The sequence below is a fragment of the Thalassophryne amazonica genome, chromosome 9 (assembly GCF_902500255.1).
Source record: "Thalassophryne amazonica chromosome 9, fThaAma1.1, whole genome shotgun sequence".
NCBI lineage: Eukaryota > Metazoa > Chordata > Actinopteri > Batrachoidiformes > Batrachoididae > Thalassophryne > Thalassophryne amazonica.
Genome location: NC_047111.1, coordinates 1,234,121 through 1,371,480, shown reverse-complemented (window position 1 = coordinate 1,371,480; position 137,360 = coordinate 1,234,121). Strand labels below are relative to the sequence as shown.

Here is a 137,360-nt window from a genome sequence, read left to right as displayed (position 1 = left end):
AAGAAAAGAAATATACTTGAGACATAAGTACAGGAAATGACTGTCCAAAATCTGGGTGCATGACTTGTTGGATAACCAAACCAGGCCTGATAGTGGAGCAAAAAAACTGCATGCAGAACAGGTTATTCAGAAAACAAGAAAGAAGATCATCATAAGAGAATAATACAAAAAGAGCACTAACTGTTTCGGTGACTGTCAACACCAAGGAAGTCTTCAAGGATGCAGCAGAAAGGTGGGCATGAAAAATGATTTTGAAGCAGTGGGTGTTGTAGCAGGGAATCCCGGTGGACGTAAGCTTCAGCGTTGCTGTGGGCATGGAAGAAGAATCCGGTGGGCTCGAGTTTCACACTGAGAGCATAAGCAGGTGTTGTGGGTGTGGCTTGAGGCAAGAGCTTCCAGGAGGCTGAGAAGGAAGTTCTGATGACATCATTGCCATTGCTGACCCTCAGCGGAGCACGCTCAGCTGGGAACTTTAACCGCCGGGGCAGGAGCGATGGGCTGCTCGTCATCATGGTGCCCACTGAAGCTTTGGTCAGTGGGACTGAAGAGGGCAGAACAGCTTGTATGAGTGGCGTTAGCGTTGCTGCTAATGCTTCTGGTGCTGTAGCTGAATCAATGAGCTTGTGCGCTGCGATTTGCGGCAGCGACCTGGAACTTCCTGATGACTTGACAGCCGGAGTGGGAACTGGAAGCAGAGCTGATGGTTCTGGAGAACTTTTCACCGAAACGAGTTCAGGCAGTGGTGGCGCTACAGGCTTAAGGGAAGCAGAGCTTATCGGAGCTGGCTGTTGCAGCTGAAGTTACTGCCACTCGCATGGAGCAGGGCTCGGAGGAGGGAGAGGTGACACCGACCTCGGCGTGTAAATTGGCTGAAGAGATGGTCCGCTTGTCCGAGGCTGCCCTGCCGGTTCTCGTATGGTGGAGCGCCATGGTGTCGGAACTGGTGGAGACGATGAGACTGGAGATGATGATGGAGTCGTCTGAGAGACCGGCGGGTGAAAATAAGGTAAAAAAGTCAAAAACAGGCAGAGTTCAGGGCTACGGTGAGGCGGAGGATTGGAGTACACAAGAAAGGTCAAAAATACTAGAGCACAAACTGGACCAAGACGAGAGGCGAGAAAGTGATCAAGTCAACAATCGGGCAGTGAGCTGTGGAACTGTGAGGGTTTTAATAGGAGCAGACTAATCAGGGTGATGTGGAGCAGGTGTGTGGAAGGAGGTGTGGTTTAGTGAACAAAGAAGAGGGAAGAAAGGCAAGAAAGTGCAGGAGGGCAAAACAAAGCAAGATAAGTAGGTGACAGAAAAACTAACTCAATAACGTGACGTGTTCTAGACAAACAATAATGCGTGAGCGAAACCAAAAGGGGCAGAACTAAGAAATATGGTGACAAGTCTAAAGAAAGAAAAAACAAGGAACTTTAAATAAAACCAAACTGGGATGAAACAGATACTGGCTGAGACAAGAGAATACAATAACTGACAAAGGCAAAATGACTATGGATTAAACTGCAAATAACCAAAACCCGGATAATACAGAATAATGCAATAAATAAAACAAGATAACTAATGAACAGAAAATGCCATGAATAACAAATGGAACACAATCTGATGAGCAACACCAAAGTTAAAAAATAATAACATGTGACTAAGCATATACAATAAATGTGATAACCTCATGATAAAAAATGAAAACACAAACTGGCAGGACAAAACTAGAATGGAACTGAATCATGACAAAGAAATACACATGACAAAGAGACCAAGTGACAAAGCAAAATGGAACACAGAATAAATACATGATGAAATAATCCACTAATAAAACAAAGTAGGAGCTGAAGGGGAGGAAAAGAAAGAAGGAATCAAAGCCTTGAACAGGGCCAAACCATGACACTGGCACCTTATTTACCCATAATGTTGGGATTATTCCCCAAAAAGAAAGCTCGTACAAGGTGAGGATATATCCCCAGATTAAAATGAAGCAATTTCCCCAGAAATAGGATGATATTTGGAAAAGCTATTGAGGAAAAACATGACATTTGGGCGTCTGGCACCTTATTTAACCCTGATGTTGGGATTTTTTCCCCAAAAAGAAAGGTTGTGATAGATGGGCACACAGCTGTAGATAAAATAAACCTATTTGCCTTATCTTTGGATGAAAATTGTAAAAGCTGTTGAGAAGTAACTGAAAAAGTTAGGCACTGGCTGCATATTTGCCCATGATTCTAGAAATCTTCCAAATAATAAAGGTTCTGAAAGGTGGCCACTTTGAAATAAAGTTGAGGTTCTATGATGTAAACTGTAAAGCATATTTAAAAAAGAAAAGCTTCAGCCCAGGTTACATATTTGCCCATGTCAGGATTTTTACCCAAAAATAAAGGTCATGGACAAATCTGATAATAAGCTTGGCCCATCAAACATAGTATATAACTGAGAGAGAGAGGAAAGAGGAAAGAGAGATTTGCACTTCCCAGCCACCGTACCAGTGGCTTCCAGTATATTGTTTTGTTGCTTTGAGCGACTGATGCAAATGGAAAAGCGCTATATAAATGCAGTCCATTTACCATTTGTTGTGACGCTCTTCCAAGCTTTACACGGTTGTATACATCTCTTTTATTTCTGTTTAGCACTCTTCTGTTTAAGTGTATCTACTCTGAATCTTATTTAACTGTAGTCCTGTTGTGAATCGCTAACAGTGACCATTCGCTAGCTAGGTCGACTCCCCCCTCCGTTGCTTTTATAGGTGTTTTTTAGCCTGTTTAATACTTCTGTTAGTTTTTCAGTGTAACTGCTGTGAATTTTAGGTCATTATTTTACTCCTGTGTAAATCTCAGGAGTGGCTAGCATTTTTGCTCGCGTTAGCATTTCTTTAATACTTCTGTTAGTTGTTTAGTGTAACTGTTGTGAATTTTAGCTTAGTACTTTACTCTTGTGTTAATCTTAGGAGTGGTTTACTAGTAGGGTTTACTGTTTACTGTTCTGACAAGTCTAATACTTCTGCTACTTTTTCAGTGTAACTGCTGTGAATTTTAACTCATTTATTAACTCCTGTGTCAGTCTTAGGAGTTGTTAGCTTATTCATTATTGGTTAGCTTGTGCTTGGTTGGCAGTACGCTTGAATTTTCTGGTGCACAAAGTACACTACTTTACACCCTCCTTAAATCCTGCATGATGTTGGAAGATAGGGTGGCTCTTTTAGAGAGCCGTGTCCGTAAGTTAGAACAGCTTCTTAGCTCAGTGGAGTTAGTTGTTACGGGCACTCCAGATAATGTTAGTGTTGGGCCGGCTAGCAACCCCATCGGCATAAGCCAAGAAACGCTGGCTGTGTTGGGCTGGCTAGCAACCCCATCGGCATAAGCCAAGAAACGCTGGCTGCGGAGGATGGCTTTCCGCCTGTGGCTAGGCGGAGGGAGCCCCGTAGGGCTTGGTGCCGGTTGTGGTGCCCCGATCACACTCACCACTGCGAACTGTGAATCGGTTCTTCCCCTTGGATTTGCCTGATATGAATTCTCTGAGCCCACGAGTGACTTCCACTCCTGTCTCCAGGCTGAAACACCGGACTTTAGTGATAGGGGATTCTATCACCCGCAAAGTCAGGTCACAGATGGCGGTTGATGTTAAATGTATTCCTGGGGACAGAGCTCCCTACACTGCATCCCATCTTAGGGTGCTGATGCTACAGAAGGGAAGACAGGAACATAGAGGAAAGGACGAACATGACATGAGTCACAGTCACATAGTTATTCACGTCAGCACCAATGATGTCAAGGATGAAGCATTCAGAGGTCACAAAAATGGACATAGAGAAGACTTGTGACCTTGCCAGAAAGATGTGTCAGCATCGATTAATAGTCTCTGGTCCCCTCCCTTTCCATGTAATGATGAGGCGTTTAGCAGGCTGACATCGTTAAATAGGTGGCTGGCGCAATTTTGTAGACAACAAGGCTTAGCTTTATTGATAACTGGCCTTCATTCTGGGGCCACCGTGGCTTGCTGATGCCAGACGGCCTCCACCCTACTGGGGAAGGCGCTGCCATCTTGTCTGTGAACATAGATAGAGCCCAACAGGGAGGGTAACAATAGGAATTTACAGCAGGACATGGAGCAGGTGAATAGAGACCCTGCAAGGCTTATGACAAATGTGGGTAGGCGTGGGTGATTTGGCCTAAAAATTTAGACAAAGATAATTCAAAACAAGTTTTGCTTTTATTTGATCAAAAACTTAACAAAAGTAACCCAGACTTAACAGTGGGGTAAAAAAAAAAAGTATTTAGTCAGTTCCTGATTGTGCAAGTTCTCCTACTTAGAAAGATGAAAGAGGTCTTTAATTTCATCATTGGTACACGTCAACTGTGAGAGACAAAATGAGAAAAAAAAATCCAGGAAATCACATTGTTGGATTTTTTTAAAGAATTTAGTTGTAAATTATGGTGGAAAATAAGTATTTGGTCACCCACAAACAAGCAAGATTTCTGGCTCTCAGAGACCTGTAACTTCTTCTTTAAGAAGCTCTTCTGTCCTCCACCTGTTACCTGTATTAATGGCATCTGTTGGAACTCATCTGTATTAAAGACACCTGTCCACCGCCTCAAACAGTCAGACTCCAAACTCAACCATGGCCAAGACCAAAGAGCTGTTGAAGGACACCAGGAAGAAAATTTTAGATGTGCACCAAGCTGGGAAGAGTGAATCTACAATAGTCAAGCAGGTTGGTGTGAATAAATCAACTGTAGGAGCAACTGTAAGAAAATGGAAGACATACAAGACCATTGATAATGTCCCTCGATCTGGGGCTCCACGCAAGATGTCATCCCATGGGGTCAAAATGATCATGAGAACGGTGAACAAAAATCCCAGAACTACATGGAGGGACCTGATGAATGACCTGCAGAGAGCTGGGACCAAAGTAATAAAGGCTACATGCTATGCAGAGAGGGACTCAAATCCTGCAGTGCCAGGTGTGTCCCCCTGCTTAAGCCAGTACATGTCCAGGCCCGTCTGAAGTTTGCCAGAGAGCATATGGACTGGGAGAAGAGGACTGGGAGAATATCATGTGGTCAGATGAAACCAAAACAGAACTTTTTGGTAAAAACTCAACATGTTTGGAGGAAGAAGAATGCTGAGTTGCTTTCCAAGAACACCATATCTACTGTGAGGCATGGGGGTGGAAACATCATGATTTGGGGCAGTTTTTCTGCAAAGGGGACAGGACAACTGATCTGTGTTAAGGGAAGAATGAACTGGGCCACGTATCATGAGATTTTAAGCCAAAACCTCCTTCCTTCAGTGAGAGCATTGAAGATGTAACATGGCTGGGTCTTCCAGCATGACAATGATCCCAAACACACCGCTCGGACAACAAAGCAGTGGCTCCATAAAAAGCATTTCAAGGTCCTGGAGTGGCCTCGCCAGTCTCCAGACCTCAACCCAATAGAAAAATTGTTGAGGGAGTTGAAAGTCCATGTTGCCCAGCGACAGCCCCAAAACTTCACTGCTCTAGAGGAGATCTGCATGGAGGAATGGGCCAAAATACCAGCTACAGTGTGTGCAAACCTGGTGAAGATTTACAGGAAATGTTTGACCTCTGTCATTGCCAACAAAGATTATGTTACAAAGTATTGAGTTCAACTTTTGTTATTGACCAAATACTTGTTTTCCACCATAACTTACAAATAAATTCATAAAAAAAATCCTACAATATGATTTCCTGGATTTCTTTTTTTCCTCATTTTGTCTCTCATAGTTGAAGTGTACCTATGATGAAAATTACAGACCTCTCTCATCTTTCTAAGTAGGAGAACTTGCACAATCAGGAACTGACTAAATACTTTTTTACCCCACTGTACCTCCTGGAATTGAATCTCCAACTGTTCTTTTGTTTTAAAAAATACATTTGGGTAAATGATCCCACCAGAGTAAGCTGCTTTTTAGCAGGAGTTTGCGCTCTTGTTCCCCTCGTAAAGTGTGGCATTTCTCCCATGCAGCTGGATGCCTCTGTTTTAGATGCTGGAATAAGTTGTGTGGCTGCATTTTGTTGCAATGGGCTTTAGAAAAACTTTGCAGCATGCAGTCACTTGTTCCACGTCTGTCACAGCAATCCCAAACCACTGACAGAACTCGCTCTCCATTAGCGGTTAGCCATGTTGTTGTGTGAAAGAAACGGGACGGGGAGGGGGGAAGCTGTGGAAGGTCCTGGGGACAAAAAGGTGCGCTGTAGCAAGAGGAGAAAAAACTCAATTTTTTTATTTTTTAAAATCGTCCAAAACAAAACACTCGAATTAATCAATAAAAATAATATATCGCCCAGGCCTAAATGTGGGTGTGGAATCCATTAGCTTAGCAGGGAAATTAATGCAGAAAATCCACTATGGTGATAGGGCAGTTTATCTGCCAGGGAGGGAAATTCAAGTTGAGACTGTGGCCTGCTTCCATAGACATGTCCATAAAAATCATAGAGGGATATGCTTTGCAAACTTAATACCCATTATTACATTGGATGATGTTGGTAAATGGGCAGCATTTATATAGCACTTTTCCATCTGCATCAAACGCTCAAAGCGCGCCACAAATAATGCCTCACATTCACTCCAAAATGAAAATTGCTAAGGTGATACCATTGTTTAAATCTTGTGATAAACACGTTTTTTCAAATTATAGGCCAATCTCTTTGTTACCACAGTTGTCTAAAATTCTGGAAAAAATATTTGTAAAGAGGTTGAATGATTTTATAGAAAAACATCATATACTTAACGAACAGCAGTATGGTTTCAGAAAAAAATCGAACAACTTCTTTGGCTTTAATAGACATTGTGGAACAAGTTACAAATGCAAATAGAGAAGAAGCAATACACTGTTGGGTTTTTTTTTTATTTACAGAAAGCATTTGATACTATTGATCATACCATATTATTAGAAAAATTACAGATGTATGGTATTAGAGGACTGGCCTTTAACTAGATAGCTAGTTATTTACGTAATAGATATCAGTGTGTTCACCTTGGTGGGATAAAATCTGAATTTTTGAGGATTACATGTGGAGTGCCCCAGGGGTCAGTTCTCGGGCCATTATTGTTTTTGCTGTATATTAATGATATAGGTTTGTTTTCTAAGTCTTTGAGTTGTATTTTGTTTGCTGATGATACAACTGTGATTGGTAGTGGAGACAGTTTGAGACAGCTCTTGGGCTTGGTGGAGAGGAACTGCAAAAATTTAAATACTGGTTTGACTCTAATGAATTATCACTTCATTTCGGTAAAACTAAGTGCATTATATTTGGAAATAAGCCCAGAAATTTAAGTAGTTAATTATTGTTGAATGGCATTGAAATTGAAATTGTATTTCTTGGAGTTTTTGTTGATGACAAGCTTAGTTGTAAAAATATAAAACATATTGAGTTCAAAATATCAAAAGTTATTATCTTGTACAAAGTACAATACTTTCTCCCCCAACATCTGTTGGTTTCATTGTATCACATTACTTGTCCCTTATATGACTTACTGCATTGAAGTTTGGGGAAATATCAAAAGTTATCTTGTACAAAGTACAATATTTTCTCCCCGAACATCTGTTGGTTTCATTGTATCACTCATTAATTGTCCCTTATATGACTTACTGCATTGAAGTTTGGGGAAATACATATAAAACAAATACTAATCCAATATTTCTGTTACCAAAAAAAGCTATAAGAGTGATAAGTAAAAAACCATATCATGAACCAACAAATTCACTGTTTGTTCGTCTTCAGTTTTTGAAATTTTATAACTTGGTTGATTATTTTATAATACAGATAATCTATAAAGATAAAAATGGACTCTTGCCTCAACATGTCCAGGAGCTGTTTAAAATGAGAGAGTCCAGTTATAATTTGCGTAGAACTTTGGTGTTCGAAATACTGCTAAAAGTCATTGCGTTTCGGTAAAGGGTGTTGGAGTGTGGAATGATTGTTTAGATTGTATTAAAGTATCTAGTACATTGGCTTGTTTTAAAACACTGTATAAAAATAATATATTAACTTGTTATAGTTTGCATAATTAAGTAAATTGCCTGTGTGGCTATTTTTTTGTTTGTTTGTCTGTTGTATTACTTTGTTTCACTGCGTTACATTGCTGACTGGTATTTGTTTTTCGTGTTTATTCTTTGTTTGTACACAGAACCTGATGTACGTGGTGGGCGTTTAGAAGCTTTTGCTTCTGCCCACACCCTTTCAGCCGCACTACATTGGTAAATTGTTTGAGTTTTGTTCTATATGTTTCTAAATGAGAGATTTTGTTTGTGCGTGCTGAATAAACCATTCATTAATTCATTTTTCAGACTGGGATTTGAACCGAGGATCTTCTGGTCTCAAACCCAGTGCCTTAACCACTAGACTATCACCTCCCCTGGATGATGTTGAAATTGAGGATGGCCCAGTGGTTGTGTTACCGACCCCTACAGGTCACCAAAGAAAGATTGTCAAACTAGGGTAAAAAGGACAGGCAGAGATGTGGTTCCAAATACAATAATTCACAGCTTTATTTCCAAATATTTAAAATTAACAGATTGTTTGTGGTTAAAAATAATTAACAAATAATCACAAAAAAAACTGAGGGATTAGTCAACAGCGAGGGCTTCCCGGTGAAAAGGAGACACCAGCAGTGATGGTCCCTAAAGAAAAAGATAAACACCCCAGTCACACATGACACACACACCACACTCACACTGTGAAGGTCCAATCCTGCAGGGCGGGTGAAACACAACACACCAAAATAGAGGGATCCAGCACCCTGGGCCTCCTACACCACAACTGTTGCCCAGCAACTGAAAAACAAATAATAAAAAGAATCAAGACAATCCCTCAAATGAAACATAATTCACACAAAAAATAAATAAATAAATAAATAAAATAAAATTTACCACAAACACCTAGGCTAAAAAAAACATATAAGCCAAATAAAAAAAAAAAACACAAACACAAAACAGTTAAAAGTAGAAAAAAATAAAACTAATAAACAAATTCTGGCCCTAACACCCACACGGGCTACTGCACCAGAAGACTTGGATGTATTAAGGGTGTCTAAGTTAGCCACCAGAAGGTATGCTAACGTTAGCACGGTCAGATGCAGTACTAAACACGCTGAAGCCAAATAAGGCAAAGCAGCAGCGGTCCTATGCAGCCGATCCAGAGCTGCTGTCCACCCCAGGAATCAGTAAGAGAGCTACTTGGTCACAGGGAGGGATGGAGGAGCGCCACAGCTGATGATGCCACCGTAACAACCTGCGGATTACGTTTCCCCACGACGTGATAGTACAGATTTCCCGTATGCTGAATTGCAGAAAGAGAGACATGTCGCCAGGTAGCGCAAGGAAGGAGGCTGGCAGCTTGCTGCACGATGGCATGCTGCACCGGGAGTGAAGCAAACAACCAGGTGGCAGAAGTGGAGCGGCTAAGGGTGCCTGCTCAATGCCGTACAGAGCCAGGAGGGAGCCAGCCACTAAGGCACTACTCTTTTAAAGTGCGCCCCTAGCGAGGATTGGGTGAACCAAATGACTATCAGGGGAGACAAGGAGAACACTCCTCCTGCTACATTCGTTCCAGCAATATCAATTTTGATTTCGTGTCTGCTACCTACAACTCACGTGGAATGTCTCAAACCTAAACCTACTTCTAGCTATCTTATACGAGGTCTGTTAGAAAAGTATCGGACCTTTTTATTTTTTGCAAAAACCTGATGGATTTGAATCACGTGTGCTTGCATGAGTCAACCTTGAATCTTCATGGTTGACTTTTCAGTCGTGTGACTATCGGAGAAATTGTGGAAGAGGTGGGCATGTCACAGCATGTCCTGTGAGACTTCAACACGAAGGCGCTTTTGTTCCACCATAAGCAGCAGCATGAATTTCACAGCCACTCTTTTTATGACCAAATCTGTCACAGTGGAAGGTGCCGAAAAAGTGCTGATGTCCACCTCTTCCGCAATTTCTCGGATAGTCACACGACGGTCCCGCATCACCACAGTGTTCACTTTGGAAATGATCTGGTCATTTCAGCATGTTGATGGCCGCCCGGAGCGTGGCTCGCTCTCCACCGTTGTGCGGACGTCTTTAAACCGGTTGTATCGCTCCTTAATCTGTGTGATACCCATAGGATCGTCACCGAAAGCTGTCTGAATCATCAGAATGGTTTCCACCTGGCTGTCGCCCAGTTTCTGGCAAAATTTGATGCGGTGCTGCTCCAGTCGTTCCGTCTTTTTCCTTGGAATGAAAATCTGCCGAGCGCACGACACACACCTCACACAAGGGCTGCTTACCAGAAAATGATGCAATCGACAGCCATGAAAAAGTTCACACATGCGCATGAAGGTTCAAGGTTGGCTCATGCAAACACACATGATTCAAATCCATCAGGTTTTTGAAAAAAATAAAAAGGTACGATACTTTTCTAACAGACCTTGTATATGCTACTCTGGAACCACCCCTAAACCCAAACAGTCCAGCTGTCAACCCCACTGAGGTCCTTAATCTGGGTCTCATTAACATAAGATCAGTATCCTCAAATTCATTGTTGATTAATGATCTAATTATTGATCATCACTTAGATATGATTGGGTTATGTGAAACCTGGCTTAAGCCTACAGCTGTTCTCCCCTTAAATGAGGCCTGCCCACCAGTATATACATTTAGTCACGTCCCTCATGATGCGAAGCAAGGCGGGGGTGTTGCTCTTATTTAAAAATGTAGGCTTAATTTATTAGCTGTTGGAGGTCACAAATATAACTCATTTGAGCATCTGATTCTCCGCTCTGTGTTGTGTGTGGGCCGCCAGAAGAGGAGGTACTGCTGGCCCACCACCAGTGGGCGCCCTGCCTGAAGTGCGGGCTTCAGGCACGAGAGGGCGCTGCCGCCATGGACACAGCCTGGGGTGACAGCTGTCACTCATTACCTCTTGACAGCTGTCACCCATCTACTCAACGTCCTCTCACTCCATAAAGACCAGACGTCATCTCCACCTCGTTGCCGAGATATCATACTTCATTGGAGGTAATATCCTCAGCCTTTGTGGTAATATTGAAAATCTGTTTATTGTGAGTGTTTGCAGGAGTACCTGTCCTTTTGTGGACGCTGTGCAATACTGCACTCTTTTTCCTCTGAGGACGCGCTGCAAGTATTGAGTGAGAGGTGGAGGTGGCATTCCCACCGCTGTTGTTACTGGGTGTACACACACCCACACTTAACTGTCTTTGTTCTTCGCCAGCAGTACCAGATCCGACAGTCGGGGACGGTGATCACCTGGGAATTCGGGACTTGGCGGCTCCAGTATTCACCAGGTTCTGTGGCTGCGGAAATCGTGTGGTTCCGGCTCTTCTCAGGACAGACGTCTTCTATCCTCGAGCCTGCCCACACGTCACCTTTGTGATTGGACTGTAATTATATTCTGAGATTGTCTGTATGTTCGTTGTGCACATTTCACAACATTAAATTGTTACCTTTTTGGCTCATCTATTGGTCGTTCATTTGCGCCCCCTGTTGTGGGTCCGTGTCACTACACTTTCACAACACTCTGCTCAGGATATTACGCTTTGCCATGGTCAGAAGAATAAAAATCAGCCGTATTACTTTGTCACTGTATATAGGCCTCCTGGCCTATATTCTGAATTCTTAAGCCTGGTTCACACGGCAAGATAATTAGACCGATATTGGATCCGATCTTCCCCTTCCGACAATCTTAAGGATGCCCCAACAATCGTGATGATGCTAAAGATAATCTTATCAAATATTCCTCCCGTGTGTGGTGTGTTAAGAGCGCTCTGATCTGCTGGAAGGATGTCAGGGGTGCTCCGATCGCAAATCGGGGATATTCAACATGCTGCATTGTCTTGGCCCAATATGGCAGTGTGTGTTGTGTCCCCCAAACACAAACGAGCACACAGCCTGCTGAATGTGATGTGCAGCCAATCAGAAAGTGAGGTGATGGATGCGCGGAGCAAAATCTAAAATCAAAACAGCTGTTATGGCTTACCAGAAGTCCGGTTATTGCGCTGTCTCCACTCCTTTAAAGAACTCCTTTCCTTTCTCTTTTTGTATTGTTTTATCCTCTGTTGTACATAGTCCGGAAAGTATCTCCATTTGTTTACTATAATGTCACGTTTAATTTTGAGAGATTTTGCGAAATTTCCTGTCTGAGCTGGAAGGGTTCATGTGTAAAATCTGTTCATTTGTGCTGTTGTCCTTATTGTGTGTCTGAACACCACACACTGTACTACCAAACCTGTTAGATCTATGATTTATCTCCACGTGTGGGGTCTCTCAGGTTTTGGAAACCTGCAGACAATTTTAATATCCTGCCGTATGAACCAGGCATTAGATGAATTTGGTGCGTTCATCTCTAACTTGTCAACTAGTGCAGATAACATTCTGATCATTGGTGACTTTAACGTTCATATAAATAAGCCTTCTGATCCCCTCTGCAAATCATTTATGGAAATTGTGGATGCATTAGGATGTCGGCAATGCATTCAGGACTCGACGCACATTAGTGGAGATACCCTGGATTTAGTTCTCGCAAGTGGTATTGCTGTCACGAATATTGACGTCATGCCTCTTACATTAGTGGTCTCTGATCACTCACTTATTAAGTTTACAGTTTCACTGCTGTGTTTTGTGGAACAACAACCTTATTTATCACTACGGCAATGCATCAACTCCTCAACCATGACTGAACTCGAAGCTAGACTGCCTGATGTCTTAGCTTCACATTTGGCAAATACCCAATCAGTAGACAGTCTTGCGGACAGTTTAAACTCAGTACTCAAAACTACACATGATTTTGCCACCAGTGTTAAAACCGCGCCCCCCAAAACACAGTCACCTTGGTTCAATGATTACCTGTGTGACCTCAAGCATAAGGCTAGAGGTCTCAAAATTAGAAGTATTCCACCTTGCATGGCATGATGCTATCTTAGACTGTAAGCATGCACTACTGGCTACAAAGTGGACCTATTACTCTGATTTGATAAACAAAAACAAGCATAACTCAAAGTTCTTGTTCAACATGGTGGCAACACTTATTCATGGACATTCACCTGTACTTCACTCTCCTTTTACAGCACAAGATTTCCTGGATTACTTTGAGAAGAAAATAGAAGACATTAGGTTAAACATATCCCAGCATGCCTTAACCCAGCCACTACACCATACTATTGAGGTGGGCGCCATTACTGAGCTATTACCTAGATTTACAGAATTTGATAGTATCTCATTAGGCATGCTGACGAAACTTGTAACGTCAACAAAAAGCACAACCTGTTTATTTGATGCTATACCAACGAAACTGTTTAAGGACCTGTGGCTGGAAATTATTAATCTTTCTTTAACTTCTGGATCTGTTCCTAAATGTTTCAAATCTGCAGTGATTAAACCATTACTTAAGAAACCTAATCTTGACCCTAGTGTATTGAAAAACGGCCGATATCAAATCTATCATTTTGCTCTAAAATTCTGGAAAAAATGGTTTCATTGCAGCTCGTGGACTATCTTACTGAGAATAATCTTTTTGAGCCACTGCAGTCTGCTTTTAGAAAATATCATTCCACAGAGACGACTCTCACTAAAGTGGTGAAGGATCTTCTGCTTACAATGGATTCAGACACCACTATGGTTCTGTTGCTGTAGATCTCAGTGCTGAATTTGATACCGTGGATCATCATATTCTACTTGATAGGCTGGAAAATCCTTTTGGGATTACTGGGAGTGCCCTTGCATGGTTGATGTCATACTTGACCAATCGTTCTCACTGTGTTTTGTACAGTAACACTACCTCTGACCTTAGTGACATGAAATTTGGGGTTCCACAAGGGTCCCTCTTAGGCCCCTTGCTTTTCTCCCTTTTTATAGCACCCCTTGGGCACATATTGCAGCATTTTGGGATTACCTTTCACTGTTATGCTGATGATACTCAGTTATCAGGGGTCGAAATTCTAAGAAGTTGACAGTGTTGGTTCTACTGGATCTGAGCGCAGCTTTTGATACAGTGGACCACACTGTCCTTTTAGCTTGTTTAAAGAACATCGGCCTCTCTGGTGCTGTCTACAAACGGTTTACTTCGTATCTTAACAGGACTTTTATGGTATGTCTCGATACCTGCTCTTCTCAGGTTCATGAAGTCACATGTGGTGTGCCCCACGGTTCGATTTTGGGACCAGTCCTTTTTAACATGTATATGCTCCCGCTTGGTTGTGTCATCGGGAGACATGGAGTTAGCTTTCACAGCTACGCAGATGATACACAGCTGTACATCTCTGTGTCTCCTGATGACACAAGACCAGTGGACACACTTTTTAACTGCATCTCAGATATCGAATCCTGGATGGCCGAAAACTTTCTCCAGCTAAACCAGGACAAAACTGAAGTTTTAGTTATTGGTCCTGAGGCCCAGAGAAAGAAACTTTAACCAAAACTTCAATTTATTTTAATTCATCTCCACAAGTGAGAAACTTGGGCGTACTTTTAGACTCTGAGCTGACTTTTATTCCACACATTAAACATATCACTAAGCTAGGTTTTTACCATCTTAAGAACATTGCCAGAGTCCGCCCCATTCTCTCTCGAGCCAACACGGAGACGCTGATACATGCTTTTGTCACTACAACCCCTGGCAAAATTATGGAATCACCGGCCTCGGAGGATGTTCATTCAGTTGTTTAATTTTGTAGAATAAAAGCAGATCACAGACATGACACAAAACTAAAGTCATTTCAAATGGCAACTTTCTGGCTTTAAGAAACCAGGATATGGGATCACTCAATTCTGAGGAAAAAATTATGGAATCATGAAAAACAAAAGAACGCTCCAACACATCACTAGTATTTTGTTGCAACAGTACTCTTCATCAATGTGGCTCCAACGTTCTCTGATTGCTGTTGCCAGATCAGCTTTGCAGGTTGGAGCCTTGTCATGGACCATTTTCTTCAACTTCCACCAAAGATTTTCAATTGGATTAAGATCCGGACTATTTGCAGGCCATGACATTGACCCTATGTGTCTTTTTGCAAGGAATGTTTTCACAGTTTTTGCTCTATGGCAAGATGCATTATCATCTTGAAAAATGATTTCCCATGATGATGGGATAAGAAAAGTGTCCAAAATATCAACGTAAACTTGTGCATTTATTGATGATGTAATGATGTAATGGGTCGTTTTGACCGTTGGGGTTTTACATAATTATTGTATGGCCTTGCCTTACAATATAAAGCGCCTTGGGGCAACTGTTTGTTGTGATTTGGCGCTATATAAAAAAAATTGATTGATTGATTGATTGATCTCCCCAGTGCCTTTACCTGACATGCAGCCCCATATCATCAATGACTGTGGAAATTTACATGTTCTCTTTAGGCAGTCATCTTTATAAATCTCAGTGGAACGGCACCAAACAAAAGTTCCAGCATCATCACCTTGCCCAGTGCAGATTCGAGATTCATCACTGAATATGACTTTCATCCAGTCATCCACAGTCTACGATTGCTTTTCCTTAGCCCATTGTAACCTTGTTTTTTTCTGTTTAGGTGTTAATGATGGCTTTCGTTTAGCTTTTCTGTATGTAAATCCCATTTCCTTTAGGTGGTTTCTTACAGTTCGGTCACAGACGTTGACTCCAGTTTCCTCCAATTCGTTCCTCACTTGTTTTGTTGTGCATTTTCGATTTTTGAGACATATTGCTTTAAGTTTTCTGTCTTGATGCTTTGATGTCTTCCTTGGTCTACCAGTATGTTTGCCTTTAACAACCTTCCCATGTTGTTTGTATTTGGTCCAGAGTTTAGACACAGCTGACTGTGAACAACCAACATCTTTTGCAAGATTGCGTGATGATTTACCCTGTTTTAAGAGTTTGATAATCCTCTCCTTTGTTTCAACTGACATCTCTCGTGTTGGAGCCATGATTCATGTCAGTCCACTTGGTGCAACAGCTCTCCAAGGTGTGATCACTCCTTTTTAGATGCAGACTAATGAGCAGATCTGATTTGATGCAGTTGTTAGTTTTGGGGATGAAAATTTACAGGGTGATTCCATAATTTATTCCTCAGAATTGAGTGAGTCCATATTTTTTTTTCCCTCTGCTTGGTCTAAAAAGTAACCGTTACTGACTGCCACAATTATTTTTCCTGATTTCTTATAGTGTTTCTTAAAGCTAGAAAGTTGCCATTTGAAATGACTTTAGTTTTGTGTCATGTCTGTGATCTGCTTTTTTCTACAAAATTAAACAACTGAATGAACATCCTCCGAGGCCGGTGATTCCATAATTATTGCCAGGGGTTGTAGTCGTATCGACTATTGAAATGCCCTGCTTTCTGGTCTTCCTAAAAAGAATATATCCGGCCTTCAACTTTTGCAAAATTCTGCAGCTCGTGTCCTGACGAGGACTACAAAGAGGGAGCATATTACACCGGTTTTAAAATTGCTGCATTGGCTCCCCGTGTGTTTCAGGATCGATTTTTAAGGTTCTTTTAATGGTTTTTAAATGTCTTTATGGTCTTGGCCCTTCTTATCTTTCAGAATTGCTTTCACCATATGAACCCTCATGCTCTCTGTGCTCCTCCGGCAGCAGAATGTTAGTCATTCCCAAAGTCAGAACACACACTCACGGTGAGGCGTCCTTTCAGTTTTATGGTCGTCATCTCTGGAATAGTCTGCCGGACTGGCTCAGGGCTGCAGAGAATGTTAAGGTTTTTAAGAATAGGCTCAAGACTCGTCTTTTTAGTTTAGCTTTTAATTAATGTTTATTTATCATTATTATCTTGTTTAAATTGTTACTGCATTTTATTATTTTATTCTTCTAATGTGCGTGTGTAGAGAGCGGTGGTGTGTATGACGTGGATCACGGGAGGGTTCTTGTGGGTTGAGGTTTTTACGTGGGTGAATGGTAGTTTAAAGGTACTGTTTTTACTTTGTGAAGCACTTTGTGTTGCATTTAATTGTATGAAAAGTGCTCTATAAATAAAGTTTGATTTGATATACATTTTTAACCTACTTGCACTGGTGCTAGTAACAAAAAATTACTTGCACCAAAAAAAAAGTTACTTGCACAACCAAAAGTCAGTCTTATATCAACCTTAAAACTCCTTCTCTGATGTGTCATTCCTCTCTGGGGAGAGTTTGAGGGGAGAGCAGCAGACAGTTTTTTTTTTTTTTGTTCACATGTGCGCGTTAACGAATCGTCCGTGGAGATTATTTTATTTATTAACTACACAGATGTATAATAAAACAAATGGTGACTGGTTTATAACACAATGATGACAGAGTTTGAGGGGAGAGAGAGCGAGGAACCGCAGCGGCAGCCAGTTTTTTTTCTTTTCTTTTACATGGGCACGCGCAAACGGGACAGGATGTCCTCAAACTGGAGCTCCTGCAGCTCCAGTTATTTGCTGCAGCTCCAGCAATGAAACTCCCCGAATTGGGAACATCTCATGAGGATGTTGTGAACCCAGGGACGGCACTGCTGGTGACGTTTGGCAACTTTCCACAACAAATAGAGCACAGCAACTCACTCCGTGTGTGAGTCATAAAATGCAGGGAAGATGAAGACAACACACTGGAAATTTTTTTTTTTTTTTTTTTCATTATTTACTCCTTTATTGGTCCATTCTACTGGTGCTTATAGTTGATAAGACTAGGATAAAGTTACTTGCACCAGTGCTAGTGGAGTATAAAATTACGTGCACTGCGCGAATAAGATGTGCACAAACTAGCACATGCACGTACTAATTCAACCCCTGGTTATACATGTCGATAACAGCTGGTAATCTCATCCACATAAAATCCTTAGAAGATTGCCTTGGATCAGTGAGAAGCTGGATGTCTAGAAACTTCATACTTTTAAACTCTGATAAGACTGAAATGATGGTTCTTGGTCCAGTGAGACATCAGCATCAATTTGACCAGTTGACACTCAGCCTAGGCTTGTGTGTCATACATCACACTGTCAAAGTGAGGAAATTTGGAGTAATTTTTGATCCTACATTGTCCTTTGACCTCCACATTAGAGATATTACGAGGACTGCTTTCTTCCATCTGCAAAATATAGTGAAGATTCTTCCCATCCTGTCTATGGCTGATGCTGAGACCCTGATTCATGCATTTGTCTCTTCTAGATTGGACTACTGCAATGTTCTATTTTCTGGTTTTCCGCAGTCTAGCATTAGGAGTTTCCAACTGGTTCATGGTGCAGCCAGACTTTTGACAGGAAGCAGAAAGTTTGACCACATTACACCCATGTTAGCATCCCTTCACTGGCTTCCTGTCCCAGTGAGATCAGATTTTAAGGTTCTATTAAATGTGGTTCTATTAAATCTATAAAATGTGGAATGCACTGCCTTTGGACCTATGCTCCGTGGACTCTGTTGAAACATTTAAAGTGAAGCTAAAGACCCTTTGTATAGGCTGGCTTTTACCTAGTTTTTACGGTTTTATGTTTCTGCTGCTTTTAATTTCTTTGTTCTTATGTGAAGCACTTTGTGATTTCTATCTTGAAAAGTGCTATATAAATAAACTTTACTTACTTACTTACTATTACTAGTCTATAAAATTTTTCATGGACTGGCAACTCCCCACATAGCTGACCTAATTAAACCTTACGTACCGGCCCGAGCTTTGCGTTCTCAGGGTGCAGGACTACTTTCTGTCCCTAGGGTGAATAAGAAATCTGCGGGACACAGAGCTTTCTCTTATTGTGCCCCTGTTGTGTGGAATGCTCTCCCTGTGTCAATAAAACAGATTCTGTGGAGACTTTCAAGTCCAGACTTAAGAGGCACTTATTTTCCCTTTCGTATGGCTAGCATACGACCATAGTATGTTACTATGTGTTTTACTCTTTTTAATTCATTTTATTAGTAATTGGAGCGTGCCGCGGCCTCAACTTTAAATTCTGGGTCTTTTAGTGAAGTTTAGGGCTAGTGGCCGGTGATCACCTTAGTATTTCCTGTTTTTCTTTTTGTTTAATGCTGACAAATTATACTGTATTCGTTGTCTTTCTGTCTCCTGATTCTGTTTTTTCTCTCTATTTAAGGTGCAGCTCCATCCAGAGATGGGTGTGGTAGTTTTGCTGGAGACCCTCCTGTCCTGTGCATCAACAACTTTTCCTGTATATTCTGTTTGTAAATTGTTCTGTAATTTGTGTGTATCATGGCCCAAGCAGAGGGTCACCCCTTTGAGTCTGGTCTGCTTGAGGTTTCTTCCTCAAGGCGAGTCTTTCCTTACCACTGCTGCTCTGGGGGTTAGTAAGGTTAGACCTTACTCTGTTGTGATTTGGCGCTATATAAATGAAGAAAAAAAAAAAAGACAAAAAAAAAAGATAATAATAATGAAAATTAAAATGCCCATTTTATGACAAGAACAGAATTTCAAAACTTTATCATAGAGATATGACCTAAATTAAGCAAGCGTGACATATAGGATTAGACACACTGAAGAAGTCACTTTCAAGTCACATTTAAGTTGAATATACATGGAAATACATTTCTCATTTGGAAACATAGGGAATACGAGGGCTGTCAATAAAGTAACGGTCCTTTTTATTTTTTTCAAAAACTATATGGATTTCATTCATATGTTTTTACGTCAGACATGCTTGAACCCTCGTGCGCATGCGTGAGTTTTTCCACGCCTGTCGGTGACGTCATTCGCCTGTGAGCGGACAGGACGTGCGGACAGGAAAAACACCTCTGTTGAAAGCCTTAAGGACAAGTTGGAACATGTCCTGCTGTTAAACAATTTCTCATATACTCACTCCACTGAAAGCCATCAAAAGCCGCCTGGATTTTACAAATGGTTATCAACACGGAGGTGTTTTTCCTGTGCCGCCGCACCGCGTTGGCTGCGTCCCGACGCGCGGATCCGTCCGCACGTCTTTCATTAAAAAAAAATCTCCTTTAACAGTGGAATATCCGGATAAAATGCTGAAACCGACTTCTTCTGAAACTTCTCTGTTCTCTCACGACGTCCTGGATCAATAGAGCCTGAAATGTGGAGGTTTTCAGCTTGAACAGGCTGACGACGGCGCCTGAGAGCGCTGAGCGACGTCTCGCACCGTGGGAAGTCCTTAAAGCGACAATCACCTCAAAATCTCTCATCAGCCGTTAAAATTTTCACTGAAAACCAGCTTAATTTTTCGAACCGTGTCCACTTCGATGTGTCTCACAGGTTTAGAAAAAATTTTGATCAAACAACGCGCCAGTCTCTCAGCAACTTCTCAGACAAAGGAATTCCGACGAGGGGCTGGACGACTCCTCCCACAAGGAGTGCTCACAGGCGAATGACGTCACCGACAGGCGTGGAAAAACTCACGCATGCGCACGAGGGTTCAAGCATGTCTGACGTAAAAACATATGAATGAAATCCATATAGTTTTTGAAAAAAATAAAAAGGACCGTTGCTTTATTGACAGACCTCGTATATAATCAGTGGTGGGCACAGATAACCAAAAAATTAACTTCAATAACAGATAATCAGCTAACAGAAAAGTTATCTTTGATAAAGATAAACCGATAAACCACCCAAAAATGTATCGGGAGTTACAGATAACCGATAAATTCCAGTATTGTCTCTGGTACATTTGCAACTACTAACAAGCTGATCTTGAGTTTTAACACCACGATTGCTTTTGGAAGCACCAAAAGCAACAACAGACCCAACCAATGAGTCAGCACTTCTGTCTTTGAGCATCCTGCCCCCTGCTGGAAGCTTCTGTTTACTACATGGCTTCAAGCACAGAAGCAACTGAGAGGAGCCGCACAGTTCAACCCTTAATCACAACGCTGCTGTCAGGCCGAGGTCTTGGAAAATAAAGCAGTGCTGAGTTATGGTTTGGTGTATAAATAAAATGAATACTGATGGAATAACTCCATTTATGTCAATTCTGTCATTTGTGCAAAGTTAAGATATAACATATCTTATAATGTTGAATAATGCACTAATTCTGAAGTTTTGTAACAAACAGACAGATGGCATTCTGGGTAAAATGTGCCTCAGCTCACACTGATTGGATGATTCATTCTATGTAAACCAACAAGTTAATGTGAGGTGTGTCGTGTGCTGGTGTTTACAGATAAATGTGCTTTTGTAAAATATGCCATTTTTTATTTGTAAAAAAAGGACTGCCAAAAAAAAAAAAAAGCCAAGTTGTAATTAGATAACCGTCTGATATAACCGGTGTCAAGTAGAACACTGCCATTCATCCTATTGATGAAGGAACAATAATCAAGACATTAAAGAGCAAACTTCACTTTCTCCCAGAACGACATGATCAGGAAGCGATTGTAGCTCACAGCAGCTCCCATTGAAAATAACGGAGAGACACCCTGTGATTCTCACATGTTTACATAAAACAAACGCAATAACGTCTATAAACCCAGAGACTATATTCACGAGAGTTTTAGGCACAATATAAAAATAGTTTTATGATGCGATGTTAATGGTGGTGTCCGTGTGCAGCGGTTAAAGTGCAGTTTTTGTAAATTAAGTTTGAAAAAAAAAAAAAAAGCTTTTGTTTACGTTTTGCTTCTGGAAACACGAGTCTGAGGTGTGGTTTGAAAATATCAGCCCAGCTTCAGTTTGAATACTGCCATGAACACTACTGGCCAGTAGATGGCAGTAGAGACCTTGAAAACTTGCAAACACAAAATTCTAGATAATCTGTGTTGCTACTTGCTACGTTTAAGATGCGTGGAATTTAATAAAAGCAAAGAAACACAATAACAACGTCTATAAACCCAGAGAATATATTCACGAGTTTTAGGCACAAGAGTTTAATGCTGTTGTCCTGATCAGAGTGTCTCAAATGCATTTCTCCTGTTGTGAACGTACTGAGATTACCCTATCCCATAATGCACCAGGACACAGCATGCCCCACACTAAAACCTTAAAAATTAGTGCATTACTTTAAAACTAAAACATATATCTGATATTTTCACTTTATAAAACTTCAGAAGTGACATTAAATAACTTGTCCAAAATAAGTTTGGTTAAAATTTGAACCATAAGTTAAAATGCCTCTGGATGACTTGGGTGATATTGGCCACCTATCAGTATGGGGGTTTAAAAAAAAAAGAAAGTTTTTCTTTTTCTTTTGGTGACCAGTTCTCCTTTGCCTCCAGAGGATAGAGCGGTTTCTTCTAGAAGCAGCTCTCCTCTGTTTGCAGAAGGTAGAACTACACATCTGTTCATTTTTGTTTACCATGTTAATGGTCTAAAAGTTATCAGACAAAAATTTATCGGAAGATATTTAGTCCAATAATGGTTTTCAAAGTTATCTGAAAAGATAATCCGATAATGAAAACTTTATCTTAGATAATTATCGGTTATCAGATTATCGGAACTGTGCCCACCACTGAATACAATATCAAGAAAATATATTTGGTCAAGCATTCCATTAGTAATCAGCTCAAAGAATTTCTTAACAATATTTTATCTGTCCATCAGTCGGGTTTTAGGAAATCACATAGTACAACTACTGCAGCTTTAAAAGTGCTTAATGACTTAATTGACTCTCTTGACAGTAAGCACCACTGTGCAGCTCTTTTCATCGATTTATCCAAAGGCTTTGACACAGTTGATCACACATTGCTATGATAAAGACTTCTCAGAGTTGGACTTTCTCCACAATATGTCAACTGGTTTGCTAACTATATTTCGCATAGGTCTCAGTGTGTACAATCAAATGGGCTCACTTCCAGTTGGCTAGAAATTACTAAGGGCGTTCCACAGGGGTCGGTCCTCGGACCACTCCTCTTCATTATATATATAAATAAAGTTACAATGTTTCTGGTGCTAAATTTCATTTTTACGCAGATGATACTGTGTTATACACCTCAGCGTCCACATCAGAATTGGCCCTATCCCAGCTGCAGATTGCTTTTAATATTGTCCAGTCAAATTTTAATGACTTAAATCTTGTTTTAAATGCAGCCAAAACCAAATGCATGTTGTTTTCAAACTCCAAATCTAAATCACAGAATTTGCCAGTAATCACCTCTTCTCACGGAGTACAAATTGAACGAGTGTCTCAGTACAGATATCTTGGGATTTTAGTTGACGACAGTCTCTCTTTTACACCTCACATCCAGCAGCTGGCAAAGAGACTAGAAATTAGGTTTTTACTTTAGAATCAAGTCTTGTCTGTCATTTGAGGCCAAAAAGAGATCGGTTGCATCTACTTTTATGTCTGTGTTGGATTATGGCGATGTAATCTACATGAATGCTTCTGTTCAAAGTCTGCATGTTTTAGATTCTGTTTATCATGGTGCCTTAAGGTTTGTCACCCACTTAAAATGTCTTACCCTTCATTGTTTGTTGTATTCTTATGTTGGTTGGTCAGATCTGTCTTCTCGAAGAAAAAGCCACTGGCATCTTTTAATTTACAAATGTATTTTAGGCTTGCTTCCCTCGTATCTCCAGGTTTTTATCAGCACAAAAGCCGCAGGTAGTTATAGTCTGCGCTCCCAGGATCTGCTATTGCTGTCTCTTCCTAAGGTCAGAACAGAACGGGGAAAGAAGGCTTTTAAATTCGTCGCACCCTTCACCTGGAACAACTTACAAAATGACTTGAAACTTCAGGAGCTGGTCTCTTTAAACACTTTTAAAGCACTACTACATGACTTGGAGGCTAAAACATCAGTCTGTAGATGCTTGGACAGATGATCACATGATGCTTATTTTTAACAACATGTTTCATGAGTATCAATGTTCGTTTTATCCCATCTGACTCTTTTGTTTAACTGTCTCTTTTGCTGCCTGTCTTGACCAAGACTCTCTTGGAAAAGAGATTTTCAATCTCAATGAGCTTTTCCTGGTTAAATAAAGGTTTGAATGAATGAATGAATTCCAAACAGGATTTCTTATTTTTACCTGTACAAGTGCTCTTTTCTGGGCAACTGAATGTTTAGTTGAGTTATGTTAATGCAAGAGATGAGACGTTGCCAAGATTCCACGTTTTTTAGTTGACATGTAATTGTTTGATGGTCCCAAGTTTTCCATGCGTCTCCGGATCATTTTTCCCTATGCACTTCGAAACAAAAGCGAAACTATCTAAAATAAGAGCTGTGAAACCAAAGTTTACTTCTTTCATGTCATGTACGGGGTGTTTGGGTATCACTGACTGCGTTAATGTCGATTTATTTAACTGTATCCTCGCTGAATGTCTGAATATCGAATATCAAACTAACCTAACCTTGGTTTAGCACCTTAGTCATCATAGCATCAGCTCCGATATAAACACTGTTTACGTTCTAAATTATAACATTACCCCCAACTGCACACATTATAATAATGTGTGCAGTCGGGGGTAATGTTAAACCTAAATAAACCGTTTAGCTGCTTCTTAAAAATAATAGTATCCTGTGCGTAGCCTGTTCTGTAATGAACTACATTAACCAATGTTAGCAACAGTTAGCGGCTTGTTACGATGGTCTTGTTTACCCAAATAAACAATCCACAGTACAAGTGTCTCTACAGTACGTGCACATCTCTGTGTTTAATACATTCATTACTGGTTTATTTTTAATTTTTTTTTTTTTTTTTGGGCTGTTAGACTTTTTACAAACTTGACGCTGACTTCTTACAATGAAGCAGGACACGATTCCACTCATGTCTGTTAATATCTTTCCCAGTTTCAGGACGCAGCTGTGAGGAGACCAAAGCCATCAGCATCTGTAAACCAACACTCCATCGAACGCACACGGGTGATAATACTGTTAAACTGTTGGTTAGTGTGTAATAATGTAGTTTGCTGTATGTTGCCATTTATTGTTCATATCGATGTAGAAAATAAAACAAAGTCAGCGGTCTCCACTTCTCAGCTCTACATTTAGGAGCTTACCAATTGTAAATAATAATAAAAAACTCAGACGTGCTATCAAGTTATTAAATGTTTACTAAACAGGCTTGCCTCTACTGGTGCTTGCCTCTACTGGTGCTTGGCTCTCACTGCGGTATTGTATCACTTCCTGTTCCAGAGCACAGTGGTGTTTTGCTGTATCTGTTAGCTGTTTAATCTGCGCAGTTAGATTGATCTAGTTATCTAGATAACGATTTGTTTCCCAGTGTAATCTTCACGTGCCTTAACTAAAGCACTCCTTCTGCTGAATCACCTCTAAATTATTTACACATTATTCACTTTGCGTGTTTTTAGGAATCCGCTAGCTTAGCACAGCTACTAGTTCTTAGCCGATTTAGCATGGCGGCTTCTCCTATCACTCCCGCACTTTTCTGCTCTGGGTGTGAAATGTTTAGTTATTCCTCGGCATCCTTTAGCAGTAACGGTACTTGTAATAAGTGTAGCTTATTCATAGCTTTGGAGGCCAGGCTGGGCGAATTGGAGACTCGGCTCCGCACCGTGGAAAATTCTACAGCTAGCCAGGCCCCTGTAGTCGGTGCAGACCAACGTAGCTTAGCCGCCGTTAGTTCCCCTCTGGCAGATCCCGAGCAGCCGGGAAAGCAGGCCGACTGGGTGACTGTGAGGAGGAAGCGTAGCCCTAAACAGAAGCCCCCTGTACACCGCCAACCCGTTCACATTTCTAACCGTTTTTCCCCACTCGACGACACACCCGCCGAGGATCAAACTCTGGTTATTGGCGACTCTGTTTTGAGAAATGTGAAGTTAGCGACACCAGCAACCATAGTCAATTGTCTTCCGGGGGCCAGAGCAGGCGACATTGAAGGAAATTTGAAACTGCTGGCTAAGGCTAAGCGTAAATTTGGTAAGATTGTAATTCACGTCGGCAGTAATGACACCCGGTTACGCCAATCGGAGGTCACTAAAATTAACATTGAATCGTGTGTAACTTCAATCATATCTTAGATCTTGTTCTGACTTATGGTATGGAAATAGAAGACTTAACAGTATTCCCTGAAAACTCCCTTCTGTCTGATCATTTCTTAATAACATTTACATTTACTCTGATGGACTACCCAGCAGTGGGGAATAAGTTTCATTACACTAGAAGTCTTTCAGAAAGCACTGTAACTAGGTTTAAGGATATGATTCCTTCTTTATGTTCTCTAATGCCATATACCAACACAGTGCAGAGTAGCTACCTAAACTCTGTAAGTGAGATAGAGTATCTCGTCAATAGTTTTACATCCTCTTTGAAGACAACTTTGGATGCTGTAGCTCCTCTGAAAAAGAGAGCTTTAAATCAGAAGTGCCTGACTCCGTGGTATAACTCACAAATTCGTAGCTTAAAGCAGATAACCCGTAAGTTGGAGAGGAAATGGCGTCTCACTAATTTAGAAGATCTTCACTTAGCCTGGAAAAAGAGTCTGTTGCTCTATAAAAAAGCCCTCCGTAAAGCTAGGACATCTTTCTACTCATCACTAATTGAAGAAAATAAGAACAACCCCAGGTTTCTTTTCAGCACTGTAGCCAGGCTGACAAAGAGTCAGAGCTCTATTGAGCCGAGTATTCCATTAACTTTAACTAGTAATGACTTCATGACTTTCTTTGCTAACAAAATTTTAACTATTAGAGAAAAAATTACTCATAACCATCCCAAAGACGTATCGTTATCTTTGGCTGCTTTCAGTGATGCCGGTATTTGGTTAGACTCTTTCTCTCCGATTGTTCTGTCTGAGTTATTTTCATTAGTTACTTCATCCAAACCATCAACATGTTATTAGACCCCATTCCTACCAGGCTGCTCAAGGAAGCCCTACCATTATTTAATGCTTCGATCTTAAATATGATCAATCTATCTTTGTTAGTTGGCTATGTACCACAGGCTTTTAAGGTGGCAGTAATTAAACCATTACTTAAAAAGCCATCACTTGACCCAGCTATCTTAGCTAATTATAGGCCAATCTCCAACCTTCCTTTTCTCTCAAAAATTCTTGAAAGGGTAGTTTTAAAACAGCTAACTGATCATCTGCAGAGGGATGGTCTATTTGAAGAGTTTCAGTCAGGTTTTAGAATTCATCATAGTACAGAAACAGCATTAGTGAAGGTTACAAATGATCTTCTTATGGCCTCAGACAGTGGACTCATCTCTGTGCTTGTTCTGTTAGACCTCAGTGCTGCTTTTGATACTGTTGACCATAAAATTTTATTACAGAGATTAGAGCATGCCATAGGTATTAAAGGCACTGCGCTGCGGTGGTTTGAATCATATTTGTCTAATAGATTACAATTTGTTCATGTAAATGGGGAATCTTCTTCACAGACTAAGGTTAATTATGGAGTTCCACAAGGTTCTGTGCTAGGACCAATTTTATTCACTTTATACATGCTTCCCTTAGGCAGTATTATTAGACGGTATTGCTTAAATTTTCATTGTTACGCAGATGATACCCAGCTTTATCTATCCATGAAGCCAGAGGACACACACCAATTAGCTAAACTGCAGGATTGTCTTACAGACATAAAGACATGGATGACCTCTAATTTCCTGCTTTTAAACTCAGATAAAACTGAAGTTATTGTACTTGGCCCCACAAATCTTAGAAACATGGTGTCTAACCAGATCCTTACTCTGGATGGCATTACCCTGACCTCTAGTAATACTGTGAGAAATCTTGGATTTTTGATCAGGATATGTCATTCAATGCGCATATTAAACAAATATGTAGGACTGCTTTTTTGCATTTGCGCAATATCTCTAAAATTAGAAAAGTCTTGTCTCAGAGTGATGCTGAAAAACTAATTCATGCATTTATTTCCTCTAGGCTGGACTACTGTAATTCATTATTATCAGGTTGTCCTAAAAGTTCCCTGAAAAGCCTTCAGTTAATTCAAAATGCTGCAGCTAGAGTACTAACGGGGACTAGAAGGAGAGAGTATATCTCACCCATATTGGCCTCTCTTCATTGGCTTCCTGTTAATTCTAGAATAGAATTTAAAATTCTTCTTTTTACTTATGTTTTGAATAATCAGGTCCCATCTTATCTTAGGGACCTCGTAGTACCATATCACCCCAATAGAGTGCTTCGCTCTCAGACTGCAGGCTTACTTGTAGTTCCTAGGGTTTGTAAGAGTAGAATGGGAGGCAGAGCCTTCAGCTTTCAGGCTCCTCTCCTGTGGAACCAGCTCCCAATTCAGATCAGGGAGACAGACACCCTCTCTACTTCTAAGATTAGGCTTAAAACTTTCCTTTTTGCTAAAGCTTATAGTTAGGGCTGGATCAGGTGACCCTGAACCATCCCTTAGTTATGCTGCTATAGACGTAGACTGCTGGGGGGTTCCCATGATGCACTGAGTGTTTCTTTCTCTTTTGCTCCGTATGCATCACTCTGCATTTAATCATTAGTGATTGATCTCTGCTCCCCTCCACAGCATGTCTTTTTCCTGGTTCTCTCCCTCAGCCCCAACCAGTCCCAGCAGAAGACTGCCCCTCCCTGAGCCTGGTTCTGCTGGAGGTTTCTTCCTGTTAAAAGGGAGTTTTTCCTTCCCACTGTCGCCAAGTGCTTGCTCACAGGGGGTCGTTTTGACCGTTGGGGTTTTTACGTAATTATTGTATGGCCTTGCCTTACAATATAAAGCGCCTTGGGGCAACTGTTTGTTGTGATTTGGCGCTATATAAATAAAATTGATTGATTGATTGATTGTCTTGTTGTAGTCAAGAAACGAGAATCGTCCTCCGTTCCGTTGTCTGCTGAGACAAGAGTCCGGTCGGAATCAATAATTTCAAAACGAGTTGCCACTTTAAATAAAATGACACCTTTAAAATGTATTACAGACACGAAACTACAATCGACTAAAATGTTTTTTTCTTCCCAAAATGAGACGTCCTGCATTCTTTATGAATTAAACTGACGCTGACGTGAAGCACAGCGAGTTCAGATATATGGATATTCATGCCAATAATAATGTCTGAAAGGAAATGCTTTTGACAAAAACTACAGATTTTGTTTATTTCTATTTATGTCCAGAGATCAAGGATCCACCATCTAGAGTTTATTATTTCCAAAGTTTAAGGATCCAGTGACCAATTTCATATTTATTTACATTATTAATTTTATTTTTCATGATTTTATTAATGATTTTCCATTAGTGACAGACACTTCTTGTTTCTGTAAAAAATAACTAAATTTGACACATTCAGTTCGATAAAATTCAGCTTGACGCATGAATACTAGATCTCTATTGTTTGAAATTCAACTGTGGAGGAAAAACTAATGGTATGGTATGATTTTAATTTTCAGGGACAATGCACATTAATACACTGACCTAAAAAAAAACAGGAAAGATGCATTGTGCCAGGTTATAGCAAAAAATACTAATTTCCACCTGTAGTCCCTGGACAGGTTGATGGCTAACTATAAATAACAGCATTTGTAAATGAAAAGAAAATCCATTTAGCACAAAGACTATTGATACTGGAAACATATAATACCTCACCCCTCAAGTATACCATTAATGATCCTGACTTTAATGTCATTGTGGCAACTCATAATTTGTGGACAAAAACCCAGTTATGTGAAACCGCAATGCGGTTGTGTGTACTGTAATAAAACTGATTTTGGTACGATTTGGAGGTTATAAGGATTTTGTGTTGATTTTATGGATTTTCTCACTTGGTTATACAGGTGGACCCTCAAAGGGGGTCGACATGTATGCAGGTCCCTCTTGAAAAATACATTTTTAATTTCAGTGAGGCTTTTACCTGGTTAATGATATGATAAGTATACATACACATTTAAATAAAACATACCAGGCTGAGCAGCTGAGAGGTCGCCATGTGTCGCCTCAGCTGAAGCTGGTGTGTTCACTTGGTCCTCACAGCGGCTCCTCCACAGTCAGAGCCGAGCGATCGTCACATTCTAAGCTCTCACCCATTTCTTTTGGAGACCATTGTCACTCGGGAAGGAGGGAAAGCTGAGGTCCAGCTGTGTTTCTTCATTGGAACTGCAGAGCGGCACAGAACAGCGACACCGTGAAGCCGCTTCTGCCGGTGATGACAACTGACCGGAAGTTCGGATGCACAATTAACTTTTACTTCCTCATTAGCAACCCAGAAATGTGAAAATCCCCTATTCCTTTGACTTCATGCTTGGTTTGTGCTCTGACTATCAACCTTATATGTAGACAGGTGTGTGTCTTTCCAAATCATGTCCAATCAACTGGATTTACCCCAGGTGGACTCCAGTTAAACTGTAGAAACATCTCAAGGATGATCAGTGGAAACAGGAGGCACCTGAGCTCAATTCTGAGCTTCATGGCAAAGACTGTGGATACTTATGTACAAGTAATGTCTTTGTTTATATATATATATATATATATATATATATAGTAGTGCTATGTGACTAAAAAGATTAATCCAGGTTTTGAGTATATTTGTTATTGTTAAATGGGAACAAGGTACCAGTAGATTCAGTAGATTCTCACAAATCCAACAAGACCAAGCATTCATGATATGCACACTCTTAAGGCTATGAAATTGGGCTATTAGTAAAAAAAAAAAAAAAAAAGTAGAAAAGGGTGTGTTCACAATAATAGTAGTGTGGCATTCAGTCAGTGAGTTAGTCAGTTTTGTGGAACAAACAGGTGTGAATCAGGTGTCCTCTATTTAAGGATGAAGCCAGCACCTGTTGAACATGCTTTTCTCTTTGAAAGCCTGAGGAAAATGGGACGTTCAAGACATTGTTCAGAAGAACAGCGTAGTTTGATTAAAAAGTTGATTGGAGAGGGGAAAACTTATACGCAGGTGCAACAAATTATAGGCTGTTCATCTACAATGATCTCCAATGCTTTATAATGGACCAAAAAAACCAGAGACGTGTGGAAGAAAACGGAAAACAACCATCAAAATGGATAGAAGAATAACCAGAATGGCAAAGGCTCACCCATTGATCAGCTCCAGGATGATCAAAGACAGTCTGGAGTTACCTGTAAGTGCTGTGACAGAAGACGCCTGTGTGAAGCTAATTTATTTGCAAGAATCCCCCGCAAAGTCCCTCTGTTAAATAAAAGACGTGCAGAAGAGGTTACAATTTGCCAAAGAACACATCAACTGGCCTAAAAAGAAATGGAGGAATATTTTGTGCACTGATGGGAGTAACAGTGTGACAGTTTGTGAGACGACCCCCAAACTCTCAATTCAAGCCACAGTTCACAGTGAAGACAGTGAAGCATGGTGGTGCAAGCATCATGATATGGGCATGTTTCTCCTACTATGGTGTTGGGCCTATATATCACATACCAGGTATCATGGATCAGTTTGGATATGTCAAAATACTTGAAGAGGTCATGTTGCCTTATGCTGAAGAGGACATGCCCTTTAAATAGGTGTTTCAACAAGACAATGACCCCAAGCACACTAGTAAACGAGCAAACCAAACCAACAAAATTAATGTCTCGCAGATGTGAAGAAATCATGAAAAACTGTGGTTATACAACTAAATACTACACTCAACAAAAATATAAACGCAACTTTTGCTTTTGCTCCCATTTTGTATGAGATGAACTCAAAGATCTAAAACTTTTTCCACATACACAATATCACCATTTCCCTCAAATATTGCTCACAAACCAGTCTAAATCTGTGATAGTGAGCACTTCTCCTTTGCTGAGATAATCCATCCCACCTCACAGGTGTGCCATACCAAGATGCTGATTAGACACCATGATTAGTGCACAGGTGTGCCTTAGACTGCCCACAATAAAAGGCCACTCTGAAAGGTGCAGTTTTGTTTTATTGGGGGGGGGGGGGGGGGGGGTACCAGTCAGTATCTGGTGTGACCACCATTTGCCTCATGCAGTGCAACACATCTCCTTCGCATCATCCGTGAAGAGAACACCTCTCCAACGTGCCAAACGCCAGCGAATGTGAGCATTTGCCCACTCAAGTCGGTTACGATGACGAACTGGAGTCAGGTCGAGACCCCGATGAGGACGTCGAGCATGCAGATGAGCTTCCCTGAGACGATTTCTGACAGTTTGTGCAGAAATGTTTTGGTTATGCAAACCGATTGTTCCAGCAGCTGTCCGAGTGGCTGGTCTCAGACAATCTTGGAGGTGAACATGCTGGATGTGGAGGTCCTGGGCTGGTGTGGTTACACATGGTCTGCGGTTGTGAGGCTGGTTGGATGTACTGCCAAATTCTCTGAAACGACTTTGGAGACGGCTTATGGTAGAGAAATGAACTTTCAATACACGAGCAACAGCTCTGGTTAACATTCCTGCTGTCAGCATGCCAATTGCACGCTCCCTCAAATCTTGCGACATCTGTGCCATTGTGCTGTGTGATAAAACTGCACCTTTCAGAGTGGCCTTTTATTGTGGGCAGTCTAAGGCACACCTGTGCACTAATCATGGTGTCTAATCAGCATCTTGGTATGGCACACCTGTGAGGTGGGATGGATTATCTCAGCAAAGGAGAAGTGCTCACTATCACAGATTTAGACTGGTTTGTGAACAATATTTGAGGGAAATGGTGATATTGTGTATGTGGAAAAAGTTTTAGATCTTTGAGTTCATCTCATACAAAATGGGAGCAAAACCAAAAGTGTTGCGTTTATATTTTTGTTGAGTGTAGTTTAGTGATTCACAGGATTGCTAAAAAAGCAGTTTGAACATAATAGTTTCGAGTTTGTAGCGTCAACAGCAGATGCTACTATTATTGTGAACACCCCCTTTTCTACTTTTTTTTTTTTACTAATAGCCCAATTTCATAGCCTTAAGAGTGTGCATATCATGAATGCTTGGTCTTGTTGGATTTGTGAGAATCTACTGAATCTACTGGTACCTTGTTTCCCATGTAACAATAAGAAATATACTCAAAACCTGGATTAATCTTTTTAGTCACATAGTACTACTATTATTCTGAACACTACTGTATATATATATATATATATATATTTGCAAAAATCTTGGAATAAGGCTGTAACATAAAATGTAGGAAAAAGTTTGAAGCGCTATGAATAGTTTAAATATCTCAGGGTCTTGTTCATGAGTGGGGGTAAATTGGAGTGAGAGATTAATAGACGGATTGGGGCGGTGTCTGAATTTTTACTGATGTTGTACTGGACTGTCGTGGTGAAGAAGGAGCTGAGCCAGAAGGCGCGGCTCTCAATCTAACAGTTGATTTATGCTCCCAGTCTCATCTATGATCATGAGCTTTGGGTAATGACTGAAATGACAGATCCGACCAGCCGAGCAGCAGCCCTGAGAGTGAAACAGGGGTGACGGTCCCCTGCAGACAAACAAACCGTAATGCACTCACCAACTGCACAAATGTGCAGCAGAGTGACACCTCCCCACCCATCTCATTGGTAAATCAAGTTATTAAGCTCGGAGTCCGCCCATCCCAGGGTTTTGAACGCAGTAGTGTGCATTAATTGACAGAGTGGTGTCAACGCAGAAAACGGCGCAATTTTGGTTCCAACTGTGCTGAACCTTTAATGTTTTCAACATTCTTTATAAAATCATTTAACTACATACAGCAACACATCCAGGTACAGGTGCTATCAAAATAAATAGAAAAATAGTTAAGCTATGAAATTTACATAAATTTACAATTTATGATGATTTATTTAATTAAAGTAGGGCAACTCAACTAGTCACGACTACGTCGACTACTGAAACTGTCAACAACTATTTAGTAGTCAATGAGTTATTTATTTTTAAGTCTTTGTTTTTCAATTCATAGTTTTAGGCAGCGAGCCGTCCTGCCATCAGTTGGATGTTCAAATTTGGAAAAGACGGCTGATTAAAACAGTGGCTGTCTTGTTCAAAGCCGTCTAAAATGCGCAGTTTACCGAAGGAGCTGTGTGAGGGAGATTCCTGAACGGAGGCACGAGACGTTACATTCTGCTGAGAACCATTGGTGCACATGACACAGTGAGCGCGGAGCAGAGAGAGAGCATTTTAACCCGAGTGAACATGTTAAAAAAAACAACCAAACCGTGGAGCTGCCTTTACTTCTCTCTGCACTTTCTCTACACGTGCGGTTATGATGGCACCGTCCTGTTCACACCATGTGTGCGTCCTATACTGAATCTACGAGATCATGAGATGAAATAAACGGTCAGATATCCTTAAAAAATCCTTAAAAATGAGAATATATAAATGAACTGAGCTAAAATTACACATACATCGGTTAAAAATAAAACCCTGCTGTGGAGAAGCTGTGCAGTGATGTTCAGAGGCTCAGATCACAAAAAAACAGGTAAGAACTCTGAACTTTAACAGCTGATATTTTCCAAAGGTACAGTAGTGTTCAGAATAATAGTAGTGCTATGTGACTAAAAAGATTAATCCAGGTTTTGAGTATATTTCTTATTGTTACATGGGAAACAAGGTACCAGTAGATTCAGTAGATTCTCACAAATCCAACAAGACCAAGCATTCATGATATGCACACTCTTAAGGCTATGAAATTGGGCTATTAGTAAAAAAAAAGTAGAAAAGAGGGTGTTCACAATAATAGTAGCATCTGCTGTTGATGCTACAAACTCAAAACTATTATGTTCAAACCGCTTTTAGCAATCCTGTGAATCACTAAACTAGTATTTAGTTGTACGAGGTCTGTTAGAAAACTATCCGACGTTTTTATTTTTTGCACAAACTATATGGATTTGAATCATGTGCGCTTGCATCAGCCAAGCTTGAACCTTCGTGTGCATGCGTGAGTTTTTTCACGCCTGTCGGTTGCATCATTTGCCTGTGAGCAGGCTTTGAGTGAGCAGTGTTCCCACCCCCGTCGGATTTTCATTGTGAGGAAAATGTCTGAACGATTTGGAGCTTTACTGCATCAAATTTTTCCAGAAACTGTGACAGACAGCCAGGTGGAAACCATTCGGAAGATTCAGACGGCTTTCAGGGACGATTCTATGGGGATCACACAGATTAAGGAGTGTTACAACTGGTTTAAAGACGGCGCACAATGGCGGAGGGTGCGCCGTGCTCCGAGCGGTGATCGACAGGCTGAAACGACCAGATCATTTCCAAACTGAAAGCTGTGTTGATCCGGGATGTCGTCTGACTACCAGAGAAATGGCAGAAGAGGTGGACATACCACTTTTTCGGCACATTCCACTGTTACGGGAGTTTTTGTCATGAAAAGATGTGCGGAGGAATTTCCGCATCGGGACGGAGCCGCTAATGGAGAACAATAAGCAACGCCGTGATGAAGCCTCACAGGACGTTGTGACATGTCCAGCTCGTCCACAATTTCTCGGATAGTCACAAGACTGAAAAGCCACCGAAAGCCGTCTGAATCTTCCGAATGGTGCAAGAGCTGGACATGTTAGAACATGTCCTGTGAGACCAACACGGAGGTGTTTTTGTCCCGCGCCATTAGCGGCTCTGTGGCGAATTCCTCTGCTCCTCTTTCCATGACAAAAACTCCTGTAACAAACAACAAAAAATACTCAAAACCTGGATTAATCTTTTTAGTCACATAGCACCAGTGTTGTATAAAGTACCGGAAAATCACACTTAAGTAAAAGTACAGATACCCACTAAAAAAATGACTATTATTGTCTATTATGTAGACTATTATTGTTGTTGCTATAATATATGAATAAAAATAAATTAAAAAAATTACAATTTGACTCTTTTACGACAACGAACACTGAGCCATTAATTATACAGAAAACAAATCAACACAAACATGCTGATGCGAACAGCTTAATGCTAACTTTAACATTGAAAACGCCATAGACATGCTAACGCGTTAGCATCAGTCCCGTTTTTAAGTTATAACATACATCCATCATGTGTTTCAGAAGACCATAACAGGTCGGTTTAACATAAAAATATTAAATATTACTCACAGACATATGCTCTTCAGGGTTTTAGTGGGGAAAAATTAGGATAAAGCGAAATAAAATCCACGAATCATAAATCGGAGCACTGCTTCGACCTGCGAACCACTGCTTCGATTGGTTCAAGGTTCAAAGCAAAGCCGCGCTGCAGAAAAGTTGATTACAGACCCGCTGCAGGTCTGTAATCAATGCAGAGAAATTATCATTTTCCTGACAAACACCCCCCAAGCGCGCAACTGCAAAAAGGCCTACTGGACATGCCTCATGACAAATCGGCCTGCATACATGTCAACCCCTTTGAGGGTCCACCTGTATAACCAAATGAGAAAATCCATAAAATCAACACAAAATCCTTATAACCTCCAAATCACACCAAAATCAGTTTAATTACAGTACACACAACCGCATAGCGGTATCACATAAATGGGTTTTTGTCCACTTATTGGGCCTCATGTATCAACGTGCGTACGGCGATATTTGAGCGTATATGGGGTGTACGCCAAAACGGCTGCGCCACTTGGCATTTATCAATGTGGTCGTTGGCGTACGCTGCACTGAAAATATACACCAGGTCGAGAGGTGGCGTAAATTATACACCAAAATGAACCAGCGCTGGAATCCACATAGAAATGAAGATGATCAACATGATAAACAGTGCCATTATACAAATCAATGCATATGTTACATAAATAACACTTTCCTGATTATACTACATAATAATCAATACAAATCCCGCTTTTGCGGGATTGCTGGTCTGTTGAGCACAATCCGTGGCCACAGCGCTGACTGCAAAGAAAGCGCTGCTCGCCTTTTTCTCCAGACTTCGAGCCTGGAGCCAGAGCAGCGCTGAGCTTAACTTTATGTGGTGTGATCGTTTTAGACAATGAAATTGATAATTACAACTGTAGTGTTGTCATTCCCTTCACTCGTGCTGCAATCAGGTTGTGTCGTCTCCATTCGTTTGTCACAATAAAATAAATAAAGAAATACATTTTAAAAATAAAGAAATCTGAAAAATTAGGCGTCTTATTAATTGAGCGACCAAATATCCACGTCGAGAATTACTGACATGTGAAAAGAGAATACAGTGGTCCCTCGCTATAATGCGGTTCACCTTTCGCGGTTTTTAGTCCAATTTTGCATGCTTTTTTTTTTTTTACAGTGTTCTGTGTGTCTGTTTATAAGAATATTCTCACCCAGAAGAAAAAAGAGCCCCAACAACTACTCATAACTGTAGGAAGCCCTACCATTATTTAATGCTTCGATCTTAAATATGATCAATCTGTCTTTGTTAGTTGGCTATGTACCACAGGCTTTTAAGGTGGCAGTAATTAAACCATTACTTAAAAAGCCATCACTTGACCCAGCTATCTTAGCTAATTATAGGCCAATCTCCAACCTTCCTTTTCTCTCAAAAATTCTTGAAAGGGTAGTTGTAAAACAGCTAACTGATCATCTGCAGAGGAATGGTCTATTTGAAGAGTTTCAGTCAGGTTTTAGAATTCATCATAGTACAGAAACAGCATTAGTGAAGGTTACAAATGATCTTCTTATGGCCTCGGACAGTGGACTCATCTCTGTGCTTGTTCTGTTAGACCTCAGTGCTGCTTTTGATACTGTTGAGCATAAAATTTTATTACAGAGATTAGAACATGCCATAGGTATTAAAGGCACTGCGCTGCGGTGGTTTGAATCATATTTGTCTAATAGATTACAATTTGTTCATGTAAATGGGGAATCTTCTTCACAGACTAAGGTTAATTATGGAGTTCCACAAGGTTCTGTGCTAGGACCAATTTTATTCACTTTATACATGCTTCCCTTAGGCAGTATTATTAGACGGTATTGCTTAAATTTTCATTGATACGCAGATGATACCCAGCTTTATCTATCCATGAAGCCAGAGGACACACACCAATTAGCTAAACTGCAGGATTGTCTTACAGACATAAAGACATGGATGACCTCTAATTTCCTGCTTTTAAACTCAGATAAAACTGAAGTTATTGTACTTGGCCCCACAAATCTTAGAAACATGGTGTCTAACCAGATCCTTACTCTGGATGGCATTACCCTGACCTCTAGTAATACTGTGAGAAATCTTGGAGTCATTTTTGATCAGGATATGTCATTCAAAGCGCATATTAAACAAATATGTAGGACTGCTTTTTTGCATTTACGCAATATCTCTAAAATCAGAAAGGTCTTGTCTCAGAGTGATGCTGAAAAACTAATTCATGCATTTATTTCCTCTAGGCTGGACTATTGTAATTCATTATTATCAGGTTGTCCTAAAAGTTCCCTAAAAAGCCTTCAGTTAATTCAAAATGCTGCAGCTAGAGTACTGACGGGGACTAGAAGGAGAGAGCATATCTCACCCATATTGGCCTCTCTTCATTGGCTTCCTGTTAATTCTAGAATAGAATTTAAAATTCTTCTTCTTACTTACACTCAACAAAAATATAAACGCAACACTTTTGGTTTTGCTCCCATTTTGTATGAGATGAACTCAAAGATCTAAAACTTTTTCCACATACACAATATCACCATTTCCCTCAAATATTGTTCACAAACCAGTCTAAATCTGTGATAGTGAGCACTTCTCCTTTGCTGAGATAATCCATCCCACCTCACAGGTGTGCCATATCAAGATGCTGATTAGACACCATGATTAGTGCACAGGTGTGCCTTAGACTGCCCACAATAAAAGGCTACTCTGAAAGGTGCAGTTTTGTTTTATTGGGGGGGTACCAGTCAGTATCTGGTGTGACCACCATTTGCCTCATGCAGTGCAACACATCTCCTTCGCATAGAGTTGATCAGGTTGTCAATTGTGGCCTGTGGAATGTTGGTCCACTCCTCTTCAATGGCTGTGTGACGTTGCTGGATATTGGCAGGAACTGGTACACGCTGTCGTATACGCCGGTCCAGAGCATCCCAAACATGCTCAATGGGTGACATGTCCGGGGAGTATGCCGGCCATGCAAGAACTGGGACATTTTCAGCTTCCAAGAATTGTGTACAGATCCTTGCAACATGGGGCCGTGCATTATCCTGCTGCAACATGAGGTGATGTTCTTGGATGTATGGCACAACAATGGGCCTCAGGGTCTCGTCACGGTATCTCTGTGCATTCAAAATGCCATCAATAAAATGCACCTGTGTTCTTCGTCCATAACAGACGCCTGCCCATACCATAACCCCACCACCACCATGGGCCACTCGATCCACAACATTGACATCAGAAAACACGCTGTCTGCCATCTGCCCTGGACAGTGTGAACCGGGATTCATCCGTGAAGAGAACACCTCTCCAACGTGCCAAACGCCAGCGAATGTGAGCATTTGCCCACTCAAGTCGGTTACGACGACGAACTGGAGTCAGGTCGAGACCCCGATGAGGACGACGAGCATGCAGATGAGCTTCCCTGAGATGGTTTGTGACAGTTTGTGCAGAAATTCTTTGGTTATGCAAACCGATTGTTCCAGCAGCTGTCTGAGTGGCTGGTCTCAGACGATCTTGGAGGTGAACATGCTGGATGTGGAGGTCCTGGGCTGGTGTGGTTACACGTGGTCTGCAGGTTGTGAGGCTGGTTGGATGTACTGCCAAATTCTCTGAAACACCTTTGGAGACGGCTTATGGTAGAGAAATGAACATTCAATACACGAGCAACAGCTCTGGTTGACATTCCTGCTGTCAGCATGCCAATTGCACGCTCCCTCAAATCTTGCGACATCTGTGGCATTGTGCTGTGTGATAAAACTGCACCTTTCAGAGTGGCCTTTTATTGTGGGCAGTCTAAGGCACACCTGTGCACTAATCATGGTGTCTAATCAGCATCTTGATATGGCACACCTGTGAGGTGGGATGGATTATCTCAGCAAAGGAGAAGTGCTCACTATCACAGATTTAGACTGGTTTGTGAACAATATTTGAGGGAAATGGTGATATTGTGTATGTGGAAAAAGTTTTAGATCTTTGAGTTCATCTCATACAAAATGGGAGCAAAACCAAAAGTGTTGCGTTTATATTTTTGTTGAGTGTAAAAATAGAATGTTTTCCTATAAATAATTATGATGGCTTTTAGAACTAACAAATTTAATTTTAACTATCAACCTACAAGGTTGGACACATAAGAAATTATTAATAGTGACTGACCAGTATTTCACAGTTCCTCTAACCGTGCCTCTTCGTCGTGGCGCCGCTCCGCTGTCGCGTCTTTTTCCACTGAGTGACACCTCGGTGCAGGTGTCTTTTTCCGAGTAAAGAACACAGTTATGGGTAGTTGTTGGCGCTCTTTTTTCTTCTGGGTGAGAAGATTCTTATAAACAGACAATAAACAGACACGCAGAAAACAATGCGCGTACTCTCCCTTCGCGGTGCAGTGATCGGCCTGCTTGATGAGGACGCAGAACACAATGTGCTGTAAAAAAAAGCATGCAAAATTGGACTAAAAAAATCCACGAAACTGCGAGGCCACGAAAGATGAACCGCGTTATAGCGAGGGACCACTATATTACTCAACAATACAATTGCTATAAAAACTTGTCCTATATATATGACAATAAAGATACTGCGCACTTACAGGTGAACAGTGCACACAGAGCGTGCGCTACATGCGCTCACACCATACATCTAAACTTCAGATGCATGTGTGAGCGCTTATGAAAGTGGAAACGGAGGAAGTGATACAGTGCTGCAATGTTTTTCAAATACATCGCTCCCCATTCTGGCAAAAATCAGTCTGATCTCTCAGAAAGATGTCACTTTGAATGTGTGGTCAGCCACGGAAGGAGGCGAAAAAAGGGAAATCCTTCACCACCATGTGATCTTAAACTCGTAGATGGGCCTCTTGCAGTAGTAGTGGTTGATAAGATGCTTGTCACAAACACCAATGCACTGGTGCTCCGCGGCAATTCCGCGCTCAGCCAAGTCACCGACGATGCAGTGCAGCAGGTCGTAGACATCGGCCACTGCCTCCCACGGCCCGAAGGACACGTCCACCTCACATTGGTGCTCAAAGAGCTTTGCCTCACTGTTTGAGCGCTCAAAGTGCAGAGAGTTGAAAAAAGGCCGCTCATAGGGCGTGATGGGCGTCTCTTCCTTGTACACACAGACCTTCAGCTTGGCAAACCGAGCTTTTTTTTTGCGTGGCTCTCAGTCTAGCGATTTCCACAATACGTTCCAGGTTATCTGAAATGAAAATTGGAAGAGATATTAATTGACACGCATAAAGAAGGATTATGAAAATAAAATGCTTTTGCCTTCATTTGACCTATGTTTGCTTTTTGTTTCTAGGGATGGTGGATTGTTTTTTTCCTTTTAATGACAGAAAAAGTAGGTCAAACCAAACTGCAGCACAAACACAAACTATGATGGTGAAACATAAATTAGAGCAACAGGACAACACTTACAGAGAAGAATGGTGCGTCCTGGAAGCTCTTCAGAGAGCATGTTTTCTCTTAACATCAACAACATGCCTAACTCGCATTGAACACACATGTCCTCTCTCGCTGCCTTTCAGTGCCCAGATGACTTTTACACTCTGGTATCGACTTCCATTTCAGCTACATCACTTGGTGGTTTTATGTGTATGTAACAACAGCATTCATTATTACGCAAATGTCAACATTAAATTGTAAAGATAGTAACAGTTGTTAAGGGCCCCTTGACACATAATACGATTGAAGGCGACTACCACACGGAGGAGGAACTGCATACCATTCATGAAAAATCGGAGCCTCCTCTAACACCTCTTAGACCTGTCGCTACCACCATTCACACACAACAGTAGCTGAAAGACAGAGAGTGCGCTGTGAGTACCCATTCAATCCCTCTCTCGGCAGGTGTCTGCCAAATTCGAAGTGTTACACACGAACATCCAACACCACTCGCGGAGCACTTAGGAAACATGGTGTCATTCGCACAGCCAGCATGAAAACAGAGAGCAGATGAGAACTTTCGAGCTGGCTGTGAAAACTGTCTGAAGTGCCCCACGAATGTGGCGTCCGCAATCGACACACGTGGCGTTGGCTCCACGCTCAGCACGTGGCGTGTGTGTGTATCGCACATGTGCGTGTGTGTTGCTCCCCCCCACAACACATGTGGCGTATGTGTGTTTCGCCCCCCAACACATGTGGTGTGCGGGGGGAGGTATGTACAGACATGATCACATGGGGCCGGCCAGCCACGTCTGAGCGCACACAGCAGGGCAGTGCGCCTCAGATCACCGCACACTGACAGCTAGAAATGACAGCTCAGTGTACACGACGTGTTACATTACAAACGCAGAGACCACAGCCAGGACAAGTATATGAATAAGTTCTACAATAACTACATACACAATTACACAACAAATAACAAAAAAATTCATTACAGAGGAAAGAAAAGGAGAGTGACACTTGTGTGGGATGATCGAAAAAAGTGGGCGTGTCCACACGAGCCACTACTGTTGGAATCTCTGGACCTGGAGCTCACAGCTCGAGAACCTGTACCATGTTTTGAAGGATATGACATAACTCTATGCTGTGAGGCATGTGCTTGCTGTCCTCACGTAGAAATACATAAAACATATCGCCTTTGCCACAGGCTGTTCAGTGCACACATGGGCAGGCTGCTCCATTTGAAAAGGACCATCTGATCATATCAGCATTCAGCTGTTGATCTAAATGTCACATCACCCACTTGAGTTCTGGTCCACATGATGTGGTGTCTCTCATTTGGTGCGCCGCTTGCTGGACATGTGCGCAGGGCCAGAAAATGTGGACATGATAAGCACACACTGCTTCATTCAAGTCATTTCATGACTGTACATCTGTGGCCATGGGTCGTCTACAGAGGAACAGACGGTTCATACTTGTATTGTCCGCTCAATAAGAGGGATTCAATAAAATGCAGTGGTTTTTACGGCGTGTGGTTTTTATTTTTGTCCCCCACAACAGTGACGTCTGCGAACAAAGGGGAACAAAGGGTCTGTGCCCCCCCTACAACTCAGAGCCATGATGCATGTGTCAGTGCGGGATTTACCCAAATTGTAATAAAGAAAAGCACATATCACATTTGCAATGTGATCACTAGCGGAACACTGATGCGTTCATGAGACGGAAGCCAACTCTGAGGTCTTCTTGAGAGGAGTGCATCAGGTAATTCATGTAAGATATGAAAGAGAGAACATTAATCCACGTCATTTCATTACTTCCTGGCGTATGTCTAGGTGGAGTCTAACTCTGCTCTTTATAGCAAGTGCCAGCATGTTTCAAGGCCTCCACCATCGCCCCCTCCCCATCCCCTAAAAACAAAGAACTTCAGGACTTAATGACTGCAGATCCGTCAGCCTGACCTCTGCGGTGATGAAGACCTTCAAGCACCTTGTCCTCAGATACCTCAACGCCATCATTGACCCACACCTGGGGTTCGCCTACAGAGCAAACAGGTTTGTAGACAACGCTGTCAGCATGGCCCTCCACTTCATCCTCCAGCATCTGTACTCCCAGGAACCAATGCCAGAATTCTGTTTGTGGACTTCACTTCTGCTTTCAACACAATCACCCCGGATGCTGGAGGACAAGCTGTCTCAGCTTGGCGTGCCTGACTCCACTTGTAGGTGGATCACTGACTTCCTGTCCAACAGAAGGCAGCACATGGCGCTGTGGGGGGGGGCACGTCTCCAACACACGGTCCATCAGCACCGGATCCCCCCCAAGGCTGCGCTCTTTCTCCCCTACTCTTCTCCCTGTACACCAACAGCTGCACCTCCAGTCACCAGTCTGTGAAGCTCCTTAAGTTCATGAACGCTAAAACTCTCATAGGACTCATCTCTGATGGGGACGAGTCTGCCTACAGATGTGAGATCGATCACCTGGTGTCTTGGTGCAAACAGAACAATCTGGAGCTCAACACCCTCAAGACAGTGGAGATGGTTGTTGACTTCAGAAAGAACCCAGTCCTGTGTGACTCCCCAGTGTCAGGACTGGTGGCGGCTTGACAAAACATTGACTCAGTAGGAGACCAGTGCAGACTCTCAGGCATGGCTGGTTTAGATGAACAAAAGGCTTTATCGTGTAACCAGGCAGTAGATTCGGTACACGGGAAGTCAGACATACAGGCAGAGGTGTCAGGCATGGTGCAGGCTGGGTCGTAGTCCAGAAACAGGCAAAGTTCATACAAGCGGTGTCGAGGAGTAATACAGGCAAACCAGAGGCAGAGTCAAAAAGAGGCTGAGTTCAGGGTAACGGCGAGGTGGAGGTTGGAGTACACAAGCAAGGTCAAAAACATACAAGTGCAAACAGGACGAAAACGAAAGGCGAGAGAGTGAACAAAGTCAACAACTGGCAGTGAGCTGTGGGACTGTGAGGGCTTAAATAAGGAGCAAACCAATCAAGGTGATGTGAAGCAGGTGTGTGGAAGTCTCTGGAAGGGGGATAGTGAAGGAAAGAAAATAGAGTGGAGTGAGGAAAGAGAAAGACATGCGAGTAGGTGCAAGAGCGGGAGTGGATAAAAACACAGAGCAGAAAGAATCATAGTGAGCGACAAAGACAAGAGCTGGTGCAGGGGCAATCAAATAAGACGAGGCAAAAACTGAGAATACAATACAACTATGGTCAGGAACAAACTAAGCATGAACAGAAAAATTAATCAGAATAAAAACAAAACTAGAATAGAAACTAATCATGGCTGAAGGAAGAAATAAAAATAACCAGGTGGCAAAACAAATACACAACCAGAGACTAAACAAACCCGGTGACTACAACATAATGCAATAAATAAAACAAGGTAACTGATAAACAGATAATGCAATAAATAACTTAAAGGATAAGTAACTTAAAGGACCCAGAGTGAAAGAATACAATAACCAACTACAAAATAAATGATAACCAAAGAGTGAACTAGTGACGAAAGTACAAAACAAAGAAAAGCAATAAACAGAACCAAACTGAGATTTACATGAGAAAGTATAAACATATGAAAACTAAAACCAGAAATCCATTGAGGACATAGAGCCGAAAATCTGAACCTAAACCCCGAGCCGGGGCCGAGCATGACACCCAGCTGCCATTGTAGAGGCCTTCTGCTACCTGGAGATCACCATCACCCAGGACCTCAAGTAGGAGCTGAACATCAGCTACGTCAAGAGAGTAAAACAGATGATGTACTTTCTCCGGCAGTGAGGAAGTTCAACCTGCCACAAACAATTATGGTGAACTTTTACACTGCCATCACTGAGTCCATCATCTTTGTCTGTCACCACTAATAATCTAAACAGCCACAGAAATTTTGTAAAGATATTAAATCTCTGTCTGTGAGGAAAAGCTCTCAATGGCATGTTATGTTTTCGTGTACCTCGTGTTTTCACTAAAGCAGGAAAGAATGCCTTTAGTTTTTCAGCTCCCTCTGATTTAAACATTCTCCAATCTGAACTGAAACTGTCCAGACTGACCTCATCGAACACCTTCCAGTCTATTTGATGAGATCATGAATGGGATTCTTTTGGGCAATACCTGTGTTTCTAAAACTAAATCTGCCTGATACGTTACACCATGTGCAATGTTATTATGACCAAGTCGTTGTATTTTATTTATCACTATCGTTCTCCTGTTGATGTTAACCTGTCCACTATGACGTGCTGCTGCCTTTCTTGGCCAGGTCTTCCTTCTACAAGAGGCTTAAATCTCAATGGAATTCTACCTGGTTAAATAAAGGTTATTATTATTGAACATGGTCGGTGTTCTGAAATTGTTACTGTCCACAAGGGGGTGCCACAGGGTTGTTTATTAGGTCCCCTTTTATTTACTATTCATAAACTTTTTGGGCTCTGATGTGTCAGATGCTAATTTGCATTTTCTTGCCGATGGCACAGTTATTTATTGTTGTGGTTCAACTCTTGTCCAGGCCATTGAATACCTGCAGAAAGCCTTTGTTGCTGTCCAGCACTCATTATTTCAGCTGAAACTAGTTCTCAATGCAGATAAGACGGTAAGCTTATGTTATTATCTAACTCTAAGAAGTGGTCAGAAATGATGCCCTCAGTGACAACCCTGGAGGGAAATGAAATTGAGGAGGTTCACACGTATAAATACTGGGGTGTCTTGATTGATGACTTTCTCATTTTCAAGCTGCATGTGGAGAAACCTGTGAAGAAGCTGAGGTTTAAATTGGGTTTTTATTTTTGAAACAAACTGTGTTTTTCTTTTAATGTAAAAAGCAGACTTTTTTTTTTAATCTGTGCTGGATTATGGAGATCTGCTTCTGTGTCTTGGAACAGTAGACACTGTTTACGGTGCTTCTCTGAGGTTCATTACAAAGTGTTGACCCCCACTGTCAGTTATACTCTCGAGGGGGCTGCTCTGGCCACCAGAAAGATCAGTCATTGGTATATTTATATATAGCAATACTCAGACTGTTGCCTTCCTACTTTGTACTTTAACTGTAAAGAGAATTATTGGTCCTTACTGTTTCCACTCACAAAATGACTTGTTGCTTTGCTTTCTGTTCCATGTACCATACAGAAGAAAGCTTTTGCCTGGAATAATTTGCAAGAGGGGTGGAAATTAAAAGTATAAAGTACATGTGTGAGAGTTCACCTACCATTACTCTTTTAATTAATCACTCATTGTCAAAGCAATCATATACACTCAACTGTTCAATTAATCATTAAAACTGCTCACACAGGAAAGTGAACAGATGATCTTTGGCTTAGTGAATGTGCAGACTGTTTTTGCTAAGCGCAGATGTGCATCTTTAATTAACGGGTCAGCTTGAGGGAAGCGTGGTGTGACCGGCACACTGCTTCAGGGCTGAACGTTGTTATTGGAGGACGAGGAGACTGGAAGCGTAAAGCCATAACAGTTTTCATATCAACGTGAGACCAGACTCTGTGTCTTTTTCTTGATTTGTCCTATATGCTTGTATGTAACTTTATTCAATAAATAGGAGAGGCACATGGGCGAGGCCCTTCAGAGCGGACGAGACTGTTGTTGGCGAGGGGTCACGCTCATTTGCTCTCTTCTGATCAGGAAATGAAATTCAGTGTCTCCTGCGTGATTATTTTCTGTGTTAACTGAGTTGTTCTTTTCAGGTCCAACTCTGAACAACTCTGGGTGTGCCCCCCTCCCAGAACATTTTTTAAAGACCAAGTCAAATTTTGTGTATTCTGGTGAATTTTAACAGGTATGAAGCCCTCTGGCGCAAATAAAACTCACTTCAATCTAAGTCACTTCATCTGAAGTCAAAACACAGTATTGATTATGGGGGTCTGGGAGATCTCCCACAGAATTCAAAGTCAGAATTCAGTCAAACTTTGTATATTCTGGTGAATTTTAATGGGTATGAAGCCCTCTGAAACAAAGAAAACTTACTTGAAACTAGGGGGTCTGGGGGATCTCCCCCATAAATTTTTTAAAAGAGCAATCAAATTTTGTACATTCTGGTGAATTTTAATGAGTATGAAGCCCTCTGAAACCAATAAAAGTCACTTCAATCTATGAAGTAAAAACACAGTATTGATTATGGGGGGTGTGGGGGTGCTCCCCCAGAACTTTTTTAAAAGAGCAAGTTAAATTTTGTAGATTCTAGTGAATTTTAATGGGTATGAAGCCCTCTGAAACAAAGAAAACTCACTTCAAACTGTCAAGTAAAAATTCTTTGTCTTCTGTAGTATTTTGACTGGTTCTAATCCAGTAAATAGTAAATCCAGATAAGGCCTGATGGCGCCTCAAGGGCGGCCTTTCCGGGCTGTCTGGACACTGGACACATCCAAGTCTCGGCTGTTGTCTGTCGTCTATTGTGTTTTTTTTTTTTTTGTTTTGTTATGACTGTTTTCTGTGCTATGGGTTTCTTTTTGCCCTCCAGTGGTGCTGCGGGTTCAACGCAGCAGCAATGGAGGTTTTTTCTTCCCAATTCTTTCCTTGTTTGTGCTTTTATATGTGTTCATGTACCGGACCGGCTTATGTGTGTTGTTGTTTGTTAAGTGTGTCATGAGGCCGGTCAAGGTTTGCTCAGCCCTGCTCGTGACCTAGGGCAGGGATATACATCTGGAGCTGGTCCCCGGGCGCCAAAAAGGTGACCTCTGCTCCTAACTGGCAATTAGGATGGGTAAAATGCAGTAAACACATTTCATTGTGCAGGGAACATGTTCCTATGTGCATATGACAATAAACTTTTGAATCCTCCTTGAATCCTTGAAATGCACCAAATGGGTGCTGTGTTGCTGCTGTACACTAGGGCTGCAACAAATGATTATTTGGATCATCGATTAATCTGATGGGGTTTCGACACGATTAATCAGATTAGTGGGGAATTTTTTAAAAATGTGCCAGGGAAACAATTTTTCTCTCCTTCCATCACTTTATTTAACAACAGAACATTATCTGAAAACTTAAAATACTTGAAAATCAACAAATTGTCAAATGTCCCTTGGCTGTTGAAATATAAAATAATAAAGAATAAAACAGTTTATAATAAAGAACAAAAATAATTATTTCAAATGACATTGCTTTATCAAAGGGCTGAGTTGCCATAAAACAACATTGAAGCATATAAATGTTATAAAATATATGGTGAAAAAAGAGGTATTTTTATTGCTGCAAATGAGCAATTAGCATAACCAATTAACCATAAAACCTAAATGAAAAACTGTAGACTGACTCATTATATATGTGCAACATTGTGGTCATTTCACAATGACACACGTGACTCATCCCACATCTCTCTCTCTCAGCAAACTTTGGAAACATGAAGGTTTTGAACTGTAAAATAAAGCCTATAAATGAATTTCTGGAGCTCGTTTTATGTGAAGACTTTGACGGAGTTTTTTCCGCTGCAGCGCTGCTCGGCTCTCTGTCTGCGGGGGGCCGGGGGGGCAGTTGTGTGAGAAGAATTTGAATGTTTTAAACCCAAAAAAAAAAAAAAAAAAAATGCCACTTGTCCGGTCGGACAACGATTTCAGACAACTTGTCCGATCACATTTTACATTTGTCCCGGACAATCGGACAAGCGTTAATGTCGATGGTCTGACTTTGACAACATTAATAAAAAAAACTGTCGGTGCTGTTACTGTTCTTTCTTTTTCTCTCACTCTCTGCCCCTCACCTCACTGCTCTGGGAGACGCGCAGACAGCCTGGTCCTGACTAGATCCAACCGTCAGGCTTCATATCATATCAGCCTGACTTGTCATACTGAGACGTTCCAACTGCTTACACAAAAATAAACATTTGTTAACTTGCCCAGACACTGAGCTCTCCCCTTCCTCGTTGATGACTCCGACATGCTTTCGTTTGAGATGCTGCATCATTACCGTCGTACTCCTGTGCCATGCGAGGTCCGACTTGCAAATGTTGCAGTTAACAAACGTCTTTGCGTTAATGTAAAGTGCTCCCACACTTTTGAAGTCTTGACTTTCTTCTGTCTACTTGCTTCTGCCATATTCTAAGTGTGTAGTTCTTCTACGAAACAGCGTCTGATCTGCTCTGTGCACTGGTCGCTTCTGGCGCCATAATTGCTAGACAACGCATCGATGACGCAATGTGTTGCCAACGCCTGTCGTAATCGATTTTATCGATTCGTTGTTGCAGCCCTACTGTACAGTCAATAAAATACAAAATTAGGGCCTAAAGCAACTGACAACGTTGTTCTGCTGTGCACAAAGTAACACTGTCACCAGTTTTGAAAATGCATGCACACTGAGAAACTCAAAACTGGCGTATTCACATTTAATCTGTAAAATGCTCTCACTCATAAAACAAAACTAGGGCTGCAACTAAATTATTTTAGTAATCAATTAATCATTTTTTGTTGTTGTTTGTTTCTTTGTTATTTACTTACGTGTGAGTTTTGCCATTATTTCTTTAAGTGAGTTATTAAAAGGCCTTTATCACGCAATATCAACGTTTGAGCTTATAACAAAGTTATGTTATATTGTCATCAAAAACATACCTGGAGTAGTGTTTTGTTTTATTTTGCATATACATACATCACCGACAAACCACAAAGATTTCCATCAGGTTTCACCCGATTATGAGCATTTTTAGATGCCTACAGCAACTATCTCAACTACTGACAACATATTACAGCAAGAGTCCACGAAAGTATTTTAAAGGCCTGACTAAAGTGTAATATGTGATCTTTAAAAACATATTTTCATGAAAAAAGACACAAATGTGCAGTTTACAGCATTTTATTTTTTTTCTTGTGTAAAAACACAGATCTGGTTTGACCGAAACAAATTGTCATTAAACTTAACAGGGATGAATTGGAGGTTTGAGTCACAAGGTGTTCACAGGAAACAGTTATTTATTTCTATATTTATTTATTTATGTTCACTGTTAGTTGGTTTTTACCTTTTCTGTTGTGTTTTGTTTTATCAGGTTCTTTTCGTCTAACTTGGGCGAATATCTGTCATTTTGGGTGACTGGGCATGGATGTCGGGCCTCTGAAAATGCATACTGCCCTCCAAATGCATGTTATCGTATTATTTTTACTTTTGATGTTGTTGCTATTATTATTATTAATATATAAATAAAAATAAATAAAAAAAATGCTACAATTTACAATACATTTGACTCTTTTACAACAACAAACACAGAGCCATTAATTATTATACAGAAAACAAATGCACACAAACGTTCTGAGATGCGAACAGCTTAATGCTAACTTTAACATTGAAAATACCATAGACATGCTAACGCATTAGCATGAGTCCCGTTTTTAAGTTATAAAATACATCTATCAACTGGTTTAGAAGACCATAACGGTTTAATACACTCAACAAAAATATAAATGCAACACTTTTGGTTTTGCTCCCATTTTGTATGAGATGAACTCAAAGATCTAAAACTTTTTCCACATACACAATATCACCATTTCCCTCAAATATTGTTCACAAACCAGTCTAAATCTGTGATAGTGAGCACTTCTCCTTTGCTGAGATAATCCATCCCACCTCACAGGTGTGCCATATCAAGATGCTGATTAGACACCATGATTAGTGCACAGGTGTGCCTTAGACTGCCCACAATAAAAGGCCACTCTGAAAGGTGCAGTTTTATCACACAGCACAATGCCACAGATGTCGCAAGATTTGAGGGAGCGTGCAATTGGCATGCTGACAGCAGGAATGTCAACCAAAGCTGTTGCTCGTGTATTGAATGTTCATTTCTCTACCATAAGCCGTCTCCAAAGTCGTTTCAGAGAATTTGGCAGTACATCCAACCATCCTCACAACCGCAGACCATGTGTAACCACACCAGCCCAGGACCTCCACATCCAGCATGTTAACCTCCAAGATCGTCTGAGACCAGCCACTCGGACAGCTGCTGGAACAATCGGTTTGCATAACCAAAGAATTTCTGCACAAACTGTCAGAAACCGTCTCAGGGAAGCTCATCTGCATGCTCGTCGTCCTCATCGGGGTCTCGACCTGACTCCAGTTCGTTGTCGTAACCGACTTGAGTGGGCAAATGCTCACATTTGCTGGCGTTTGGCACGTTGGAGAGGTGTTCTCTTCACGGATGATGCAAAGGAGATGTGTTGCACTGCATGAGGCAAATGGTGGTCACACCAGATACTGACTGGTATCCCCCCCCCAATAAAACAAAACTGCACCTTTCAGAGTGGCCTTTTATTGTGGGCAGTCTAAGGCACACCTGTGCACTAATCATGGTGTCTAATCAGCATCTTGATATGGCACACCTGTGAGGTGGGATGGATTATCTCAGCAAAGGAGAAGTGCTCACTATCACAGATTTAGACTGGTTTGTGAACAATATTTGAGGGAAATGGTGATATTGTGTATGTGGAAAAAGTTTTAGATCTTTGAGTTCATCTCATACAAAATGGGAGCAAAACCAAAAGTGTTGCGTTTATATTTTTGTTGAGTATATAAAAAAGGTAAATACTACACACAGACATATGCTCTTTAGGGTTTTAGTGGGGGAAAATTAAGATAAAGCGAGACTAACATGAGGAACAACTGCCATGAAGAAGGACTGATGTCAAGGGAATATACTATATTCATGCCAAATTTGGAGGCAAAAAAGCACAAATTGCAACCAACAAAGCTTTTTTGGTGATTTCAGTGTTTGACCTTCCTGTGACCTTGACCTTCATACTTTTGTATGCTGAAAGGTATCTGTGGGACTGCTACATGTGATTTAACAAGAGTCGGCAAAGATGATTTACACGCTTTGTCACACCCTCAAAAACCTAAATTTTGCAGGTTGTAATCAGAACCTAAAACTTCTGATACATTCTGGATCATCTCATCAAGCTTTAATTTGGTGTATTAAACATCATGGTTTACTGTAATCTGAAATTTGACCTAATTTATATCACATTTGACCTTCCAAGTAATGGCTTAAGGGCAAGGTCAATCACTATCTTCATACCACATTTGGAGGCAACATTTCAAAAATTGCAACCAGGAAAGTTGTTTTGTTGAATTTAGTGTTTGACCTTCCTGTGACCTTGACCTTTGGCCTTGAGCTTGGTCCTTTTGTGTGCTGAAAGGTATCGACATTTTTATTGATTTATTTATTTATTCAATGTTTTACCAGGTAAGTCAATTGAGAACACTTTCTCATTTACAATGAAGACCTGTATCGCCTTTGGACTGCTGTATGTGAACTTACAAGAGTTTGCAATGATGATTTACAAGCTTTGTCAAACCCTTAAAAATCTAAATTTTGCATGTTTTTACATGATGACATCATCAAATGATGTCATAACTTAAAGGCTTTGCTATATTCTGGATCCTCTCATTGAGCCCTTTAATTTGGTGTATTACACAACATGTTTTAATGTAATTTGTGACAGACTGGTGTCCTGATGTAGGTGTACCCCGCCTCGCGCTCTATGACTGCTGGGATTGGCTCCAGCCCACCACGACCCTTAATTGGACTAAGTGGTTGAAGATGTGTGTCTGTGTGTGTGTGTTTTACTGTAATTTCAATCTTGACCTTATTTAGAAGACCTTTGACCTCAGGCCAAACCCTGAAGGTCAAGGTCAATCGCTTATTGTCGAAGAAAGCAGTCCTCGTAGTATCTCTAATGTGGAGGCCAAAGGACAACATAGGATCAAAAGTTACCCCAAGGTTCCTCAGTTTGTCAGTGTGATGTATGACACACAAGCCTAGACCAAGCGTTAACTGGTCAAATTGATGCTGATGTCTCACTGGACCATGAACCATCATTTCAGTCTTATCAGAGATTAAAAGGAGCAAGATGTTGGACATGGAGCACTCAAAAACACTGATGCAAGGCAGTCCTCTAAGGATTTAATGTGGATGATTACCAGCAGTTATCAGCATGTTATCGGCAGCAAGATGGGCTTAGGCAGTCTCCCTTGGCAAACAGGGATAGTGGACACTGTGGGAGAGTGTCAAAAGGAGAAGGTTGAGCTAGATAGATGTGTGGGGCATGGAAACAAGGACTTTGAGCTTTGTCATCAGAGCCACATATGACATCTTTCCAACACCAACTCATCTCCACCAGTGGGTTGGCACTCAACCCTCTGGCACATACTCACAGGGTGCAAGACTAGTCTCACCCAAGGGCGGTACACTTGACGCCGCAACAGGTTTTAAAGAGCCTTGCATCTACACTGGAGAGAAAACAAACCAGAATCAACATCCTACCACCACCATTATCTAACACCTCATGGACAGCCGCCTTTGTCCGTGAAGGGGCTACAGCTACAAACTCCACACCATCAGAGAGAAGACAACTGTGCTTAGCACATGACTGGAAACTGCTAGTGGATATTGGCAAGCAACTCGTTTTTCCTCCACCGATTGCCACCACCACGTTGAGACTTGATCTGGTGCCCTGGCCCCCTTCTCTAAAGAAGGTTTATTTAGCTCACTGTACCCTGGGAGGATTCTATGGATGAGGCATATGAGCAAAAGCATCTGCGATATGCTGAGTTAGCTGCTGAAGCACAACATCTTGGCTGGAACACAGAAATCCATCCAGTGGAGGTTGTATGCAGAGGGTTTGTGGGAACATCTACCACCAAACTGCTGAGGGTCTTGGGAATCAGGGGCCAAAGCCATCAAACTGCATCAGAGGCAGCTGAGAGAAGCAGCCAGAGGTTCTATGCCAGGGTGGCCAAGTTCGGTCCTCGAGAGCCACATTCCTGACACTCTTAGTTGTCTCCCTGCTCCAACACACCTGAATCCAATGAAAGGCTCATTAAAAGTCTGCTAACAAGTCTTTCATGATGTGCGGAGGACCCTTGAAAAGGTGAACCCCAGGAAGGCTGCCGGCCCTGACAATATACCTGGGCGTGTGCTTAGAGACTGTGCTGATTCACTCACAGATGTTCTCACAGATATCTTCAACATCTCTCTGAGCCAAGCCATCATACCAGAATGCTTCAAAGTCACCACCATCATACTGCTACCCAAGAAATCTCCAGCAACAACCCTGAATGACTACAGGCCCATAGCACTCACTCCCATTGTTATGAAGTGCTTTGAAAGGCTGGTCAAGGCTCACATAACATCCAGCCTACCCGCCACTTTTGACCCATTTCCAGTTTGCGTACCGTCCCAAGCGCTCCACTGATGATGCCATAGCAGCAGCATTTCACCTCAGCCTGGCTCATCTGGAGAACAAAGACAGCTGCGTGCGGATGCTGTTCATTGACTTCAGCTCTGTCTTCAACACAGTCATCCCACAACACCTGGTGAACAAGCTGAGTGCTATAGGCATCAGCATCCCACTCTGCAACTGGCTACGGGACTTTCTCACCAACAGATCACAGACAGTAAGAGTTGGCAAAAACTCCTCACAGACCACCATCATGAACACAGGGGTCCCCCAGGGATGTGTGTTGAGCCCTCTGCTGTTCACCCTGATGACCCATGACTGTTGTGCCAGACACAACTCAAACCACATCATCAAGTTTGCAGATGACACAACAGTAGTGGTCCTCATCAGCAACGATGACGACTCAGCCTACAAAGAGGAGGTACACCATCTCATCAACTGGTGTGACAACAACCTGCAACTCAATGTCAACAAAACAAAGGAAACAACTAATGGCAGTCCTGTGGAATCAGTGAAAAGCACCAAGTTCCTGGGGGTGCACATCACTGATGACCTGACATGGACAACCAACACCACCTCCCTTGTCAAGAAAGCACAGCAACGCCTCCACTTCCTCCGCAGGATGAGGAGAGCCAGTCTCCCCCCTTCTGCACTCACCACCTTCTACAGGGGTGCCATTGAGAGCATCCTTACCAGCAGTCTCTCAGTCTGGTATGGCAGCTGCCATGTTGCTGACCAGAAAGCGATACAGAGAGTGGTGAGAACGTCAGAGAAGATCACAAGGTCAGCCCAACCATCCATACAGGACCTGTACCATCCCGCTGCCACAGAAGAGCCATCAACATCATCAAAGACCCTACCCACCCCTCAAACAACTGTTTACCCTCCTACCATCTGGCAAGCGCTACAGCAGTATGCGCTGCAGGACCACCAGACTCAGCAAGAGCTTTTTCCCACAGGCCATCAGACTGCTAAACTCACGCCCGAAAGCAAGAGCATAACCTCCTAACACACACACTACAGACTATACTACTTTTGCACATTCTTTTGCACAAAAAACAAAAAGTTTACAAACTTATTCACCTCCATGCTGCTACTCTGCACTTTTGTCACATTACACCTATACTGTTGTACTCCATACTATTGCACTCCAGTAGCATATCTCAACTGACGACATTCTGAAACACTGACAGCCTTGGAAATGTATGCTCACTGTTGTCTATATGTTGTGTTGATTGTTCTGTTACTGATATTATTTGCATTTTATGTCCTAGTGATGTCTCATGTCCAGTTTATATTTAGTTGTACCGTAGTGTTCAGAATAATAGTAGTGCTATGTGACTAAAAAGATTAATCCAGATTTTGAGTATATTTCTTATTGTTACATGGGAAACAAGGTACCAGAAGATTCATATCACAAATCCAACAAGACCAAGCATTCATGATATGCACACTGTGGACTGATGAGAGTAAAATTTTTCTTTCTGGGTCCAAGGGCCACAGACAGTGTGTGAGACGACCCCAAACTCTGAATTCAAGCCACAGTTCACAGTGACGAGAGTGAAGCATGGTGGTGCAAGCATCATGATATGGGCATGTTTCTCCTACTATGGTGTTGGGCCTATATATCACATACCAGGTATCATGGATCAGTTTGGATATGTCAAAATACTTGAAGAGGTCATGTTGCCTTATGCTGAAGAGGACATGCCCTTGAAATGGGTGTGTTAACAAGACAATGACCCCAAGCACACTAGTAAACAAGCAAAATCTTGGTTCCAAACCAACAAAATTAATGCCTCGCAGATGTGAAGAAATCATGAAAAACTGTAGTTATACAACTCAATACTACGTAGTTTAGTGATTCACAGGATTGCTAACAAAGCAGTTTGAACATAATAGTTTTGAGTTTGTAGCGTCAACAGCAGATGCTACTATTATTGTGAACACCCCCTTTTCTACATTTTTGTTTTTTTTTTTTACTAGTAGCCCAATTTCATAGCCTTGAGAGTGTGCATATCATGAATGCTTGGTCTTGTTGGATTTGTGAGAATCTACTGGTACCTTGTTTTCCATGTAACAATAAGAAATATACTCAAAACCTGGATTAATCTTTTTAGTCACATAGCACTACTATTATTCTGAACATTACTGTATGTCTAATTTAGCCTCTGTTACTGCACATTTGGAGTTTGGGAAAATGCAATTTCAGTCTTTTGTGTAATGTACTGTTGCATGGCTTGATTGACCATACAGTTCACTTTGACTTTGACTAAATTCAGCAGAAGTTTTAGCTGAGCAGCAGACAGACAACACTACACAGTGGACAAAAATGACAGTGTCTAAAAAAAAAAAAAAAAAAAGAAAGAACGAAGGAGCAACAGGTGCATTTACAGCTTTTGTTGCCAAAATATCAAATGTTAACTCTTGAAGAAAGATGATCAATTGGAACATAGACTGCACAGCCACAGGCGCTAACCACAAACACTGAACACTACATGAGTTGCATGGAGTTCTGTCAACTCTGTTCTTGCTTGTGGACATTTTCTTAAGTCAATAAGACAGAAATTAACACTAGATTAAGTCAATATTCCATAAGAATCTTTCACTTGATGGCACAAGCACCACATTTGGCACAAATGAAGTATAGGACCTATTTTGTAAGAAAAGCACAATGCCCAAACTGAAAATTCAAGATGGCCACCAGTTTTCAAGATGGTGTCTCATAAAATAGGAAAAAAAACGTTTTCAGCATAAAATGTGTATAAATAGAAACATGCTGTTGATCCAAACAATAAAAAGCATGTATTCTGACTGGAAAAATTATTGCAGATATTGCAGGGCAACATCTATGATCATTTATTGAGATGCTGTGGATGAGCTCTATTACTTCATGTGAATAATAGTGATGTCAAAGCACAACCAGGGCACACTGGAAGCCTCACTGCTGTGAGACTCCGCATGGGGTTCAGTGTTGGCTTGTTGTGTACTAGTTGTAGCTGTAATTTGCTAACAGTAAGTTGTAGTACTAAACTGCAGTTTGTAGTAAACTTTAGTGTGTCCCAAATTCTATCTAATAAGCCCCTGGATATATCTCAACTCTCAACTGGTCTCTTTGGAACAAACTCACCGTGAGGTCTTTAATGAATTTCAATTGGGAAAAGTTTGTGGGCCACAAGATTAACTGGGAGTTTTCTGGAATGGCCACTGACCAAGCACATAAGCAGGACAATGCAGCACTGAAAGGTGATGGTGGTGCCATTGGGCTTACTGAGGATCCAGCTGCACTGAGAAGGTGGATGGTGTCTGAACCAGAGGTTGGCCAGCTAAAATAACACTACGAGTTGGCATCTCAGGCCAAAGTGGCAAATGAAGATATCAAGCACCGTGAGCAAACCAGCTTATCTCAGAAATCCTTCTCTGACAAGGTCCAGGAGTTGTTTGGTGGGATGAAGGATCTGGGTAATCCTTTTCAGGAAGAATCAAAAGACCTGCTCACATTGGGGACACACAAAAACCACTGTGCATTCCAGTCCTGCTGAGCTTGTAAGGACTCACCTTGAGAAAGGTAAAGTTGCCTTCAGAGACTTTTTCAATGGTCTGGGTGATGAGGCTTCCTTCTATAGACTGATCAACAAGAACAAAGCTGACTTCTTTCGCCAAGAGGCAGCTGCAACTTCTGGCGACATGAAGAAGCAGGTACTCAAAGATGATTGGCATCTGGTCTTGCAACTCTTTATATCCTGCCAATCGTGAGAGTGTGACCTGCTTGAGTTTTTCCAACATGAAAAACAGTCTTTCCCTGTGGCACTGAGTGACACTGGGAAACTCCACACTGGTCAGAAATCGCAGCTTTCAAACATTCAGAAAATTCCGGTTACTCCTCCCAACACTTGAGCAGAATGTGATGCTATTACTTTGACAGGTCCACTATGGGTATTCATTGCCGCCAAAGACATCAAAGACCTTTGAAGAATATGCTGTCCTAGATGTGGGTCCAAAGACGCAGATGTACTCATTAAATTTTGAGAGGACAGACACAGTTTTTGATGTCTATTGGGCTTCCAGTCTGAAGGCTGGAAGAAGGTCAAGAGAGGCAAAGGGGATCAATGAAGAGTGATGTTCAAAACCAAGCTACCACAGAACTGGAGAAGTTTCCTGAGAGACAACGACAACAAGACAGAGCTCTTTTGGTTCCTTGCTGATAGGATAGTGACCCTGTGCCCTGACAATGTCGTTGTTGTCATCAAAGGAGATCAGGCTCTTTCCAACAAATGCATCAGTCTTGAAACCATGAAGAAGCTGAATCCAGAATCTTCACTCATGGTCTTCACACAGCCAAGCAACAGATGGATGGATGGATGGGATTTATTGTCATTGTCATTACAAGTGCATCAACAACGAGATTACGTCCACACTCAAACTGCCACAGACAAGATACAGCAATTAATCCACAATTATTACTTGTTTACCGTAATAATGGCACACAACAGAATTAAGACAATACATATACATTTGACATTGTTTATGTGCACTAAACTTGAAACAGTCCGTTTTTCGAATTGAGTGTGTGGTGAGTGTGTGGTAGCCACAGCAACATGTAGTCGCGCCGCCGCCAGCTTGGCGGGGACTGGGACCTACAGCAGCTAAGACTGCACAGCCCCCGGAGGTGGAAAGGAGTGCCATGTGCGGGGGCCGGGATGGGGTGGTGGAAGGGGACAGGAGGGGGGTAGGGACGATGTGGAGCATGCTTTCAGTTTCTGTCCATGTGTGAGTCAGTTTCTGCCCGTGTGTACTGGAGTTTAGAGAAGATGAGGCAGCCAAATGTTGACCAAGGCCGTAGAAATTCTTCTGGAGGAAAACAATGGGATGTTTTGTCCTTCAGAGGCTGATAAGCCTGCCATGTTTATGGCTGAGCAGCGAAAAACACTTCAAGGATTAATGCAGTCTGAGAATGTATCGCCTTGCCCAACTCATTAATCATGACGGACAGGTGAGGGGTCATGGTTCTGGTGGCAGCCGTCTTGGCAATTTTCTGGTAGGTCAGGGCAGCACATAAACCAATAAGTACCAGCCTTCCTACAATGAAACCAAATATAAAATCCTCGACGTCCTCCACAGAAAATGGCGCAAAGCATGCGACCCGCCAATTCTCCCAGGAGTCAAGAACATAGCCCGCAGGGTAGGTTCCATCTGGGCACGCAGGGTCCCCCAGCCCTGATCACCTTGTTGAAAAAACGGTGTCAATAGCGTTCAGAGACCAGCTGATCAATTCCATGGTTAATCCAATATAGTTTGAAGAATTCACAGCCTGGTGAAGTAGGGACTTCAAGGTTGGAGCAAAGACAGGAGAGAGGAGGAGATGCGAGTGCCCTCGCTGGAGTCACAAGCTGTTGCAACAAGATGAAGTCTGTGTTGATTAAAGCATGTGACACAGATGTTCTCGTTGTTGCAGTCAGCATTTTTGCTACCCTCCAAGATGCAGGCATGGAAATGGTGTGGGATGAACTTGACCAGGGTCAGTCCATCAGGTGGTTGCCAATTTATGACATGGTGGTGAATCTTGGTCCAGACAAATGCATTGCCATGTTGTTCTTAAACACCTTCACTGGCTGTGATGTTGTGTGAGCTTTTTGCAGCAAAGGTTAAAAAAAAAAAAAACTACACGGCAGGCGTGGGGGGTTTGCCCTGAAGTGACCCCTGTCTTCAAAAAGTTCAGTCAGTACCCACCAGTCATGGACAATGGCGACCTCAAGGTCCTTGAGAAGTTTGTCATAACTATGTATGACAAGAACAGCACTACAGACAAAGTTGTTGAGGCAAGACTGGACTTGTTAGCAAGAAAGCAAAGGTCTTATGATGCCATTCCACCAACAAGTGGATCTCTCATGTAGCAAATGAAACAGTCTGTGTACCAAGCAGGTTGCATATGGCGCCAGACAACAGTGCGCAAAATGCAAACTGAAAGTCCTGCCAACTGGTTTGGCAGAAAGATGGTGAGGTCTGGCAAATCTTTAGGTCAACCCTTCCACCCAGAGTTGTCAGCAGTTGCCAAAATGTGGCTGCAAGACCGAATGCTGAAGGCAATGCAAATGCTGTCGCTTCAGCCTCAAGTGTACACAGTTGTGTGCATGCAAATGTGAGGACTAAATGATTCACTAATCCACCACGTGAATCAAAAGAAAATCATTTCCTGCTCCATATGCTATATTCTTCAAATTTTTTGCAAAATGTAGACAGGAAGTTGACATCATAATACCTACCAGGAAAAGTGTAATCATATGTCTAAAGCACCAGCCTACCCCAGATTAGTAGTACCACATCATCTTATACTGCTGAAATGCAACACGGTCATATGTTCAAGTTAAAAGCATCGCTAAGAAAGTGTTTCGTCATTTAATTCCTGTCATATCATCTAAGTTGTCAATAATTAGGATTTTGTAAATGCATAATTGGATTTTTCATACTCAGAACATATATTTTGTTGTATAGAACATCAAAATAGCATTATTCCATCAAAATCTAGCTCAAACACTGTTTAAAACCACTTCAAAAGTGGCCATCTTGAAAAATTGTGGCCATTTTGTTTTTCAATGTGGGTAACATACTTTTCTGAAAGAATAGGTCCCGAAGCACATGTGTACCAAATTTGGTGCTTGTACCACCAAGTGAAAGATTGTTTCAGCAATCTGCTACACTACATCAGATATAAGCAAACTCTTTGAGCCTGCTATCAATAGAGAAGTCCTCAGTCATCTTGCCAGAAACAATCTCCTCAGTGATGTGCAGTATGGTTTTCATTCTGCAAGGTTTATGGCCGACATTTTAACTGTCATCACACACAGGATTAGTGAATCTCTCGACTATGGGCAAACAACCAGACTTAACATCTCTAAAGCTTTTGATAAAGTTTGCCACAGAGGACTCCTGCACAAACTAGCTAGTTATGGCATCTCAGGGAATGTCCTTGCTACTATCAAGTCTTTCCTTGCAGGTACATCTTTGAAGGTTGTGGTGAATGGTCAGACCTCTGTGTTTGACAGAATAATGGAGGTGTACCACAGGGATTTCTTCTTGGACCTACCTTGTTCCTGATGTTCATAAATGACCTTCCTGATCACATCATTAGATCATTTGTCAAGATCGAGCTGATGATACAACATTTTATGGCCAAACTTCCAGAAGCCAAAATGATCAGTCTTTGGCTAGTGATCTCTCTTATGATTTAGAAGAAATAGCCCAACGGGGAAATAAGTGGATCATGACCTTCAACACCTCTAAAACCAAGTTAGTCTCTTTTCACCATTGCTCAGATCCATCCTTCCCCTATGTTCATATGAACAGTTCAACTCTCCCTGAAGCTTCCTGCTTTGAAGGACTGGTAGGCCTTAAATTTACCCTGGATCTTAAGTGGAACTTGTACATCCTGTCTGTTGCTAATACTGTGGTTAAAAAGGTAGGGTTCTTCTATTGTTAGAGAAGGTATCTGACACCTGCTGCTATTTTATATACAGTAAATTTTGCAGAGTAAAATACTCCACCGGGATAACATTTGGTCCAAGTCTAAATAGAGTAAAATACACTCTGTTAGTGAAATCAGCTCTACTGTTTTGTCAAATCAAGTTTTTCTACTCCAATTTTACACTGTGATAAACAGGGTTCTAGCCATGGTGGGTGGTGCTGGGCAGCCCCGCTCTGCACTGCAAAGTTCCACCTGGCTCTTGGGTTCAAATTGGCTATGCCACCCAGCACAGAATTTATGAAAAAAGAACTGAAATGTTGCTGAACATGTACCAATTCCATCGTATTTCAAGCTTATAGAGTCATAGTTTTGCAATTTTAAACCAATAATTAAAGTAGTGCGAAAAATATTTCTCATTTTCTTCGTACCAAATCACAAAGAGCAGAGATCAACAAGTCAGTGCGTTCTGTGGCCACAGAGCTGTGACTGGCAGCAGCTGAAAACAGCGTCTCTGCTCCACTCTGAACATTAAATAATCCAGAGGTCCTTCTGTATCTGATGATACATTTAGAAATTTACAGTTTATCTTACAGTTGGAAGGCTTTCTGTTTCCAAAAAGCTCCGCATTTCAAAAACAGCAGATGCCTGAGTGCTCAGAGAGAGAGAGAGAGAGAGAGAGAGAGAGAGAGAGAGAGAGAGAGAGAGAGAGAGAGAGGCACAGCATCAGTGAAGGAGGTGAAAAACTGAAGTTTTTCATTTAAAAGAACAGGTTTGATGAATCAGTCAATTTTCAATTTATTTTCATTTATATAGCGCCAATTCACAACAAAGTTGCCTCAAGGTGCTTCACAGAAGTAAGGTCAAACCTTACTAACCCACAGAGCAAGAACACAGGTGACAGCAGTAAGAAGAAACTTCCTCTGATGATTAGAGGAAGAAACCTCAAGCAGACCAGACTCAAAGGGGTGACCCTCTGCTTGGGCCATGATACAGACATAAATTACAGAACAATTCACAAACAGAATATACAGGAAAAGCTGTTGATGCACAGGACAGGAGGGTCGCCAGCACAAATACCACACCCATCTCTGGATGGAGCTGCACCTTAAACAGAGAGAAAAAACAGAATGAGGAGACAGAAAGACAACGAATACAGTATAATTTGTCAGCATTAAACAACAAGAAAAACAGGAAATACTAAGATGTTCACCGGCCGCCCTAAGCTTCACTAAAAGACCCAGAATTTAGATAAAGCTGAGGCTGCGACCCGCTCTGTTTACTAATAAAATGAATTTAAAAGGGTAAAAAGCATAGAAACATACTATGCCAGTATGCTGCCATACAAAAGGAAAAATAAGTGCGTCTTATGAGTCTTAAGTCTGGACTTGAAAGTCTCCACAGAGTCTGACTGTTTTACTGATGCAGGGAGATCATTCCACAGAACAGGGGCACGATAAGAGAAAGCACAGACTTCTTATTCACCTTAGGGACACAAAGTAGTCCTGCACCCTGAGAACGCAAAGCCCGGGCAGGTATGTAAGGTTTAATTAGGTCAGCTTGGTAGGGAGGTGCCAGTCCATGAATAATTTTATAGACGAGTACCAGAACCCCACAATCAGATCTCACTGGGACAGGAAGCCAGTGAAGAGATGCCAAAATGGGTGTAATGTGGTCAAACTTTCTGCTTCCTGTCAAAAGTCTGGCAGCAGCATTTTGATCCAATTGGAGACCCCTAATGCTGGACTGTGGTAAACCAGAAAATAGAACATTGCAGTAGTCCAATCTAGAAGAGATAAATGCAGGGATCAGGGTCTCATCATCAGCCATAGACAGGATGGGACGAATCTTCACTATATTTCACAGGTGGAAGAAAGCAGTCCTCATAATATTTCTAATGTGGAGGTCAGAGGACAAAGTAGGATCAAAAATTACCCCAAGGTTCCTCACTTTGTCAGTGTGATGTATGACACATGAGCCGAGGCTAAGTGTTAACTGGTCAAATTGATGCCGGTGTCTCACTGGACCAAGAACCATCATTTCAGTCTTATCAGAGTTTAAAAGTAGGAAGTTGCTAGACATCACATAATTTACCTGGCACTAAAATGGTCCTAGCTAGAACCCTGGTGATAAAGTATATTTAACTTTATATAACAGCTGAGTGGATCCTTGTCATTTGATTGGTGCTTTGTATGTCACATGACATGGATTAATTGGTCCCATTTGTGTTGCATTGCATTTTGTGTGCAGTTTGGTTCCATTTAGATGGCAAATTTGGTTCCATATGTTTGGTACCATGGCACTCTGCACACATGCACGTGCTCTCGCGCACACATGCATGCACACGTGCGTGTGCATGTGCGCGCGCATGTACATACATGTGCGCGCACGTGCTCGTCTATAAACGTGTCTTTAACGGGTGCAGACGACGCGAGAGGGGCTCCGGTGTGTGAGAATTTTGAAATGTTCAAAAAATCTTTCACACATAAATGTCGTGCTATGTGGCGTGATCTAATCGCCAACACGATGTGCAGCTCCTTAAGTGGAGTAAAGACGTGAACAGAGCGAGTGGTGACATCAGTGGATCGCATCAGAGCGCAGCTCGTCTGAACGATTATAACAAGAACCTAAATCAGTTATAAATATAAATATATATATAATAATAATTATACACATATATATAATTATAAATATACATGTAAACATGACAAATAATTACCTTCTTAGACGGCTCAAAATGCTTTCTGCAGCTTGTCAGGTGCGCGCGAACAGCTGAAGCTGTAGCGGCCCTCTGTGATTCAGGAAGTGATTACAGCCATTTTCAAGGGCCAATTTGCAGAGAATCTTCTTCACAGACTAAAGTTAATTATGGAGTTCCACAAGGTTCTGTGCTAGGACCAATTTTATTCACTTTATACATGCTTCCCTTAGGCAGTATTATTAGACGATATTGCTTAAATTTTCATTGTTACGCAGATGATACCCAGCTTTATCTATCCATGAAGCCAGAGGACACACACCAATTAGCTAAACTGCAGGATTGTCTTACAGACAAAGACATGGATGACCTCTAATTTCCTACTTTTAAACTCAGATAAAACTGAAGTTATTGTACTTGGCCCCACAAATCTTAGAAACATGGTGTCTAACCAGATCCTTACTCTGGATGGTATTACCCTGACCTCTAGTAATACTGTGAGAAATCTTGGAGTCATTTTTGATCAGGATATGTCATTCAAAGCGCATATTAAACAAATATGTAGGACTGCTTTTTTGCATTTACGCAATATCTCTAAAATCAGAAAGGTCTTGTCTCAGAGTGATGCTGAAAAACTAATTCATGCAATTATTTCCTCTAGGCTGGACTATTGTAATTCATTATTATCAGGTTGTCCTAAAAGTTCCCTAAAAAGCCTTCAGTTAATTCAAAATGCTGCAGCTAGAGTACTGACGGGGACTAGAAGGAGAGAGTATATCTCACCCATATTGGCCTCTCTTCATTGGCTTCCTGTTAATTCTAGAATAGAATTTAAAATTCTTCTTCTTACTTATAAGGTTTTGAATAATCAGGTCCCATCTTATCTTAGGGACCTCGTAGTACCATATCACCCCAATAGAGCGCTTCGCTCTCAGACTGCAGGCTTACTTGTAGTTCCTAGGGTTTGTAAGAGTAGAATGGGAGGCAGAGCCTTCAGCTTTCAGGCTCCTCTCCTGTGGAACCAGCTCCCAATTCAGATCAGGGAGACAGACACCCTCTCTACTTTTAAGATTAGGCTTAAAACTTTCCTTTTTGCTAAAGCTTATAGTTAGGGCTGGATCAGGTGACCCTGAACCATCCCTTAGTTATGCTGCTATAGACGTAGACTGCTGGGGGGTTCCCATGATGCACTGTTTCTTTCTCTTTTTGCTCTGTATGCACCACTCTGCATTTAATCATTAGTGATCGATCTCTGCTCCCCTCCACAGCATGTCTTTTTCCTGGTTCTCTCCCTCAGCCCCAACCAGTCCCAGCAGAAGACTGCCCCTCCCTGAGCCTGGTTCTGCTGGAGGTTTCTTCCTGTTAAAAGGGAGTTTTTCCTTCCCACTGTAGCCAAGTGCTTGCTCACAGGGGGTCGTTTTGACCGTTGGGGTTTTACATAATTATTGTATGGCCTTGCCTTACAATATAAAGCGCCTTGGGGCAACTGTTTGTTGTGATTTGGCGCTATATAAAAAATTGATTGAATTGAATTGATTGAAAATGATTAATCCAACACAAAATAATTATTTCATATACACAGCGTCCAGCACAGAAAACGTGGCAGTCGGAAGAACAAAGAACGGCATCCAGCTGTGAACACAGTGGGTGGGATCATCACCACGACAGGCGTGCTAGTGTGTGAATCAAAGACATGCTCGCATCAGGGGGCCTTAATTCTGTCACCAACTGCAATTGGAGATTCCTTCAAAGTGGGGAACTACATGCAGGTTGGGATTTTGTTATACTTAGGACAGCAAAGTGTCTTCCAGCAGAACACTTCAAAGTGCACCAGGGAATTATTTCCCTTCACATTTAAAGGACAACAAACTACACTCTGAACTATGCTTATTGTGACATTATTTTGGTTAACAGTGGAAAGAATGTGGCAGCACGGTGGGAATTAGTGGTTAGCACTGTTGCTTCACAGAAAGAGGTCATGGTATCGATTCCCACCTGTGGCCTTTCTGTGTGAAGTTTGCATGTTCTCCCCATGTTTGTGTGGGCTTTGTCCCACATCCAAAGACATGCAGGTTAGGTGGACTGGAAACTTTAAATTGTCCATAGGTGTGAATGTGTTTGTTTGTCTGTATGTGACCCTGTGACAGACTAGTGTCCTGTCCAGGGGAAACCTGCCTCTCACCCTGTGACTGCTGGGATAGGCTCCAGCCCCCATGACCCAATATTGGATAAGCGTTTGAAGGTGAGTGTGAGTGGAAAGACTGTCCAGCATATCCAAAATAGGTCCCATCACGGTCAATGAAGAAACGACCTTCAGCATCACGTGGAATGTAATGACGTCCACTAAACATGGCAGCCAGCATGCTGTCTTCATACCTCTGCAGTGTAGACAGGCGTGTAGTGAAGTACGTGCCACCCACATTCAGAGAAATTACTTCTGGAAACTTGACATGAAAAAGAAAATACAGTATATGAGAACTTGACCTTGAGATTTGTTAAACATGTACAATACATGGGTATAACAAGGGAGTGTTTCCCCTAGAACTGTTTTTTTTTGGTGCGGGTTATGGTTCGGCTCACAATGTGGTCCGCAAAATACAAACATATCTGTAGGTAAAATGCAGCTCACGAGAGGGCGCTCAAGGCTTGTGTGACTGTTCCTGCTACTTCTGACTACCATAGAAAAATAAAAATTTCAACATTACTGATAACTTAACAAGACAACGGAGAAGGCCCGAAAAAATGCCACCAAAAAGAAAATCACACTCTGCAGATTACAAGTTATGAAATATGTTACAAAATATTTACAAGTTACGAAATATGTATCTGAAAACGGTAGCCGTCACAATATTATCATCTGAACTTTTCATGTTAACATACCTGTATGTCCATGTGACTTATTTATGGTTTATTTTTCTTTATAATGGATAAAATGGCTGGTGCGACTTATACTCCGGTGCGACTTATAGTCCGGAAAATACGGTAGTTAATTAATTAATACTATTTAATTATCCATTAATTAGTTCATTGCACAGTATCTACAACAGTTTAAAAAGTCCAGTAGAGCTAAGTGCCACTCTTAGCAGGTTGGAGTTCATCTTTTGTAGGTTTGAAGTCAGTCACCCTGCAATCTGAGTCGAGTACTCCTGGCAAAAATTATGGAATCACCAGCCTCAGAGGTTCCTTCAGTTGTTTAATTTTGTAGAAAAAAAGCAGATCACAGACATGACACAAAACTAAAGTCATTTCAAATGGCAACTTTCTGGCTTTAAGAAACACTATAAGAAATCAGGAAAAAAACTGCGGCAATCAGTAACGGTTACTTTTTTTAGACCAAGCAGAAGGAAAAAAAAAATATGGAATCACTCAATTCTGAGGAAAAAATTATGGAATCATAAAAACAAACGAACGCTCCAACACATCACTAGTATTTTGTTGCACCACCGCTGGCTTTTATAAGAGCTTGCAGTCTCTGAGGCATGGACTTAATGAGTGACAAACAGTACTCTTCATCAATCTGGCTCCAACTTTCTCTGATTGCTGTTGCCAGATCAGCTTTGCAGGTTGGAGCCTTGTCATGGACCATTTTCTTCAACTTCCACCAAAGATTTTCAATTGGATTAAGATCCGGACTATTTGCAGGCCAAGACATTGACCCTATGTGTCTTTTTGCAAGGAATGTTTTCACAGTTTTTGCTCTATGGCAAGATGCATTATCATCTTGAAAAATGATTTCATCATCCCCAAACATCCTTTCAATTGATGGGATAAGAAAAGTGTCGAAAATATCAACGGAAACTTGTGCATTTATTGATGATGTAATGACAGCCATCTTCAGCTTTCAGGCTCCTCTCCTGTGGAACCAGCTCCCAATTCAGATCAGGGAGACAGACACCCTCTCTACTTTTAAGATTAGGCTTAAAACTTTCCTTTTTGCTAAAGCTTATAGTTAGGGCTGGATCAGGTGACCCTGAACCATCCCTTAGTTATGCTGCTATAGACGTAGACTGCTGGGGGGTTCCCATGATGCACTGTTTCTTTCTCTTTTTGCTCTGTATGCACCACTCTGCATTTAATCATTAGTGATCGATCTCTGCTCCCCTCCACAGCATGTCTTTTTCCTGGTTCTCTCCCTCAGCCCCAACCAGTCCCAGCAGAAGACTGCCCCTCCCTGAGCCTGGTTCTGCTGGAGGTTTCTTCCTGTTAAAAGGGAGTTTTTCCTTCCCACTGTAGCCAAGTGCTTGCTCACAGGGGGTCGTTTTGACCGTTGGGGTTTTACATAATTATTGTATGGCCTTGCCTTACAATATAAAGCGCCTTGGGGCAACTGTTTGTTGTGATTTGGCGCTATATAAAAAAAATTGATTGATTGATTGATTGATCTCCCCAGTGCCTTTACCTGACATGCAGCCCCATATCATCAATGACTGTGGAAATTTACATGTTCTCTTCAGGCAGTCATCTTTATAAATCTCATTGCACGACACCAAACAAAAGTTCCAGCATCATCACCTTGCCCAATGCAGATTCGAGATTCATCACTGAATATGACTTTCATCCAGTCATCCACAGTCCACGATTGCTTTTCCTTAGCCCATTGTAACCTTGTTTTTTTCTTTAGGTGTTAATGATGGCTTTCGTTTAGCTTTTCTGTATGTAAATCCCATTTCCTTATAGTTCGGTCACAGACGCTGACTCCAGTTTCCTCCCATTCCTTCCTCTTTTGTTTTGTTGTGCATTTTCAATTTTTGAGACATATTGCTTTAAGTTTTCTGTCTTGACGCTTTGATGTCTTCCTTGGTCTACCAGTATGTTTGCCTTTAACAACCTTCCCATGTTTGTATTTGGTCCAGAGTTTAGACACAGCTGACTGTGAACAACCAACATCTTTTGCAACATTGCGTGATGATTTACCCTCTTTTAAAAGTTTGATAATCCTCTCCTTTGTTTCAATTGACATCTCTCGTGTTGGAGCCATGATTCATGTCAGTCCACTTGGTGCAACAGCTCTCCAAGGTGTGATCACTCCTTTTTAGATGCAGACTAACGAGCAGATCTGATTTGATGCAGGTGTTAGTTTTGGGGATGAAAATTTACAGGGTGATTCCATAATTTATTCCTCAGAATTGAGTGAGTCCATATTTTTTTTCCCTCTGCTTGGTCTAAAAAAGTAACCGTTACTGACTGCCACAATTTTTTTTCTTGATTTCTTTTAGTGTTTCTTAAAGCCAGAAAGTTGCCATTTGAAATGACTTTAGTTTTGTGTCATGTCTGTGATCTGCTTTTTTTCTACAAAATTAAACAACTGAATGAACATCCTCCGAGGCCAGTGATTCCATAATTTTTGCCAGGGGTTGTAGGTAGGACACATTACAAATGTCATATTTGTGTCATTCTTGGCACATTCCTGACATTCTTAACGTGACTTAACGCATCTGAATAGGTTTCTTAATAGTGCATGTTGGTGCGTGATATTCCTCATTCCGTGGAGCATGTTTTTGACTGTAAAAAAATCCTCCACGAATTCAATTCAATTCAATCAATTTTTTTATATAGCGCCAAATCACAACAAACAGTTGCCCCAAGGCGCTTTATATTGTAAGGCAAGGCCATACAATAATTATGTAAAACCCCAACGGTCAAAACGACCCCCTGTGAGCAAGCACTTGGCTACAGTGGGAAGGAAAAACTCCCTTTTAACAGGAAGAAACCTCCAGCAGAACCAGGCTCAGGGAGGGGCAGTCTTCTGCTGGGACTGGTTGGGGCTGAGGGAGAGAACCAGGAAAAAGACATGCTATGGAGGGGAGCAGAGATCGATCACTAATGATTAAATGCAGAGTGGTGCATACAAAGCAAAAAGAGAAAGAAACATTCAGTGCATCATGGGAACCCCCCAGCAGTCTACGTCTATAGCAGCATAACTAAGGGATGGTTCAGGGTCACCTGATCCAGCCCTAACTATAAGCTTTAGCAAAAAGGAAAGTTTTAAGCCTAATCTTAAAAGTAGAGAGGGTGTCTGTCTCCCTGATCTGAATTGGGAGCTGGTTCCACAGGAGAGGAGCCTGAAAGCTGAAGGCTCTGCCTCCCATTCTACTCTTACAAACCCTAGGAACTACAAGTAAGCCTGCAGTCTGAGAGCGAAGCGCTCTATTGGGGTAATATGGTACTACGAGGTCCCTAAGATAAGATGGGACCTGATTATTCAAAACCTTATAAGTAAGAAGAAGAATTTTAAATTCTGTTCTAGAATTAACAGGAAGCCAATGAAGAGAGGCCAATATGGGTGAGATATACTCTCTCCTTCTAGTCCCCGTCAGTACTCTAGCTGCAGCATTTTGAATTAACTGAAGGCTTTTTAGGGAACTTTTAGGACAACCTGATAATAATGAATTACAATAGTCCAGCCTAGAGGAAATAAATGCATGAATTAGTTTTTCAGCATCACTCTGAGACAAGACCTTTCTGATTTTAGAGATATTGCGTAAATGCAAAAAAGCAGTCCTACATATTTGTTTAATATGCGCTTTGAATGACATATCCTGATCAAAAATGACTCCAAGATTTCTCACAGTATTACTAGAGGTCAGGGTAATGCCATCCAGAGTAAGGATCTGGTTAGACACCATGTTTCTAAGATTTGTGGGGCCAAGTACAATAACTTCAGTTTTATCTGAGTTTAAAAGCAGGAAATTAGAGGTCATCCATGTCTTTATGTCTGTAAGACAATCCTGCAGTTTAGCTAATTGGTGTGTGTCCTCTGGCTTCATGGATAGATAAAGCTGGGTATCATCTGCGTAACAATGAAAATTTAAGCAATACCGTCTAATAATACTGCCTAAAGGAAGCATGTATAAAGTGAATAAAATTGGTCCTAGCACAGAACCTTGTGGAACTCCATAATAACTTTAGTCTGTGAAGAAGATCCCCCATTTACATGAACAAATTGTAATCTATTAGACAAATATGATTCAAACCACCGCAGCGCAGTGCCTTTAATACCTATGGCATGCTCTAATCTCTGTAATAAAATTTTATGGTCAACAGTATCAAAAGCAGCACTGAGGTCTAACAGAACAAGCACAGAGATGAGTCCACTGTCCGAGGCCATAAGAAGATCATTTGTAACCTTCACTAATGCTGTTTCTGTACTATGATGAATTCTAAAACCTGACAAACTCTTCAAATAGACCATTCCTCTGCAGATGATCAGTTAGCTGTTTTACAACTACCCTTTCAAGAATTTTTGAGAGAAAAGGAAGGTTGGAGATTGGCCTATAATTAGCTAAGATAGCTGGGTCAAGTGATGGCTTTTTAAGTAATGGTTTAATTACTGCCACCTTAAAAGCCTGTGGTACATAGCCAACTAACAAAGATAGACTGATCATATTTAAGATCGAAGCATTAAATAATGGTAGGGCTTCCTTGAGCAGCCTGGTAGGAATGGGGTCTAATAAACATGTTGATGGTTTGGATGAAGTAACTAATGAAAATAACTCAGACAGAACAATCGGAGAGAAAGAGTCTAACCAAATTCCGGCATCACTGAAAGCAGCCAAAGATAACGATACGTCTTTGGGATGGTTATGAGTAATTTTTTCTCTAATAGTTAAAATTTTGTTAGCAAAGAAAGTCATGAAGTCATTACTAGTTAAAGTTAACAGAATACTCAGCTCAATAGAGCTCTGACTCTTTGTCAGCCTGGCTACAGTGCTGAAAAGAAACCTGGGGTTGTTCTTATTTTCTTTAATTAGTGATGAGTAGAAAGATGTCCTAGCTTTACGGAGGGCTTTTTTATAGAGCAACAGACTCTTTTTCCAGGCTAAGTGAAGATCTTCTAAATTAGTGAGACGCCATTTCCTCTCCAACTTACGGGTTATCTGCTTTAAGCTACGAGTTTGTGAGTTATACCACGGAGTCAGGCACTTCTGATTTAAAGCTCTCTTTTTCAGAGGAGCTACAGCATCCAAAGTTGTCTTCAATGAGGATGTAAAACTACTGACGAGATACTCTATCTCACTTACAGAGTTTAGGTAGCTACTCTGCACTGTGTTGGTATATGGCATTAGAGAACATAAAGGAATCATATCCTTAAACCTAGTTACAGCGCTTTCTGAAAGACTTCTAGTGTAATGAAACTTATTCCCCACTGCTGGGTAGTCCATCAGAGTAAATGTAAATGTTATTAAGAAATGATCAGACAGAAGGGAGTTTTCAGGGAATACTGTTAAGTCTTCAATTTCCATACCATAAGTCAGAACAAGATCTAAGATATGATTAAAGTGGTGGGTGGACTCATTTACTTTTTGAGCAAAGCCAGTATAGTCTAATAATAGATTAAATGCAGTGTTGAGGCTGTCATTCTCAGCATCTGTGTGGATGTTAAAATCGCCCACTATAATTATCTTATCTGAGCTAAGCACTAAGTCAGACAAAAGGTCTGAAAATTCACAGAGAAACTCACAGTAACGACCAGGTGGACGATAGATAACAACAAATAAAACTGGTTTTTGGGACTTCCAATTTGGATGGACAAGACTAAGAGACAAGCTTTCAAATGAATTAAAGCTCTGTCTGGGTTTTTGATTAATTAATAAGCTGGAATGGAAGATTGCTGCTAATCCTCCGCCCCGGCCCGTGCTACGAGCATTCTGACAGTTAGTGTGACTCGGGGGTGTTGACTCATTTAAACTAACATATTCATCCTGCTGTAACCAGGTTTCTGTAAGGCAGAATAAATCAATATGTTGATCAATTATTATATCATTTACCAACAGGGACTTAGAAGAGAGAGACCTAATGTTTAATAGACCACATTTAACTGTTTTAGTCTGTGGTGCAGTTGAAGGTGCTATATTATTTTTTCTTTTTGAATTTTTATGCTTAAATAGATTTTTGCTGGTTATTGGTAGTCTGGGAGCAGGCACCGTCTCTACGGGGATGGGGTAATGAGGGGATGGCAGGGGGAGAGAAGCTGCAGAGAGGTGTGTAAGACTACAACTCTGCTTCCTGGTCCCAACCCTGGATAGTCACGGTTTGGAGGATTTAAGAAAATTGGCCAGATTTCTAGAAATGAGAGCTGCTCCATCCAAAGTAGGATGGATGCCGTCTCTCCTAACAAGACCAGGTTTTCCCCAGAAGCTTTGCCAATTATCTATGAAGCCCACCTCATTTTTGGACACCACTCAGACAGCCAGCAATTCAAGGAGAACATGCTGCTAAACATGTCACTCCCGGTCCGATTGGGGAGGGGCCCAGAGAAAACTACAGAGTCCGACATTGTTTTTGCAAAGTTACACACCGATATAATGTTAATTTTAGTGACCTCCGATTGGCGTAACCGGGTGTCATTACTGCCAACGTGAATTACAATCTTACCAAATTTACGCTTAGCCTTAGCCAGCAGTTTCAAATTTCCTTCAATGTCGCCTGTTCTGGCCCCCGGAAGACAATTGACTATGGTTGCTGGTGTCGCTAACTTCACATTTCTCAAAAGAGAGTCGCCAATAACCAGAATTTGATCCTCGGCGGGTGTGTCGTCGAGTGGGGAAAAACGGTTAGAAATGTGAACGGGTTGGCGGTGTACACGGGGCTTCTGTTTAGGACTACGCTTCCTCCTCACAGTCACCCAGTCGGCCTGCTTTCCCGGCTGCTCGGGATCTGCCAGGGGGTAACTAACGGCGGCTAAGCTACCTTGGTCCGCACCGACTACAGGGGCCTGGCTAGCTGTAGAATTTTCCACAGTGCGGAGCCGAGTCTCCAATTCGGCCAGCCTGGCCTCCAAAGCTATGAATAAGCTACACTTATTACAAGCACCGTTACTGCTAAAGGAGGCCGAGGAATAACTAAACATTTCACACCCAGAGCAGAAAAGTGCGGGAGAGACAGGAGAAGCCGCCATGTTAAATCGGCTAAGAGCTAGTAGCTACGCTAAGCTAGCGGATTCCTAAAAACACGCAAAGTGAATAATGTGTAAATAATTTAGAGGTGATTCAGCAGAAGGAGTGCTTTAGTTAAGGCACGTAAAGATTACACTGGGAAACAAATCGTAATCTAGATAACTAGATCAATCTAACTGCGCAGATTAAACAGCTAACAGATACAGAAAAACACCGCTGTGCTCCGGAACAGGAAGTGATACAATACCGCAGTGAGAGCCAACCACCAGTAGAGGCAAGCAAGATCAATAACGAATGTCATGCACCACCGTCATTTCGCCTCATGTCATGGAAGTGTTGATCTGTCTTGATTAGTGGTGATCCTTAATACAGCATTTCTTCTCTGACGTGCGCACAATTAAACCCTGCTGCACCGCATTCAGTTTCATTGCTGCAGTATGTTGAAGAAGGACAGTGATGTCAAGTTGGCTATAAGTCTTGTTCCAGTGCTCCTCAGCGCGCTCCTGAAGGTGTTCCACCTGCTGCATGTGCCTGATGTTTGGGAAAACGCGTGACACGAGAGCCACACTTCTGGCTCACTCTGTCTCCTCCTCCTCTCCACGCCACTCCATGGCACAGAGCCCAACTAAGCATGCAGTCACAAAGTTCTTCTGCTGCGGCTGTTGAGGAGCAAACTGGAGCGATCTGAATTGTTCAGCAACTGACGGTTGGATGAATATCGGTGTGTGTGTGGAGACAATTCGCGTCATTCACAACGTGACAGAACTTAACGATGCGCTGTTCTGCGCAATAGTGCAGAAACTTATCTTGACCGTGCGTAATGGTTCCTGATAATTCTCCAGCAACACATGCCATTAATCGTAACACGTGGTAACAGGTTGCAACAGTTCCTGAGGACACCTGACGCCTCTGCCTGAAATCATCACATTTGTGATCAGCGGCCAAGAATGTATACTTAACATTCATGACTTGTCGTCGTTATGTGTAAACACAGCATAAAGTTCACCTGAAGGAAAAATTTTTAAAAGAACAGATGACCTTGAACTACTTGTGACGGCATAGATCACGTGGGAGCTTCACCAGACTTGCACAAAGCATTATGGGAAGCACATGCTGGCAGCCAATCAGAGTAGAGAGGGACAGTGACGTGCTGGCTTGTCTCTCTGGTTCCTCCTCCAGCATGCAGAAAACGCTCTGAAACAGCAGCGTTTATGTGTAAATCTAAATTAGTTCTCATATATGTTGTAAAAAAACTAGCAAGAAATAAACACTTCTAAAACAAAAAACGCTGTTTTTGTAACCTGCTTCTGTAACCATAACACTTCTGGAGTGATTTACAAGACATTTCATGGACGTCAGTGCCACACAACACATAAAGATGACTTCTGGTCTTTTCAAAAGCTCATGCACGTGCACACACACACACCCTCCTGCAGACGGTGTTAAAAAGAAAATATTCATTCTGGGATTCCCCCCAGATAAATATGTTCTCTTAATTAAGACGAGCTGTGATTTTACAAGATGTTTCTAAAATAAACACACATCATAATGCTTAGATTTCAATAGAAACTAAAATTTGGTAATTTAGTGAATGTGGGCGTGGCCCGCTAGCTTTAATTGAAACTGATAGCCGGTGTTTTCAACAATTGCTGATTGCTGGTAATAGCAACAAATAACAACAATAATAATAATAATAATAAGCTGACTAAGACAGCACAGTGGATTAGACTTCCGGCAACTACACTGTTGCCTCACAGCAAGAAGGTTTTGGGTTGGATTCCCAGCTGTGTCCTTTCTGTGTGGAGGTTGCATGTTCTCCCCATGTCTGCGTGGGTTCTGTTCAGGTGCACTGGCTTTGGGGGAGGTGATGGTCTAGTGGTTAAGGTGTTGGGCTTGAGTCCAGAAGATCATGGGTTCAAATCCCCGCCTGACTGGAAAATCACTAAGGGCCCTTGGGCAAGGCCTTTAATCCTTGTATGGCAGCATCCTGACATCGGGGTGAATGTGAGGCATAATTGTAAAGCGCTTTGAGTGTCTGATTCAGATGGAAAAGTGCTATATAAATGCAGTCCATTTATGTCTGGTCTGGTAGGGGTAGTTTGGCCGCCCACTCAGCCTATAATGCTGTAGGGGAAACACTGCAAGAACACCAAAGCAAGACCTTTAGGATATTCTTGGAAATTCTGCCAAACACACTTTTAACCATCCAAGGTCCAAGGTCCAGAATGTCTAGGTGTACTTTTCAGGTTTCTATGAATACATCAGCAAGACTCCATTTGGCCATGTCTTCAAACAAATTTTCAATTTTCAACTGTAAAATCCATCTCTCCTCTGGTTGGTCTTTGACTCACAGGATATCCTAGTGATGGATAATTTCAAGTGGTCCGTCTCCTCACTGTCCCTGTGAGAGCCTACACTCTGACCGCATTGTCTTTCAATAGGAGATCCTCACTCAAACATGTTACTAAATGATCATAAACTCTAAAAGAATGGTTTTGTTGAACTGAATACACTTTAATTTTGTTTATTTTTACAAAAAAAAATTGGCAAAGAAAATGTGGAGGGATTACATTCTTCAGGAACTGTGTAGCAATTTTTATAAGGACTTACACCAATTTTCATTGCAACTGAACTTTATTCATCCAAAAAGGAATGAATCCAAAAGCTAAGACATTCAGCAGACAGGTAGGTGATATTATTTTACGAATGAAGACAAAAATTATCAGCACCCCCCCCCCCCAAACGAGGAAATGTAATATTTTTGTCAAAACTTTTCCCAAGTGCTCTGTTCACAGAGCAATGAATTTTCAAGACAGCTTCTATAAACATCCTAGTTTTATTTTGGATGGTTACATTATTTTACTTTGCACACAAAACAAAATAATTTCACAAAAAACAAAAACTGCCATGGTGAAAATCATGACGACCCCCCCCCCAAAAAAAACCTGACCTTTTTGTTACACTACAGCACAAACCACAGTTATGCAGTGATGTACTTTAGCTTTATAACACTCAAAGATTGTAAAATCAAGTTAAAACTGAGTGTTAAAACTGTGTACATCTTCCAATGTACACACAGTATAAAAGAAAAGAACAAGACTGGCAGAGGTTGGACGTGGAATATTTCAAAGACTGGAATGAAAACTAATTAAGAGCTTTTTATTGTCATGTGCACAGTAAAAAACAGGCAGTTATACCACACAATGAAATTCTTACACATTGTAAAACACAAATTATTAGACTGAAGAATGTATTATACACAATATTTAAAGGATGTATAGAGGATGTGCAGATGTGCAGTTTATGCAGTATTGGCAATTTTGAGTAATACGGTGTAGTTTTAAGCACCAATCCTGCTGTACAGGAGTCATAAGGTGAATGAGGCATGAATAGTGAACAGAGCTATGATATAATAAATACTTAAGATGATGATGGTAATAATGAGGAGGAGAATGAGAGTGAAATAACAGTCAGTCAGGTGGTGGAGGGGTCAGTGTGTGAAAGAGTTACTGAGAAGTCGAGTGGCCTGTGGGTAGAAGCTGTTCCCCAGCCTAGTAGCCCTGGACTTCAGACTCCTGTAGCGTCTGCCTGATGCTAGGAATATGAAGAGTGAGTTTTGGGGGTATGTACTGTTCCTGATAAGGTTGTGTGTCCTACTGTGTATAGTGGTGTGCGCAGCTCCCCACTTCTCCTTGGGTCAGTAACCATCTCTTTGGTCTTGTCTGCATTGGGGTACAGATTATTGTCATGACACCAGGCTACCAGATCTGCCACTTCTCTTCTACACGCTGTCTCGTCCCCACCAGTGATCAGAACGATGACCTTAGTGTCATCTGCAAATTTACTGATGCTGGTGTTGTTCTGGGACGCTGCACAGTCACATGAGTGTGTAGAGCAGGGGGCTCAGCACACAGCCCTGGGGAGTCCCCGTGCTCACAGTTCTTATGCTGGATGTGCGGTTGTGAACTTTAACAGGGGTCTGCCTGTTAGAAAATTCAGCCCCCAGTTACGGGGGGGGGGGGGGGGGGGGTGTTAGTCTGAGTGGGAGGAGCTTATCTGTGAGTTTGTGGGGATGATGGCTGTGTTGAATGCTGACCTGTAGTCGAACAGCTTTCTGACATATGTGTCCCTGCTTTCTAAGTGCGTGAGGGCTGTGTGGATAGCAGTGTTAGTTGCATCATCAGTGAATCGGTTCTGGTGATATGCAATCTGTGGGGGGTCTACCTGTGTGGGATGGTCTTTTTAATGTGGGTCATGACTATCGTTCCAAAGCACTTAATTATGAATGGAGTGAGTATGAGACAAATGTCATTTAAGCAGGTAACAGTGCTTCTCTTGGGGACGGGAATTATGGTGGTGGACTTAAAACAGGTGGGTACAAAGGCTTGTGCAAGGGACAGACTGAATATGTCAGAAAACACATCAGCTAGCTCTGATGAGCAAACCCTGAGTGTGCGCCCGGAGATGTTATCTGGGCCAGCTGCTTTCTGTGAATTTCTTTTGCTCAGAACCCTGTGAACGTCTGCCCATGTCACCATGAAGAAGACCAAACTGAATGTTACTGACTAGCCTGAACAAAGAATAGTCCTGAAAGCCCTGACTTGAATCCCACTGAAAATCTGTGGGGTGAACTGAAGACCAAGGTCTATGCCAGAAGACCATCAAATATGGAGCTGGAGAGAGTCATGAAAGAAGAAAGGGCTGGGATTCCTCAGGAAACATGTCCGAGACTTGTTAAAAACTACAACAAAAGACTGCAGGCTGTTATCCAGCAAAACTGACATAACTAAGTCTTAGCATCGGGGGCTAATAATTTTAACCCTGGCAGTTTTTGTTTTTTGCGAAATTATTTTCTTTGTGTGTGCAAACCAAAATAATTTAAGCATCCAAAATAAAACTAGTATGTGTTGAAAATTCCTTGTTGAATTAAAAAAAACAAAAACACGAGAAAAGTTGGAAAAAAATTTAAAATTTCATAGACATGGGTTGATAATTTTGTCCTAAATCTGCATGCTGCTGTGGAATGTTACAGTGCACTGCTGTGTAATTTCCAGAAGGTGGTGATGTTGCACTTCATGGCACAAATGTATTTATTTATCATACATTGTTTTAATGAGCTAAAAACATTGTTAAACCAATTGTAAAACCAAAACAATTACAGGAATAAAAAAATGTACATTCACAAAAAAAAATCCTCAAGATTTTCTAAAAACACATCTCATATTTTCAGCTTTAGAGCCAAATTATATCTTCCATGCAGTACTGTAAACAAATATATGTCACACATTCAGAAAGCTGAGACTGTGCAAAATATTTTGATGTGCAAGACAGGGGCATTATACTAAAAGAAAGTACCTAAAAGCGGGAATTACTGAAAGTATGGTAAAATCAAGAAAATACCCTTGGACCCCAGATGGTTAACAAAATAATAATAATAAAAAAAAAAAAAGATAGAAGCATATACATTTTAAAAATAATTAAACTGTTGACCATATAGATTTGAATTACACTCATAGTACTAACAGCAGTGCTGATTCTGGGTCTCTTCATGCCTGGGACAAGACTACAAAAGAAACACAGGGACAGAAAAGAATGAATATTACGGTAAACACGAGTTTAAGAGTGAACATTTTCTTGTCAAAAGAGCTGCAGAGGCAATATATTATGGTAGACCTGTTTGTTCCAGAGTTAGCAGACTTTGCCATGAGAATTAGAATTCTAACCCTGTCCACAAAACCTAACAGCACTAATTCTAACCCTGAACCCCTGACCATAGAAGTAGAGAGATGGAACGCCAACTTCTGATCTCGAGGGCTGAGGATGTGCTGCGCATACGTGAGAGGACTTGGGGTTCAACGATATCAAACATCACAAAATAAGATTAAAGATTAACATATATTTTGATCAATTATTCTGAATAATTTACCGAGCCTTACATTTTGTAGCTGCCCTGATTATCGCTCACAAAGTCACCCTGCTGTCAAAATGAAAACGCTTCCTCGGTGCCACACTGTTATTGCTGGAAGGTTTGCAAACAACCAGATAAGTTGAAAGATCAAGATACGAGGTCTGTCCATAAAGTATCGTACCTTTTTTTTTTTTTTTTTTTTTTTAAACTATATGGATTTGATTCATATGTTTTCATGTCAGACAAGCTTGAACCCTTGTGCGCATGCGTGAGTTTTTCCACGCCTGTCGGTGACGTCATTCGCCTGTGAGCAGGCCTTGTGGAAGGAGTGGTCCCGCCCCGACGTCGGATTTTCATTGTCTGGAAATGGCGGAATGATTTGGGGTTTTTTCCATCAGAATTTTTTCAGAAGCTGTTAGAGACTGGCACCTGGAAACCATTCGAAAAATTTATCTGGCTTTCGGTGAAAATTTTACGGGCTTCACAGAGAATAAGGTCTGTTAGTACAGCTTTAAGGACCCCTTTAAGGACGCTCGGCGCACCGCGCTCCGACGACGCGGCACAAGCCACCGGACCATTTCTAAGCTGATGGCTCTGTGGATACGAGAACGTCGTGCTCTTTCTCTGGTTATCACAAGAGCTAGACATCAGCCATTTTCCGTCAGATTTCACTTTTAACAAGAGATTTGTCATGGAAAGCCGCGCGGAGGCTTCGCGCATCACAACCGATTCGCTTTGGAAGCGAGACAAAGGAACACCTCCGTTTCGGCGTGTCAGAGGACGAGTTTGGACATGTCTATCTCGGCTTTCAATGCTTACCAGTCGAGTGAGTTATAAGAGAACTTGTAGAGAGCTGGGCATGTCCGAACTTGTCCTCTGGCACGCTGTAACGGAGACGTTCTTTGTCTCGCTCGAACAGCGAATCGGTCGTGACGCCCAAAGCCTCCGCGCGGCTTTCCATGACAAAATCTCTTATTAAAAGTGAAATCTGCCAGAAAATGGTTGATATCCAGCGCTTGTGATAACCAGAGAAAGTGCACACGACGGTCCCAGCTCCACACAGCCATCCATTTAGAAGTGATCTGGTGGTTCGTGCCTGTCGTCGCGGCTCGGAGCGCGGCGAGCGCCATTGTGGGCCATCCTTAAAGCTGTAGTAATAGTCCTTATTCTCTGTGAAGCCCGTAAAATTTTGACCGAAAGCCAGATACATTTTTCGAATGGTTTCCAGGTGCCAGTCTCTAACACCTTCTGAAAAAATTCTGATGGAAAAAAAAAACCCAAATCATTCCGCCATTTCCAGACAATGAAAATCCGATGACGGGGTGGGACCACTCCTTCCACAAGGCGTGCTCATTGGCGAATGACGTCACTGACAGGCGTGGAAAAACTCACGCATGCGCACAAGGGTTCAAGCTTGTCTGACGTGAAAACATATGAATCAAATCCGTATAGTTTAAAAAAAAATAAAAAGGTACGATACTTTATGGACAGACCTCGTATAACCTACATATCCCACACGTCTGGACCTATTCAGATCAAATATATCTTATATAAAATATAGATCTTGCAGTCAATAAGCAACAAGGCAAGTTTTAAAAAGTTTAAAAGTCAGTTTTATTCATTCAGCTAAGGGAAGAGCAAAACCACCCCTTTTTTTGTTTTTATTTTTTTTTAATGTGATTTGTGGTCCAAAAAACTAGCTTATCTTCTAGTCCGAATCTCTGTGCTAAATTTGTTTACTTGTCCGAAACTTGGTGCTAAATTTGTTGCCGTCTACACTTCCTCAGGGATACAGTTGCTACAGTGGGGTAAAAAAGTATATAGTCAGCCCCTGATTGTGCAAGTTCTCCTACTTAGAAAGATGAGAGAGGTCTGTAATTTTCATCATAGGTACACTTCAACTATGAGAGACAAAATGAGGAAAAAAAAAAATCCAGGAAATCACATTGTAGGATTTTTAAAGAATTTATTTGTAAATTATGGTGGAAAATAAGTATTTGGTCAACCACAAACAAGCAAGACTTCTGGCTCTCACAGACCTGTAACTTCTTTAAGAAGCTCTTCTGTCCTCCACCTGTTACCTGTATTAATGGCATCTGTTTGAACTTGTCATCTGTATAAAAGACACCTGTCCACCGCCTCAATCAGTCAGACTCCAAACTCAACCATGGGCAAGACCAAAGAGCTGTTGAAGGACACCAGGAAGAAAACTGTAGATGTGCATCAGGCTGGGAAGAGTAAGTCGACAATAGTTAAGCAGGTCGGTGTGAATAAATCAACTGTGGGAGTTATTGTAAGAAAATGGAAGACATACAAGACCATTGATAATCTCCTTCGATCTGGGCTCCACACAAGATCTCATCCCGTGGGGTCAAAATGATCATGAGAACGGTGAACAAAAATCCCAGAACTACACGGAGGGACCTGATGAATGACCTGCAGAGAGCTGGGACCAAAGTAACAAAGGCTGCACACTACACAGAGAGGGACTCAAATCCTGCAGTGCCAGGTGTGTCCCCCTGCTTAAGCCAGTACATGTCCAGGCCCGTCTGAAGTTTGCCAGAGAGCATGTGGATGATCCAGAAGAGGATTGGGAGAATATCATGTGGTCAGATGAAACCAAAACAGACGTTTTTGGTAAAAACTCAACTCGTGTTTGGAGGAAGAAGAATGCTGAGTTGCATTCCAAGAACACCATATCTACTGTGAGGCATGGGGATGGAAACATCATGCTTTGGGGCTGTTTTTCTGCAAAGGGGACAGGACGACTGATCTGGGTTAAGGGAAGAATGAACGGGGCCATGTATCATGAGATCTTAAGCCAAAACCTCCTTCCTTCAGTGAGAGCACTGAAGATGCAATGTGGCTGGGTCTTCCAGCATGACAATGATCCCAAACACACCGCTTGGGCAACAAAGGAGTGGCTCCATAAAAAGCATTTCAAGGTCCTGGAGTGGCCAAGCCAGTCTCCAAACCTTAACCCCAAAGAAAAATTGTTGAGGGAGTTGAAAGTCCATGTTGCCCAGCGACAGCCCCAAAACGTCACTGCTCTAGAGGAGATCTGCATGGAGGAATGGGCCAAAATACCAGCTACAGTGTGTGCAAACCTGGTGAAGACTGACAGGAAACGTTTGACCTCTGTCATTGCCAACAAAGATTATGTTACAAAGTATTGAGTTCAACTTTTGTTTTTGTTCAACTTTTCCACCATAATTTACAAATAAATTCATAAAAAAAAAAAATCCTACAGTGTGATTTCCTGGATTTTTTTTTTCTCGTTTTGTCTCTCACAGTTGAAGTGTACCTATGATGAAAATTACAGACCTCTCATAAGTAGGAGAACTTGCACAATCAGGAGCTGACTAAATACTTTTTTACCCCCACTGTATCTATTTTAATTTATAAAGATATTATTGTTCTCTGTTCAATTTGTACTTTCTGCAGAGGTGACTGTTCTCCACCTCCGCAGATGAAGTGAAAGGACGTGCACTAATGAATCAAATGAAATAGCGCAGCGGAAAACTGGAAAAAAATGCTTCAAATGGTGATGCAAGCACCAAATTTGGCACACATACTCCTTAGACATTACTCTTTTAAAAATGCCGGGTACCCACGTGAACTTTCAATAGGCGGCCAAGAAGGGGTCAATTGAAGTATTACACAGGGGTCAAAATTTAAAAATGCTCCAGTCATATTGAAAGGTATTCCATATTATTTGTCTGATCATAAAGATTCCAAAAAGGTATAGTTTGGACTATCTGTGAATGAACGGTCTGGAGTTATGGGGTAAAAACAGCAAGAACACTGAGAAAGGTCAATTTCAGTTTGTACAGGGGTCAAAATTTAAAGTTGCTTCAATTTCGGTAAAAAGTGGTGCAAATTACTGGTTGAGCTAATAGGCTTAATAAATTGAATAGTTTTGACTGTGTTGCGTGCTTGGTTTGCAAAGTAAAGGTTAAACAATATCAGCATCCATTGGATTCTATGACATGTGACATATATGCTACCCTGTAACATGATAACTAAGCATGATACATGATGCAAACTATTCCTTTTTAAAACCGTATTCACCCAACTAATAATTTGCATCACTTTTTACCAAAATTGGAGCAACTTTAACTTTTGACCCCTGTACAAATTGAAACTGACCTTTGTCACTGTTCTTGCTGTTTTTACCCCATAACTCTGGAACATTCATTCACAGATCATCCAAACTATACCTTTTTGGAATCTTTATGATCAGATAAATAATATGGAATACCTTTCAATATGATTGGAGCATTTTTAAATTTTGACCCCTGTGTAATACTTCAACTGACCCCTTCTTGGCCGCCTATTGAAAGTTCACGTGGGTACCCGGCATTTTTAAAAGAGTAATGTCTAAGGAGTATGTGTGCCAAATTTGGTGCTTGCATCACCATTTGAAGGATCCCTCAGTAAATATTCACTTATCTGCTGCACTAAAATGAGATTTTGAGTTGGCATTCCATCTCTCTACTTCTATGCCCTGACCTAACTCGAACCATAATGCTGTCCTGAAAAACCATTCACACGTTACATGATGATATGACATGACGCTGCATTACAGCAAGAGCCTCAACAAATCCACACCATCCTGGAGCACGTACGGACTTACTGACAGGATTGTTTGTATGCTGGCAACATTGGGTATAGACAAGGGCAGGTTTGGTTATGACCATCATATTAACAGTTACTGAGCGTAAGACCCTTCGGCTGCTCTTGTTTTCACTCTGGGTCACCACAGCAGATCCAAGGTGAATCTTCATGTTGATTTGGCACATGTTTTATGCTGAATGCCCTTCCTGATGCAACTCCACATCGAATGGAGAAATGTGGTAGTGGTGGGGTTTGAACCTGGATCCTTCTGCACTGAAACCAAGTGCAGAAGCCACTTGTCCCTCACCCCTGCCTTAACAGTTACTGCAGGTAATTGTCATAATAAGAGAAATTTATTTATTAATAATTTAAGTCATTACAAAATTTTGTGACACCAGCCTGGTAACGGGGACCAATATCCACCTTTAAATGGAACCATCTACCCTGGGTGTGTGTCTTTTGCTCATACTAACACACATTTTTTACTTTATAAACATTAACCTTTGTACTGCTGCGACCTGCCATCTTATCTCTGTACAGGGCCTTTCACACAGAACGCATCTGTTGATTATTCTAACGCTTTCACTTGCGTTGGATGCAGCAACAACACCCAGAGGGGCGAAGATTTCTACATCACAATCTGGCTTTTCGAGGGCCCGAGTGAACAACCCTGAAGGCCCCTTCACACATAACACAAAATTAGGTGAAAGAAGCAGAAACCGACAAAAAAAAAAACGTGAACAAAAAACGGAATGGGGACCTGTGAAACATTCCACCTGCTGTCGGGACAGGCACGTGGTTGGAGAGGTGTGCACAACACCACATTGATGGTTTCATGCACGAACACCATGTGAACACATGGAACGTGTGGCACCACATCACAACACTACAATTTCTAATATTTGTCACAAAAAAGATGCAAACCGAAGACAATTCACAAAGCTACGCTAGCCATGTTAATCCACAAGATGGCAGCACAAGACCAAAAGGTAAAGAAAATTCCAGTCAACTTAGAAATGATCTTGCAAGAACAACAAGATTTTAGACATGAAAATAAGCAACATCTGGATGTCATCAGAGAAGACATCAACAACACAAATCAAAGAATTAGCAAAGGTAAAAGCCGAATTGGTGCAGCGGAAGCTAAGCTAGAGATGATGGAGCTAACCATGAGGAGCATGTTAAAAACTCAGACTCAAATCGAATTCAAGGATTTTTGATTTTTTTTTTTTTTTTTTTTTTTTTTTTTTTTTTTTTGTGGAAAAGCTTCTCAGAGAAAAACTAAACATTCCTGACTCCCTTGAACTCAATATTGAGTTCTAACACTGAAACCAGCAGGGCCAAAAAACCCAGATTGATTGTGGTCCAGTTCCTGTTGTACAAAGGAAGAAATACTGAGAAAGGTCTGGGAAAAGGAGATCCACGTGAATACTCAGAGGAGCTACTTCAACCGTGATTACCCCACTGCTATTCTGAGTTGTTGCAAGGAATACAATTAAGCGAAATGAATACTGAGGGACAAGAAGATCTGGTTCCAGATGCCGTACTCCTCCAAGCTCTGCATCTTGTATGAAGACGAGACACGTATCTACCACGAGGCTACAAAAAATGTGTGTGACCGAGACTTCGCGGTACGTGTAGTGCCGCCCGGGCAGGACCCATCATGGGGGGAGAGAGCTTGACTTCTATGTGTCGTGTACTGGACAAGCTACAGCCATATCAAACGCCAAGCGTCCACAAACGTCCACAATGAAGAAAAAAAAAACCCTGAAATTATTCTTATTTTTTCTGCCTCTCTGTTTCCCCTTAAAGCTGGAGTGCCAGGAAGCATATTGAAATTGAGACAATTGGTCCCCATCAAAATTCTAACAAAGTAATTTTGTTCGTTAGTGTGAATATAAAGGATTCCCAAAATCTTAGTCTGAATGTGATTAAAATTCGTCCGTATCAAAGCAAATTCTGAATTACTGCCAAAAATTTGAAAGCCAGGACGCCATCAGGGTGACGTCACAGGTCACATGGGGGGGTTTCACCGCTAGCTGCGATGCATGCTGGGATAGAAATTTAAAACTGAAGAAGGCAAGATGGAGGAGAGAGACGGTAGAAGTGGAAGAAAGCGAGGAAGACTGGCGATATACACAGAAAGTGCGAAGAAAAGACGTCATTTTGAGTGAGAGAAAAAGAGAAGATCAACGATGGTGAACATTGGGAACCAAAGATATCGTTGGGAGCAACTGCGACAGAAGACTGGCGATCGAACTCACGAGGATTTTGCAGTGCTGCTTTTGGACAGGTGAGTTGCCTGGTGACTGGTGTCTGACGGTGTACAGTTATGGTTATTATCCGAGTCTGCTATTATCTGATAATCTGAGTTGTTTACTGTGTCTGGTCAAGTAAAGGATCATCTATATACCTTTACAATGGAACCCATAGTTTTTTAGTGTTTACAGTTCCTCATGTTAAGTTGTTACAGTTTTTGCAAAATGTTATGTTTGACCAGAGAGTTTGTAGCATAAATGTAGTTCTAACCAATTCAGTTATACAAGTAAATGGTGTCTGAAAAGTTAAAAATAGCATCCTTCAATGTTAATGGCATATTAAATCCAATTAAACAAACAAAGATAGCAAAAATGAAAAAGTAGATATAATCTATTTACAAGAAACACATTTAGATAACTCTGAACATCAAAAGCTGACTAAATATGGTTATACTAAACTATACTCCTCTTTTTATAAAGGTAAACATAAAAGGGGGTGGCTATGTTGATGTCAGGTAAATGGTATCTGAACAGAGTTATGAACATTTAACAATATTGCTCATTCTATGACTTATTTTAATGAAAAAAAAAAAAAATCAGTAAAATTCAATTTGTGCACATTTTTCCAAACTGAGCCCTGTAGTATAACCAGCAGGACCCCAGAAACGTTTTTGACACTACACCGTATAACATACATAGCCACTACTGAAAATTTAAACAGCAAAAAATTCTCAAGTTTTTTACAATGACATTTTTTCACAAACTGAATGCTGTAGTACAACCAACAGGAGACCACTGATGTGGGCAGTAAATTTGGTGACACCACACCTGAATTTACTGAATATTTTTCTGATGTCTTGTTTCTCACTTTGTAGACGATCCCTAAGCTTCCGTTTCTCTGCCGCCTGCTTGTTCAGATTAATGTCCTTTTTCCAGCTCAGAGGACGGCTTGTGGCTCATTGTCTACCTTCCTGAGGTTAGAAACTAGTGTTGTTTTTCTACAACATTTTTCTTAAGATTATTGAGCCATTTACTGGAAGGGGAGGTTTGTGTCCTCTGAGTTTGACAGGTGGACCGTCCCAGTAAAACTCCTCATCTGACACTGTCTGCGGAGCTGGACACACCCAGCAAGGCTGGACTCATCATACCAGAAGGGAGACCTGCTCAGATCACCTCCCCACCTCACCCCGGCTGTAGTGGAGTCCCCCCCACCAAAAAAAAAAAAAAAAAAAAAAAAAAAAAAATCATTTTTGCGGCGATAGGGTTTGCGATCAAGATTTCCTGCAGTAACTGATCCGTAAACTGAAATCCATAAACTACTTAATATCAGGATTTGAGTTTTGTCTGCTTTGATTTTTTTTCCAGTTGCTTTCTGTTTTGTTTATTCTCTTGCTGGGGTTTGTCCTGATTAGGTCCCTTTCTCTCTTGTCCATCTCTGCTGGCTCCTGGTGGTGGGCGTTTCCCTCTCTCTGGCCACACCCTCATTCTGGCGCGTTCCACGCACACCTGCTCTCAAAACGAAAGAGAAAATAAGTGCGTCTTAAGTTTGGACTTGAACTTCTCCAAAGAATCTGACTGTTTTATTGATGCAGGGAGATCATTCCACAGAAAAGGGGCACGATAAGAGAAAGCTTTGTGACCTGCAGACTTCTTATTCACCCTAGGGACGTACGTAAGGTTTAATTAGGTCAGCTAGGTAGGGAGGAGCCAGTCCATGAACAGTTTTATAGACTAGTAGCAGAACCTTAAAATCTGATCTCACCGGGACAGGAAGCCAGTGAAGAGCCGCCAAAATGGGCGTAATGTGGTCAAACTTTCTTTTTCTTGTCAAAAGTCTGGCTGCAGCATTTTCAACCTATTGGAGAGCCCTAATGCTAGACTGTGGTAAACCAGAAAGTAGAACATTACAGTATTCCAATCTAGAAGAGATAAACGTATTGGATCAGGGTCTCAGCATCAGCCATAGACAGGATGGGATGAATCTTCACAGGTGGAAAAAAAGCAGTCCTCGTAATATTTCTAATGTGGAGGTCAAAGGACAATGTAGGATCAAAAATTACCCCAAGGTTCATCACTGTGATGTATGACACATGAGCCTAGGCTAAGCGTTAACTGTTCAAATTGATGCCGATGTCTCACTGGACCAAGAACCATCATTTCAGTCTTATCAGAGTTTAAAAGTAGGAAGTTTCTAGACATCCAACTTCTCACTGATGCAAGCAATCTTCTAAGGATTTTATATGAACGAGATTATCAGCAATTATCGGCAAGTATAACTGAGTATCATCAGCATAGCAGTGAAAGGTAATCCCAAAACGCCGCAATATGTGCCTAAAGGGTGCTATATAAAGGGAGAAAAACAGGGGACCGAAGACGGACCCCTGTGGAACCCCAAATTTCATGTCACTAAGTTTAGAGGTAGTGTTACTGTACAAAACACAGTGAGAACGACTGGTCAAGTATGACGTCAGCCATGCAAGGGCACTCCCAGTAATCCCAAAATGATTTTCCAGCCTATCAAGTAGAATATGATGATCCACAGTATCAAATGCAGCACTGAGAACTAACAGCACAAGAACCGTAGTGGTGTCCGAATCCATTGTAAGCAGAAGATCATTCACCACTTTAGTGAGAGCCATCTCAGTGGAATATTTTCTAAAAGCAGACTGCAGTGGCTCAAAGAGATTATTCTCAGTAAGATAGTCCACGACCTGCCGTGACACCACTTTTTCCAGAATTTTAGAGCAAAATGATAGATTTGATATCGCCCGATAGTTTTTCAATACACTAGGGTCAAGATTAGGTTTCTTAAGTAATGGTTTAATCACTGCAGATTTGAAGCATTTAGGAATAGATCTAGAATTTAATGAGAGATTAATCATTTATAGCACAATCGTCCCAAAAGTGGGCCACAGGTCCTTAAAAGGTTTTGGTGGTATAGGATCAAATAAAAAGGTTGTGTATTTATACTCTACAAATACTCCATGTGGATTCTTTCTTGGCTTTATGAAACAACAGAATGAGCTGGTGTCGCAGACCGAATGCCCCCCCCCCCCCCCCGATCACACGGTTCACGGATTAACACCTTGTTTCTGCTTCAAACTACACTTCAGTCATCATCTGTCTCAGTGACAGATATCTGAAGCTTTTGTACAACAATCATTTCCATATAAATTCTGCATTATTTCATCATAATAGGCAGTGGAAATGATCAGAGCACTGCAGCTAAATAAGCTGCTATTTGATGCGTTTGTGCGTCGGACATTTCAAAGTGTCATGGAATTTCACTGAGTTTCTGCTTAAAACAGCCTCATTTCTGCTCAAAACTGACTTTAGAATGATTTAAGAGGTTTTACCTTCATCATCTGATGGTTAATAACCCCATTAATCCATTTGATTGCTTCGGGTGAAAAGACTCCGTCTCTGACGTGCTGCTGTGGTCCAAAATGACGCCTGTGCAGATGCAAAAGGCGGACCGAATTTTATGGGCGGCCCGTTCGGTCTGCGACACCAGTTTTCAGTGGAGTCTTTAACATGCTTATTAGAGAGTAAGGATAAAAGCATGTTCATTTGCAGTGCAAACAAGTCTCTGTCACATAACTGCTTATTTTTTGAGATTGTGAAGTTAAAAACTGATCAGATTTAGGCAGAACTTTTCATTAGATGCATGTGTCCATTATAGTCTAAAACCAGCAGGTTTTTCCTCTATTTCTGTCCCATACACAGTCCTGTGTGCAGCCCATTTTTAAAGAAAAGAGAGGCTAAAAACCAATTACTGACCATTGTGAATCACTTCATAATAATCCATGCATCGTGATGCATCTTAGAACTGAAAGCCCCCCCCCCCCAACACCCCTAATCATTATATTGATTTATTTTAAAGTTGTATTATTTTCACAAAAATCATTTGATGTCTGCCAGTTGTCGTCTTTATGTGTGTCATGTGCACATTAAGTCACCAAAATCAGTTTTAGTTTTCAGAAACACTGATTTGGGTTTAAATTTGATTCTTATTCACTTACATAAATGGGAAATGTAATAACATGGATTTCTCCATCCAGTGCTGATGTCAGCATTTCTGGCATACTGATAATTTATTAGTCACACAAAACGGTGCACAAACATTTCTCACATCAGTATTTGACTTCTACGAGCATGTTAAATATTTATCATATTTTCCTCCGCATGAATATTTTCCAGTCATGTAACAGAAGAAACCATAAAATGCAGATTTAATAGGCTCGAGTTTGCATGGTGACAGCTTGAAGTAAATTCATCCCTATTATCGAGGGTGTGAGAGACAAATCAAAAAAAAAAAAAAGAAAAAAAAGACAAAGCTATCTCCTGAAAATAATGTATTCCTGATGTAAGAAATACCGTAAGAAATCCATCTGCATTTTCAGGCAGCCTGTAAAAACAGCACTGTGGAAGAGTTTCAGCTCCACAGTTAAAAGAGCACCACGGAGAGGACTGCACACACATTCAGGGCTGCAGTTCTAACTGGATTAAAACAGCGTTCTGCTGCAGTACAGACAGCAGACTTGGCACACATCTAGATCTTAAATTTAAGATGGTCCACAATTAAAAGCATTGGAAGTGAAGTGTGTCTGTCTCCTCTCTGTACAGAGCACTGAACCAGAGAACTGAACCCATGATGCTCATGCACATCTGCGAGCAGGTAGAAAGTCCGTAGCTCCTGAAAATAACATTCCCAACTTTTTCCAAATGTCTGCTCACAGGTCCACTGATCAAAATGAATGTTGAGCCATCACTTTTGTTGAATGGTCAGCAGTTTCACGAGCTGATGTTGCAACGTTCGTTTTATTGTGTATGTTCATTATTGTACCGTTTCTCTGTTTGCTTGGACTGATGTCACTCCCCAAGAAAAGCAGAATAAAACTGTTTCTGGAAATGCACCTGCTCACTCACCGAGCGAGAGGTTAATTAGCAAAAAGTATGTCAGCGACTATTGATCGTTACCACCTGTGCACAGATAAACTTTACTAATACTTTGATGTTGTGCTGTTGAACAGCATGTTAAATAACATGCGACATGTCCTTTAAGTTTTGATTTTTGTGTGTTCTTGTAGTGGTTCAGGTTGAATTATATTTCACTCTTCTTTATACATCTTAACATTACAGTCGTAGATCAGTTCTGTCTTGCACGCCCCCCCCCCCAGCATCATTGGTGGTTTGTATGTCACATGATATTGATCATTTGTCCTATTTGCCATTTTGCTCCATTTACTGTGCAGTTTTGGTTCCATACAGTTTGAACCATTGCATGCTGCAACCACCTTAATGTAAAAACACGGCAATGGAGCTTAGTTTAAAAACAAACATGGTGGGGTTTGTTTTGGTGACAGTTGACTGTTTCAACGACCTTACTGACACGCTCATTCTTCTAACACAAAAAACAAACAAATGCAGTACACCGTAAGCCATCTCTGGAGGCATTTACAGTATTCACTGGGATCTCTCTTCATCCATCAGCAGAGCTTGACACATTTCTGTTGCGATTTTTCACTGGACTGAGGAAAAGAGACAGCAGTCTATACACAAAGAAGTCACGGCATCAGCTACAGACTATGTCGTTATTTTAAGACTGTGAGAGTTGTTGAAATCAGCAAAGCTGATAAATTTCATTGCATGGGTTGGATTGCTATTTGAGGTTCCTGCTGGACTGTCTGGAACCTCTTGACCTCAAAGGACCAATGGCGCACACTTGTTTATTGTATAAATGAATAAAATATCAAATGACAAGGATCTATTTTAGGCATCAGATAAGACACATGATGAATGCTTCTTCATTTGTGCAATGGAAAGAGGCCTTGTTGAATGGAACATTTTACCTTTCACCTCTTCTTTCCATTGCACTCAAACATTCATTATCTGTACATTAAAATGTCATTCCCCAACAAAAGATTCTCTGACCATGAAGCCAGAGCCCTGGGTTTCAGCCTTCTAGTTAGAAGTGCACCTCCCATGCTGGAGATCGTGAGTTTGCATCCTGAGGGGAGCGAGTGGGAGGAGTCACAACAGAAACATAACCCACAGCAAGCTGCTACACTAGTGTGTGCAGCTAACCATGAGAGCAAGACAGATGAGAGCAGAGGACAACTTTGTATGCATGCAAAAAGTAAATAATGAGTGACAAACAAGCTGGACGTTAGTGCATAAGAGCTACATGCTGGGAGGATAATTCCTTACTTGCTTCTCCCTGCTCTGTGAAAACATTCAATTAAAGTAAGTTTGATTTGTCCACAATGATGGTGGACTGGAAGCAGATCACAAAGGATTATGGGAACTCAATGACAATTTGTTGCCTAAATGTGTTTGGCCAGCCACGCTGACATGCACCTCATATTTATCTTCCCATCAGAGTGATCAAATTCAAACTATAACAGAACTATGCAGTTTAATGTGAAAATGAGTAATTCTGGAGTATAAACATTGAGGCTTTCAAACACAGTTTGCAGTGTTTACTTACTCCTGTCTGTCAGCTCCTGAAATATCCTGAACCGTCTCAGACATCAAATAACACTCATCAGCAGAGCGCTCCTGAAAATAAATAGCCAAAAAAGAAGATTCATGATTAAATACTAACCTCTCATCACCATATGCAGACACTTAGCCGACACATTAAGACAAAGGGAACGTAGTCTTTGATTTAGACACTAAACTTTGTTGGTACAACAGTATTTAGAACCTTTTCCACGCTGATAAATAAGGGCCTGGATGTCACTGTTGTTTTTCTGCTTTGAGTTCTCACTGAGCTCATCGCAGAGCACTAATTAGGAGCAGGGTTCTTTACTGATTACTTTTTCAGAATGTCTACTGCTACAGTACAGTGTCAATAGGAGCTCCATTGGTCTACTGACATAGAGCCAGTCATATTCCACATTCCATCGTGGCGTAGACTGTGACCAACTCCAATCCAGTTACTCCACTGCCAGTAATAAGTCAATAAGCAGAATGTGTCACAGTATGTAAAATCCAAAACTTGAATTATCGGAAGGATACCAGCAGGTTGATAACATTTGGCATGCCATCTGGCAAATTTCTGCTGCACTTCATTAAGATCTATCAAAAGAACAATATCTGTGGTATAAAACAGTGGCTTTATTAATAATTACATGTAAAATGTATGCTTACAAATTATTGCACCATAATAAATTCCTAAGTCACACCATGCAAGTTTGCACCCCAACTACTTATGTCAGTCTAATGTGGAAAAGGGGAGGATGGCCCACTGAGTCCATGGTGGTGGAAAGATGGCAGAAAACCTAACAGAAGTCAAAGTGTAGCAGGGTCCAAAGTGAAGGACCCTAGTTTCTTCCAGGGTCCTAACCAGGCAACAGAAACACCTGAAGGCCAAGAAGCCTCAGAGGCTTCAGACTGTCAAAGAAATGCGTGTACTCTGGTTTCCTCTTTAAAAGAGCAGGTTTGACAATCAAATCAGTCCAAGTTCAGCTCTTGTTCAATGAAGACAATTAGGGGCTATACTGTTTAAAAAAAAAAAAAAAGACGTAATGCACCCCACTCAAAACTGGTGAGAGGAAAAAAAACTGTCAAGATAACAGAAAAACTCTGCCTGCTTCACTGGATTAAAGGTACAGTGTGTCATTTTTGAAGAACAGAGCAAATGCTATGTCCATCAAATATTAATGTGTTTTAACCTTTTCAACATTATTTATGACATTCTCTATGTTATTTATTTTATTAACTTAGACTTTGACAGAAACATGCAAAAAAAGAACTTTGATATTTTTTGTCTATTATTCTTGCAATCAATGCATCTAAAACCACTCAAAATTAGTTAAAATAGGGCTTGCCAATAATATTTCAGAGCTATAGCTCCAAGGGGCTCCACCCACTTGACCCCCACTGGGGTGTTGTCCATGGACCCCTGGCCGTGGACCGCAATCACATCATTTACCTGGCTTTAAAATGGTCCCATCAAGAACCCTGGGGGGGGGGGGGGTTCCTGAACAGAGGCAAGTCTCAAGGAGATGGTGCAGCAATGAGACACGCCTCTGTTTAGGCAATCCCTTCTTGCAGTTTGCAACCAGCTCCAGGCAAGCACTGATGGTCGCGGATCAACTTTTCATCACAATCGGGAGTAAGGGGGGCAATTTACTGACCAACTTCAAATATGAGTAAATTAAGTACTTTTATTTATTTTTTGGTGGTTTTGTGACATTCTGGAAATGTGCTCCATGTTTAAAACAGTATATGTACTCGGGGCGGGTGTGCCATCTGGTGTTCAAAAGATGAAACTTCAGCCACTAACCCAACAATGGCATCGTTTACATGTATACCATTAATCATATATATTTCATTCTTTCACATTTGCACATTTCAGCATTCTAAAGGGCAATAACACATTTTAGAGGATAGCATACTTTTACACTGAAAGCACAATTTTTTACTATTATTTCAATCTCACATCTCCTGTTTACACATTTATTTACTGTAGAATATTGTTAACTGTATGTACATCATCTTATTTTTTATTTTTTGCTCTATGTAAAGACCCGGTCACACGGCACTAATGAGGGACAATGAAGCCCAAACAAAACAAGAAATCTGGACTTTAGCTGACTTTCATTGGCATCATTTAACCTTTGAACAGCTAAATTCCTGCAGCTGGTGCTTTGTCAGGATTTTTAAACTGTGGAAAAATTTGAACAATTGCTGTCAAAAACCTCAATTCATCCGTATTTCGTTTTGCTGTCGGTCTTGACGGTTTCTTATCGTTTGCTTAGTTTTTGTAACATTAGCGTTTAGTTTGACTTCGCTCAACCAGCTGAATGTTTTCATACAGTAGAAAAGCTGGTTTCTGAATGCTGCTGTGGAGGAGAGATGCAGTTCCGCCATGGGTGGTGCTGGTGTGGGGCTTCTGCCGCTGTGTGTGATGGGGTGAGTGTGGCTGTTGTCATGTCATGTCGTACTGCTGGCCAGCCAGGAAGAATTTGTCGACGTCTTCGGCCAGCACACGGCATCCGTGATCGTGGTGTTGGCCAGCACTGCACGCATGAGGTGGGAGTTGCTGCACAAAACATCCGGCCGGTGTCCTCTCAGGAGCTGCAGCATTCTGTCCATGAACTCCTCCAGCCCGTCCAGACAGAAGAGCCTGATGGCCCGTTCAGCGACTGACAGTTCAAAGGTTTTAAGGAGGTGATTCTTGATGGCTGCATATTTGTTCGCAGCAGGGGTCTTTGAAGGAGCATGATCAGCTTCTTTGCTGTGGAGCTGCTGAGGGCCAAAATGATATAATAAAATCTTGTGTTGGTGTCATCTGCGGTCAGCTCTCAGAGCGAACTGCCCCTCGGTTTGTGCAAACGAGGCGGCAGTTTACAGAATTTCAATTTCAATTTATTTTCAACAAAGTTGCCTCAAGGCGCTTCACACAAGTAAGGTCTAACCTCACCAACCCCCAGAGCAAGCCCACGCGGGACAGTGCTAACAAACTCCCTCAGAGGAAAAAACCTCAAGTAGACCAGACTCTGAATGGGCCATGCTACCGACACAATTTACAAAACGAATATACAAGAAATGTTGCCGGTGAACAGGACAGGAGGGTTTCAGAAACAGACACCACACCAACTCTGGAAGGAGCTGCACCTCAAACAGAGAGAGAGAAAAAAAAAAAAAACTGAATCAGGCATCAGAAAGACAACTAATACAACCCCAATTCCAATGAAGTTGGGACGTTGTGTGAAACGTAAATAAAAGCAGAATACAATGACTTGCAAATCCTCTTCAATCTATATTCAATTGAATACACCACAGAGACAAGACATTTAAATTTTTTTTGTTTGTTTTTGTGCAAATATTTGCTCATTTTGAAATGGATGCCTGCAACACGTTGCAAAAAAGCTTGGACAGGGACAACAAAAGACTGGGAAAGTTGATGAATGCTCAAAGAACATCTGTTTGGAACATTCCACAGGTGAACAGGTTAATTGGAAACAGGTGAGTGTCATGATTGGGTATAAAAGCAGCATCCCCAAAAGGCTCAGCCATTCACAAGCAAAGATGGGGTGAGGATCACCACTTTGTGAACAACTGCGTGAATAAATAATCCAACAGTTTAAGAACAATGTTTCACAACATTCAGTTGCAAGGAATTCAGGGATTCCATCATCTACAATCCATAATATAATCAGAAGATTCAGAGAATCTGAAGAACTTTCTACATGTAAGCAGCAAGGCCGAAAACCATCACTGAATGCCCGTGACCTTCAATCCCTCAGGTGGCACTGCATTAAAAACAGACATCATTGTGTAAAAGATCTTACCGCGTGGGCTAGGGTACACTTCAGAAAACCATTGTCAGTTAACACAGTTCGTCGCTACATCTACAAGTGCAAGTTAAAACTCTTAGCAAAGTAAAAGCCAAACATCAACAACATCCAGAAATGCTGCGGCCTTCTCTGGGCCCGAGCTCATTTGAAATGAACAGATGCAAAGTGGAAAAGTGTGCTGTGGTCTGATGAGTCCACATTTCAAATTGTTTTTGGAAATCATGGACGTTGTGTCCTCTGGACAAAAGACGGAAAACACCATCCAGATTGTTACCAGCGCAAAGTTCAAAAGCCAGCATCTGTGATGGTATGGGGGGGTGTTAGTATCCATGGCATGGACAACTACATCAATGCTGAAAGGTACATCCAGGTTTTGGAGCAACACATGCTGCCAACCAAGCAACGTCTTTTTCAGGGACGTCCCTGCTTATTTCAGCAAGACAATGCCAAGACACATTCTGCACGTGTTCCAACAGCGTGGCTTCGTAGTAAAAGAGTGCGGGTACTAGACTGGCCTGCCTGCAGTCCAGACCTGTCGCCCATTGAAAATGTGTGGCACATTATGAAGCGCAAAATACGACAACAGAGACCCCGGTCTGTTGAACAACTGAAGTCGGACATCAAGCAAGAATGGGAAAGAATTCCACCTACAAAGCTTCAACAATTAGTCTCCTCAGTTCCCAAACGCTTATTGAGTGTTGTTAGAAGGAAAGGTGATGTAACACAGTGGTAAACATACCACTGTCCCAGCTTTTTTGAAACATGTTGCAGGCATCCATTTCAAAATGAGCAAATATTTGCACAAAAACAATAAAGTTTATCAGTTTGAACATTAAATATCTTGTCTTTGTGGTGTATTCAGTTGCATACGAAGAGGATTTGCAATCATTGTATTATCATCCATCATCACCATCACCATCATCACTAGACCATCACCTCCCCTATATTATAGGGGAGGTGATGGTCTAGTGGTTAAGGTGTTGGGCTTGAGACCAGAAGATCCTGGGTTCAAATCCCCGCCTGACTGGAAAATCGCTAAGGGCCCTCTATTGCTCCCGGTGTGTAGTGAGCACCTTGTATGGCAGCACCCTGACATCGGGGTGAATGTGAGGCATTATTGTAAAGCGCTTTGAGCGTCTGATGCAGATGGAAAAGTGCTATATAAATGCAGTCCATTTACCATTTATATTGTTTTTATTTACATTTTACACAATGTCCCAACTTCACTGGAATTGGGACCCCTTAAAAATCAAAGTTTTACATGGTTTTTGCATGATGATATCATCAAATGATGTCATCACTTAAAATCTTTGCTATATTCTGGATCCCCTCATCAAGCCCTTTAATGTGATGTGTTACACAACATGTATTTCTGTAATCTGAAGTTTGACCTTATTTAGGTGACCTTTGATCTCAAGCAAAACCCTGAAGGCCAAGGTCAATCATGTATCCCAGGGAATGGCTTATTTTTTTGCCAGCTTGCACTCGACCGAGACGGACGCACTTTTCTCCTCTCCCTCCCTCCTTATCTTTCCTGCTTCTGTGGCGTGTTGTCTGTGAGGCTGCAGCTTTGCTCTTCTGGAAACGACAAAAATGGATCTGTTAAAGTGGTCTCTGAACGCAATTGACACTATTTTAAGACATTCGGGAGCGGAGGACCCGACCTGTCCTGCTGGGACGCATGTGATGGGTTACGTGATGGACTCGTGGAGGAGATGGCAGGTCATGTGCCTTTACATGCTTTCTGTGGAGGACGTCGAAGATGTGTACATATTCGGCTTGGTGGTGACCGGCTTTCTGATGTGTGGTGCGGGCACTCTGCTGGTTTACCGGAAAATCAAGAAAGTGGAAGCAGCTTTGATTGGTCCTTCCAGGCTGCCCTATATGATTGATTCGATTGGGAAGGCAGTGGCTGCGCAGTCGGCAGGGGTTAACCGCGCGTTGGAAAACATCTTGAGCAAGATCGCAGCCCTGGAAACCCGCTATGATGACCGTCTGTGAAGACCACATTCTACATTCAGATGCATTGAGAGCCACTCTGTTCTCAGAACTGTGGAATCTTTCAGGCGTCTGTTAATCTGGCTATTCATTTGGCTTCCCCAAATACAGCTGCACTTCAAGGTCGCTGTGATAAAAACCTCCTCAGAAGATCAACACTTAAGCCTCGCTCCCTGGTCTTTCCCCCTCCCCTCAGCTTCTTCAGCTCTGACGTGAACTGTGTAGAACTGTCCAGGACTTCTCAGACTGCGCAGGGCTGTTCCCTCCCCCCTCCAGGACTGTCGGACAAGGCCGTTGACGGCGCCAAACAGGCTGCCTCCGGAGTGTTCTGATAAACTGGTCCTTTCAAATCTCGGTTGTCGTCCTGTGTCCTTGTTTTGTCTCTGTGATTATTGTTTTTCTGTGCTGATGGGGATTTTTTTTCCTCATTGCCGCTGTGTAATGCAGCGGCTATGAGGGGTTTTTTTTCTTCTCCTTTTCCCTCGTGTTTTGCTTTCATATATATGTTTTATGTACCGGGCCGGCCTATGTGTTGTGTGTGTGTTGTTTGTTATGGGTCGGTGTTGGTTTGCTCAGCCCTGCTGTTGACCAAGGCAGGGATGTACATCTGGAGCTGGTCCCCGGGCGCCTAATGGCGACTTCTGCTCCTACTGGCAAATAGGATGGGTTAAATGCAGTAGCCACATTTCATTGTGCAGGGAGGATGTTCTTCTGTACTGTGCATATGACAATAAAATTTCTTTGAATCTTTGAATAGGCAAGGCCAATCACTATGTTTATGCCAAATATGGAGGCCAAATTTTAAAAACTGCGACCAGGAAAGTTGTTTCTTTGAATTTTGTGTTTGACCTTGCTGTGACCTCGACCTTTGACCTTGAAGTTGATTCTTTTGTGTGCTGAAAGATACCTTACCAGGGCTGCTACCTGTGAAGTCGCAAAAGTCTGCGATGTAAACTGTGTGCTGCACAGCGAGTTAAAGGTGAAAAATGCCATGATCACTAAAAAACAAAGATACATACTAACATATCTTGCAAAATTTTGTTTTTGAGATGAGATGAGATTTATTGTCATTGTCATTACACGAGTGCAACAACAATGAAATTATGTTTACACTCCAATTACCTCATACAAAATACAGCAATTAATCCACAATTATTATTTGTTGAATGTAATAATGGCACACATCAGAATTAAAGACAACACATACATTTGACATTATGTGCACTAAACTTGAAGCAGTCCATCATCAAAATTGAGGCAAAGTGGACGAAGGCTGCAGCAGGAGGGCTCAACTTAGAAAACTTTATAAAAATAACGGAACATTAATTTTGACTTTGACTGAAAACAGTCATAAAATGGATCACCAGCACAACTGGGTTCAAAATGCTTTGGTTTTCCGTCACTAGTAATTATCAATAAAATGAATCAGCAACCGTTATTACATGTGCACCGATAGACTTACAATCACGAATACTTGTTCTTGTTTAGTCTGATTTTTTTACATTAGTCGTTGCACAAAGCTTTTAGTTAACCGACTAAAGTTTTTAGCCTGGTACAGAGAAGGCTAAGCTTATTTATTCTACAAAACGTCAGTGTCTTCCCTAAAAAATGGCGGCTATCATGTACTACTCAAAAGCTCCCCTACGTCACTCATCTTCCTTCAAAAGGAGAGCTTCCTCCATTTTTGGTCATGTTGCAGCAGACGATTAACATGATGTCTTTGTGACAGTTCTCACATGAGCCACCGGGCGTCGCTGTTACGATAAGCAACGTTACGTGCACAAAAAGGCTTGTGTTAAGTGTAGAAGAAAAAAACTGAAGAGTGAAACTGCCAGGCTAAGCGTTAAGTACGTCATTCTGCTGTTCGTATGGGTCTGTAATTTGTTAATCAAACCAGTTAATGAAACAAAGGCTGGATAGTTCATGACAGCAACCACCCCGGAAGTAACCAAAATGGTCACGCATTGGAGCCGTCTCTTGGCAACGGCACGCGTGAGGCCATTGTGCCCATGAAAATCGTCAGCTAAAGGCCCACTGACACGAGCATGCCTTTGCTTCACGCAACAGCACGACCTCTGTCATGCTGGAGAGTAAACTCGTCTTTAACGGGCGCAGACGGGATGCGAGAGGGGCGCCAGTGTGTGCTATTAGGCACATAGAATTTCTAAATGTTCAAAAAAAATCTTTCACGCACAAATCTCATGCTACATGGTGCGATCTAATCTCCAACACTACGTGCAGCTCGTCAAGTGTAGTAAAGAAGTGAACAGAGCGAGTGGTGATGTCAGCGGTTCACATCAGAGCGCAGCTCATCTGAACATTATAACAAGAAGTTAATTCTGTAATAAACATAAACATATAAACAGCTGCAGACAAGAAGGAAAGAACACAACTGTTTTATCAAGCCATTGTCATGGTTTGATAAAACAGTTGACAATGACAAACACGAAGTCTGTTAGAAAAGTATCCGACCTTTTTATTTTTTTCAAAAACCTGATGGATTTGAATCATGTGTGCTTGCATGAGCCAACCTTGAACCTTCGTGCGCATGTGTGAACTTTTTCACGCCTGTCGATTACGTCATTTGCTGGTAAGCAGCCTTTGTGTGAGGATGGGTGGAGTCTCTTGTCGTTTTTTCTTTGCAAGGAAATGACGGAACAACTGGAGCAGCGTGATTGCACCAAATTTTGCCAGAAACTGGGTGACAGCCAGGTGGAAACCATTCGGATTATTCAGACAGCTTTCGGTGACAATGCTATAGGCATCACACAGATTAAGGAGCGGTATAACCGGTTTAAAGACGGCCGCACAACGGTGGAGAGCGAGCCACGCTCCGGTCAGCCATCAACATGCTGAAATGACCAGATCATTCCAAAGTGAACGCTGTGGTGATGTGGGACCGTCATGTGACTATCCAAAAAATTGCACAATTTCTCGGATAGTCACACGACTGAAAAGCCACCGAAAGCCGTCTGAATCTTCCGAACGGTGGAAGAGGTGGGCATGTCACAACATGTCCTGTGAGACTTCAACACAAAGGCGCTTTTGCTCCGCCATCAGCTTTGTGCCAAAGCCATCAGCATGAATTTCGCTGCAACTCTTTACATGGCAAAATCTTCTGTCACAGTGGAATGTGCCGAAAAAGTGCTGATGTCCACCACTTCTGCAATTTCTCGGATAGTCACACGATGGCCCCGCATCACCACAGCATTCACTTTGGAAATGATCTGATCATTTCTGCATGTTGATGGCTGCCCGGAGCGTGGCTCGCTCTCCACCGTTGTGCGGACGTCTTTAAACCAGTTGTACCGCTCCTTAATCTGTGTGATGCCCATAGGATCGTCACCGAAAGCCGTCTGAATAATCCGAATGGCTTCCACCTGGCTGTCACCCAGTTTCTGGCAAAATTTGATGCAGTCGCGCTGCTCCAGTCGTTCCGCCATTTCCTTGCAAAAAAAAAAAAAAAAACGACGAGAGACTCCACCCATCGTCACACAAAGGCTGCTTACAAGCAAATGACGCAATTGACAGGCGTGAAAAAATTCACGCATGCGCACGAAGGTTCAAGGTTGGCTCATGCAAGCACGTGATTCAAATCCATCAGGTTTTTGAAAAAAATAAAAAGGTCGGATACTTTTCGAACAGACCTCGTAAATACCTTTTTAGACGGCTCAAAATGCTTTCTGCAGGTAGTTAGGCGCATGCGCGTGAACGGCTCCGGCTGCAGCAGTTTTCAATGGCCAATTTGCAGAAAAAAGATGAATCCGCCATGAAATAATTATTTTATATATGCAGCTTCCAGCGCAGAACACGTGGCAGCCAGTCGAACAAAGAACGACATCCAGCTGTGAACACAGTGGGTGGGATTGTCACGACAACGTTCGTGTTATTGCATGAGTCACAAGCATGCTCATGTTAGTGCACCTTAAGGGCCCTGTCCCACTGGTGTTTAGGAGGATTTGCGTATGGATTGCACACAAAATTGGCTCATATTCGCTTAACATCCACAATATGTGTGAAACATGCTTGTATAAGTCGCCCGACACCCGCACACATCCGCAATTATCTGCAGAGGCACGTTTTTCCATTGCCAGGATTTTTGAGCTGCACAAAATTTTGGCTGCGGATGACATCCACCTTACATACTCCATACATACTCAAACTATGTGCTGTATATTTGCCGTCATCTGCTGATATCCACAACTGACAGGGATTTGCGGCTGGGCAGCGGACTGGGACAGTTTGTAAAACGGATATTTTGCGTGTCCATCATGTCCACATCATGGACTAAATAAGTTGTAGTGACTACATACAGATTGGCCACGAATAAAGCGTTTTTATTATGTCTGCTTTGCTGATTTGATTGTCTGCAGATCCTCCACTGTGTCCTCACCTCCTCTCTGCCTCCCTGCTGCACGCACCTGACACAGACATTCCGCGTCATCACGACGCCACATGAAGCAACTCGAAGCAGGCCCAGTATGAAAGGGGCTTAAGACTGCTTTATGAAACCGGGACAAGGGTGTTAAATAACGTGCAACATGTCCTTTAAACACTAACTCACTAAAGAAAGAAGCAGAGCAACTCGCCTGAATCTCACACAACGTCCAGTCCCACGGGTACCTGATGCCAGGGTTCTCCCCAGACAATGGAACAACGGCGCCGCGCCATCATAGTGTTATCACAGCGCCGTTATATTGTTCTCTGCTCTGTCAGCCTGTTTGTGCTGAACTGCCCGCTTGCCCCTCCTCCGCCAGCAGAGAGCTGAGCAGAGCCACAGCACTGCAGTTCAGAGAGCACAGTGAAAAAACAACAGTCTTCCAATAACAGGAGCTCCTTCTGCTTACATAGCTTTATTTTACAGTTGAAATCCTTCATGTTTCCAAAGTTTGCTCATATACGGTGTGAGAGTGAGTCTCTTGCTCCCTCACACACACACACACACACACACACACACAGAGAGAGAGAAAGAAAGAAAGAGAGAGAGAAGGAAAAAGTGTGAGCAGCGAAGCAATTTTAATAAACTATCATCTTCACCACACAGCTTCTGTGAAACAGTAAAGTGTGAAAAACTGATTCATTAAAAGAGCAGATTTACTCCTTTTCGTCATACAGAATTTTTTTTTCATTTTCTTTTTATTATGGTTGTTTATGCACCAATGACACCAGATCAAATTACTTGTATGTGAGAACTTACTTGGCAATAAAACTGATCAAAATCAGTCCCTAATTGTCTTGTTCAAACCAGTCAAAATGACAACGTGTGCCACCTTGGGCGATAAATGCCAACAGCACCACTACACTAAAAATATCTGGGGAGAACCTTGTGATTCCCACTTTTCAGTCAATGTTCCTGGCACCCAGATCCACAGTTTTGTTGCTTTCTATTGTCTTTCTGCAGATTTAAGCCCTGGTCCCAACAAATGATGAATAATGAGCCACGCAGCTTTTTTTTTTTCTTATAATACATATTTTGGCATAATGCTTTAGGTTGTTTAAATAAAATAGCACTACAGAAGTGCATATATATATATATATATATATTTTTTTAGGGGTGCTTAGCGGCTAACTCCGCCCCCGTGCTGTAGTATTACCAGCAGGAGACCATTGTTTTGTGCAGTGAATTTGGTGACAACACAGCTTATAAGACTGATGCTACTGAACATTTAAACAATGAAAAATTCTCCAAAATTTTTCCAAACTGAGTGCTGTACTATGACCAGCAGCAGATTACTGATGTGTGCAATTAATTTGGCAACACCAGACATTATAACATTGATGTTACTAAATATTTAAACAATAACAAATTGTCCAAATTTTTTTAATTACTATTTTCCTGAGTTCTGTAGTATAATCAGCAGGACAGCTGTGCAATGAATATGGCAACACCACTCCTTATAACATTGATGTTATTGAAAATTTAAACAATAAAAGTTTTTTTAATTACCTTCTTCCAAACTGAGTGCTGCAGTATAATAAGCAAGACACCCCTGAAGTTAACAGTGAATTTGGTGACAAACCACACCTTATAACATTGATGCTTTTTAAAGTTTTAACAATAAAAATTTTTTTAAATGTTTTAATTAGCCTTTTCCCAACTGAGTGCTGTAGTATAATAAGCAAGACACCACTGATGTGTGCAGTGAATTCAATGACACCATACCTTGTAATATTGATGTTGCTGAAATTTAAACAATAAAAAATTCTCCAAAGTTTTTCACAATGACATACAAACTGAGTTCTGTAGTATAACAAGCAAGGAGACCACTGATGTGTTCAGTGAATTTGGTGACACCAGACCTTTTAGCAGTAAATTAATGAATAATTTTTTGGTGTGTTTTTTTTTTTTCGTGTTTAGACTTTGTAGACTGTACCTACGCTTCCGTTTGTCTGCCACCTGCTCGTTCAGTTCAATGTTATTTTTCCAGCTCAGAGGACGGCTAATACGGATAAACAATAAGGCTCGTTGTCTACCTTCCAAAGGTCAGAAACTAGTGTTGTTTGTTTTTTCTACAAAGTGTCTCTTAAGATTTATTGAGCCGTGAACTTTACCGGATTTTATCTTTCAGTGTGTTAACTCAGCCACATGGGGTGTGCAGCCAGTACATTCTGAGTGCTGGTCCCAAGCCCGGACAAATGAGGAGGGTTGCTTCAGGAAGGGCATCCGGCATAAAACAAGCCAACCCAACTATGCAGACTAAGAATCGAATTTCCATACCGGATCGGTCGAGGCCCGGGTTAACAACGTCCACCACCGGTGCTGTTGCCCAACAGGGTGCCGGTGGAAATTCGGCTACTGATGGGCGAAGACGACGAAGAAGAGGAGGAGGAGAACATTTCCACAAACAGCGGGAGAAGAAGAAAACTAGAAGGGTGGAAATGAGAGTGGGGACTTTGAATGTTGGTTGTATGACTGGTAAAGGAAGAGAGCTGGCTGATATGATGGAGAGGAGAAAGGTAGACATATTGGGCCTCATTTATCAAATGAACGTATGGCAGAAAACGTGCGTTCAACCATATGCAAACTTCGGTATTTATCAATTTGGATGTGAGCGGAGGCTAAGACGAATCTCGCGACAGAGCTCACGTCTGGTCTGAGCTCATGTATGCAAATCTAAGTCTGTGGATTGCGGCGCAGCACTACAAAATCTGTCTGAGTCTGAAAATTATTATGAAACAAACCTCAGCTGTCATCCAAGCATAAGCAGCCACATATTCAGAACAGATCAAAACGGATTCTTAAAATGGATTAAACAAAATTAATTTAAGAAAGCCCACGTTTTTAATGATACTGCTTCCTTTGTAAAATAAAAAATACATGTGCTAAACAGCCTAAATATGACAACTAATCATTGCACATTAATATGCCTAATGCTGTGCTTAAGTGCCGCAACACGTTTTTTGGTGGCCATCTTTAAATCGAACCACTTTTTCTTGACCTAAATGCAAAGAATTCTTAATCAATTAGCAGGCATATGCTTTTAACTGTGGGTGCATAAAAGACTGATTCAAAATCATTAGGCATAGGTTAAGTCAAAGAATTCTTCAAACCTCAGCCAGAGTCCATTCCTCTGCGGCAACGCTGTTGACCGCCTCCGTTACACTCTTCCACATGACATTTTTATGAGTGCCTTTGACTCCACTTTTCAGACTGCCAAAAAGTACAAGTTTGTTTTTCTCTACCTCCGATGTTAGGATGCCGATTTCCATCTCCAAAAAGTTTTTCTTCTTCCCAGTGCTTTTTCTCTCCATGGTGATTCTGAACTCTGCAAAGTTCCGCGGATCCGAGGACACAGATCAGTGTCCACGGACTTATAAAACTTGCACGATGTCGGAAAAAAAGGAAACGCTTTGCAATAGGCATTTTAAAAACTAAGTGGCGATCACAATTAACAACACTAACACCCCCACTCCTCCCCATGATGAAATCCGCGGAGTTTTCACAGCGCTGGCTTTCAAAAAAGACTGATTTATATCTCAGGCAAAATACTTTGGGAGAAATTTAAAAATGCGTAAACGTAAAAATGCGCAGTTCTCATGTGCCTGTTCAAATAAACAAAACATTTCTCTCATGGAAAACATACTACATCTTCTTATGTACCTGACCCATATGAGAGAAAAAAAAAACTTTTTATGCAGTCTATATCAGAAAGATTATAACCTAAAATTCAAAAGTGTTATGATGGTCCTTTAAGCCTCTGTCCCACCAAATAATAAGCCATGAATAATGAGCCACGCATGGGTGTGTCAGTGATTATTTGAGGAAAGATCCACATTTTAATCTATCACATATCCCTTATGAAGAAGCATCTATGTGCCTGTAAGTACCTCGCATGTGCCAGGTATCAGCCTCTAGTGAGCCACGACCGTCCTGTCATTTGAGCCACATCCATCCTCGAGTGGCTCGGGTCACCGCATATGATCCACGTCAAGCCACATCTGATCCATGTAGTGCCATGTAACGCAACGTTGGTGCACATTTAGGCATGGGTTTGGTCCAAACCTCCAGCCCTCCCACACTTGGTCCCTTTAAAGTTGTGGGTTTTCAATTCACAGCATCCATTCTAGATGTCACTTTTTTTTTTTTTTTTTTTTTTTTTTTTTTAAATAGACGCTCCAGTACAGTCCGGCCGGTCTGCGCTGTGCACCAGATGCTGTTCACCTGTGTTCTAGAGTCATTCAATGCACCAGACCAGCTAGAACTGAACCACGAGTTCCTGGATAGTCGCCTCAGTGCTTCCTCCCGCTGGCTTTATTTCTTCAATGGCTTATACAGTCATTTTGACACCGTGATCCAACTTTTAACATGGTCTTCGTCTATTAATGTCTGCAAAATCGCTCTTTTGCGAGCTCGCGTTTTGCGTAAATGCTCTTCTTGAGCTCGAGTCATTGCGTCAGTGCGCACACAAGCGCGCCTCATCTGATCCATTAACAAGATGTTAAATCTATCATAAAAATACTTTTACAGCAGCTCATAAAGAAGGAATGAACATGCAACTGTATTACCAAGCTATTACAATAAAAAATAATTGCCTTTTAAGCCATTCCAAAATACATTGTCCACTTCATGGAGCAGGAGAGAGAGAGAGGGACAAAAAGGGTCCAGATGAAACAGTCTTCTGTGACTCCAGAAGCGATTAGAGGTGTTTTCAACACCCAAACTCTAACAGAAAATGATTAATCCACTACAAAATAATTATTTTATATACAACATCCGGTGCACAAAGCAGGTGGAATTGTGCGCCAGAGGACTGAGCCTCTCCAAATTAGCCTCTCCGATCCTCGTAGCTGCCAGGTGCTCAGATAATGGGCTTTTAACAGCCTCGTCTCCACCACACACATGCCCCTAAAATCCTTGTTTGTCCTTGTAGTACCTCGTACACAAACTGCCCCACGCTGTTGTTGCTAACTTTTGAACTTCTTGAAATTAGCACCACGCTCAGAGATGAGCCTCGTTAACCGAATATTCTGCCTGTAAGAGCCTCTCAGAGCCACTGAACTCATACCAACAAACAACAGGCTCATTATTCACTGTTCATTATTTGGTGGGACCAGGGCTCCAGTCACCCGACACTGAACATTAATTTGATATTTGATCAATATTTATGCTTGATTGACTTTTTACTTGCACAGTAGGAGGGAGTGTTTGCCAGCACAGTTTTTATTTGAATAAAACAAGAATATCCACACCCTGACCAACACAGAAAGGTCAGGATCATTCTGAGAGGTGTTCTGTTAAATTCAAAGTTCAATTGCCAAATTTTGAATGCTAAGTTAAATACCAGTTTCAGAGATTGGAGGATATACAGCTGAATTTTCAGTAAAAATTCAAGGATTCAAAAGAATTTTATTGTCATATGCACAAAGGAACATGTTCCCTGCACAATGAAATGTGTCTACTGCATTTAACCCATCCTAATTGCCAGTTAGGAGCAGAAGTCGCCATTAGGCGCCCGGGACCAGCTCCAGATGTACATCCCTGCCTTGGTCAACAGCAGGGCTGAGCAAACCAAGACCGACCCATAACAAACGACACACACATAACACACAACATAAGCCGGCCTGGTACATAAACACATATAAAAAGCACACACGAGGTAAGGAAGAGAAAAAAATCCTCACAGCCACTACGTTACACAGCAGCAATGAGGAAAAAAACCCCATCAGCACAGAAAAACAATAATCACACAGACAAACAAAGACGCAGGACGACAACCGAGATTTGAAAGTCCAGTTTATCAGAACAGTCCGGAGGCAGCCTATTAGGCACCATCAACGGCCTTGTCTGACAATCCTGGAAGGGGGAGGGGCTCAGCCCTGAGCAGTCCACTGTCCACAGTCAACGTCAGAGCTGGAGAAGCTGAGGGGAGGGGGATGACCAGGGAGCGAGGCTTAAGTGTTGATCTTCTTGAGGAGGTTTTTTATCGCAGCGGCCTTGAAGTGCAGCTGTGTTTGGGGAAGCCAAATGAATATCCAGATTAGCAGACACCTGAAAGATTCCACAGTTCTGAGAACAGAGTGGCTCTCAATACATCTGAATGTAGGATGTGGTCTTTACTGATGGTCAAAGCGGATTTCCAGAGCTGCAATCCTGCCCGAGATGTTTTCCAGCGTGCGGTTAACACCCGCCGACTGCGCAGCCACTGCCTTCCCAACCGAATCAATCATGTGGGGCAGCCTGGACGGCCCAATTATCGCTGCTTCCACCTTCATAATTTTCCGGTAAACCAGCACCATGCCCGCTCCACACAACAGAAAGCCGGTCACCACCAAGCCAAATATATACACATCTTCGACGTCCTCCACAGAAAGCGTGTAAATGACCTGCCATCTCCTCCACGAGTCCATCACGTAACCCATCACATGCGTCCCAGCAGGACAGGTCGGGTCCTCCGCCCCCGAATGTCTTGTGGAAAAAATAGTGTCAATTGCGTTCAGAGACCACTTTAACAGATCCATTTTTGTCGTTTTCCACAAGAGCAAAGCTGCAGCCTCACAGAGAACACGCCACAGAAGCAGGAAACATAAGGAGGGAGGGAGAAGAGAAAAATGCGTCCGTCTCAGCCGAGTGCAAGCTGGCAAAAAAAACAAAAAAAAAAAAAGGAATGAAAATGCAAAATTCTTCAGATTTGCTGGAGCTATGAGAGAAGCAGACAAAAGACTTGTAACTGTTTATTGAGACATTGGTAGTAATTGTTTGATTTAAGGGGAAACCATTATATACCAGCTTTGTAGACTATACAAAGGTGTTTGACTACATAAATCGGGCTGGAATAAAAGGCGCAGGATGTGCAGGAGCTGAAAATATGGCGGGAATGCGCAGGACACCTAAAAAATAAATGCTGGTCTGCCGTGGTGGCTGCTATTTCACTGTATTACGTTACTAAGCCATATATACTGATTTATAACACAAAACTGTCAAGAGGAGGAATAAATATAAGCGTACGAGGTCTGTTAGAAAAGTATCCGACCTTTTTATTTTTTGCAAAAAACCATATAGATTTGAATCACGTGTGATTGCATCAGCCAAGCTTGAACCTTCATACGCATGCGTGAGTTTTTTCACGCCTGTCGGTTGCGTCATTCGCCTGTGAGCACGCTTTGTGGGAGGAGTGGTCCAGCCCCCTCAGTGGATTTTTATTGTCAGGAAAATGGCTGAGCAACTGCCGCTTTGCTGCATCAAAATTTTTTCAGAAACTGTGAGAGACAGCCAGGTGGAAACCATTCGGAAAATTCAGATGGCTTTCGATGAAGATCTTATAGGCATCACACAGATTAAGGAGCATTACAACTGGATTAAAGACGACCCACAATGGCTGAGGGCACGCCGCGCTTCGAGTGGCCATCGACAGGCTGAACGCCCAGATCATTTCCAAAGTGAAGGCTGTGTTGATCCGGGACGTCGTCTGACTACCAGAGAAATGGCAAGAGAGGTGGACATAGCACTTTTTTGGCACATTACACTGTTACAGGAGACTTTGTAATAAAAGACATGCGGTGGAATTCGCGCGTCAGGACGGAGCCGCGTAATGGCGCAGAACAAAAAGCACCTCCGTGTTGGAAGTCTCACGGGACATGCCCAGATCTTCCACCATTCGGAAGATTCAGACGGCTTTGGGTGGCTTTTCAGTCGAGTGAGTATCCGAGAAACTGTCGAAGATCTGGGCATGTCACAAGTCCTGTGAGACCAACATGGAGGTGATTTCGTTCCGCGCCATTAGCGGTTCCATGGCAAATTCCTCCGCTCCTGTTTTCATGACAAAATCTCCTTTAACAGTGGAATGTGCCGGAAAAGTGCTGATGTCCACCTTTTCTGCCATTTCTCTGGTAGTCAGACGACGTCCCGGATCAACACAGCATTCAGTTTGGAAATGATCTGGTCGTTTTAACCTGTTGATCGTCGCTTGGAGCGTGGCGCTCCCTCTGCCATTGTGCGCCGTCTTTAAACCGGCTGTAACACTCCTTAATCTGTGTGATGCCCATAAAATCGTCCCTGAAAGCCATCTGAATTTTCCGAATGGTGTCCACCTGGCTGTCTCTCAGAGTTTCTGGAAAAATTTGATGCAGCGCTGCTCCAGCTGTTCAGACATTTTCCTCACAATGAAAATCCGACAAGGGGGGAGGACCAGTGCTCACTCAAAGCCTGCTCACAGGCGAATGACGCAACCGACAGGCGTGAAAAAAATCACGCATGTGTACGAAGGTTCAAGCTTGGCTGATGCAATCACACGTGATTCAAATCCATATGGTTTTTGCAAAAAATAAAAAAGGTCAGATACTTTTCTAACAGACCTCGTAAAGTGTAAGCAGTGATTTCTAAAATTGGCTAGTTTTTGTTTTCAAGGCGTCCTGCATCCTGCGTGATGGTGATGTTTTGGCCTAGTGTCTCTGCTTCTGATTAAATATAAACAATGATTTCTACAATAAAAATGACAACCACAGATTTTTTTTTTTCCCCAGGTGTCCTGCGCACTCTGATGATGTTTTAGCCTTGTGTTTAAATATAAACAGTGATTTCTAAAATCTGGGGGGTTTTGTTTTCAAGGCATCCTGCATCCTGCATGATGGCGATGTTTTGGCCTTGTGTCTCCGCTTATGATAGGTAGATGACAGGTTCAGATTCAGATGATTATGTAAGAGCTGTTCTGGAAGGCAGAATTCACGTTGTGGATCAGCAGCAGCACCTGGTGGAAATAACCGCACGAGGACAGTCACATGGACTGATCAATTTACTGCTCTGATTACATATACCATCACCTTTACTCTTCTTCTACCTTCTCTTCTTCTTTTACTCTTCTATTTATTCCCCTTCTTGACAGTTTTGTGTTATAAATCAGTATATATGGCTTAGTAACGTAATACAGCAAAATAGCAGTCACCACGGCACACGAGGGTTTTTTTCAGGCCTCCTGCGCACTCCTGTTATATTTTCAGTTCCTGTGCCTTTCAGTCAAACAGCCAATCTATATTATACAAATAATGAATGTTTAGGAGTTCAATAGTATTAAAGGATATTTCGGAGTGTGTACATGGAGAATGTTAACTTCTATGGGAATATTCATACACAGTTAAAAGGAATTAGTCTCCTGTACGTGTTTAGGCGCTGCAGCTGCAAACAGGAGAAATGACGCCATCAGATTAGTGCTGGGTCAATAGACAAAAGGTTACCATGGTGACAAAGTGCTGTGGCAGCAGCGACTGCCTTACTTTTGTTTACCTTCGGGTCCTGTTCGCACGCTGCAGGCTTCCGGAAGTCGTCCTCCACATCGGCGGAAGTGGACATGGCGTCGTCCTCGGTGGCGGCGCCTGCGGCCGAGAACAGCACCATTAGCCTGGGTAAGGGCAGCGTCCCTCTGTCCTGAAGGAACCTCCGCACCGCAGGCAGAGGACTGAAAGACTGACGCTCCCTGCCGCCGCAACCATTCTGCTGCATGCGCGCAACCACAGTCCATAGCCTTCGTGACTCAGACACGAGTTAGGAGTCCGCCCACATCGTCTGTGACCTCAAACTTAAGACAGGCGTCCGCCCATAACATCTCACACAAACAAGACCTGCTGCTCCTGAATCGTCCAGAACTCAGCTGTTTATTTGGGCTTCGTCGTCGTCTTCTTCTTCTTCTTCTTCTTCTTCTATACACATGAGGCAGTGGAGCTGCTACTAAGCGCATTGCTGCCCTCTACAGGACACAGAGTGAACTGCTGAATCATGCAGTAACTGCAGAACTGCCCTCAGTCACGATAAGATTTTTTTTAAATTAACACACTCATCTTCAACCGCATACTTTCCAGGCATTTACATGGACCTCAATATGACAGAAAACATTAGTGATGGCAATTTTGAAGCCTTATGAACCAATGAGCCACTGCAACTGGCTGAAAATCGACACACTGCTTCGACGCGTTTGATACAGTTTGAAGGGTGACATCTGCTGGATTGCTTTGAGAATTACCTTGAGCGAGTGCCCTGACAAATGTTTGCATTAATTCATGACTGATGTGGTTTGTTCTTGAAAAATAATAATAATAAAAGAAAATGTCATATGTATTATTGTGTCCTTTTAATGTAATAAATAGTCCCTACAGATGCACACATAATGGTTATGAAAGCCTTTATTGTAGACTATATGTAGATTTGTGTTATCATTCCTCAAACTATATTTGGATAAAATGTGACGGGAAAAGTGAGAAAGACATGTGCTTCTGCAACTGGTGCTTATGTTGCTGGAATTTGAAAATTAGAATAGAGGGGATAGGAGACGGTGATTGTGCATCTTTCAACAATTTTTATTCAAAAAACAATAATTTCAACATTGCTGGGCTTTAATTGGCTCCTCTTCTGCCTCACCCCGCTGCAAGGCACTGATGTTGCTGCATCGACAAATATTTTTTTCCATTCTCTGTAAATTGGGATAGACTGCGACTCGTGTCCCCCAGTATTTGAGCTGGTCTTCTCCTCTGGAGGTGGGCATATGTTGGGTCAAACTTTTGTAGTAAAGCCCTGAAGGCTTTGCTCTCCACTATTTGGACGGATGTGCATCTTCCACAACATAGTCCACCAGTGCCTCATCCAAACCAGCTTGTCTGCCTTTAATGGAAATACAGTCTGACATGCTGAGCTATTTTTGTTTATGAGTATGTTTTAATCTTAGATAAAGAATAAAATATAGCTTACATGGCCTGATTCCTGCTCCAGCAGCAGCAACAGAAGCAGCAGCCATTAATGTCTTGGGATGTTTGGACCTCAGGTGTTGCAGCATTGAAGACGTTTTGTTACTGTACCTCAACTCTTGAGCACAAATCAAGCACTTGACCTTTTTGGGGCTTATTAGATCAAAGTGCTCCCAAGCAACTGATCGTGTTCTTTTTGGAACTGGCTCCTCCATGTCCCTTCCTTACCACTACTCACTCTTTCACACACACACACACACACACAACCTTTCACTTCAACAAAATCACAGCTCTTCAGTCACTCAGCTCAGTCTCTGATCTACCTATAATATATAGTCGAACCTATAACCTATGTTGATGTACTGTGTGAATAAATGTTGTATATGAATGGATGCCTGTTGTGTATGGTGTGTGTCTGTCTATGTTAGATCCTATGTGTATGTACTAAATGAACTCTAAACTAGACCTAAATATAAACTAATGCTTTCCTTGGCTACGATTCACGTGGTAATTGGCAATAACAGTGTCGCTAGCAATCTTCTCCTCTCAAAAACCCACGGTTTGAGCTGCGATTCAGATCTCATTTAAATACTTGGCGGGACGTATTGACACGCCCAGATTATGTGAAGCTCGACACGTGGTGTGACGTAACGAGGCCTCGCAAGCAGTGGTCACGTGATGGGGGCGTGCTCGAAACGCTGCTCACCGACACTTCTGGTTCAAAAAGCTCGATGCTGTGTCGAGCAGACTGACTCGATCTTAACATCACTGCCTAACATAGACAGACATACGCCACACACAACAAGGCATCCATTCATATACAACATTTATCCACACAGTACATCAACACAGGTTATAGGTTAGACTATATATTCATAGGTAGCTCAGAGACTGAGCTGAGTGACTGAACAGCTGTGATTTTGGCGAGTGGGTCTTCTCCAAAGCTGGAGAGGTGGTGAGGCAGAAGAGGAGCCGATTAAAGCCCAGCACTGTTGAAAATTTCAAAAAAAGAATCATTTCAACTTGAAATGATTCTTTTTTTTAATAAAAATTGTTGATAGTTGCACAATCACCGTCTCCTATCCCCTCTATTCTAATTTACAAATTACAGTATCATAAACACAAGTTGCAGAAGCACATGCCGTTCTCACTTTTCCCGTCACATTCCAGCCAAATATTGTTTGAGGAATGATAAATCTACATATAGTCTACAATAAAGGCTTTCATAACCAGTATGTGTGCATTTGTAGGGACTATTTATTACATTAAGAAAGACACAATAATGAAGATGACATTTTTTTATTTCAAGGACAAACCACATCAGTCATGAATTACTGCAAACATTTGTCACAGCACTCGCTCAGGGTAATTCTCAAAACAATCCAGCAGATGTCACCCTTCAAACTGTATCAAACGCCTCGAAGCAGTGTGTCGATTTTCAGCCAGTTGTGTTGAAATGGCTCAATGGTTCATGAGGCCTCGAAATTGCCATCACTAATGTTAGGTCCTATGTGTATGTAGCTAACTATACTAAATGAACTCTAAACTAGACCTAAATATAAACTAATGCTGTCCCTGTCACGTAGTAATTGGCAATAACACTGTCACTAGCAGTTTCCTCCTCTCACAAACCCACACGATTCAGATCTCATTTAAATACTTGGCGGGTCGTATTGACACGCCCAGATTATTCGACTTTCCCGCGAAGCTCGACACGTGGGGTGACGTAACGAGGCCTCGCTCGCAGTGGTCACGTGATGGGGGCGTGCTCGAAACACCGACACTTCTGGTTCACAAAGCTCGATGCTGTGTCGAGCAGCCTGACTCGAACTTAACGTCACTACAGCTGTGAGTCCTGATGACCTGCACGTGATAACAAGCCTCAGGTGTTCAGGGTGAGGTCCTAATGCTCAGCCACTCAGTCCTGAATGCGTACCACCTGGTGGGAGAAACAGAAAAAACAAAAAGCCAGCCAAACACCCCAGCACACAACCCTCTCTCCACTTTCTCTGCCTCCTCTCTGTTATGTGTCGGACGCGGTCGGAGCACAGACCCAGCATAAAATAAGCAGAGCACGGCTCAAAAGATAACAGAATTTAATAATCATGAGTGCAGTGATAAACAACTAAAAAGTCCGCGGTCTGGTGAGGTGGAAACACGGCGCGCTCTCAGCAGCGCAAACGGTCCGGAGCCACAGCAGTTCGGACCCAGGGACCCCAGGTGGCCGCGACAAACCGAGTCTGTGAAGAAAGAAAACATGAGGTGAGTCCAACTCCACACAGACACAACTCAAAGGTGCACACAATCAGCAAACACTTCCTGGCTTAAATATATCTCAGCTTCTCACCCTGCAGGCACCGAACAACTCAGTTCAAATCTCCACTGCAGCAGAAGCTGATTAGACAATTAGCATAACGTGACAGTTCACTAACACAAGGTGTGAGGGACACCAAATCTACTGTCATTACTTCATAAAAGTCACCAAAATGCTCTGCCTCCTCTGCCTCTGTCTCTGCCTCCTCTCCTCTGTCTCTGCCTCCTCTCTGCCTCTGCCTCCTCTCCTCTGTCTCTGCCTCCTCTCTGCCTCTGCCTCTGTCTCTGCCTCCTCTCTGCCTCTGCCTCCTCTCTGCTTCCTCTCCTCTGCCTCTGCCTCCTCTCCTCTGTCTCTGCCTCCTCTCTGCCTCTGCCTCCTCTCTGCTTCCTCTCCTCTGCCTCCTCTCCTCTCTGCCTCTGCCTCCTCTCCTCTGTCTCTGCCTCCTCTCTGCCTCTGCCTCCTCTCTGCTTCCTCTCCTCTGCCTCCTCTCCTCTCCTCTCTGCCTCTGCCTCCTCTCCTCTGTCTCTGCCTCCTCTCTGCCTCCTCTCCTCTGTCTCTGCCTCCTCTCTGCCTCCTCTCCTCTGTCTCTGCCTCCTCTCTGCCTCTGCCTCCTCTCCTCTGTCTCTGCCTCCTCTCTGTCTCTGCTTCCTCTCCTCTCTGCTTCCTCTGCCTCCTCTCCTCTCTGCCTCTGCCTCCTCTCCTCTCCTCTCTGCCTCCTCTCCTCTGTCTCTGCCTCCTCTCTGCCTCTGCCTCCCTCTGCTTCCTCTCCTTGCCTCTGCCTCTGTCTCTGCCTCCTCTCTGCCTCTGCCTCCTCTCTGCTTCCTCTCCTCTGCCTCTGCCTCCTCTCCCTCCTCTCTGCCTCCTCTCTTGCTCTGCCTCCTCTCTGCCTCTGCCTCCTCTCTGCTTCCTCTCCTCCCTTTCTCTGCTTCCTCTCCTCTCTGTCTCTGCTTCCTCTCCTCTCTGTCTCTGCCTCCTCTCCTCCCTGTCTCTGCCTCCTCTCCTCTCTGTCTCTGCTCCTCTCTGCCTCCTCTCCTCTGTCTCTGCCTCTCTGTCTCTGCCTCCTCTCCTCTGTCTCTGCCTCCTCTCTGTCTCTGCCTCCTCTCCTCTCTGTCTCTGCTTCCTCTCCTCTCTGTCTCTGCCTCCTCTCCTCTCTGCCTCTGCCTCCTCTCCTCTCCTCTCTGCCTCTGCTTCCTCTCCTCTCTGCCTCTGCCTCCTCTCCTCTGTCTCTGCCTCCTCTCTGCCTCTGCCTCCTCTCTGCTTCCTCTCCTCTGCCTCTGCCTCCTCTCCTCTGTCTCTGCCTCCTCTCTGCCTCTGCCTCCTCTCTGCTTCCTCTCCTCTGCCTCTGCCTCCTCTCCTCTCCTCTCTGCCTCTGCCTCCTCTCCTCTCCTCTCTGCCTCCTCTCCTCCCCGTCTCTGCTTCCTACAGTGCAACAGAGTGAGTTCTGAAAACTGCCACCCAAGTATTGCGAAAAGAGGTTTGAAGCGCAATGGGACCAAAGTACAGCAAAAGGAAACATTGAGAAGTGCAAAGCAACTGAGTGACTTCTGAAAACTGTAACCCAATTACAACAAAATGAAACACTGTGAAGTGCAATGCAACTGAATGACTTCTGAAAACTGGGACCAAGGTACAGCAAAAGGAAACACTGTTGTACTTCATAATGTTTCCTTTTGCAGTATTTTGTTCACAATTTTCAGAAATCACTCAGTTGCTTTGTGGTTCACACCGTTTCCTTTTGCAGTACTTTTGTAGCAGTTTTCAGAACTCACTCAGTTGCTTTGCACTTCAGAGAGAAAACTGACCAACCTTTAGTCAAAAAGTGATTAATGACCCTGTCAGCCAATCAGAATCGACTACGTCACTAAGCCCCACCCCCTTATGACGTCACAGCCAATCATAATCGATGACATCACTATGTCCCGCCCTGCCCCTAACCCCTCCCATAATCCCGCCCCTTATGACATCACAGCCAATCAAAATCGATGATGTCACTATGTCACGCCCCTACGCCCCGCCCCTAGTCCCGCCTCCAAGCCCCGCCCCTTATGACATCACATCCAATCAGAGTCGATGACGTCAGTATGTCCCGCCTTTAAGCCCCGCCCCCGGCTCCTCCCCTAGTTCCGCCCCTGGCTCCTCCCCTAGCCCCAGCCCCAAGCTCCTCCCCTAACCCCACCCAAGCGCCGCCTCCAAGCCATACCTCCCCTCCCACCCAGGGTCTAATATTTTAATGTCATTTTATTTCATGAATTAAAGAATGATTAAAAATACCTAGATCTTTTTAATGTATTAAAGAATTAACTAATTCTGAAATAATTAAACATAAATCAGTGTCTATTATTTAATGACCCTTTAATATTTTTAATTCTTAAATTAAAGCGCCTCCTTTTATGGTTTTTTTTAATGCCTCAATTAAAGAAGGAATAAAAAAATACCATATCTTACGCATAATTATGGGAGGTTTTCTTCAATTTAGTGATTACACACGAATATTTTAATACGCCTTTAATATTTCTTAATTCTTAAATTATAGCGTTTCCTTTTCTGTTTTTTAATTCGTAAATTGAAGAAGGATAACAAATACCCGTCTCTCTCGGCTGTAAGTCTTTGCAGCAAGACGGTCAAATACCCACGCATAGAGCTGCTCGCGGAAACATGACCCCACGGCTGTAATACCTGTTGCAGACGCTAACTGTGTGTGTGTGTGTGTGTGTGTGTGTGTGTGTGTGTGTGTGTGTGTGTGTGTCTGTGCTGTGTGTGCGCGTGTCTGTCTGTGCGCGTGTGTCTGTGCGCGTGCGCGTGTCTGTGTGTGTGTGTGTGTGTGTGTGCGTGCGCGTGTGTGCGCGCGTGCGCGTGTGCGTGTGTGTGTGTGTGTGGCGGGACACCCGCTGAGCGGAGATGCTGCCCCGAGGTGATGAACCCGAACAATCAACAAAGCTCCTTCTCACTCACGCCAGATGCAGTTTATTTTAAGATATTAGCCGATCGATCATGGGGCGCGAGCCGATCGATCATGGGGCGCGAGCCGATCGATCATGGGGCGCGAGCCGATCGATCATGGGGCGCGAGCCGATCGATCATGGGGCGCGGGACACCCGCTGAGCCGAGATGCCGCCCCGAGGTGATGAAGGCGGAAAAAAACAAAGTTTCTTCTCCGTCACTCCCGGCAGGGTGGCTGGGTGTCAGGCCAGATGGTATTTTTAGAGCAAAAGGTGCCAGTAAGTGTTTTTTCACAAAAACCTCGTTTGAAAAACAATTTACCCTTTTCAACAATATTATAGGAAAGAACACAGACTGTATAAGGTTTAGAATATGTGGTTTATTACATTCATTAAAGTCACACACAGAGAAAAAAGCAATTGTTCATGTTTATTAAACACAGCATACGTGAAGGAAAACATTAAGAAAAAGGTATTTGGTCCACTTACATGAAGAAAAAAAGTATACGTTCATGTTTATTAAAGGGTAACCATCAGGCTGTCGCGGTAAATTAGCTGATAGATGATTATTATGTCTCCAGCTGCGTATAATAAACTCAAGTCTGCTCAAAGCCACTTTTTTAAGGCAACAAGTTTGCATATTTTTTTGTAAAGTCAACTTATTATATTTTACACATTTTGGGATTCAAGCATCAAATCCTTATCTCAACACTTCACGGTAACGTTCACATGCCAGCAGCTTGGATGTTAAGTCCTAAATCTAAACATTTTCTTTGCTCACTTGTATCACTGCAGGTTCCTGCTTTACCACCTCATTCTGACCAAGAAACATCTGAAGTGGGTCAAAAAATAACTGAAACTGTTCTTGAAAGCAGCTTTCTCCTGGTTAGTTTTTAATACACCCTGAAGACATCAAGATTCTCTGATCACATTTCTTGGGAGACTTTCCAAAAGGGAGACATCTATTGTTTTAATATGAAAATCAGCCGTCAGCATTTTATGTCGTGTTCCCTGAAAATCACAGATAACTGAATGACGGAGAACTGAAGCAACAACTTTGAAGTTTCAAATAAAACAGGGTTCATCAGCATTTTCTGGTTTATCAGAATCTGAATCAGAACAGCTTTTAATGGCCAAGTATCCACAGAATACATGGAATTTGACTTTGGTTTGAGCCGCACTCTCTCTGTACACTGTAAATGCATCCAAACATACAAACGAATTAAGTTAACCAGACTCAGTTTTCAAGCTGTAGCTTCAAGAAAATTAAGTTGACCTGAATATAATGAATGAACAAAACTATTTTGAGAATTAAGCCGTCACTTGCTGGATGCTCACAGTAAATACATTACTGTAATTTAATTTTTTCAGTACAGCAAAATAAACAAGTTTCTGTAATCTAGATTTTAAGTGTATTTGAGTACTGCACACTCGCAATAATTAAGGTAATCAAATCTGCTTCAAGACAACATAAATTACTTTGTAAGGGAGCAAGTTTGCATTTTTAGTAAAGTCAACTTATTATTTTTTACAGTGTAAGGCATGTAGAAATACCCTAAACAGCGAATAATCCACAGTAAAAATTGTACGTGTTTTTAAAAACCGCTTGTAATTATGAAGAAACTAGTTTAGCTAACAACTGCTACAGAAAGGTGAACATTTATTAAAATGAATCTGAAATACACGAGTTTGACCAACATCAGGAGGGTAAGAGTTCTAATGTTAAATGCTGTTGTTTTGCAGAAGTTCCACTGAAAACACACAGAAGCTGTAATTTTTACAATTCACACGCCGTATCTTTGATAGAAACAGTCGGTGGTCATTTATTGAGAAATCTAACTGGCGGAGGGTTTTACGCTTTAAACACTTATTTGGTTGTGAAAAGCTCCACAAAAACTTCTACTTTTCGAGCTGATGCTGACTGTTTGCATAAATTTTTGGCTGATTGGGGAAACGTCTGACATTATATAGCCAATATGTTTTTTTTCTTACTTTACGGACCTTTAAAAACTTTAGTCATATTACTAAATCATTGTTTTTCTTTTTTTCTTACCTCATGAAGGCGACTCTCTCTCCGGCTCCCCGTGTCGTCTAATAACCCTCTGGGCTTCATTTGTCTTCTTCTTCTCGTTAAACCAGAATAAACTTTTTATGCATCGCAATTATTCTCTCTCAAAAACATTCATTAATATCAGTCCAAAATATCCTCGAACCTCCGGGCATCTTGCAGGAGCGACGGTCACGTCTCGCCACAAACTGAAAGAAAAGATGTGACTTATTAAATATTTAGCCTACACTTTAAAAAAAAAAACGTCATGATGTGATTTTTTCTTCTTACCGTGTAACACGAGTCCGTCCCCGCGGCGCCCTGTTGACGGTTCGACAGACCTCCGTCGGTTAGAACACACCAGCTCCGCGTTATTAACCTGTATTTTTAATATAAATGAGATTTCAGAGGGTTTACTATCTCTGCTGCTGTGTCTGGGGGAAAAACTTGATTAAACAGCGTTAAATAAACTCCTAACAGAATATCCACAAACTGTAACACAGACCATACTTATTAATGAAATATTTACACTTTAAAAAGTTATGAGCTGATTTTCTTACGTCATAAAGGAGAGTCTGTCCCTGGTGCGTCGTGTCTCTAAATGATCCTCTGGGGTTAATTTGTCAGGCCGAATTCTTCTGCTCCATCAGAATAAACTTTTCTCACCGTGGGGCTCTATATCTAACAAAAAACATCATTTAAAAAATGTTTACCGACGAGGATCTTTTTTAAAAAAAACAAAAAACAGAAGCATTTCTATCAAAAGATTACTTAAATCACTTGCCGTGAAAGACTTTCGCACTCTGAAGAAAAAGAAAACTTCATCCCAAGAGAATGAACGTCTGCTCCGGTCAGCGGCTGGAATGAAGGAAAAACACTGCAGCAGGAGGCGGGACAGAAAACTGGACCAGCCTCCAAAACAAGCTCATTACCCACAGGTATCAGGTTTTATGGTGGACCCAAAAAACACACGTAATCATCGATCAGGGGATTTAACCTGACACCTCGGACCGAGGGACACAGCAGGACCTCATAAAATATTGCTTCAAACCGGATCTGTGACGCTGGTCCGGTTTGTCAAAAGAGGTGCGACCTTTTGCGCTAAACACCCCAAATACACACACACAGACACACACTTTTAAGAGCAAATATCCCCAGACCCGCGCGTGTAGTGGTCCCATACTATGAACAAAAGTGGATGGATAGCAAAGTCATGACGGATAATACAGAAATAGTGGACCTTTTAATAGTTGCACTAAAAGAATAAAACGCTACTCACAGGAGAATTAGTTTTCCCAGCTTCAGCCTGTCTTATTCCAGACATGTCAGAAACCACATGAACAAAACATCTACATATCTTTAACACCAAAGAGATTTAAATATATCCGTACATACATATGTACATACTCATATTTTTTCCCATTTCTATTTCCATGTTTCCTTTTTGTGAATATTTACAAATAAAATAAAGGTCACTGCGTGTATTAAATATATATCAGCGCCACCGGAGCGTCGTACCAAGATGTGCTGTCTTTATACACCGAAAATACTATCGCAAACCATGATCTGTTTTCTGATTTTGTGAAAAGATATCGTAATTGCCTTAAGAAAAGGGGTAATACCTCCTGTATCCAGCTACAAGGACCTTCACACACTTTTAAATGCTGTGACAGCTTGTGTTAACCTTTGATCCTAATTTTTTTTTTTATGTTTTTTCACGTGAAAAATGTAACCCCTGTCTTAGGACAACCTCCCGATCATACCTTGTAAAGTTTTATCACGTTTGCATGCTTTAAAACATTGTTATTAAGTACAGAAAGAAGTGTTAATCTTTGATCCTAAATTTTTTTTTTTATGTTTTTTTCACCTGAAAATGGGTTGGATGTGTGAGAGCGGCCTTCCGATCAAACCTTTAAAGTTTTATCGCGTTTGGATAATTTAAAACGTCGTTATTAAGCCGGAAAGAAGCGTTGACCTTTGACCTTGAATTTTTTATGCGCGTTTTTTGTGAAAAAATGCTTCGGGTGTGTTGAGAACGCTCTCCCAATCATACCTTTAAAGTTTTATCGCGTATGCACGCGTTTAAATATTGGCCCTCACATAAAACATGTTCAAGCTAAAATATCTAAAAATATTTCTAGTACCCTCAACAAAGCAAAAATATTTATTGAATTACAAAGCTCTACATATTTTATATCATTCACTTGTTTCACCATATCTGAATTACTGCGTGGACGTTTGAGGCAACATTTACAAATCCTCACTTTGACCATTACCTTTATGATACCTTGTCAGTATTCACGACAGCCAATTAAACAGTGTCTTTACTATAACCTTGATTAGCAATTTTAATGCGTATTCTTTATTCTATACAACATATAGCCTATTGAAATGATGTAGTTAACTAAGGTGCAGCAATACAAATTCTATGGAAAAGAAGAGACTTACATGATTAATTATAACATTTATTAAAATAAGGGATTACTTTCATCAATCAGCAACTCCGTCACTACATAAACGGAAAGTTCACCCCTTAAAAGTCAAAATTTAAACACTGCTGACAAGACGAGCAGGAGTAGAGCGTTCCTAGTCACCTATATGAAATTCCACTCAAGATCCATCAGGTTCTTGAGCAGTGTGGCTACCTGGGGATTCACGGTGGCCGACTTTTTTTGAACAAGTCTACCCGTCCTTTTGGAAGTGGTCATGCCGCGGCAGGTCTTTGTCACCCTTTCAGGATTGATCCCAATGAAAAAACCTGAAAAAACAGTAGTCTGAGATCAGAGGTTGGACATGAATAAAATCTGCTATATAGAGCACGGCTGGGTAATAAAATCATAAATGTTGTGATGAGATGGCTATTGGTGCATTCCAAACATACAGGTTTGTTGATAAACAGTCACTAGTAATTTGGACAGGATCTTCAGCATCTTCTTTGTCTTTCAGCCGTTCCCGTTAGGGGTCGCCACAGCAGATCAATCGTTTCCTTCTCACCCTGTCCTCTGTCACACCAACCACCCGCATGTCCTCCCTCAGCACATCCATGAACCTCCTCTCTGCCCTCCCTCGTTTCCTCCTGCCTGGTGGCTCCATCCTCAGCATCCTTCTCCCTGTGGGTCCCTCCTCTGCACGTCCAAACCATCACAATCTCACCTCTCTGACTCTGTCTCCAAACCGTGCACCTGAGCCGTCCCTCTGATATGTTCATTCCTAATCTTGTCACTCCAAAAGAGGGTTGTTGTTTATAGAAGAAGTGAACCTTCTATCGTTAATTTCATTTCAATTTATGTCATTACAGCACCACAAGAGAGTTGACCATACAATTTAATGTTAAAATGACTGCTGTGAATAGGTCAATTGGAGAAGAAGAGGCTTACTTTTGAATGAATTCAAGTGTGCTGGCAGCCTCCTCTTGGTACTGTAGTACACTGAAATTACAGCGTCACAGTTACACGCTCTGTCCCATCTGAAATATGAAATTGGAGTTATTTCAGAAAGCATCTTGAAAATATCTCTAATCGGGTTAACATTCATGCTTTGCTGGGATGACTATAACTTCGGCTCATCTGATGCGAATTCACCAAATACCAAGCAGTGTTATTAGATCATGGGCAGGGTGAGGGTCTTCTCGATGTCAGCCTATGGAAGATGACTATAGGGTACAGAAAATATATACATGTTGTGAGAATATTATTCAATGCAATAAAAATTTAAGAAAGAAGAGGAACAAACTTATGTCTGCAAGAAGGACAAGCCCATCCGTGGGCTCTCTGAAATAGACCATCAGCAGCCGGACCACATGGAGTGTCACCTTAGCATCCTGCGAGAACCATCTGAACATCTTTGTCGGCAGTTTTGCTCGAAAGTATTCCACAATAGCTCTTCATATTCTTCCACGGTGAGTTCCAGGAGACGCAGCGCATGAAGGTTTGTGAGAAGCTCAAAACGAGAATAGGTGCCCCTCTTTTGGCTGAATTTTGACTTTTAAGGGGTGAACTTTCCGTTTATGTAGTGACGGAGTTGCTGATTGATGAAAGTAATCCCTTATTTTAATAAATGTTATAATTAATCATGTAAGTCTCTTCTTTTCCATAGAATTTGTATTGCTGCACCTTAGTTAACTACATCATTTCAATAGGCTATATGTTGTATAGAATAAAGAATACACATTAAAATTGCTAATCAAGGTTATAGTAAAGACACTGTTTAATTGGCTGTCGTGAATACTGACAAGGTATCATAAAGGTAATGGTCAAAGTGAGGATTTGTAAATGTTGCCTCAAACGTTCACGCAGTAATTCAGATATGGTGAAACAAGTGAATGATATAAAATATGTAGAGCTTTGTAATTCAATAAATATTTTTGCTTTGTTGAGGGTACTAGAAATATTTTTAGATATTTTAGCTTGAACATGTTTTATGTGAGGGCCAATATTTAAACGCCTGCATACGCGATAAAACTTTAAAGGTATGATCGGGAGGCCGCTCTCAACACATCCGGTCCGTTTTCAGGCAAAAAAAAAACATTAAAAAATTTTAGGATCAAAGATTAACACGAGCCGTGACAATTTTTAAACGCGTCCAAACGCGGTAAAACTTTAAAGGTATGATCGGGAGGCCGCTCTCAACACATCCGGTCCGTTTTCAGGCAAAAAAAAACATTAAAAAATTTTAGGATCAAAGATTAACACGAGCCGTGACAATTTTTAAACGCGTCCAAACGCGGTAAAACTTTAAAGGTATGATTGGGAGAGCGTTCTCGACACACCCGAAGCATTTTTTCACAAAAAACGCGCATAAAAAATTCAAGGTCAAAGGTCAACGCTTCTTTCTGCGCTTAATAACGACGTTTTAAATTATCCAAACGTGATAAAACTTTAAAGGTATGATCGGAAGGCCCCTCTCACACATCCAGCCCATTTTCAGGTGAAAAAAACATAAAAAAATTAGGATCAAAGATTAACACTTCTTTCTGTACTTAATAACAATGTTTTAAAGCATGCAAACGTGATAAAACTTTACAAGGTATGATCGGGAGGTTGTCCTAAGACAGGGTTACATTTTTCACGTGAAAAAACATAAAAAAAAAAAATTAGGATCAAAGGTTAACACAAGCTGTCACAGCATTTAAAAGTGTGTGAAGGTCCTTGTAGCTGGATACAGGAGGTATTACCCCTTTTCTTAAGGCAATTACGATATCTTTTCACAAAATCAGAAACCAGATCATGGTTTGCGATAGTATTTTCGGTGTATAAAGACAGCACATCTTGGTACGACGCTCCGGTGGCGCTGATATATATTTAATACACGCAGTGACCTTTATTTTATTTGTAAATATTCACAAAAAGGAAACATGGAAATAGAAATGGGAAAAAATATGAGTATGTACATATGTATGTACGGATATATTTAAATCTCTTTGGTGTTAAAGATATGTAGATGTTTTGTTCATGTGGTTTCTGACATGTCTGGAATAAGACAGGCTGAAGCTGGGAAAACTAATTCTCCTGTGAGTAGTGTTTTATTCTTTTAGTGCAACTATTAAAAGGTCCACTATTTCTGTATTATCCGTCATGACTTTGCTATCCATCCACTTTTGTTCATAATATGGGACCACTACACGCGCGGGTCTGGGGATATTTGCTCTTAAAAGTGTGTGTCTGTGTGTGTGTATTTGGGGTGTTTAGCGCAAAAGGTCGCACCTCTTTTGACAAACCGGACCAGCGTCACAGATCCGGTTTGAAGCAATATTTTATGAGGTCCTGCTGTGTCCCTCGGTCCGAGGTGTCAGGTTAAATCCCCTGATCGATGATTACGTGTGTTTTTTGGGTCCACCATAAAACCTGATACCTGTGGGTAATGAGCTTGTTTTGGAGGCTGGTCCAGTTTTCTGTCCCGCCTCCTGCTGCAGTGTTTTTCCTTCATTCCAGCCGCTGACCGGAGCAGACGTTCATTCTCTCGGGATGAAGTTTTCTTTTTCTTCAGAGTGCGAAAGTCTTTCATGGCAAGTGATTTAAGTAATCTTTTGATAGAAATGCTTCTGTTTTTTTTTTTAAAAAAAGATCCTCGTCGGTAAACATTTTTTAAATGATGTTTTTTGTTAGATATAGAGCCCCACGGTGAGAAAAGTTTATTCTGATGGAGCAGAAGAATTCGGCCTGACAAATTAACCCCAGAGGATCATTTAGAGACACGACGCACCAGGGACAGACTCTCCTTTATGACGTAAGAAAATCAGCTCATAACTTTTTAAAGTGTAAATATTTCATTAATAAGTATGGTCTGTGTTACAGTTTGTGGATATTCTGTTAGGAGTTTATTTAACGCTGTTTAATCAAGTTTTTCCCCCAGACACAGCAGCAGAGATAGTAAACCCTCTGAAATCTCATTTATATTAAAAATACAGGTTAATAACGCGGAGCTGGTGTGTTCTAACCGACGGAGGTCTGTCGAACCGTCAACAGGGCGCCGCGGGGACGGACTCGTGTTACACGGTAAGAAGAAAAAATCACATCATGACGTTTTTTTTTTTAAAGTGTAGGCTAAATATTTAATAAGTCACATCTTTTCTTTCAGTTTGTGGCGAGACGTGACCGTCGCTCCTGCAAGATGCCCGGAGGTTCGAGGATATTTTGGACTGATATTAATGAATGTTTTTGAGAGAGAATAATTGCGATGCATAAAAAGTTTATTCTGGTTTAACGAGAAGAAGAAGACAAATGAAGCCCAGAGGGTTATTAGACGACACGGGGAGCCGGAGAGAGAGTCGCCTTCATGAGGTAAGAAAAAAAGAAAAACAATGATTTAGTAATATGACTAAAGTTTTTAAAGGTCCGTAAAGTAAGAAAAAAAACATATTGGCTATATAATGTCAGACGTTTCCCCAATCAGCCAAAAATTTATGCAAACAGCATCAGCTCGAAAAGTAGAAGTTTTTGTGGAGCTTTTCACAACCAAATAAGTGTTTAAAGCGTAAAACCCTCCGCCAGTTAGATTTCTCAATAAATGACCACCGACTGTTTCTATCAAAGATACGGCGTGTGAATTGTAAAAATTACAGCTTCTGTGTGTTTTCAGTGGAACTTCTGCAAAACAACAGCATTTAACATTAGAACTCTTACCCTCCTGATGTTGGTCAAACTCGTGTATTTCAGATTCATTTTAATAAATGTTCACCTTTCTGTAGCAGTTGTTAGCTAAACTAGTTTCTTCATAATTACAAGCGGTTTTTAAAAACACGTACAATTTTTACTGTGGATTATTCGCTGTTTAGGGTATTTCTACATGCCTTACACTGTAAAAAATAATAAGATGACTTTACTAAAAATGCAAACTTGCTCCCTTACAAAGTAATTTATGTTGTCTTGAAGCAGATTTGATTACCTTAATTATTGCGAGTGTGCAGTACTCAAATACACTTAAAATCTAGATTACAGAAACTTGTTTATTTTGCTGTACTGAAAAAATTAAATTACAGTAATGTATTTACTGTGAGCATCCAGCAAGTGACGGCTTAATTCTCAAAATAGTTTTGTTCATTCATTATATTCAGGTCAACTTAATTTTCTTGAAGCTACAGCTTGAAAACTGAGTCTGGTTAACTTAATTCGTTTGTATGTTTGGATGCATTTACAGTGTACAGAGAGAGTGCGGCTCAAACCAAAGTCAAATTCCATGTATTCTGTGGATACTTGGCCATTAAAAGCTGTTCTGATTCAGATTCTGATAAACCAGAAAATGCTGATGAACCCTGTTTTATTTGAAACTTCAAAGTTGTTGCTTCAGTTCTCCGTCATTCAGTTATCTGTGATTTTCAGGGAACACGACATAAAATGCTGACGGCTGATTTTCATATTAAAACAATAGATGTCTCCCTTTTGGAAAGTCTCCCAAGAAATGTGATCAGAGAATCTTGATGTCTTCAGGGTGTATTAAAAACTAACCAGGAGAAAGCTGCTTTCAAGAACAGTTTCAGTTATTTTTTGACCCACTTCAGATGTTTCTTGGTCAGAATGAGGTGGTAAAGCAGGAACCTGCAGTGATACAAGTGAGCAAAGAAAATGTTTAGATTTAGGACTTAACATCCAAGCTGCTGGCATGTGAACGTTACCGTGAAGTGTTGAGATAAGGATTTGATGCTTGAATCCCAAAATGTGTAAAATATAATAAGTTGACTTTACAAAAAAATATGCAAACTTGTTGCCTTAAAAAAGTGGCTTTGAGCAGACTTGAGTTTATTATACGCAGCTGGAGACATAATAATCATCTATCAGCTAATTTACGGCGACAGCCTGATGGTTACCCTTTAATAAACATGAACGTATACTTTTTTTCTTCATGTAAGTGGACCAAATACCTTTTTCTTAATGTTTTCCTTCACGTATGCTGTGTTTAATAAACATGAACAATTGCTTTTTTCTCTGTGTGTGACTTTAATGAATGTAATAAACCACATATTCTAAACCTTATACAGTCTGTGTTCTTTCCTATAATATTGTTGAAAAGGGTAAATTGTTTTTCAAACGAGGTTTTTGTGAAAAAACACTTACTGGCACCTTTTGCTCTAAAAATACCATCTGGCCTGACACCCAGCCACCCTGCCGGGAGTGACGGAGAAGAAACTTTGTTTTTTTCCGCCTTCATCACCTCGGGGCGGCATCTCGGCTCAGCGGGTGTCCCGCGCCCCATGATCGATCGGCTCGCGCCCCATGATCGATCGGCTCGCGCCCCATGATCGATCGGCTCGCGCCCCATGATCGATCGGCTCGCGCCCCATGATCGATCGGCTAATATCTTAAAATAAACTGCATCTGGCGTGAGTGAGAAGGAGCTTTGTTGATTGTTCGGGTTCATCACCTCGGGGCAGCATCTCCGCTCAGCGGGTGTCCCGCCACACACACACGCACACGCGCGCGCGCGCACACACACGCGCACGCACACACACACACACACACAGACACGCGCACGCGCACACACAGACACGCGCACGCGCACAGACACACGCGCACAGACACACGCACACAGACACACGCGCACAGACAGACAGACACACACACACACACACACACACACACACACAGTTAGCGTCTGCAACAGGTATTACAGCCGTGGGGTCATGTTTCCGCGAGCAGCTCTATGCGTGGGTATTTGACCGTCTTGCTGCAAAGACTTACAGCCGAGAGAGACGGCTATTTGTTATCCTTCTTCAATTTACGAATTAAAAAACAGAAAAGGAAACGCTATAATTTAAGAAATATTAAAGGCGTATTAAAATATTCGTGTGTAATCACTAAATTGAAGAAAACCTCCCATAATTATGCGTAAGATATGGTATTTTTTTATTCCTTCTTTAATTGAGGCATTAAAAAAAAACCATAAAAGGAGGCGCTTTAATTTAAGAATTAAAAATATTAAAGGGTCATTAAATAATAGACACTGATTTATGTTTAATTATTTCAGAATTAGTTAATTCTTTAATACATTAAAAAGATCTAGGTATTTTTAATCATTCTTTAATTCATGAAATAAAATGACATTAAAATATTAGACCCTGGGTGGGAGGGGAGGTATGGCTTGGAGGCGGCGCTTGGGTGGGGTTAGGGGAGGAGCTTGGGGCTGGGGGCTAGGGGAGGAGCCAGGGACGGAACTAGGGGAGGAGCCGACTCTGATTGGATGTGACGTCATAAGGGGCGGGGGCTTGGAGGCGGGACTGGGGGCGGGGCGTGGCATAGTGACATCATCGATTTTGATTGGCTGTGATGTCATAAGGGGCGGTATTAAGGGAGGGGTCAGGGGCGGGGCCTATGGGGCGGGACATAGTGACGACATCGATTATGATTGGCTGTGACATCATAAGGGGGCGGGGCTTAGTGACGTAGTCGATTCTGATTGGCTGACAGGGTCATTAATCACTTTTTGACTAAAGGTTGGTCAGTTTTCTCTCTCACTTCACACTGTTTCCTTTTGCAGTATTTTGTTCACAATTTTCAGAACTCACTCAGTTGCTTTGTGCTTCACACTGTTTCCTTTTGCAGTACTTTTGTCGCACTTTTCAGAACTCAGTTGCTTTGTGCTTCACAATGTTTCCTTTTACTGTACATTGGTCCCAGTTTTCAGAACTCTCTCAGTTGCTTTGCACTTCACACTGTTTCCTTTTGCAGTACTTTTGTAGCAGTTTTCAGAACTCAGTTGCTTTGCGCTTCACACTGTTTCCTTTTGCAGTACTTTTGTAGCAGTTTTCAGAACTCAGTTGCTTTGCGCTTCACACTGTTTCCTTTTGCAGTACTTTTGTCGCAGTTTTCAGAACTCAGTTGCTTTGTGCTTCACAATGTTTCCTTTTGCAGTATTTTGTTCACAATTTTCAGACTCATGTTGCTTTGGCATTCACACTGTTTCCTTTTGCAGTACTTTGGCCGCAGTTTTCAGACTCACTCAGTTGCTTGCAGCTTCACACTGTTTCCTTTTGCAGTACTTGTTGTCCCAGTTTTCAGGACACTCTTCAGTTGCTTTGCACTTCACAATGGTTCCTTTGCAGTACTTTTGTCACAGTTTTCAGAACTCAGTTGCTTTGCACTTCACACTGTTTCCTTTTGCAGTACTTTTGGTCGCAGTTTTCAGAACTCACTCAGTTGCTTTGCACTTCACACTGTTTCCTTTTGCAGTACTTTTGTCGCAGTTTTCAGAACTCACTCTGTTGATTTGCACTTCATAATGTTTCCTATTGCAGTATTTTGTTCAAAATTTTCAGAACTCACTCAGTTGCTTTGTGCTTCACAATGTTTCCTTTTACTGTACATTGGTCCCAGTTTTCAGAACTCTCTCAGTTGCTTTGCACTTCACACTGTTTCCTTTTGCAGTATTTTGTTCACAGTTTTCAGAACTCACTCAGTTGCTTTGCGCTTCACACTGTTTCCTTTTGCAGTACTTTTGTCGCAGTTTTCAGAACTCTCTCAGTTGCTTTGCACTTCACACTGTTTCCTTTTGCAGTACTTTTGCCGCAGTTTTCAGAACTCACTCAGTTGCTTTGCGCTTCACACTGTTTCCTTTTGCAGTACTTTTGTCGCAGTTTTCAGAACTCACTCAGTTGCTTTGTACTTCACACTGTTTCCTTTTGCAGTACTTTTGTCGCAGTTTTCAGAACTCACTCAGTTGCTTTGCGCTTCACACTGTTTCCTTTTGCAGTACTTTGTCGCAGTTTTCAGAACTCAGTCTGTTGCTTTGCGCTTCACACTGTTCCTATTGCAGTATTGTGCCGCAGTTTTCAGAACTCATCTCAGTTGCTTTGCTTCACACTGTTTCCTTTTGCAGTACTTTGTCGCAGTTTTCAGAACTCACTCTGTTGATTTGCACTTCATAATGTTTCCTATTGCAGTATTTTGTTCACAATTTTCAGAACTCACTCAGTTGCTTTGTGCTTCACAATGTTTCCTTTTGCAGTACTTTGGTCGCAGTTTTCAGAACTCACTCAGTTGCTTTGCACTTCACACTGTTTCCTTTTGCAGTACTTTTGTCGCAGTTTTCAGAACTCACTCTGTTGCTTTGCACTTCACACTGTTTCCTTTTGCAGTACTTTGGTCGCAGTTTTCAGAACTCACTCAGTTGCTTTGCACTTCACACTGTTTCCTTTTGCAGTACTTTTGTCGCAGTTTTCAGAACTCACTCAGTTGCTTTGTGCTTCACAATGTTTCCTTGCAGTACTTTTGTCAGCAGTTTTCAGAACTCACTCAGTTGCTTTGCGCTTCACACTGTTTCCTTTGCAGTACTTTGGTCCGCAGTTTTCAGAACTCAGTTGCTTTGCGCTTCACACTGTTTCCTTTTGCAGTACTTTGGTCGCAGTTTTCAGAACTCACTCTGTTGATTTGCACTTCATAATGTTTCCTATTGCAGTATTTTGTTCACAATTTTCAGAACTCACTCTGTTGCTTTGTACTTCACACTGTTTCCTTTTGCAGTACTTTTGTAGCAGTTTTCAGAACTCAGTTGCTTTGCACTTCACACTGTTTCCTTTTGCAGTACTTTTGTCGCAGTTTTCAGAACTCACTCTGTTGATTTGCACTTCACACTGTTTCCTTTTGCAGTACTTTTGCCGCAGTTTTCAGAACTCAGTTGCTTTGTGCTTCACAATGTTTCCTTTTGCAGTACTTTTGCCGCAGTTTTCAGAACTCAGTTGCTTTGCGCTTCACACTGTTTCCTTTTGCAGTACTTTTGTAGCAGTTTTCAGAACTCTCTCAGTTGCTTTGCGCTTCACACTGTTTCCTTTTGCAGTACTTTTGTCCCAGTTTTCGGTATTCACTCAGTTGCTTTGCACTTCACACTGTTTCCTTTTGCAGTACTTTTGCCGCAGTTTTCAGAACTCAGTTGCTTTGCGCTTCACACTGTTTCCTTTTGCAGTACTTTTGTCGCAGTTTTCAGAACTCACTCTGTTGATTTGCACTTCATAATGTTTCCTATTGCAGTATTTTGTTCACAATTTTCAGAACTCACTCTGTTGCTTTGTGCTTCACAATGTTTCCTTTGTACTGTACATGGTCCCAGTTTTCAGAACTCCTCTCAGTTGCTTGCACTAACACTAGTTTCCTTTGCAGTACTTTTGTCGCAGTTTTCAGAACTCACTCTGTTGATTTGCAGCTTCATAATGTTCCTATTGCAGTAATTTTGTTCACAATTTTCAGAACTCACTCATTTGCTTGTGCCTTAACACTGTTTCCTTTTGCAGTACTTTTGGTCGCAGTTTTCAGACTCACTCAGGTTGCTTTGTGCACTTCACACTGTTGTCCTTTGCAGTACATTGGTCGCAGTTTTCAGAACTCACTCAGTGGTTTGCACTTCACACTGTTTCCTTTTGCAGTACTTTTGCCGCAGTTTTCAGAACTCTCTCAGTTGCTTTGTACTTCACACTGTTTCCTTTTGCAATACTTTTGTCCGCAGTTTTCAGAACTCACTCAGTTGCTTTGCACTTCACAATGTTTCCTTTTGCAGTACTTTTGTCGCAGTTTTCAGAACTCACTCTGTTGCTTTGTGCTTCACAATGTTTCCTTTTACTGTACATTGGTCCCAGTTTTCAGAACTCTCTCAGTTGCTTTGCACTTCACAATGTTTCCTTTTGCAGTACTTTTGCCGCAGTTTTCAGAACTCACTCTGTTGATTTGCACTTCATAATGTTTCCTATTGCAGTATTTTGTTCACAATTTTCAGAACTCACTCAGTTGCTTTGTGCTTCACACTGTTTCCTTTTGCAGTACTTTTGTCGCAGTTTTCAGAACTCATTCTGTTGATTTGCACTTCATAATGTTTCCTATTGCAGTATTTTGTTCACAATTTTCAGAACTCACTCTGTTGCTTTGTGCTTCACAATGTTTCCTTTTGCAGTACTTTTGTAGCAGTTTTCAGAACTCAGTTGCTTTGCACTTCACACTGTTTCCTTTTGCAGTACTTTTGCCGCAGTTTTCAGAGCTCATTCAGTTGCTTTGCACTTCACAATGTTTCCTTTTGCAGTACTTTTGTCGCAGTTTTCAGAACTCAATCAGTTGCTTTGTGCTTCACAATGTTTCCTTTTACTGTACATTGGTCCCAGTTTTCACAACTCTCTCAGTTGCTTTGTACTTCACACTGTTTCCTTTTGCAGTACTTTTGCCGCAGTTTTCAGAACTCAGTTGCTTTGCGCTTCACAATGTTTCCTTTTGCAGTACTTTTGCTGCAGTTTTCAGAACTCAGTTGCTTTGCGCTTCACACTGTTTCCTTTTGCAGTACTTTTGTCGCAGTTTTCAGAACTCACTCTGTTAATTTGCACTTCATAATGTTTCCTATTGCAGTATTTTGTTCAAAATTTTCAGAACTCACTCTGTTGCTTTGTGCTTCACAATGTTTCATTTTACTGTACATTGGTCCCAGTTTTCAGAACTCTCTGTTGCTTTGCACTTCACACTGTTTCCTTTTGCAGTACTTTTGTAGCAGTTTTCAGAACTCTCTCAGTTGCTTTGTACTTCACACTGTTTCCTTTTGCAATACTTTTGCCGCAGTTTTCAGAACTCTCTCAGTTGCTTTGCACTTCACACTGTTTCCTTTTGCAGTACTTTTGTCCCAGTTTTCGGTATTCACTCAGTTGCTTTGTACTTCACAATGTTTCCTTTTGCAGTACTTTTGTCGCAGTTTTCAGAACTCACTCTGTTGATTTGCACTTCATAATGTTTCCTATTGCAGTATTTTGTTCAAAATTTTCAGAACTCAATCAGTTGCTTTGCGCTTCACACTGTTTCCTTTTGCGGTATTTGTTCACAATTTTCAGAACTCACTCAGTTGCTTTGTACTTCACACTGTTTCCTTTTGCAGTACTTTTGTAGCAGTTTTCAGAACTCAGTTGCTTTGCACTTCACACTGTTTCCTTTTGCAGTACTTTTGCCGCAGTTTTCAGAGCTCATTCAGTTGCTTTGTACTTCACACTGCTTCCTTTTGCAGTACTTTTGTCGCAGTTTTCAGAACTCACTCTGTTGATTTGCACTTCATAATGTTTCCTATTGCAGTATTTTGTTCAAAATTTTCAGAACTCACTCAGTTGCTTTGTGCTTCACAATGTTTCCTTTTACTGTACATTGGTCCCAGTTTTCAGAACTCTCTCAGTTGCTTTGTACTTCACACTGTTTCCTTTTGCAGTACTTTTGTCGCAGTTTTCAGAACTCACTCTGTTGATTTGCACTTCATAATGTTTCCTATTGCAGTATTTTGTTCAAAATTTTCAGAACTCACTCAGTTGCTTTGTGCTTCACAATGTTTCCTTTTACTGTACATTGGTCCCAGTTTTCAGAACTCTCTCAGTTGCTTTGCGCTTCACACTGTTTCATTTTGCAGTACTTTTGCCGCAGTTTTCAGAACTCTCTCAGTTGCTTGGTCCTTCACACTGTTTCCTTTTACAGTACTTTTGTAACAGTTTTCAGAACTCAGTTGCTTTGCACTTCACACTGTTTCCTTTTGCAGTACTTTTGTCCGCAGTTTTCAGAACTCTCTCAGTTGCTTTGTACTTCACACTGTTTCCTTTTGCAGTACTTTTGTCGCAGTTTTCAGAACTCACTCTGTTGATTTGCACTTCATAATGTTTCCTATTGCAGTATTTTGTTCACAATTTTCAGGACTCACTCTGTTGCTTTGTGCTTCACAATGTTTCCTTTTGCAGTACTTTGGTCCCAGTTTTCAGAACTCACTCAGTTGCTTTGCACTTCACACTGTTTCCTTTTGCAGTACTTTTGTCGCAGTTTTCAGAACTCACTCAGTTGCTTTGTGCTTCACAATGTTTCATTTTACTGTACATTGGTCCCAGTTTTCACAACTGTCTCAGTTGCTTTGCACTTCACACTGTTTCCTTTTGCAGTACTTTTGTCGCAGTTTTCAGAACTCACTCAGTTGCTTTGCACTTCACACTGTTTCCTTTTGCAGTACTTTTGTCGCAGTTTTCAGAACTCACTCAGTTGCTTTGCACTTCACACTGTTTCCTTTTG

At 41.7% G+C, this 137,360-nt stretch overlaps 1 protein-coding gene across 1 annotated transcript; it reads right to left on the bottom strand.

Annotated features, from left to right (window-relative positions):
* Positions 1-40,116: 40,116 nt before the first annotated feature.
* Positions 40,117-113,741, bottom strand: kctd7 (potassium channel tetramerization domain containing 7). Its single transcript, XM_034178053.1, is given in 12 exon segments — positions 40,117-40,861; positions 40,863-40,909; positions 43,056-43,133; positions 54,026-54,107; positions 54,223-54,315; positions 54,462-54,668; positions 57,819-58,095; positions 58,399-58,544; positions 66,565-66,861; positions 79,822-79,876; positions 93,587-93,657; positions 113,122-113,741. Coding segments are annotated over 12 exon segments (1,899 nt in total). The 5' UTR covers positions 113,338-113,741; the 3' UTR covers positions 40,117-40,531.
* Between the last annotated feature and the right edge of the window lie 23,619 nt (positions 113,742-137,360).